At 38.7% G+C, this 144,179-nt stretch overlaps 1 protein-coding gene across 1 annotated transcript; it reads left to right on the forward strand.

Moving 5' to 3' along the window:
• The first annotated feature begins 27,708 nt into the window (after positions 1–27,708).
• LOC150077718 (uncharacterized) lies at positions 27,709–111,761 on the forward strand. Its single transcript, XM_090384668.1, has 5 exons — positions 27,709–27,867; positions 50,798–51,011; positions 71,133–71,324; positions 102,008–102,246; positions 109,981–111,761. Exons 1-5 carry the CDS (start codon positions 27,781–27,783, stop codon positions 110,560–110,562), a joined length of 1,314 nt encoding a protein of 437 aa, XP_090240794.1. The 5' UTR covers positions 27,709–27,780; the 3' UTR covers positions 110,563–111,761.
• Positions 111,762–144,179: the final 32,418 nt, after the last annotated feature.

The following is a 144,179-nucleotide window of genomic DNA, read 5'->3' on the forward strand; positions in this document are numbered from 1 at the left end:
TGAATAAACTGATGATAATAATAAAAAATAATAATATCATACAGCGTCCTGAGCACTGTACTGGTAGTGACATGTGCCTATCGTCTCAATGAGGGTCCCTGTGTACAGCCACAACGTCGAACTGCGTACTGAGCGGACAATTTTTCGGGCTCTCGTGTCGCGTTCAATCAGCTGCCCAGGTTTTCAGGATAGTTTCGTGAAGGTTTCGCCACCAGTCCGCTTCCATTTGCAGACCACATTAACAGTCGCCTACTTAGAGATCTTCAATGCCATTGAAATTTAACGTATGTATGGATGGCACCCTTTTATCAATCCACGCTGGAAATCTGTTAATTCTATCGATCATTTTGCATTCACTATCGTACTACTATCTTCTTGATGGTCAACGAGCATACTTATAAAGTTGTGCTGACACATGGTACTTACGTAGGACGTGACCAACTGTCAACAAAAGGCTGTCCTCATATTAATGGTAGGAGAGTATTACATCATAGATTGGGAAAGACAGAGAGAGAATCCTTAAACTAGAAAAGATCTGCATGACGCTGTAGCACCAGACAATAATATTCGTCTCTTACATATTTCCTCGAGTGAAGCTGCACATTTTAGTCAGGTGTGAGGCAAGTAAGTCACTAACCTGTTCGATATTCAAACAGGATTTACAATTACAAGCAATATATTGCTTGTGAATATATGCATATTCTTTGCTGAATTCTACTTTTTCATACACTGTGCTGCCACTTTATTAGGTACACCTACCTAGTAGCGTGTTGAGTCTCCTTTAGCCTTCAAAACAGCCTGAATTCGTCTAGGCATGGATTGAACAAGATGATGAAAACGTTGTGCAGGAATGAAGTACCAGCAGACATGAGTGTGTTACTCAGTTCCTTGAAATTCAATGGAGGTGTAGGCCTGCAGCAAACAGCCCTTTCCAGCTTATCCCAAAGATGTTCAATAGGATTGAGATCCGCGGACTAAGCGGGTCACTGCAGCAAAGAAAAGTCATTGCTATGTTCCTGGAGCCATTCTATAGTGACTCGGGTTTTGTGCACGGGCGCATTACCCTGCTGGAAGTAACCATCTGACTGAGGATAAACTGTCAACATGAACGGATGCACTTGGTAGCAACGATGTTTAGGTACGATGTGGCATTCAGACGCGAATCTATGGGTATCAATGGACCCAATGTGTGCCAAGAAAACATTCCCAACACCATATCACTGCCCCCACTACCTTGCACAGTAGTCGTCAGACATGACGGATCCATGGATTCATGTTGTGTTCCCCAAATTCTGAGCCTTCCATCATGATGCACCAGGAACTTCGACTCCTCACACCAAGCAACTGTTTTCCAATCCTCGATAGTCCAGTGCTTGGTGTTACTGTGCCCACAGCTAATTTCAAATGTCTGCTGCATTTATATCCACAACTGTGGATATAAATGCAGCAGACATTTGAAATTAGTTTTGCCTTCTTAAAAATAGTATCATATACAGTATATTATTCTTTCAATTGCCGTTACCTTTTTTTTCTATATCACCAATTGCTGTTGGTGATATAGAACACCAATACCTTTTTTTCTATATCACATAATTGCTGTTGTCTAGCGTTGATTGTAATGTTTGTTTTTAGTGACTGTGCCAGATCTAACTATTTTTTTATGATTTTTAATATGTAGTGGACTTGTTTCATTCTTACCTAAAATAGCAGATAATTTTCTCCAATTAGTGAATCCAAATTGATTACATAGTTGGATTTTATAATCGCCAAATATCTTGCAACAAAAGCAAAATACAAAATTTCGCGATAATGAATAAAGTAACCTTTGATCGTTTTCTACATTTTTTTCAGAATTTTCATATAATAAACATCTGAAAAATTTCTTTGACTTTAATCGGAAGGATATTCTCTATTTTTAATTTGAATAGGATAATTTTGAATTAAATAATCGCGTTGTTTCATTGTCAGATTTTCTAGCCGGATTCAGCCGGATTCTACCTGGATTCAGTTGATCAAGATATATTTGAGTCAATATTTATTAAATATAATTACTAAGGGAAAATTAAAAAAAATCGCTAAATAGAAAATTTCGCTAATAAGAAGTTCGTTAAACAGCGGTCCGACTTGTATGTGTCAAAACAAATTTTGGTTCCCTCCTCAACTGCCTCCCGCCCTTACCTCGCCTACCCACTTGCGGCGGCCCTGGTTCCAGTTCATCACAAGGGGACTGAAATCAGTTGATGTCGATGCTATCTATTGGCGACTGACTGGCTGCAATGCTTCAATTCTTTATTTACCACAAAAAAAATTGCAATATCCTTCACCGCCGTAGACAACATTGTAGATATATTAACACAAATTAAGGAAAAACAATTTAAATAAAAATGTGATAATGAGGTGGAAAAGGGCACAATACAAATTTAGGACAAAGCGACTGCAACCTTCACTATTGGTCTTAGGCGAAACACGAAATTTGGATTATCACACTTCAAAGACCGATTCGTTCACTTGCTTGGGCCGACCGGGATAGCCGAGTGGGTAAAGTACTTGCCCGGCAACCTAAAGGTCGCGGGTTCGATTCCCGCCTCGGGCTTAGATCAGTACTGCAAAAAGCTTGGGAGATGCAATATAGCCACAGAAGCCGATGCGCCAACAACTACCAAATCAAAAAAAAAAAAAAAAAAAAAAATCACTTCCTTGGTGCAACTTCAGAATAACTCAACAATCATTGAATTGGTTGGGTGTTTTGAGTGATTTTTTTCACAACAGGAAGTCAAAGCTAATTTTTTTTCATTTTTACGTCATCACTGAAATTATCCGAATGACGTCTCACTAAGAAGAAAATATTATAAGAAGCTCCGGTCTATAACGGAATCTTCAGTATACCATTTGGTTAAAGTTCGACGACCAACGAGGCTAATTGGATTTTATTAAGGGTTCGACCTATTGAAGAACCGGTGATCCGAAAAGCACATACCAATTAGGAGAGGAGTGGTGAGGGGTATGAATTCGGAATTCGGCATACGACACGACAGCGTCGAATAACTTAATTACGTACATTTCTCCAGGTAGATTTGAATGAAGAATTGGGCCATCAGCAGCACCCAAGTTAGCGAATATGAATACGGTATGTTGTGTCTGACGTACACTTAGGAATCTAAATTACAGACGCTTCGTCAGAGCTTTCGTGCGATATCCTGTCGTCGAAGGCGAACGGGAAGTATCGTCAGCTCTATAGAAAACGCAGAAATTAGACTCATAATGTATGCGCTTCGACCGATGTGGCTTTACATATTTTTGAAAGCTAATTTTGTTGCAAAGAGTTGGCTTCAGCTCATTCAGTTCACTTTGGGGAAGTACGTTATGCTATACCCCTGATACATGTGACCTTGACTGCCGCATTTCACTAATTGCGAATGTCCATCTAAAGGCACTATACAGAGTATTTTCACTTGACTGGGGAGGTGTCCCAATCAGAGTAACAGTGAATAGTGCTTCAGCCCCAAAATTGAAACTTTATTGTGGACTTAAATGCAAGGAACAATGATTCTAGTGTCCCCCCCCCCATCTGCCATAGACTCTCATGGACGGATCAAATCATCGTAACTACACCATTAGTGTAAAAATTGTAGCGTAGAAAACGTAGAAAGCGTAGATAACCTCCATCGTAGAAAACCCCAACAGAAATTAGTTTGATCTCTCAAAGACTAGTTTCACTCTCGGGCGTTCCCCACCCCTCCACCAAATTGTAACGGGGGAAGTTAAAAACTTTTACTGAACGTTGTCAAGCAACAAATTTCGCCAAGGACTCACGGTTGGCATCATTTGCTATCATCGCAAAGGCTCTTCCGGACGGAGAGGTCCTGAACTCGTTAATCCGCAACAGCCTCGAGGATCCGAAGTCAGACACCAACTGGGACAAAATGAGTAATTCAAATCAGAAAATCACAGAACAAACTATGGACGAAGAAAAACTAACAAGAGGACATCACAAACAAGATCAAAACGACGAATTGCAAATAATAGAGCGAAGTGGAGACTGCAACGTTGCACTGCCACAGCCAACGCCCAAAAAGAAGTACAAGAAATACGCCACCCCAAAGTTGGGAAGGGAGACAAGATCTCAAGGCGAACATAAAGAACAACAAGATAAAGAGGATGTACGAACAGAAAACAACGAAGAAGCAAGCAAACAGCCTGAATCCCCAAACATTGACCCCAGGCTGCCGGAAGGCTCTGTGCTAGACCAGGTACTGGCCCTTCGGGTAGAGCTCGAAAACAAACTAAAAGAGTCAACGAACAGAATCACTGCAGCCCTCAGAGGCGAGATTGTGCGAATCTGGACTAAACTAGAAACAGTCCCCCACAAGGTCAACAGCGAGGCAGAAAAAAACGCGGCCAAATTAGAGGCCTACCTGGAATGTAGGGGCACACAAATGCAACAGCGCGCCCCTACCTACGCAAATGCGCTGAGGAACCCACCAACTGTAATAAATATACCAGGTAAGGAACAACCAGAGAAAAAAAACGCTACTCCCAAAGCCTAACCTTGTAATATTAAGACCCAAAAACACCGAGGAAATTGGTACAAGTGACGAAATCAAAAACAAACTAATAAGCACTATGAAGGACGACTTCCAGCAAACAAGAATAAGAGGAATACGCAAACTAAGGAGCGTAGGATTCGTGATCGAAACCGAGTCAAAGCGAGAGATGCAAGAGATAATTGAAAACCCCAAGATTGCTGCCCTGGGCCTAACAGCTGAGCCACCAAAAAGAAAAGGTCCGGCGATAATAATTTATGACGTGGGCAAGGATGTCACACCTAACCAACTAGCGTCTGAGCTGTACCACAGGAACTTACAGAGCAAAATCCCGGGAAAGGATCCACAAGAAACAGTAATACCCAAATACTTCATACAAGCGAGAAACGGAATAAATAAAAATTGGGTAGTTGAGCTTACCCCGGAGGCCTGGAAGGTCCTGAAAGACCAAACAAGGGTTTTCATTGAATGGGGAAGCTACCGCTATCACGAACGAGTAATCATACCGAAATGCTCCCGTTGCTGTAAGTTTGGCCACACGACACACACATGTGCGCAAACCACCCCAACATGTGGCCACTGTTCTGAAAAGGGCCACGATTTTAACGCCTGCCCCCACAAAGATAAGGAACCCACCTGCGTTAACTACAAGACTATGAAATTAGACCACAAGCACTCACTTAGGGACCCGAAATGTCCTACATACCAACGAACCAAGACCTTATACCAAAGCAGGATCAACTATGGGAACGAGAATTAAGAATTATAACACAAATATGCTGAAAATAATCCACATTAACGCACAACGGGCCAGATCAGTGGCTGACCAGTTACGGACCAAAGCCGAAGACGAAAACTTGGATGTCATTATAGTCCAGGAACCGTATACACATCTAAAGCGGGTCGCAGGGTACCCACACAATTATAAAGTGATCCACACGGATGACGACACCCCATGGGCTGCCGTTCTGGTAAGAAACACCAAATCAGCGCAACTAAAATCACACAGCTGTGTACTCCATGGGCTGCTTGTGCACAACTTGGCACAGCATTAGGATCTCTATATGTCGTGGCACTCTACTGCAGACCGGGACAAGATATAGGCTTTGCAATCGACTACCTCCGATGGCTACAGGACACCCTACCAAATCAAAGAGTCATCATTGGAGCTGATGTCAACTGTCGCTCCCCGGCATGGCACAGCCTCACCCCAGACAGGCGAGGAAATGGACAACCGTTAGAAGACTACCTTGCAGGATCCTATCTAACTGTACTAAATCGACCCCACCATCTGCCAACGTTTTCGAGCACCCTCTGGGAGGCCACAATTGATGTCTCCCTGGCCACCAGGAGTATGGCCGGACATGTGACTAATTGGAGGGTGGGGGAAGCATGGACCACCTCAGACCACCGGCAATAACCTTTTCAGTTGAAAGACAAACTGAATAACTCAAACAAACCAACCACAAATGAGATATGCAGTCGCAAATTCAGACTGGACACTGTATAGAGATTTGCTCACCACGGCAATTAGACACAATCTGGAAAACATAAATCCCCGGAGCGACCCGGATGACCTTCAGAGGGAAACTACAAAATTATTACTAAACATCAGTGATCGAGTGATAAAAAAAACCCCAAAACCTGGCACAGTACCCTGGTGGACACCAGAAATTGCAGTACTACGACGACAAATGCAAAAAACAAGAAAAGACTTCCAGAGAGCTCGCAGAACCTGGCCCGAAGATGAGGTGGAGGTCCTGAGACAACATTACAGAGAAGCTAGGAACCGTTACACAGACACCATAAAAAAAAGTAAGAAGGGTTCTTGGGAGCGCCTAGTGTCTACTTCTGGAAACACCGACCCCTGGGGCATAGTCTACAAGGTGATAACCAATAAGCTTCCCAGGGGCGAGGTCATTAGTACTACCAGGACACCGGAGGGAAACCTAACGACCACTTGGGAGCAGTCAATGGGCAACATACTGGACAAAATCTTCAAGGAACCAGCAATATTAACCATGCAAGAACAACACGAAATTTGCAAGGACAACGCAATCTATAACACCTCGACAATTGAACCCCCCTTCACCCTGGAAGAGCTCAGTGAGGCTGCCACCAAGATCGGAAATCGCAAATGCCCAGGACTGGACATGATCGAAACAGAGATCTTGAAGAAAACTGCAGAATTTGCACCGCACTTACTACTTACTCTCTACAACAGGTGCCTGGAAACAGGCAAATTCCCCACAGCATGGAAAACAGCAAACACCAAGTTGTTACTTAAAAATCCTAACAAAAAACCGGACTGCCCAGAGTCATATAGACCTATTGCACTGCTCTCAGTGGTCAGCAAACTATATGAGAGACTGCTGCACAAGCGAATCAAAAACCACTATGAGAGGACAAACCTGGCGGCTAGGAATCAGTTCGGATTTAAGCCAGGTTCCTCCACACTTGGAAACCTGCTTCGGAAGGCACAGGAATGCAGAAAAAATACCTACTAGTCATTTCAATTGATTTTGCTGGGGCGTTCGACTCACTATGGTGGCCGAGCGTCCTAGCCAGACTAAGGGTGGCTGCAGTCCCTATCAACCTATACAAGGTAATGGAGGACTACCTATCTTGCAGGAAAGTAGAAATAAATGCCAACTACCAAAAAGTCACAAGATCTGTATACAGGGGCTGCCCACAGGGGTCTGTCTTGGGGTCACTCCTTTGGAATATGGTTCTCGACGAGCTCCTGAACCTGGACCTGGGGCTGATCGGAGCCCAGGCCTTTGCAGACGACCTTATTCTTACCATTGAGGCTGACTCAAGAGCCCAACTGGAAACTACCGCAAACCAAGCTCTGCAGAAAATACAGAAAATACAAAATTGGGCTACAAGAAACCAGTTAAAAATTTCACCGACGAAAACCACATCTATTCTACTAAAAGGAACCCTGCAAATACGGCGTCCACCCCAAATTAAAATAGAAGGTGTGACCATTAAACTTGCCAACCAAATGAAATATCTAGGAGTTATCCTAGACAAAAACTTATCCTTTCAACCTCACCTACAATATATAAGGACGAAGATAAGACGTTACTCGGCACTGGTGGCGAGGGTTACGAGAAAAGACTGCGGATTAAAAAAAACAGCACTAATGTTGTATTATAAGGCAACCTTCATCCCTGTGATAACTTATGCTGCTGCAGTGTGGTACAGCAAAACGACGCTTGCAGTCAATAGGAGAACTCTGGATACGATACAAAGGACCATTTTACTAACAACCACACGAGCATGCAGAACAGTAAGCACACCAGCGTTGCAGGTGCTTGCTGGAGCGCTCCCCCTCGATTTGGAGATTGTAAAAGCTGGCTTGCTCTTCCTGCATGCCAGGGGGGTTGCTGCCACCTTCCAGGATTTCATAATTGACCCAGCGAGTAGTACAAAAACAGAAAAAGTCCGATTACAGGCTTACCTACTTCGGGAGTGGCAACAAAGATGGACCGATACAACAAAAGGAGAAATCACAAGAAAATTCCTTCCCAACCTCAGCAAAATATATCCCAAGCAACCAGCCTGGTACTTTCCGGGGAAGCATTTGACTTCGCTCCTTACTGGTCATGGTCCCTTTAAGGAGAAGCTGCTTGGGTTCTGCCTTGTTGAGGACCCCAACTGCACATGTGGGGAGATCGAGAACTGGAACCACTTGGTCTACGACTGCCCAGAATACGAAGATCTTAGAGGCATCCTGATCACAAAGATACACTACCTTCCGAAAGGACTGGAATCCCACTTCATTGAAACAGAAGAGGAATACAGAGCACTTTCTCAATATGCGCAGGACCTCTTCGAGAGGAGAAAACTGCTAATTACCATAAATCGTGTCTGAAGAAAGATCACCACAAGTTAAACTGTACAAGACCATAAAATACTATCCAACAGAGTTACTACAGAGAAAAACCTTGAGACAAGTGAGTGAAAAACACAAGGACAGAGCTTACCCCATGAGCGACTGGACTGAAATCGACTCAATATTGAAGAAAAGAGACTTAACGCAGCACAGCTGCCAAACACCATTTGGCGACTTGAAGCGGGCACCCTAGCCTCCTTCATCTTTAATACCCATATCCCCAGTGGGGGGGAGAGACGGTCTTACTGTCTCATCCCCTTCTCGCCATTCCCACTTTCCCTTCTGGTGGGGCATGGGCATGCCCCACTGTGACTTGGAGTTGCCTCCTCTCTCGACTCCATACTTCTGTCTTTTCCCCTCAGACTTCAGTCTCCCCACCCACTCTACCTGCACATACTCAAGCGAATGCCCTACACATCGGAATTGATTTAATCATCTCCAAATTACGTTTTTCGCCCATACACTCGGCGTTTCAAAAATTTAGCGTTATTCCCCATAGAATTTACCAAAAATAAAAAATAAAAAAAATAAAAATATATATATACAAATCTTAGTTTATTTTTTAACTTTCTTTTCCTCTTTTTTTTTTTTTTTTTTTTTTTTAGGTCCTAGCCGCCGAAATCTCAGGAAATTAAGCGGCAGGACCTGCTAGAGCAAATCTTAGTCTACTGGTGTTTCCTGGTCTGCCTCCACGGGGCGAAAGTGGGGCAACGTTGGGCCTCAGTAGGGGTCCAGCGGCTAAATGACCAGATGAACAACGGTACACGACATTACACATACACAATATCCATACACTTTTAAATCTCTGGCATTTCCCAGCGAACTGGTTCACTCACAATGAAAGCAACGCGGAGATGGGGAAAACCCCTGGTGCCGTTTGACCCTAAACACACTTTACACTTTACACTTCACTTTACCCCTGATACATGTAATGTGTGATTATGTGTTGGATAATACGTATTATTATGTATTAGCTGTTAGGAACACATTATCATGTATTAGGGGTATTCATTGGCACTGACTTCCATCCATATTGGATTTGGTTAACGTCCTGTGGATACAGTGTGCACGATGAGAAGCTCGAAGAGGTATACAAAGGCGAGGTGTGGAGAGGGACTTTATATTTTGGCCATCGATACATTCGGTATTTAAGAAAATGATGCGCTTGACCTATTATTAAAAAAAATTGCTAATAAACAAACAGTTTAATAGAAGTAATCATTCGTAGACCATGGGAAAGAAATAGTACTGGAACCCCATTAGTTTGGATTCCGGCATTCTCACTTTTGTATGATTTAAGAGTGAATATTTCAGGTTGTTTGTGTATTTGCATAAACAATCCATATTAACTTTCACCTGTATTTCATGTCTTATTTGAAGAAATTTGAAAACGAAAACTCAGATTGTTTTTTTACCACACTGTAAAATAATGAAATATCTGGTGCATGCTCTAAGATCACTGCCATCTAGCACGTACCGAAGCATTAAATTAATATATACCAGCTTAAACCAATTTTTTTATTTTGGTTTATATATATATATATATATATATATATATATATATACAGGGTGATTCAGCAGGAAAAGTAAATATTTTGAGAGGTTATAGCATCGATTATTCTGAGTAAAAAGGTTTATATAAACATGTGTCCAATTCTCAATGGCTACGGAAATACAACTGTTTTAAACTGTCGTTCACAAAGCATTATGACAGGTATTAAAGAACGATAAATGACTTATTGTTTGTATTTATTGATCTTTTGAATGATACAAAACACAAATAATTGAAACTTTTTTACAGTTCACAACAAATGTTCGAAAATCATACCGTCAATCTCAATGCACTTTGCAACTCTTGTGGTACTTTGACATGTTCTTCTGAGGTCGTCTTGGTTAGGTTAGTTTAATATTTCCTTTATGAGGGCATCGGTATCCAAAATGAGAGCGAGCAATTCATCTCTTGTATTCACCTTTTTCTTTCACCTTATATTTCTATACTGCGCTTTTCATCCAACCCAGCAAACAAAAATCTAACGGAGTGATTTGATTGGCCACCAAGGTCTGGAGATCTTCGTGGCCCTAATCAAAGAGACGACCGTAGCCGATCCATCATTCAGGGAAAGTTTGATTTTGATATTTTATCACAAGACGGGTATAATGTGCAGCTGCGTCATGCTGAAAGTACATACTGTGTGGGGAATATTAAAATTACTATTGTTTTTGTTGCTGTTGTTTTGACGTCCACCAAACTGAAATCACAATCCCACACCACAGACGCAAATGTGACTGCAATTCACCGGAAATTCTAGATTCTAGGGTGTGTAAAGCGAGTGTTAGCAGAACATCATGGACACAAATTTGCAAACCTTTACTGAACATTATTATACAGCATTAAAAAAAAAAAAAACTACAAATATACCAACTTCCATATATTTATAAACCATAATATAGTACAATACACTGTCTCTCTCATCAACTATTCCCGAATTACATGTTATTAAGACGTTGCATCAGTTGTATCTTAATATGAATCCTCGATGATTACTCAATCATTCTCTTCCATTACCAATTTTTATCTCTTACATCAGTAAACTCGTTTCAACTATTATTACTTTGTTAGATCTCTTAGCTTTTAACCCATGAAATTTATTACAACTGGTAGCCTCTTACCTCAGTAATGTTCACTACAAATCACTCATTCTAGCTTAATTACTCTCTAGTTATCATCTTAGTCATCCCTCTTTACTCTTCTGATTTCTGTATTAATAAAATATCTTTCTTTTTACACCTCATCTGGTATGTTATCTCGTGTTGGCACCTGCCTCATTTAATGATATAGGTTAACATACCCCTATAAATATAATTTCTTTACTCATTCCTTTATACTATTACTTTCTTTTTATTACCCCTGTGCCACCCTTACATTATTTCATAATCATTAACATTCTTAGCAAATTATCTCAACCTTAGTAACCAACTTCCCTAATACAACAGGAATGTTCTTTTCTTTTTTTAAAGGACTATCACTCAATTGTTTACAGAACTAGGTTATGAGTCCTTGGGTTCAGGGTTCAATAAAAAAAAAAAAAAACAGGAACAGACTTACTTTCCACAATGGCCGCTGCTTCCAATTCCCTTGAACTCAGGCTTCCTTCATGGCGGACAGGCTTTCTTCCATTTCTTGGGCACACTGCCTGCCGATGGACCAGGCTTTCTTTCCCTTCATGCTCACTTATCTTTAAACTTAACCACCGCCTTCACTGCCTTCCGATGCCGGACTAGACTTTCTCTCTCTTCTTGGCTCACTTATCTTTAAACATAACCACTTCACGGCCTGTCACTGCCCTCCGATTCCGAACCAGGCTTTCTTTCTCTCACTTTTTTTTCTTCTTTTTCTTCTTCTTACCACAAGATGTGAACAGCGACCACCAAAAAATCTACTTCCATTTCCACCCGCAACTCACGACCTTCCTTCCCTTAAACCACAGACAAGTCAGATACAGAGTGGACACTTTCTCCCTTTTCTCCCCCTGAAATTTTATTTTTTCCTTCAACTTTGGAACACCTCCCCCAAGAACTCCAACCAATCCCCATACTCTTTAATTTTCCATTCCTTCCTATTTGCTAAAACAACTCGCCACAGCTGTTTCCCTAGCGCACAAACCAACCCTTCTCTAGAAATTTCTTCTTTTTTTTTTTTTTTTTTTTTTCACACGGCAGTATGACCTTTTCATGTTTGCCGGTCATCTCCAAAACACTCAGTTTCGTGTTCACATCTTCTCTGTTAAATATGGCCAACTTGCCAAAATATCAGCCCCTCCCCCTCCAGGCGCCGTTTTCTTTTGACATGAACACTGGACATCCACTCATTTCCTGTTTACTTCCTAACGGTGGCTTAGATCAAAAGAGATTATTCGCAATTCCGTTTCACGGTCCTATTGTTCTTGCCCTCAGTAACCCTTTCATGCTTGTTCTCAAATGGCACCCCTTCTCTTGTGCTGACCGCTGTCTGTTTGCTCTCCATATTACTTGAAATTACTTGTTTCCATTTAGCTGCTATTTAACATATATAACTTTCCCATCCCCAAATCCAGTGTTTCTTAAAACTTTAACCTTATTTACATTAAAACTAAATATCCAATCTTAATAATTACCACGACCTCTTTAAAATCAATACTTCCTTTCCATCGCCCTTTCTGGATTTATTTTAGTAAAACAAATATTTCTATTATATTTGTAAGATCTACTTCTTACAATACCAATTCTTGTAGACAAGGGAACATCCTCCAATAGTAATGGAAGTTCGTTCTGCATAAATTCTAGGTAAATGGGCCGTGTAAGACGATTTTGTAACACAACAGACCCAATCACGTGATTGTCGATGATACCGCACCACAGAGAAGCGATGTTGAAGATTTGTTTCTACAGTGGCATCTGGATTTTCGTCTGATGAGAGTTACGAGCGTTGACGATACGTTTACGGATGAAAGTAGCTTTATCATTGGGCGTACGGTCCCGTGACATAATAATATGCCAGAGTCGAAATGAAGAAATATAAATGACAATTTTGTAAAAAAGGAAACAAAAATGCACGTCACTGGGAATCACTTTGTCACGTGACATTACAATTTAGATTAGATATAGCATTCCATTGGAATATAATTTTCAATAAGGTCTTGCCATCCAAATTTGTTTTGCTTTTGCTGTGAGTAAAATATCAAGAAACATTTTAAGTTTTATAATGTTATGAATTGTATATTTAGCATTATTAATACTTTATTCTTTTAGAGCTAGTAGAAGCGGGATAAATCATGACATTGTAAATTAGCATTAGCATTAGTAGAGGCATATGATGCAAAAAAGCAAGCTTATACAGCATCAGCCAAAAAAAAAACCCTTCCCATTTCACTGATCCATTCATTCCAAACGTTTGTTTAGTTCTGCCTTAAATTTATTTAACCTATACGCTTCTACAACGACAGGTGGAAGTTTGTTCCAGCAATTAATCGGCCGCTGGCTAAAGGCAAACTTCCGCACATCTATCCTCCAACCGGCTTTCCTCAATTTGAATTTATACCCTCTCAGCAATGATTCTGAGCAAGAGGAAGAATCCCATCAGCATTGAGCATGCTCAAACCATTGAAGACCTTATAAACCTCAATCAGATCTCCTCACAGGTGCAATTTGCAGAACTTAAATCTTTCTTCATAAGAGCGCCCCTTTATTCCCTTCACTAGTCTCGTTGCCCTTCTCTGTACTTGTTCCAACAGCTCTACATCCTTCTTAAAAATCAGCCTCCATACCTGTATACAGTAATCAAGGTGTGGCCTGACCATTTTCTTATACAAGAGGATAATCACCTCCTTATCCCTGCTAGAAAAATTCCTGTATATCATTGACAAGACACCATGAGCTACTCTTGCAGATCGTCTGCACTGCTCAGAGAATATATAAATATCTTATATAAGAGAATTTTTTTTTCTCCCATATAAAACTAAAATTAATTAATTAATATTTGAAAAAACTGTATTAACATCAAGTGTCATCCACTACAAGTTTCGAAAAATGTATTTGAACTTGAGTGGATGAATAAAAAGTATTTTATTAACGATTGAAAATTTGAACAAGATATATAAATATATATAGGGAGAGTGTGAACTAATAGTAGGAATTGAATAAAGCGTGGCATTTTAGTGTACCCACCCTGCTGCCCCAACCCCAACAACATACATAACACTTTTACTTAGGGGTATTCATTGGCCACTGACTTCCATCTACATTTGGCTTCGGTCAATGTCCTGTGGATGCGGTGTGCACAATGAGAAGCCCGAAGAGGTATACAAAAGGAGAGGAGTGGCGAGTATGTTTTGGTCATCGGTACATTCGGTATTTAAGAAAATGAATCCGCTTGACCTATTAAAAGAATTTGGCTAATAAACAAGCAGTTTAATAGAAGTAATCATTCTTAGACCATGTGAAAGAAATAGCACTGGAACTCTTATTAGGCAGGATTCCTGCACTCTCACTTTTGTATGAATTAAGAGTGAATATTTCAAATTGTTTGACTATTTCCATTAATAAACCATATAACTTTTCATGTATTATTTGATGAAATTTAAAAACAAAAGCTCCGATTTTTTTTTTTTTTACCACACTGTTCACATTAAGAATGATAAAGAACGCGCATCTTCTTACTTTACACTGTCTAGACATTCCATTTCTTTTTAATTTTGAGATGTATTTTATTCTCCCCACTAGATGATCGCATCTGTGGTTTTTGCTCTGGAGATTCATAAATGGAAATGTGCTGTTCATAATGAAATATGTGGTGCCCGCTCGAAGAACTCTGCCATCCAGCAGTGTACTGAAACATTAAATTAAAATATATCTACTTAAACGAAAAGTTTTATTTTCGAATATCACGATCATTGGCCAAATAACCATAATTAAATATATTCCTGGCAAGGAATGTGTGTGTGTGTCTTTTATATCCTAATCTTAAATTATTGCATGAGGAGGCTTCATGTTACGTGCATCAAACTGTCACATTAGGGCTATTATAGGGCACCGTTGTGTGCCCATGTGTAATGTCTATGAATTGTATGAGTTTTCTGGTTCATCTACTTGTTTCACTGTAATAAAACGAAGGTTCCACGTGGGGGGATTGCCTTCTTCCTCTGAACCTAACTAAATCATTCACGCGTGAAAGATGCCAATAAAATTTCCTCCGGTCATTGAGAGCATTCGAACGCTGGCATTTTCGAAGCTGTATGGAAAAGCCAATTCTAATCTCAGAATTGGTTTTCACTGTTCAAGTGTTTGGAGTATTCTTTTCGATTCGCACATCGAACATAGTAAACGATTTGGTCAAAAATAGTATTTATAAAAGGCGATTAGTCGGGATTTTTTTAAGGTAAAGATCGCACAAATAATTTGCAATCGCGCAACAAGTAATAAGGAACTTCAGAGAGTGAAAAAAAAGTAAATTAAATATGCAATTAAAAATAAATTTTCTGTTTATAATCATGGACCACCACATAAGAACAAAAGAATCGCACCATAGTTACTAACTTACTATGGATTGACTAATGATCACCAATCCGCATGAACTCGTCTTTAAACATCAAAATTATTTAAAAATGGGAATAATAAATTGAAAATCATCATTTAAAAAGCTTGATGTAAAAAAGCACACTGGTGTGCAAAACTTAAGGACCAACACTATTTCTAAAGGTTAAAACCACAAAATCTTTACTTAAGGAACTCTTTACTGTGATGAGAGTTGATTCAGTCTCAGCAACGATTCTGGACGTCAGCTGATCTGGAGAAAATTTGGCACACGGTATTACCCAGAAAACACCACTGAAAGGGATCGAGGCGTTCTCGTATGGGGAGGCATTATCTTCGATGGACGTACACAACTCCATATATTGGAAGACGGTACTGTAATTATACTCTAAAATTATTAGTGTATACATCATTTCATCAGTATTCGATTGTGGGTTTACGTGTGCGTCTGATCCGAGGTGCCATTGGCCCCTTGTTCGTGTTTATGGATGATAACGCCACACCCCATCACACTGTAGCTGTTGATATGATTTTGGAAAGTGAGAATATACCAAAACTGTTGAACATATGCGGATGACAAGGGTTGCCACTGAGGCAATGTGAATGAAAACTCGGAGAACGTTGGTTGCATAAATTGAATCACGTGTTACCAAAGATCCCTAGTTTCATAAAATTAAATATTTCAAGAAATTTACCTTTCATAAATGGGACATATTCGAACACCTTGTTGTAATACAAACTGTTTAAGTGTGCTGTGCACCATATATACTAATTTCTGGTACAAGAGTAATCAACTCAAGAAGGGTCTTGTTCATTCTTTCAGCGTTACAGTTCATCGAAAGGAGTCTGTATTGAGTTAATGTCGATGCTATGTCTCGTATAGTAACTTTATATAGGCGACTGGCTGCAATGTTCCAATTCTTTCCTTATTGACCACAAAAAAAAAAAAAAAAAAAAAAGCAATATCCTTCACCGCCGTAGACTACGAAATTTATAGACAAAATTGTGGATATATTAACAGAAATTAAAATAAAAATAATTTAAATTAAACTGAAACAGTGGAAAAGGCACAATACAAATTTAGAACAAAGGGACTGCGACCTTCACTATTGATCTCAGGTGAATATTGCCGTTTCCATCTGAAGTTTCACCAAGCAAGTAAATGAATCGGTCGTCTCCAACGACCGATTCATTTACTTGCTTGGTGAAACTTCAGAATAACTCAATAATCATTCATTTTTTGGGGTGTTTGTGGGTAATTTTATCACAACAGGAAGCCAAAGTTAAATTTTATCATTTTCACGTCAGCACTGAAATTATAAGAATGACGTCACTCTTAAAAAATATTAAAAAAAGCGCTGATCTCTAACGGAATCTTCAGTATACCGTTTGGTTAAAGTTCGGCGACCTAGAAGGCTAATTGGATTGTATTAATGATTCGACCTATTGAAGAACCAGCGATCCGAAAAGCCCAATACCAATTAGGAGAGGAGTGGTGAGGGAGAACTCTAACGGAATCTTCAGTATACCGTTTGGTTAAAGTTCGGCGACCGAGAAGGCTAATTGGATTGTATTAATGATTCGACCTATTGAAGAACCGGCGATCCGAAAAGCCCAATACCAATTAGGAGAGGAGTGGTGAGGGGTATGAATTCGGAATTCAGCATACGACACGACAGCGTCGAATTACTTAATTACGTAAATTTCTCCAAGTAGATTTGAATGAAGAATTGGGCTATCAGCACACAAGTTAGTGAATATGCAAATATGTTGTGTCTGGCGTACACTTAGGAATCTAAATTACAGACGCTTCGTCAGAGCTTCTGTCGTCGAAGGCGTACGGGGAGTATTACTGTAGTCGGCTCTGCAGAAAACGCAGAAATTAGAATCGTAATGTATGCGTTTGGACCGATGTGGATTTACATATTTTTGAAAGCTAATTTTGTTGCAAGCAGTTGGCTTCAGCTCATTGAGTTCATTTTGGGGCAGTACGTTATTCTATACCTCTGATACATGTAGTGTGTTTACGTGTTAGGTAATACGTATTATTATGTATTAGCTGTTAGAAACACAGTATCATATATTGGGGGTGTTCATTGGCACTAACTTCCATTCATACTGGATTCGGTTAACGTCCTGTGGATGCAGTGTGCACGATGAGAAGCCCGAAGAGGTATACAAAGGAGAGGAGTGGCGAGGGACTTTATATTTTGCCCATCGATACATTCGGTATTTAAGAAAATGAATGCGCTTGACTGTTATTAAAAGAATTTGGCTAATAAACAAACAGTTTAATAGAAGTAATCATTCTTATACCATGGATACGAAATGTCACTGGAACCCTATTAGGCAGGATTCCAGCACTCTCACTTTTTTTATGATTTAATAGCGATTACTGCAAGTTTGTGTGTGTGCTGCATAAATAATCAATATATTTTCACCTGTATTTTCATGTCTTATTAGAAGAAGTTTAGGTCATTTGAAATCAAAAGCTGAGATTTTTTTTTCCCATACTGTTCACATTAAGGATGATAAAGAAGGAAGAAGGAATATCTTTTACTTTACTGCCCAGGCATTCCACTTATTTTTTAATTTTGAAACGTATTGTGTCCCCCCCCCCCCGACGAGGCGGTAGCATCTGCGATTTTAGCTCTAAAAGTAATTTTTAAATATAAATATTCATAAATGGAAATGTGCTGTCTATATATAATATGTGGTGCACGCTCTAAGAACACTGCAATCCACATTTTCTTGAAATATTAAATCAAAATATATCTCCTTAAATCAAAATTTTTATGATCAAATATCACGATCATTGGCCTAATACACCAAAAATTACATCTGATCATGGTAAGGAATGTGCGTGTCTTTCCTATCCTAATCTTAAATGATTGGATGAGGCGGCCTCATGTACCATGCATCAAACTGTCACATTAGGGCCAGTATGAATTGTATGAGTTCTCCAGTTGGTCTGCCTGTTTTACTCTAATGAAAACCAGGATTCCCGGAGGGGTCTGCCTTCCTCGTCTGAGACCGACTAACTCAGCCACGTGTGAAAGATGCCAATAAAATTTCTTCGAGTCATTGAGTGCATTCGAACCCTGGCCTTTTCCATGTGGTGTATGGAAGATGGTGATTATAACCACTTCTAATCTGACATTTAATTTTCAATTTTTGAAATTAAGTGTTCGGATTGTTCAAGTTACCATAGCAAATCGTTTGGTCAAAAATATTATTATTATTAAAATCAGTTTATTTCCCAAGAAACCGTGGGTCATCCTGGGACGGCTCTGTGCCAGAAGGGTGTGAATATTTACAGACTAAGGTGCGAGGAAAACACGTACAATAAACATGCGTGCTCGACTCGATACATTTACAGGATTAAATATACAAAATATACAATTGCATGAAGACAAAAAGTCTTTGTCAAATACAAATAGGCAAGTTAAAAAAAAAATAGTCATGTCTAGGAGCAGTTGAAAATCATAGATTCATTATCTGGTAGCAGTTCTTGTGATTTCCTTCCTGTGGAGCTTGGCTTCACAGTACCTAACAGGGTGGATCCTAAATTTATTGAAGATCAGAAGACAATTGGCTGGAAACATGTTCCTCAGGGAATCAATGCTTGACAGCGTAAGATGCAGAGGGAGACAGGAGTCCGGGTGCTCCCCTCGTGCCCTCCTCAGGCCAGAGATTAATGTGGATACCGATGGAGCATCAATTCATCCCGTTAGAAGATGTGCAAACGTGAGGACATTTTTTTGTCATGATGATATGTCTCCAGGGAGTGGTGCCCAGATTTGCCTGGAGGATCAATCCGGAGATAGTGAGGGGGTGGCCTGCCACCCTGTTCATCCGTCTAAGAAACCAGTACTGTAGACTGAGATACTTGTGAAGGTATGAGGCAGGAGCTAATGACCAAATTTCTGATAATAGAGAGGGATCGGCGTAATTACACCTCAGGATGTGCCGAACAAGCAGCGCTGGCTGATGCACACCAACGAGCTCCTGACGCACTGCCCAAAGAGCCGCGTGTGTCTTCTGCCTCATCTTGACAAAGTGAGGCTGAAAGGTGAGCCCAACATCCCAGGGGAGGCCAAGGTCAGTAAGCAAGTGTAAGTGCAAGTATGTTTAGGGTCAAGCGGCACTAGGGATTCCCCCATCTCCTGGTAGTTTACGTTGTGGTGTGTTACAGTACACAGTAAATGCCAGAGATTTAAAAGTGTGTGAGTCTTGGATCGTTTAGTGTCGTGTACCGTCGTTCTTCTGGTCCTTTAGCCGCTGAAACCCTGTTGGGACCCAACGTCGCCCCACTTACGCCACGTGGAGGCAGACCAGGAACCCAGTAGCTTATATATACTCTGGGACGGCCTGCCACCTAATTTCCTGAGATTTTGGTGGCTAGAGCCTATAAAAAAAAAGTGGGGACACTTAAGTTTAGAAAAAGCCAGGAGAGGTTAATGTGGCTCAGGTTTCAATTTAGAAATTGTTAATTTTGATTAGTTGTGTGGGATTTACGCTGCGTATTAGTCAGAGTAGGGGGAAGAGACTGAAGACTGGGGGAAAAGACAGAAATATGGGGTCGATAGGGAAGACATGCTCATGCCTCACCAGGCAAAGTATATGGGGTGGCAGGGGAGGGAGGAGACAGGAAGACGGTCTCCTCCTCCCCCTGGCGGGCAGAGGAAAAAAGGTACCAGGCAAGGGAGCTGGTACAGATCGCCATTTGGCTACATGCCAGTGAGGCTGCAGCAGTCGTCGTAGTGTAGTCATAAGATCATGTCCGGTAGTAGAGTCGCTCATGGGACAGTGTCCCGTCCAAGTTGAATGTCTTTGTCTTTGGTTCTCTATCTTTGGTTAGTAGATTTGTCAGTTTCACTTAGGTCTCATATTTGTTCGTACATAGGCAGGGTTTCTTGGCTCGTATTGGTGTTGGTTCCAAACATTGTAGGAAGTGCACCCTCACTATTCCTAGGCAAGACAGCTAGTATCTTCCACATAATTATCATTCCGGGTGTGTCTGAAAGGATGTTTTGATTTGTTATCTGGCTGGTCGTCTTTCACTCCTTGTGTATTGCATTTAGTGTTCTCCTTCTTGAGAAGAGTTCTTGAGAAAATTTGGTCAGGGCTGTGTATTCCTCCTCTGAATCCAGTATGTGAACCTCTTGCCCTTTGGGGAGGTATCTTATACTCGTGGTTTTTAGAATGCACCTGAGATCCTCGTATTTCGGACAGTCGTATATGAAGTGTTCTCAGGTTTCGATCTCTCCACATGTACAGCAAGGGTGAAGTCCATTAGCTTTGCGTTGAAGGGGCCATGTCCGGTTAGCAAGTATGTTGTTTGCAACCCAGGAAAGAACCAAGTAGGAGATTTTGGATAAATTTTCTCAAGTTGCGGCAAGAACTTGTGGGTGATGGCTCCTTTGGTTGTTTCTGCCCACCTGTCCTGCCACACCTGCAGCAGGTGAGACTGAAGCCGGATCTTTTCTGCCTTATGGTTGTTTTTTGGGTCTATTGTAAATTCCAGAAAAGTGGTGGTTATTCTCTTAGATAAGTAGTAGAGGAGTCCTGTTCTTGCGATTTCCAGGTCAAGTGGAAGTACTGCTGGTATCACCTGCATCGCTGGGTTACTCACTGTTCTGCAGGCACAGGTGGTAGTGAGCAGGATGTTGTGTTGAATTGCATCCAAGGTTCTCTTATTTATGACCAAGGCAGTTTTGTCGTACCAGATTGCTGAAGCGTATGTAATTATTGGTAGGAAGGTTGTCTTGTAGTATAAGGCTAGGGTACGCTTCTTGAGACCCCAGTCTCGCCTTGTGACCCAAGCCAACGTCAGTATGAAAGGTCACGTTTTGCACCGACTCCCCACTAACAAAGATTTGGATATTATTTTTGACTCTCTTTTTGGTTATCGGCAGTTGCGCTGATTTGCTAGGGCTCAGGTGCAGCCCAATTGTGGCAAGATAATTTTCCAAGCTCAATATCTGCCTAGAAGCTTGTTGGTTGATATAATGAATCTGATGATTATGATTTGAGCTCATGTAGAACTTTAGATCGTCCGCGTAAGTTCGGATTCTGAGCAAGGAAAGCCCCCAAAACTGCTGCAAACAGGACAGCTGGCAGCACACTTCCTAGTGGGATGCTTCTTGAGACGCCAATAGTTACCTGGAAGTCGTTGTAGGTAACAGACAGGTGTCTAGAAAGTAAAATTGACTTCAAATTTTAAAGTAAGGTATCTGCCAGGCCGAAATAGTGTGTCAGAATGGTAAAAAGAGCTGGGAGGCGTATTCTGTCATAAGCCGATTTAATGTCTAGAAATATGATATCAATCTGTGATTTTCTGTTAAGGATCTGCTGAATTCTGAAGAGAGTATCAAGAAGATTGGTAGTTGTCGATCTCCTGTGCAGAATGGTATGCAGGTTCTTGGGCCTGTGTGCAGAGCAATGCTGGGCAATTGCTGAGGGAATTACATTTTCAAAAATTTTGAGTAAATAACAACTGATGGATATTGGTTGCAGGTCTTTGGAGATTTGTGTTTCATGATCTTTGGAATGGGCTTAATATAGTAAATTCTCCAAATTGAAGGAACTATTCCAGATTGCAGGATTTGTCTGAAAAGGTGAAGGAGGTCAACTATATATGGGTTGCAAATTTTGATAATAAAGATTGGGAAACTATCTGGACCCACAGTAGCTTTGTTGGGTAGTTTATTGATGGCATCAATTAGGGTCTCTCTAGTTATTTCGATGTCAGTCAAGTTTCCCTATGTAACCAGGCCTCCTGCGAGAGAGAGAGGAATCAGAGTCAAGAAAATCTGCCTGCATTAAGCTGAACTGTGCCCATTCCTGGACAAGCTTTTGGTCAATGGCTAGATGATGATGATGCGAAAGGATCTTTCTACTATTCTTCAACCTATGGAGAACAGCTTGGTTAAGGACCTGCCTTTTCTTTTTCAAGAAGCATACTCTTTCTTAAAGATGGAAAGGTCTGAGGGAAGTTGGGTTTCTGCCATTTCCGGTAGACCTTCTGCTTCCTGATGAAAGCCGTCTTAGTTTCCTTATTAAAAGCCCGATTCAACGTGTTACCAATCCTGGTGATTCTGGCTGCACCACGTAGTGCAATTAACTTCAGTTGTTCGGAAAAGATCATAATGGCGTCCTCCATCGGCTCAGAATAGAGATGCCCCAGTCAAACCCAATCAAGCATTGGGGAATGATCTCTGGCTTCAGATATTTAGTAGAGAAGGCTATCCTAGGCAAGTCAGTGGACTATTCGTCAGGGAACCCAAGGGAATTTCTTTGTAAGGATAGTTTACATTCAACTGGCGAGTGATCAGATTGGAATCTAAAGTTGCTAGATAGGAGTTTGATGTCTTGCAAGTTGCGGAAGATTAAGTCCATCGCTTGACTCGCTGTAGTTGGCTGCGTAGCTAACTGCGTAAGGTTAAAGGCCCGAAGAGTGGCCTCAAGGCCCTCAAGGGCATCCCCATATCTGGGTAGTGGCAAGTTAAAATCACCTGCTACAACAGTTGGAATTTTAGGCACTAAGCTGGTTGCTAACCACGTGAGCAGCTTAGCTCTTGAGTTTCCATTGTAGTCTGTTGGAATGTAAACCAGGCAGCTTTGGATTTGGTGAAGAGGACCCCTCAGCGTCTTGCAGACTGCCTCAAAGTTGTTTGACTGGCTCCCTCGTGTCCTTATTGGCTGGAATCGATCATTAAACAGGATTACAACACCCGCCCGCCCCTCCCTCTAATCCTGTGATTCCCTATGTGTTTGTAAGGGGTGTTAAAAGGGATGTTTGATGAAGTGTAGCAACTGGCATGCGAGGACTGATGTACCGTTTATAATTCAGGTTGTTTTTTTGTTTGTTTTCAAGTTGTTTCTTGATGATTTGGTGTTTTTTGTAGTAATTGTATGAGTTTTTAGTATCAAATTCTCTTTATATTATCAGAGTGTTTGGGGGTAGCAGCCTCCAGAACAAAAAAAAAAAAGAAAAAAGAAGGAAAGAAAAGAAAGCATTTCTGTTGACGAGCATGAGCAATTCTCATGGTCAATGAAATCGTTTAATACTGTACGGGCGAGAAGAATCATCAATTTTTGTCAGCTGTTTAAAAAAATACTGTTTTCCCGTTTCTTTTTCTTCATTTCAGCTCTGACACATTGCGATGTCACGTGACATCTCCCAGTAACATGCTTGCCTCTTAAATCGTTCTTAGTAGCACGAATTAAGAGTCATAGCACGTTAATCTAACGAATTAATAAGCAAACTAATAAAACCAAACTAATTTCCTCAATTTTCTGAAGACCAGTGGTGCGAACAATGCGTTCCAAGTTAAATATCACGTAATCCGTTCGTTATATGAAAATTTTCTTCGTTCTAAAGAAACTGTTTTAAATGAATTACCAAGGGGAATTTAATTAATTTAATTATTATTTATTATTTTTGGGTTGCCCGTAATTAAATACATTAACCTGTATTTGTGTCTGTAAATTGCGTATGTTCTATGGTCGATTTGCCTGTTTTGCTGGACGAAAAAACCCCAGTTACTGGGGATAAAAACCTTGCTATCTACGCCTGAGACCGACTAACTCAGCCACGGAGTGAAAAAAGCCCATTAAAGTTCTTCGCGTCATCGACGGGATTCGAACCCAGGCCTTTTCCACCCGGTGTGGGGAGGACGGTGACGATACCACCGTGCTACCCGCGCAGACTTACCAAGGGGAAATCAAAAAATATCAAATACAAAATTTCGCTATAAAGAAGTTCGTTAAACAGAGGTTCGACTTGCAGATGTCAAAAATATTTTAGCGCCTTCCTGAACTCCTCCCGTAAGCCACGTTTACCTCGCCTACCCACGCGTGGTGGCCCCGCTCAGTGTATATGTATGCGTGTGTTCTCTGTGAACCTAAAACTCAATTTAACACTTGAAAATCAATTTAACGCAATTAAAAATAAGAAAATTAATTAAAAGAATTTAACGAAAAAAATTGCAAAAATATTTTCCTTCCTATTTTTAATTGCGTTAAATTGATTTTTAATTGTGTTAAATTGAGTTTTATTATGTTAAATTGATTTTTAATTATTTGTTACTCTAATATAAGTTTTTCGATTTGTTCGTTTTAATTTCTGGAGAGTATCATACGGAAGTGTTCTACGTACTATATTGAGGTTAACTTCTCCTATTATTTTACAAATATTGATATCAACGTAGAAGGTATTGAGCATTCAGCTTTGGTTCATACTATCTAATATATATATATATTCTGCGTTATATAGTCTCAAAAATAATAAATATGTGCTTTTTTCGCTTGATGTTTCTTCGCTAGGTACGAATGAATGTACACTTTGAATACACTTTAGACATTGTATGGAAGATGTCAAATAATGAACGTAGTTTAAAAAATCAAAACACGTTTCCTACAAAACCAATATTTGAATTAATTAAACTTTTAATTGAAGCCAATTATATTTCCTTTCAAAATAAAGTTTATAAGCAGGTATTCGAGTTGCCGATGGGACTGAACCTTAGTGGACTTGCAGCTGAAATTTATCTGACAAAAATTGAACAACTATATTTAAAGCCATTTTTTTACAAGCATTACATATTATGAGAGGTATATTAATGACGTCATATGTATTAAAGATAATTTTACCATATAAGAAATTCTACACACTTTAAACAACATTCATCTCAGATTACAGTCCACTCTAGAAACTGATAACGTCACTAAGAAATAGCTAAAGGTTTTGAATTTTACGCTAACACGTGTTTATGTGATAATTTATTTCAAAATATACAGGAAACCCACCAGTACTGGGATGTTCTTACCCTATGATAGTTATCATCCCTTCACATATGAAAGATCTGTGATTTTTAACCAGTTTCTCAATGCATACAAATAATCTACTTCTCAATTAGATTTAAATAATGAAATATGAACATTAGTAAAAAGATTCTTAAACCGTAGCTATCCTTTATTTACTATAAATGAAATAAAGGAACTCGCAATAAACCGTTTTCGAAATAACACTCCTACAAATAATAATATTGAAAAACATATTTTATTTAACTTCCATACGTTGAACGGTGTTTCATGTATGGATTGTGATCCTTCATATCAAGAGCTCGACACGGATCACTTTTGAACAATGTGGGAAGCTGCAGTCTGTGTCGGTTCCAGCTTCGCGCCCTACTGGGTCCGAATTAGCATATCGTGTGATTACTGAAGGGCACACAGTGGCGTAGCCAGGGTAAGGTCTACCGGTAAGTTGTACCCCTAAAACCAAAAATAACAGGTCCTTTAGAATTAGGCAATTAGCGAATTTTTTGTGAATGTACCTGCTGACAAAATATCACGCCTACTCCACCGAGGACACACCTTTCTTCTTTCCAAAATCCACAGCATTCAACATAATTATACAAAATTACTAATAACCGAAACCCTCAAAATGAAACTTCACGAAAACTCGTCGCCCTTTTCTCATTTCGGTCGCCCTGGACGGTTCCGCCAGGAAACAGTTAATCTCTTCTTTTAAATACGGTACACATTGTGCTTCTAATAACACCTGTGAACACCACTCTCTAATTTGAAAAAGCTTCTTAAGCTTTAATGACAATATATTTTATTCGTAATTCTGTTTATTCCTTTTATTTTATTTTATTTTATTTTATGATGCTAATGTCTTTTTTTTTTTTTTTTTTTTTTTGGATTCGTTTGTATTTGGGATGATTTACTATAGTTCCAAATGTTGGAGCCTTTGTTTTCCTTCGGGTGCTGAAATTTATATACTTTTAACTTAACTAATATAGTGAGAATCAGAATTGTGGGATTTCATGAGAAAATATTGAGGTAAGCAGCCTCTTCAATTAATTTAATTATTTATAACATGAAACAAATTCACATTTGTTGAGTATGGACTTGGCACACCTAAGGTCCTGAGCTGGATATCATCATTTTTCTGTTTCTTGGTGATTTCCTTCTACTGATGACTCTCTCTCTCTCTCTTCTCCTCAACCTAAGCGTGGAGCCCCTTCCCACCCAGACGGCACAAGAAACGAAACTAGAAAGATGGGCAAAGAAGACAGTCCATGGCAGACCCTACAATGACCTCCATCAACATCACATCCATTACATTGCTTCCAATGCATAACTCACAATCGGGAAGCTCTTCCCTGAGACTTCAGTCTGGCCATCCAAGACCGGTAATTAACACCAGAAACTATAGAAAATACATCGCAAAGGAGACCGGAATGTCAGATGACACATGTTGACGATGCCACCTGGTCTCAGAAACAATCCAATGCATCTCTGCGGGGTGCAAGGTGATCACCCAGATTGAGTACACTCATAGACAGGACCACGTAGCTAGGATAATACATCAGAAGCTGGCGAGGAAATACTAGTTGACCAAAGAAAGTGTACCATACAAGTACGAACCCCAGGCAGTACTAGAGACCCCAACCCACAAACTGTACTGGTGTCGCGCCATAATAACTGATAAGACCATCCCGTACAACAGACCGGATATAACCCTTGTGGACAAGATGGAAAAGGCTACTTATCTGATTGACATAGCGGGACCCAACACTAGCACTGTTCAGAAAACCCATGAGGTAAAAATTAGGAAGTACACAAACCTGAGATATGAGGTCAAGGAGATGTGACATATGCAAGAAGTAACGACCATCCCGATCATCGTGTTGATTACCGGTATGGTGCCAAAAACCCTATGTAGCAGTTTAGCAGCAATAGGTCTCCCAGAGAACACCTACAAGGAACTCAAGAAAGTCGCAATCCTGAACACCTGTAGGACAGTCAGAGATTTCCTCGACCAACAGTAACACCAGACATTACAACCACCCTGTGCACTTTTATGTAAACCCCAAACATGGTAGCAGTACCTGTCATGGAGTGGAATCCCCCAATCAGGGAGAAATAATATAAGAGAAACAATAAACAATGAGCTTGGGGATAACGATATTGCTTAATGGGGAAATTTCGGATATTTGGGCGAATTTGGGCTTCCGAGTGTATTACATCCATAAAATCAATATATGTAACGCATTTAAATGAAAATAATGTTTTTAGTTAAAATAAGTGATGAAAATATGGCTATGCATTTTTTTTAAATTAGTGACTGAAAGCTGCTATATTAGAATGCATACAATTTGAATTACGAGGACAGAAAGAAGCTTGTGGGGTGGGGGAGGAGAAATTGATAATTTCGTTTGATGGCGACGTATTGTTGAATTGTAGTTGTCAATGTGGGAAAATATCTTTGAAATGTCGTGGAAACACTTTCCAAAATGTCATCCTCCTTCCCGAGCGGGAACACCGACGTTAGAGAGGGTACGTAAAATGTTTATGATTTTATTTCACGGTTATTAAGTGTTTAAATAGTAACTGTAAAATAGAATTTAACTATATATAAGTGTGAAGAAATATTTAATGAATATAAAAATTTGTAATTTTTGCAGTGTCTGCTAGTATTCGTTCTCACAACACCTGAGATTGAAGTTTGGATTCATGACTGTAATCTATTGCCCATAAAAATGTATACAGTCAATCGAAGTTAATACACGGTCTTACAATAAAATCCAGTATATAATGAACTTTCGGGGTGGATAGACTACTCCAGAGGCTCACATCTGGTGAGTATGGGCTTGGCATACCCACAGTCCTGAGCTGGATATCATCACTCTTCTCTTTCTTGGTGATTCCTTTCAAATTCTAACTCTTCTCTCTCCCTCTCACAGGATAACTCAAAAAAAAAAAAAAAAAAATTTTTTTTGGCTGGTGCAGAAAAGCCTCAGGCCCCCTTGCACCATATGGCTATTAATAAATAAATAATTAACCCCAGGGGTTCACATCTGGTGAGTATGGACTTGGTACACCCAAGGTCCTGAGCTGGATATCATCCTTCTTCTCTTTCTTGGTGATTCCCTTCCTTCTCTCACTCTCTCGGAGTAATTCAGAATTTTTTTTTTTTTTTTTTTTTTTGGCTGGTGCAGCATAAGCCACACGTTTCCTTGCACCATATGGCTAATAATAATAATTATAACAAATAACTTGAGTCTCCATTTCTTTATTATTTTTGCCCACCTGCCATTATCCACCCCATTCTTTTTTCTATTATTTATCCATTCATTTATAGCTTTGATTGTTTCTTGGTTTCCTCACTTTTAACCATTAATGTTTTATTAGTCATTTTCCTTAGTTTTCATTCTATGGATTCATATGTTTTATTTTGTTGTGCCTCTTTGTCTCAGCTGCATATGTTATTATAGGTCTTATTATAGTTTTATGTATTTTTTACTCTAGCATTCCGTTGATGTTTCGATCGTTCAAAATAATATTATTTAATGCCTGTGATGTTCTATTTGGTTTTAGTACCTGTTCTTCTACTTTTTGAGTTATTCCTGAATTATTTATCTGTATTCCTAGGTAGTTTATTTCATTACTTGCTATGTTATTTTTAGTTCTAATTCTAATGTACAGCCCAGTGGTACTTTTGCATATTATTATTATTATTAGCCATATGATGCAGGGAAGCCTGAGGCTTTTGCTGCACCAGACAAAAAAATATTTCTGATTTACTTGAGAGAGAAGCAGAAGGGAGAAAGCCTCACCAAGAAAGAGAAGAATGATGATATCCATCTCAGGATCCTGGGTGTGTCAACCAGATGCAAGCCCTAGGGTTAGTCTCTTTCTTTTGGATATGGGTATTTTCATCATTCCAGATCTATTTTCCCTTAATCCTTGCTACCCATCACTTTACTCTATAATTTCATATAATTTTTCTGTGATTACCTTTGTATATAGTTTCAATGATGTTTTTAATAAATTTACACACCTATAATTTTCTGGTTATTGCTTATATCCTGTTTTATATATTGTATTGTTATATTGTTCTGCCATTCGTTTTGTTCTTTTCTTTTAAAAATCTGTTTCAATTTTTCTATTAATTTTGTGGTTAGTTTTTCTCCTCCACATTTTATAGTTAATTTTTTTGCTTTATCTATACCTGCAATTTGCCTATTATTCCTTTAATTTCTTCTGCAATTAATTCTGTTGTCCTCTACTAATTGTACTTTCTTTATTTTTTAATATTTACTGCCCTTCACTTGTATATTATTTTATTTATTTAAAAAAAAAATAATTTACCATGCAACTGAATCAATGTTTATTATTCTAACATATTATTCTCTGAATTTTGCTTTCTGCTCCCATACAAATCATGTTATAATTCTTTTGAAAACCTGCCCATTACTTCATTGATTCTCTTTCAAAACTCCTAATATACTCATTTATATGTGAATCTATTTTATTTGATAAATGTTTCTGAAATGCTTTTGCTTTGATATTAGCTAATTATTTTACTTCTGTATACAGTGGTGTCTATTTTTTAAATTCTTTTTTATATTTTTCTCATAATGATCCATGTGCTGTTTTATTTATACAAATAGTAATCATTTTCCATATTTCTTCAATTGACTGATTTTCATTTTCCATTTCTTCTAATTATAAATATTCTCTGTGTATTTCTGTAAGCAGAATACAGGATTCTCATTACAGAATCCCATCAGGATTCTGTAATTCTGATGGGATACTTGCTCAGATTACTAACCTGAGGGGACATAAATTCAAATTGAAGAAAGATAGTTGTAGAATAGATGTGCAGAAATTTGACTTTAGCCAGCAGGTGGTTAATGCTGGAACGAACTTCCATCTGTCATTGTGGAAGTTAATAGCTTAAATAAATTCAAGGAGAAACTGGACAAACTTTTAGAGGGAATGGTTGTGTGAAATTTGGCTGATGCTACATAAGCTCATATGCTTGCTATTACTATTACATCACATCACATCTCTATTACTACTACCTACTACTATGTTGAGATACAGATTTCTAATATGAAACTTTCAGGAATCTGTATAGATCTTAACACTTTAATCTTTTAATAATTTAAATTTGAATTTTTTTTTTTTTTTTACATTTGTTTATTTTTTGTTTTTTTTTTTCTTAAAGAATTCTCTAAATCTAAAAGTGTCCACTACTAATTTATGATCATTTTTTTAATATCTACTGATGGTAATTGCTTTTACATCCTTTATATTTTCCAATTTTATATTTCTGTTAGTAATATTAATTACTTAATTGGTAATTGATTACTGATTTGCTATCCCTATTATTTTTTAATATTATTTTATGTTGTTCTTTATGTTCAAAGGAAGTATTGTTTATTGTATATCCTTGTCCCTATTGTTTGCTAAGAGAGAGCAAGAATGGGGACAAGGAGTTTTTCATGTATGCAAATATAGTGAAAAAAACAAATCAGATCACACCCATGTGTACTGTGTAAGGCCAAGCCTTAGATAACCCAGCTGATATTGCTGATGAATTGAATAGGTACTTTGTATCGGTCTTTATTAATGAACAACCCTTCGTGCTGAGGAGAGGTTGTGCAAGTGAGGCCAAGCCATATGAATTGGGGGATTTCTAGATTACAGATGACTGTTTACTAGAAGATCTTTCCAGCCTAAAGGCAAGTAAGGCTCATGGAGTTAATGGCATATATCCAGCAATTTTGAGGGAGGCAGCCAGAGAGTATTGAAACATTGAGGTTAATAATGAGGGCATCATTATCATTGTACTCAGGAGAGACTCCTTTGGACTGGAGTAGTGCCAATATATTACCAGTACATATAGGCAGTTCCAAGAGTGAAATTGGTAACTACAGACTGGTTGGTCTACCTTCACTGCATTCCAGAACATTATCTAATAAATGGCATTTTAGGAAACACAGTATAGGTTTGTTCAGGGAATATCATGTGTGACTAACCTAGGAAGCTATTTTAAAACAGTTACTCCGTGAGCTGGATGTAGGGAAAAAGTTCGACAGTTTATTTAAAATTTTGCAAAGCATTTGACTCAGTCCCTCATGAGACATTATTATATAAGCTGGAACATATTAGGGATTACTGAAAAGATTTTAAGACGTATTTGCAGGCTGGCAGAAGGTTGTGATTAATAGATGTTTTTCTGATTGGTGTAATGTACAGGACATGATATTGCCATAGGGGATGTCTTTGTGTGTGCGCGATGCAAGGAGTGTATCGAAATCAGGCAACAACTCAGCGTTCTTATGGGCCTATATGAGAGCTTGAAGGACAGGGTGGATGCCCTCGAAGGAACTAAATTGAGGGACCCATCAATCTCTCATCTGCCCACATCAACGCCAGAGCTTGCACTTGATCATCACGCAACAGCGGCAACCCCCAAGGCAGAATGCGCTGGTCCCACAGGAACTAGTAGTTATTGGTGACTCTATTGTCAGGGAAACGGTGAACATGCTTTGTAAAAACGATAGGTGGAACAGGACCAGGGTATGTCTGCCAGGGGCAAAGGTTGCTGACGTTGTACAGTGGATAAGGGAACAAATAGTGATATAGTTGTACACATTGGCACTAATGATATCAAGAGTAGGAGACCGGCAGAATCACTTAACAAGTACAGGTCACTTTTGAAAAAAAGCCGTGAATTAGGGTTGAATTTGAAAGTGTCTGCAATTCTGCCCAGACACGATAGGAGGGAGTATATGATGAGAGCTTTGTCAATCAATTCGGCCCTGGAAAGATTGTGCAAGGCTCAAGGGGTAGAATGTTTTTCAGCCTGGAATGTACTTGTTAACAGGAGAGACTGCTTCTACAGGAATGGGATACACTTAAATAGAAAGGGTGCAAGAATATTTGCTGATGCTATCGAGGCAGTGTTAGGTGGGTCGGAAAACTGCTAGCTTGGGGGAGACAAAGACTAATAGCTTAACAGTAGCTACTGGCAGAGGTGAAAGAGATTCTTGCACTGCTTCTATTGGAACGAACTGAAGCCTGAAAAACAAGATGCAGGATATTTCAGAGACTGCTGGGAGTCATTGCGGTACAAGTAAACACATGGGATGTGTTGGGTAGCTAAGAATAGAAACAGGTGCATGTATACTTGCGTGTACACCAGTGCTAGGAGTTTAGTAAATAAATTTGATGAATTTGAGGTATTGCTCAAAACATCAAAGGCAGATATTGTTGGGATATCAGAGACGTGGTGTCACACGGATATAAGGAATGCAGAACTGGAATTTGGGGAGTACAACATCTACAGAAAGGATAGACAGGATAGGAAGGGAGGAGGGTTTATGCTATTAGTTAAGAAACACATAAAATCCAAAGAAGTGAAGCCAGTCGACATCGCGGGACAGTGCAGTGTTGAGTCAGTTTGGTGTGACATAAGCATTGGGAGATCAGAATTGAGAGTAGGAGTGTGCTATAGGCCTAATGACTCTGATGAGTATAATAAGACACTGTACAGGGAAATAGAGTGGGCCAGTAAATCAGAGAGTCTTATAATGGGGGATTTTAATTTCCCAGATATTGACTGTAATTTGTGGGTTCGTCACTCACACACTAGCAAGGCTTTTGTGGATTTATTGGATGATTGTTTTCTACACAAGCATGTTCGGGCGACAACTAGAGGGAGTAATACTCTTGATTTGATTATCAGTAGTGATTCTTCATGCATTAAGAATCTGCAGATAAATGAACCACTAGGTGGAAGTGATCACAGTGTGCTGAAGTGGGATTTACTCAAAGAGGTAACTACCATTAGGGGTAAAGGGAAGGGTTATTGCTTTCATAAAGGCGACTACGATGGACTGCGACAGTATTTAAATTCTATACAGTGGAACCAGCTGATGATGTTACCAACACAAATTCAAAATGGGAAGCATTCAAAGAACTTTTCTTGGAAGTTACTAGGCTTTACATACCAACTAAGAAATATTGTTCAAGGTTTAGGCCTAAATGGATGTCAGATGAACTAACGAGAGATATGGCAGAGAAGAAAAATGCATGGGATACATACAAATTAACACGTGACACACAGAAGCCTATGATAGATACAAATTGATCTGTAACCAAGTTACAAAGGAGGTTAGGCAGGCGAAGGCAGATTACGAGAAATCTTTGGAAAGGGATGCAAAGAAAAACAGCAAAGAGTTCTTTACTTATGTAAACTCTAGAAGGAAGGGGATGAATCAGATTGGTCCACTTGATATCAATGGGTCAACTATTGATGATCCTGCTCGGGTAGCTAACAAACTTAATGAATATTTTGTATCGACATTCACATATGAGGAGTTATTCAGCGAGGGGAATGCCAGAGGTGTATTCAACTCTGGCAGTAAGCTAGAGAATCTTGTAATAACTCAGAGTAAAGTGGAGGAGAAATTGTTGAAGATAAATAAATAAATAAATCTTTATTGTGAAGTAGAATTACAGCACAATATCCCATCATGGCGACGAGCGCCAGGGGTTCACATATAGATAACATAAGTACAAATTGAAATGGCTACAAAATATAGCGAACACATACAAAAGGCTACAAAATACAGATTACAAATGCAAAAAGAAATACAAATACATCATAAAAACAAGGAGCTGAACACAAATAAAGAAAAACAAATACAACTTGGTAGTGATTTAGGTTTCAAGAGCTTTGATAAAGTTGTGTCTGTCCTTCTTTTTACTTATTATGGTGTCGATGTCGGCGTCCACACGGTTGAGGGCAGCGAGCATCTGCTTGGGCAGAAATCTTTCGGTGAGTACAAGCCTGTTGTGGTGAGCCACAAGTGCTGGTACCGACCTTAGGCTTGGCTGTGGAATCCTCCAAGAGCATGCATTCCAAATATTTGGAGATGATATTTGGCCTGAGATGAGTTTAGCTGTGAAGACCAGCCTCTTGTCAACGATCAGGAACTTCAACCTCGGGATGTCGAGTGTTTGTGCCATCATGGTAGTTGTGGTAGCGGGAGGTAGCCGAAGCTTGTTATTCGCCCATTTCAGTAGCCAGTATTCAGCAGTGTACACCCGCTTAAGTTTTGTATGTGCAGCAGAGGCCCATATTTCTGCACCATAGAGAATGGCAGGGTAGACGGTGGAGGTGATGAACCTTTTAACAGTGGCAGGATGTCGGACGTGTAGCAGCTGCTGCTTTGAGATCCACCGTAGACGAGAAAATCTGGTACTGAGTTTGTCGATCTGGTTGACAAAGGACATCTTTTGGTTGAACAGAATGCCAAGGTCTGTGTGCGAGGGTACGTTTGGTATTCGTACCCCTGCGAGTGAAACGTTGAGTACTGTCGGCATGGATTTAAGGGAGAATATAACCTGAGCAGACTTCAGAGGGTTGATTTTTAGATTGAAGTTTGCCAGGTACAATTCGAGATCCTTAAGTTGGGAATTGATCCTGTTACTGAGCTGGGTGGGGTTATCGCCAGGGTTAATTGGAGTCAGCAGTTTGAAGTCATCGGCATAGCATAGGAGACCATTCATTGAGGCAATAATGGGCACGATGATGGCTGTGAACAGGACACCAGACAGGACACCCCCCTGCGGTACTCCAGCAGTAATGTCGCAGGATAGGGTATGTTGCTGCCGATGGAGAATAAGTATTCTGTGACTGAGAAGTGATTCCAAAAAGCACAGCATATCACCTCGAATGTGAAAATTCTCCTTAAGTAGGCGGAGCAAGGCCGGAATCGACACGGCATCAAAGGCTGCGTTTATGTCGAGGAATGTGGTCGCTAGCTCAGCTCTTTGTTCGAATGCTGAGAGAATGCGTTCTGTGGTGGCTGCCAAGTTAGTGATTGATGATTTTCCTGCGATAGCATAGTGGATTTCAGGTGGTTTCGTCTGGAGGATTTGTTGAGTGATTGTGGGTAGCAAAGCCTTTTCAAGAGTCTTTAACAGACAAGAGGCAACTGATATGGGTCTGAACTGGCTGACGTTTGTGGCAAATTGGTTTTTGGGGATGGGGTACACTCTGTATTTATTCCACTGGGGTGGGAAATAATGCTCAGCGAGGCATCTGTTGTAGATCGAGAGAAGAGGGCCTATGATGAATGTGCTTAAGCATTTGATCATAAATTGTGGAATTCCATCCTCCCCAACAGTGGCTGTTGTGGGAAGGGAATTGATGGCACGTATGAGCTCCTGTTCCGTGTTCTGGATAGTCCCTAGGACATCTGAAGGGTTTTCATAGTCAGGCTGGACAACTGTAGATGGGACTGTGGTTGTATTTGAAAATCTGACGATGTATTTGAGCCATTCTTGAGGATCAAGCATGTGATTGAATCCACCATGTGGGGCAGCATAGAATGGCTTTCCTTTCCTCAGAGTGCGGTTAAGGTTCACTTGGATTGCGTCAGCTTTCTTTCGATTAAAGTGGGCCTTGGCACGGGAAAAGGCGATTCTGTCTTTACTGTCATTAAAGACGAGAAAGGCACCTGGGGTGGATGGGATCTATCCAGTTATATTAAAGGAGGCAGCAAAGGAAGTAAGCAAACTCTTAGCCATAATTATGAGAGCTTCCGATCAAAGGCTGACACAAGTAATTATAGACCTGTGAGTTTAACTTCTGTTCCAGGAAAATTAATGGAGGTACTGGTTAAAGAAGCACTGTAGGATCATCTAGACAAGACTTCAGTTATATCTCGGACACAGCATGGTTTTGTTAAGGGAAAGTTTTGCCTGACCAATTTGATTGGATACTATGATGCAGTCACAAAAGAACTGGATGTAGGGAATAACTTTGATATTATATACTTGGATCTTAGAAAGGCTTTTGATACTGTTGCACATGGAAGACTGCTGCACAAATTGGAGCAGTGTGGCATTGGAGGCAAATTGCTGCTATGGATAAAGGAGTGGTTGAGGGGGAGAAGACAGAGAGTGGTAATCAATGGACACTGCTCATTGTGGACTAATGTTATCAGTGGAGTCCCTCAGGGTTGTGTTGGGTCCATTATTGTTTTCTGTATTTATAAATGATATTGATGATGGTATATCAAGCTTAATGTCCAAGTTTGCAGACGATATGAAGGTTGGCAGGGTTGTCAAGGACACTACTGACACTATTCTGCTGCAACAGGATCTGGAAAGGTTCAGCAGATGGGCTGAGAGGTGGCAAATGAAGTTTAACATTGACAAATGTAAAGTACTGCATATGGGAAACAGCAACCCCAGAGTAACGTATCAGCTCCGTGGTACTACACTGACAGTGGTAGAGAATGAAAGGGACCTGGGGGTGGTTGTGCAGGCAGATATGAAGTTCTCTGAGCAGTGCAGACAGGCTGCAAGAGTACCTCATGGTGTATTGTCAATGATATATAGGAATTTTTCTAGCAGGGATAAGGAGGTGATTATTCCTTTGTATAAGGCAATGGTCAGGCCACACCTAGAGTACTGTATACAGGTCTGGAGGCCTCATTTCAAGAAGGATGTAAAGCTGCTGGAACGAGTACAGAGAAGGGCAACAAGGGTGCTCTTACAAAGAAAGGCTTAAGTTTTGCAAATTACGGTGTCTGGAGACTAGGCACCAGCGAGGTGATCTGATAGAGGTGTATAAAGCCTTGAATGGTTTGAGCATGCTCAATGCTGATGGGATTCTTCCTCTTGCTCAGAATAATCACCTGAGAGGGCATAAATTCAAATTGAGGAAAGACAGATGTAGGATAGACGTGCGGAAATTTGCCTTTAGCCAGCGGGTGGTTGGTTGGTGAAACAGACTTCCATCCCTTGTCGTGGAAGTTGATAACCGAAATAAGTTTAAGGCTCAGCTGGACAGGTATTTCGAACGAACAGAGGGGTGAAGTGGTTTTTTTTTTTTTCTTTTTTTGGCTGATGCTACATAAGCTTGCTTTCTTGCATCAAATGCCTCTACTAATGCTAGAAGTGATGGTCTCCTAAAGATCAGGTTTGGGCCACTGTTGTGTCTGATTTTCATAAACGACGTCAATGAAGGGATTGAGGTTGTGATGTTGAAATTTTTGCAGATGTAAAGATTTTGAGAGTCATTAAGGATCAGTGCCAAGCAGTGCTCCTTCAGGATGATTTGAACAGTCTTTAAGACGGTCAGAAAAGTGGCAACTGTGTTTTAATGCAGAAAAATGGAAGGTCTTATACTTAAGGAATAGCAATCCAAAAATAATTGATCCATTTGGTGTAGTTGAATTAAAAACAGTAGAAGGGGATCTGGAGTTCTGATACAGACAGATAAAAAGTTTTCTGGGTGTAAACAGGTGGCCTGGGGAGCATGGCATCCTATTAATGAGTTATCAAACAATATATTATCTTATCTTTATCTTATGGATTATATGTATACATTAAATACTTTTTAATATTTTATTTTAAAAATACTTAGGGTTCTGTTTTTTTTTGTCAATGCTATATAAGCTTGTTTTCCTCTATCATATGCCTCTGCTAATGCTAAAGCTAATATCTTGTAGAAATTGGAGCTCATAATCGCACTGTATAAGGCAATTGTAAGGCTGCATTTGGAATACTATATCAAATTAGGGAGACTTCATCTGAAAAAAGAAATTGTGCTTCTTGAAAGGGTCCAAAGATTGGCAAATCATGTGGTGAGATAGGCAAAAGGACAACTATATGTGGAAAGACTTCAATAAATAAATAAATATGATATTTATTATAGAAAGAGAAACCATACAAATCCCTTTATGGCATTGTAATGGCAGGGATTTGCAGGTTGAGTGAGGCATATAAGGTAACATAATAATTAATAGAATACACAGTGGAATGATGCAGTAATCTTAGAGGAGACCTGATTGAAATTTATAAGGCTCTGAGAGTGGCTAGTAAAATTAATGAAGGCAAAATTTTCATTATTATAAAGAATGTAATATGAATAATAAAAAACATTTTATTAATAGGATAACAAGACTTATTACACACACACTCACATGCACACCGGGGGGGGGGGGACAGTTTTTGAATTTTTTTTTTTTTTTTGTTTAGAACACCTGCTTTCATTTTCTTTAATTTAGAAATTTTTGTTAAGGGGGCATATGTATATGGGTGCATACAATGACAGGTGTTACTTTGATTTTGGTAGAAAGGTCTCTACGGCAAGGAGAAATGCTCTGTACTTTTTCTATTTTGTCAATTTGTGTATGTTCCTGACGATGTCAAACATTTTGTTGGTAAGGAATCTGCCTACAAAGGCAAGTCTGTTAGTATGACTGACAAGCATTGGAGTAGATCTGAAACAATGTTGTGGGATCCTAAAAAAGTCCTAAATAGGTTGGGAGATTGAGTGTTGGGGGACAGGTTGGTAGATCAATCCTATTAGCATTTTGGTTGTGAATATGATCCTCCTTTCATTAATAAAGGACATTCTTCTGATTGGCAAGATGGCTGCCAGTTCAGTGGTAATGAATGGAGTTTTCCATTGGCCTACTTCAGAAGCCAAGAGCTCTCCTGTGAAATTATAAATTCCTTTCATGTTAGTGGGAGCTGCTGAGGCCCAAATTTTGCAACCGTACAAGGTTGTGTACCATACAGTTATTTAGGATACAGAGCTTGGACCAGGCATCTTAGAGGGGACCTGATTGAGGTTTATAAGCCTATGAGAGGGGCTAGTAAAATTAATGAAGGCAAAATTTTCACTGTTTTAAAGAATTCTAGAACTAGGGACTATAAATTCAAATTATAGGTAGAAGCTAATAGTTTGAAGAAATTCAGAAGTCAACTGAGCAGTTACTTATGTGTGGAGGGAATCACATGATTAGTCTATTTTCATGTAACTTTTTTTTTTTTTTTTTTTTTGACTGGTGCAACAATGACAGGTGTTACTTTCCAAAGGCTTTGCAAGAAAGCCTGTGGCTTTCTTGCACTATATGACCAATGCTGATTCTATATTCATAGTCTATATAATAATGTATTTCCATTTTGGTTTATTGTCTGTTCATTAAACCCTTGATAATTCCTGGTATTATTTTATTTCCTGTTCAGCCATTTAAATCTCTCACTATGAGCCCATCCTGTATAAGTATTAATTTCTACTTTATAACTTTATTTTACCTAGCCCAACATCAGTATCATCTCTTTTTTTTGTTAATGTAGCATTACATGTAACAAAGCAATGACAGTTCCTAACATTTTTAAAAATATATTTGGTTTTTTGAGTTATGCTTGTTGTGTATTAATGCTTGACATTTTACCAGTACTTTAAAATTCTTATTAATCTTATATCTTTATTTTTTTAATAATAATTCAAAATTGTGTTTGTAGCAGCATTACTTCAACACAATGTATCTAGTATTTACAAAAAAAAAAAAAAAAAACACTTTGATATTTCAATAGCAGAAGCCGAAATTTCTCTAGAAGTCTGCTAGTGAAACTTCCATGTAGTTTGAGGCTTTAGCTAAAAATTGCTTTAGATATTTTAATTTAAAAAAAATAAAAAATTTGTATTAATTCTCTCATATATAAGTAAACACATTTTAGGGCATAAACCTCAGGCTGTGTGAAAGTTTAACTGATGTGCATTGTAGTTAGTGTAAGAGCATCCTGTTAATACGCAGCAAACTGTAAAATAGCTGAGAATGTCATTGTTTAAGCTATTTTAGAGTTTGCTGCATACTAACATGATGCTGTTGCACTAACTTCATCAGTTCTCTCATATAGGTATAACCACAAAGTAATGTTATAAACATGAAATTGTTCATCTCCTCCACCCCCCCCCCCAAGGTTCTTTTGACATCCATTATGTGAAAATTCTGCATGGCTTGAATACAAAAGTAGACAGTGATGCATTTTGTTTGCCAATCTGTTAGAATGATAACTTATTTTTCTTGTGGTTGTTCTTCACATATTACAATATGCACATTACTTGAAATGCCACTTTCAAACTGTTCACTGAGAAATTCAATAAGGATTTAAAAAAATTCATGTATAGGAACTCCCCGACTTAAGACTCGACTTACGGAAATTCGACTTTATGTAAGAGTTTGCCCGCCGGTGCAAACTTTAAAAAAATCGTGGAAATGTATTTTGCATCCCCATAGTAATAAATGGAGGTATCGTGAAAATATTGTAATGTAAACCCAATAACACATTTTTTTTTTTGGTAATTCTTTCCAAGACTTTTTGGAAGTTGAAATTTTCGCTATATAATGGAAATTGCACTATTTTTTTTCATCATTATCATATGTTCCCGTTTTAAGAATCAATTTTCAATGCCATTTGTGATATTTTTCTAAAGGACGTTTCTGGAGGTCATGACCAAAAAACAATATACACTTTCCAGTTTATTGGATTATTGGGATTTTCTGTCAGTGGATCTAATTATAAATGGGTAGTAAACTCGATCTTATTGCATTTGCGATAATACCGATAACTGCAAAGTGTGGGTTTTTACGCTATTATGGTGAAATGTGTTCCCCTTCACTGAAATTTTCAATCTTATAAAAAACAAATTTCTGAAAATTTGTTTTTTATATGATTGTTATGAAAAATCTTCTCTTCATTCCAATTTACGTATTACAATGGTGAAGGGAAAGGAACCAGTGGAAAGTGCAAGTGGTAGTAGTGCCAGGAAACGAAACAAAATTGATTTAGAAATGAAGATGAAAATGATTAAGAAGCACGAAGCAGGGCAAAGTTTCTCATCTATTGACATGGGAATTAGGTCTCGCTGTTTCAACAGTGAATACTATTTTAAAGGACAGTGCACGTATAAAAGAATATGTCAAAGGAACAATGCACTTAAGATCAACAGTGATCACAAAACAGCTTTCAGGTGCTATATCAAAGATGGAACAGCTGTTAATAATATGAATGGAAAATAAGATTCAGAAGCGAGTGCCTCTGAGTCCAATGGCCATTCAAGCAAAAGCAACAAGCATTTATAAAGATATTACGGATAAGTAAGGCGAACACCAACCCAAGTTTGTGGCAAGCAACGGGTGGTTTATTGTGTTTATCTTCAACAATTTCTCCTCCACTTTACTCTCAGTTATTACAAGATTATCTGGCTTACTACCAGAGTTGAATACACCTCTTTAAATATTGTCTCAGACCCTTGCTGAATAACTCCTCATGTGTGAATGTCGATGCAAAATATTCATTTAGTTTGATAGCTACCTGAGCAGGATTATCAACAGTTGAATCATCGACATCAAGTGGACCAATCTGATTCAATCCCTTCCTTCTACAGTTTACATAAGTAAAGAACTCTTTGCTGTTTTTCTTTGCATCCTTTGCCAAAGATTTCTCCTAATCTGCCTTTGCCTGCCTAACCTCCTTTGTGACTTGGTTACAGACCAGCTTATATCTATCATAGGCTTCTGTGTCACGTGTTAATTTATATGTATCCCGTGCATTTTTTTTCTCTGCCATGTATCTCATTAGTTCATCTGACATCCATTTAGGCCTTGAACAATATTTCTTAGTTTGTATGTAAAGCCTAGTAGCTTCCAAGATAAGTTCTTTGAATGCTTCCCATTTTGAATTTGCTGTTGGTAACATCATCAGTTGGTCCCACTGTATAGAATTTAAATATTGTCTCAGACCATCGTAGTCGCCTTTACGAAAGCAAAAACCCTTCCCTTTACCCCTGATGGTAGTTACCTCTTTGAGTAAATCCCACTTCAGCACACTGTGATCACTGCCACCTAGTGGTTCCTTTATCTACAGATTCTTAATGCATGAAAAATGACTACTGATAATCAAATCAAGAGTATTACTTCCTTTAGTTGCCTCCCAAACATGCTGATGTAGAAAACAATCATCCAATGAATCCACAAAAGCCTTGGTAGTGTGTGAGTGAGTGACGAACCCACAAATTTACAGTCAATATCTTGGAAATTAAAATCCCCCATTATGACTCTGATTTACTGACCCACTCTATTTCCCTGTACAGTTTCTTATTATACTCATCAGAGTCATTAGGCCTATAACACACACCTCTCAATTTTGATCTCCCAATGCTTATGTCACACCAAACTGACTCGACACTGCACTGTCTAGCGATGTCGACCGGCTTCACTTCCTTGGATTTTGTGTTTCTTAACTAGTAGCATAAACCCTCCTCCCTTCCTATCCTGTGTATCCTTTCTGTAGATGTTGTACTCCCCAAATTCCAGTTCTGCATTCCTTATATCTGTGTGACACCACGTCTCTGATATCCCAGCAGTATCTGCCTTTGATGCTTTGAGCAATACCTCAAATTCACCAAATTTATTTACCAAACTCCTAGCATTGGTGTACACACAAGTATACATGCACCTGTTCCTATTCTTATCTACCCTAACACAACCCATGTGTTTACTTGTTCCGCAATGACTCCCAGCAGTCTCTGAAACATCCTGCATCTTGTTTTCCAGGCTTCTGCTCATTCTAATAGAAGCAGTGCAAGAATCACTTTCACCTCTGCCAGTGGCTACTGTTAATCTATTAGTCCTTGTATCCCCCCAAGCTAGCTGAGTCAGTTGTTGAGTCAGTTTGGTGTGACATAAGTATTAAGAAAGCAAAATTGAGAGTAGGAGTGTGTTATAGGCCTAATGACTGATGTGTATAATGAACAATTGTACAGAGGAATAGAGTGAGCCAGTAAATCAGATTGTCTTATAATGGATTTTAGTTTCCAAGATGTTAACTGGAACTTGTGGGTTGGTCACTTACACTAGCAAAGCTTTTGTGGATTTATTGGATTATTGTTTTCTACAGCAGGCAACTAGATGGAATAATACTCTTGATCTGATTATCAGTAGTGATTCTTCATGCATTAATAATCTGCAGATAAAGGAACCACTAGGTGGCAGTGATCACAGTGTGCCGATGTGGGATTTACTCAAAGAGGTAACTACCATCAGGGATAAAGGGAAGGGTTTTGCTTTCATAAAGGTGACTGCGGTGGTTTGAATCAGTTTTAAAATTATATATAGTGGGACCAAGTGATGACATTGCCAACAGCAAATTCTAAATGGAAAACATTCAAAAAATTAATCTTGGAAGCTACTAGGCTTTTCATACCAACTAAGAAATATTGTTCAAGATTTAGGCCTAAATGGATGTAAGATAAACTAATGAGACATGTGGCAGAGAAGAAAAATGCATGGGATACATATAAATTAACACGTGACACAGAAGCCTATGATAGGTTTGCACTAGTCACCCTCACAAACTGTACCAACAACATCTTTTCGGTAAAATATAGTTGACGTAACATATGCATTGGAACACTTTCAAAGTTGGTTGTTCAATGAACAAATTGCTATTATTACGTGGTTTTTGTTTTTCAGTTTAATTTTAATAAGCGTATGTAATACTCAAAACCTAGAAGCTATTACACCATACATATTTGCTAGCCCGAGGTAGTCTGTAATTAAATTTTTTTTTCACAATCAAGTTCTCATTGAGTATAAGGTTTTAGAAAATTTTCAGTAAGGGCAAATGCCTCACACCTAAAAAAACATAATTAAAATTGCAGACAATGTAATTATTTTGTGGTAAATTTAACTGTCCCGCTTTTAATTTTCTGTAAAATTCAATATTTTACAGAAAATTAAAAAATAAAATTCAAAATTCAATTCAAGATTGTCAGATGAGGCAGTATTCAACTGCCTAATCTGACAATCTTCCATTCTTCTCAACGTCCACAAAAATAAACACATAGTTTGAGTTTGCTATAGCCAAAAAAACCATGCTGTACAAGGTTCTTGTAGTTATAGTAAGTCACTCCTGAATTTGGCAGTAGTACACTTCATATGTGTTTGATATTCATAGTTTATAAACTGTTACCTCTTGTCGAACCCCTTTGCTACATATGCTCACTCTTTTGTAGCAGGAATCTGAAATAAATAATAAACTTATGTACGCAAAAAGAATAATCAGTATAGTAGTAGTAGTGGCATGTGATTCACGAAAGCAAGTGTATGAGCTTATGCAGCATCAACAAAAAAAATAAAAAAAATCACACCATTCCCTCCAAATGTCTGTCCAGTTCCTCCTTAAATTTATTCAACCTATCAACTTCCACAATCACAGATGGAAGTTTGTTCCAGCAATTAACCACCCACTGGCTAAAGGCAAATTTCCGCACATCTGTTCTACATCTGTCTTTCTTAATTTCAATTTATGCCCCCTTAGGTTCGTAATCTGAACAAGTGGAAGGATCCCATCAGAATTCAGCATGCTCAGCCCATTCAAGGCCTTATACAGAACTTAAGCCTCTCTTGGTAAGAGGATCCCTTCATTCCCCTCACCAATCTTGTTGCCCTTCTCTGTACACGTTCAAGCAAATCTACATCCTTCCTAAAATGAGTCCTCCAGACCTGTACGCAGTAATCAAGGCGTGGCCTGACCATTGCCTTATACAGAGGGACAATCACCTCCTTTTCCCTGCTAGCAAAATTCATATACAGTATATCATTGACAAAACCCGATAACCTGCATTGGCAGCCTGTCTGCATTGCTGAGAAAACTTCACATCTGACTGCACAATTACTCCCAGGTCTTTTTCATTTTCTGCCACCATAAGTGTAGTACCACAGAGTTGTACGTTTCTCTGGGGTTACTTCTACCCATATGCAGTACTTTGCATTTGTCAAGGTTAAACTTCAGTTGCCACTTCTTAGCCCATCTGCCCAAATTTTCTAGATCTTGTTGCAGTAGCACACTGCCATTACTGTCATTAACAACCCTGCCAACAGTTGTATCATCTGCAAACTTCGACACTAAGCCTGATATACCTTCATCAATGTCATTGATAAATATACAAAACAGTGGACCCAACACCAAATCCTGTGGGACTCCACTAATAACATTAGTCCACAAAGAGCAACACCCATTGATTAGCACCCTCTGTCTTCTCCCACTCAACCATCCTTTTATCCATTGTAGCAACTTACACTTAATACCATTCTGCTCCAATTTATACAATAGTCTTCCCTGCGCAACAGTGTCAAAAGCTTTCCTGAAATCCAAATATATATAAAAATTATTTTTTGCATCTAGTTCCTTTGTAGCCACATCATAATATGCTATCAAATTTGTCAGACAAGACTTTCCCTTAACAAACCCATGCTGTGTCTGAATTATTGCTGCAGTCTTGTCTAGATGATTCTGCAATGCATCTTTAACTAGTGACTCCATTATTTTACCCGGAACAGAAGTTCAACTAACTGGTCTGTAATTATGCGTGTCACCCTTCGATCCCCCTTTGTGAATTGGGGATACATTTGCACATTTCCAGTCCGTGGGGACCTCCCCTGAGTCCAAGGATGCTCTCATAATTATGGCTAAGGGTTTGCTTAGTTGCTTTGCCACCTCCTTTAATATAACTGGATAGATCCATTCCACCCTGGGTGCCTTTCTTATGTTTAACTTCAACAATTTCTCCTCCACTTTGCTCTGAGTTATTACAATTATTGTATCTGTATCTTTACTGTACAATACAAATTTCTTCTACAAAATCATTAAGCACCCTGCTACAACTTGATAACATTCTGCCATTTTCAAACCTTAATAACTCCTCATGTGTGAATGTAGCTGCAAAATACTCATTCAGTTTGTTTGCTATCTGAGCAGGATTATCAACAGTCGAACCATCGATATCAAGTGGGCCAATCAGATTCATCCCCTTCCTTTTAGAGTTTATATAAGTAAAGAAATCCTTGCTGTTTTTCTTAGCATCCTTTGCCAAAGATTTCTCGTAATCTGCCTTCGCCTCCCTAACCTCCTTTGTGACCTCATTACAGACTAGCTTATATCTACCATAGGCTTCTGGTCGCTTGATAATTTATATGCATCCCATGCATTTTTCTTCTTTGTCACGAGTCTCATTAGTTCATTTGATAACCATTTAGGCCTAAACCTTGAACAATATTTCTTAATAGGTATGACACTTTTAGTAGCTTCCACGATTAATTCCTTGAATGCTTCCCACTTAGAATTTACTGTTGGTAACATCATCAGTTGATCCCACTGTACAGAATTTAAACTTCCATCTGTCGTGGAAGTTGGTAGGTTGAATAAATTTAAGGAGGAACTGGACAGGCATTTGGAGGAAATGGTGTGATTTTTTTTTTTTTTTTTTGGCTGATGCTGCATAAGCTCATACACTTGCTTTCTTGCATCACATGCCACTACTACTACTACTACCTTCTGATTTACTAGCCCACTATTTCTCTGTACAATTGTTCACTGTACTCATTCGAGTCATTTGGCCTATAACACTCTCCTACTCTTATTTTTGCATTCGCAGTGCTTATGTCACACCAAACTGACTCAACAGTGCACTGTTCATCTATATCAACTAGATGCACTTCTTTTGATTTTATGTTTTTCATAATTAACAGCATGACACCTTCTCCCTTCCTATTCTGTCTATCCGTTCTGTACACATTGTACTCCCCAAATTCCAATTCTGCATTCCTAATATCAGTGTGACACCACGTCTCTGATATCCCAACAATATCCATTGGAAATTGTTGGAAACATGAATAGTAAACATGTTTCCTACCTCAACAAAAATACCTTGCTTCCTATGAAAATTAAATGAATTCTTTACTTATACTTTACTTTTAAATACCCCTCCTTCAGTACTTCAAAAATTGCTTTGCATGTTTCTGGAATTAGAATACTGAGAGCAGCTATAGACATTTCCTGAAACTTTCCTGAGACATTCCTGGCTGTGAGACTTTCTACAATGATTATGCTTTTCCTTATCACCATGTCATTTTCGGTGATTTTATTTTTAACCAAATTGAATAAGTGATCAAATGTTACACTGTCTATTCTTAGATAATTTTAATAATTATTGGGGTAATTCTCCCACATGTCAGCAGTTAATGACATATGCTCCAAAACGTTTTCTATACTGCTTAACCCACACACTTAAAGCAACATGTGATTGTTGGGCAACGATTTCCTTTTCTTAACATGATTTCAGTGTCAGTGATGCAGTTATACTTTTATGTTGGGCACAGATGTATAACTGCAAACAGTGGTGGCTAGTCCACTTTAAAAATGGAGTGCGATTAAAATTTTTCAAAATTCAATCACTCTGTGCACCACTCAAAATACAAATGACAGTTTTGCATTTAGACACACATTCTTGAACGAAAGCTGGAGTCTTCACTCCAATCACACGTACAAGAGTTTGCTGCAGTTTGGTTCCCACGCACTTAAATGGCACAGTTTTAACGCACAGAAACACAGGAAAGAACACATGCATGGGTGTGGCTGCTTTTTAATCAATCTACATTCAGACTGTCGGCTTGCATGTGAGTAAACTCTCTGTTCCAGTCACAGTCTTGCACATGGTAAAGATTATCTGTATAAAGGTCACAATTCAGCTGCATTCCAGAATGTAATGCATGGTCGAAAAAATTTAGCATGCAGCATTTCCAAAACCATTGTACAACCATGTAGGCATGAAGCTTACAGGGAACCTTGGTAGTAACCTATGGTGTTTTCTTTGCGTGGACTTGGTTTTTTTTTGCCTTGCATAATTAGATATTCAGTTTGTGGGGTTTTTTTGCACATTTCTGAAATTATCACCTCTGTTGGTTAGCTAGAGTGTGTGTGTGGGGGGGGGGGGGGTTCATCTCTTCTGGATTCCTGACTCCATTAAAACTTCTTAGACCAAAATTTTATCTGGTATTCAGAATGACTAGTATTAACCACACTTTTGAAGTATTCATAAATAACTTTTCATTCAGTCCCTTTCCTTGTTAAAAATTTGATGTTCCAATTTCATGACATGTTTTCCTTTCTTTTAGTTACTCTGAATCTCGTTGGCGAGATTCCCTTGGATTGGAAAAGTGCCAATGTATCTCCCATACATAAGGGTGGCTCTAAAAGTGAAGTTGGAAATTATCGACCTGTCAGTCTGACTTCAGTAGTAGGGAAAATCATGGAGGCAATGATCAAAGGTGGAATTCAGGATCATTTGGATCGAATTGAAATTCTCAAGGATTCTTAGCATGGTTTTGTAAAGGGAAAATCATGTTTAACAAATCTGGTTCTCTATTTCGAAAGGGTCACTCACGAGCTGGATTTAGGGAATAATTTCGACATTGTTTATTTAGATTTCAGCAAAGCTTTTGACTCAGTCCCACATGAGCGGTTGCTTTATAAGCTGGAACAGGTTGGAATCAATGGGAAAATCCTTAGATGGATAGAAGGATGGCTTGAGGGCCGGAGGCAGAGGGTTGTGATAAATAGCTATTCCTCAGATTGGGTTGATGTAAGAAGTGGGGTTCCCCAAGGATCAGTATTAGGAACACTGTTGTTTTTAATTTTCATAAACGACATTGATGAAGGGATAAAGGCGTGATGTCTAAATTTGCAGATGTTAAAATTGGTAGAGTAGTTAATGATCACTGTCAAGCTGAGCTTCTTCAGAGAGACCTAGATAGACTTCAGGAATGGTCAGAAAAATGGCAGCTATGCTTTAATCCAACAAAGTGTAAGGTATTACACCTGGGAAACAGTAATCCCAAAATAACTTATTCACTTGGTGGAGTTCAACTAAACCCAGTACTGGAGGAAAGGGACTTGGGTGTTACGATATGGTCAGACATGAAATTCTCTGAGCATTGTAAACAGGTTGCAAGGAAGGCCCATGGTGTCCTATCGATGATCTATCAAACTTTTGCAAGTAGAGATAGGGATGTGATAATCCCATTATATAAGGCTTATGTTAGATCACACTTGGAATACTGTGTTCAAGTATGGAGACCGCACTTAAAGAAAGACATCGAGCTTCTTGAAAGGGTGCAAAGACGGGTAACTCGCCTGGTGAGATCGGCAAAAGGGCGTCCTTATGAAGAAAGATTTCGAATATGTGGGTTCCAGAGTTTGGAAACTAGACACCTTAGAGGAGATTTGATTGAGGTGTTTAAGGCTCTGAGAGGCATCAGTAAAATGAATGAGGACGAAATTTTCAAGATTATAAATGATGCTAGAACTGGGGGACATAAATTCAAGTTATGGGGGGGGGGAAATGTTTAGATTGGACTGCAGGAAGTTTTATTTTAGCCAGTGAGTTATAAATTACTGGAATAAGTTGCCTTCATGGGTGGTAGAGGCCGACAGTTTGGGGAAATTCAAAGGTCATGTGGATAGTACCTTCGGGTAAGGGAAGCGCATAGGATGATAGGTTTAATTTCCTTTTTTTTTATTAATTATTATTATCTATTTATTTTATTTATTTATTTTTTTTTATCATTGTTTTGTTCGGATATTTTTTTTTTTTTTTTTGGCTGGTGCAGCATAAGCCATAGGCACCATGCAGCCATTACTAATACTAATACTATCTCTTCTGTATTTCACTGTAGCTACCCACTGACATCATAATAGTATGATTAAACTACCATTGTTTTTATATGTCAAACATATTTATAGTGAAAGTAGATAATTTATTGAAGGCACATTTCTATACAGCAGAAGTAAAAATATTTTATTCAGCATGTGTCATTTTGAAAGCATGTCTTATATGAGAAATACCACATATTCAGAAGTATGATAGCTACAACTTTTTGCTATTTTTGCCAGTTAATTACATCAATTTTGGTTTTTAATGCTTACCTTGTTTTTTTTTTTTTTTTTTTCTCCTTCTGCATTAATACAAAAATTCAACTTTAGTGTAATAAAATATTTGTAGTGCAGGAAATGCACTACAAATTCACTACAATTCAGAAAGATGAAAAACAACTAATGTTGTGAGTATACTAAATAAACTTAATGAATTTCAAGTATTGGTTAGGGGATACAGAATTTAAATGTGTGAGTACAAAGTAAAAAGAAATGACAGAATGGCAGTAAGGGGGTTGGAATTATGCTCTTGGTGGATAATCACCTCCTTATTCCTGCTAGTAAGTTCCTGTATATCAATGACAAAACCCAAAGAGCTGGCTTAGCAGCTTGTCTGTACTGCTCAGAGAACTTCATATCAGACAGCACAATTACCCCAGGTATTCATTTTCATTTTTCACTGTGCTGAGTCTAATACCAGTCGATGCGTTAATCTGGGATTACTGATAACTTCAAACTCACAGAACCAACTTTTCTCTTTCTGCATCATTTATTCCTTCAACTTCTGTTTTGTGGAACAATCTCGCTTCACATGCAATTTCCTGAAAATTGCAATCTACTGAAATTCAAGTCTAATGTCAGGAAATATCTTTCTATTAAACATGCTTGTTTTCATAAAAAAAAAATAAAACAAATGATAATTATAATTATAATAATTCATCTGTATATTTCATGGTTGCTTAAGATGCTGGAGTAATTTGGATGTCTGGTCTGATGTGAATATTGCATCTGAGCATAGAGAAAAATTAGATACTTTGTTCTTTTTTAGTAAATATTTTTCACACAAAAATTTAATTAAAATTGTTAAAATGTGCATTCATGTTTGTAGCCTTATGAAGACAGTTATTACAGAAAATTGGTGTCTACAAAAGGATTTGCATGGGATCTCCAGACGGGACAGTTGATGCCAATTGCTTCTGAAGATTTTATTTTGGCAGAGCATTTATTTCATATACAAGGACATGCTGCTATTATTAACCAGTCGTTTCCTCCGGTAAGGCCTGCACTTTGTACTTGTGTTTTAAGGAGGCATATAAATACAGGTAAATATATATATTAAATAAATAGTTTTAATTCTTTGATAATTGGACACTTAGAATGGCGATGAAATTAAGCCCTTGCTATTTTTTGAATTTAGTGCTTTGATAATTTAATGATGATTATGAAACTTCCTAATTAAAAAAAAAAAAACCTATATAGGACTTGGAAATAATCTTAATTTATAAGTGAATTATCTGCAAATTATGACAGTTGTGTGTAATTTGTAACGTGTAAAATACTACGTTTTGTAAATTACATAATAACATACGATTCAAATTTTAATAGCAATGCTTAATTTAGCGGTACTCACCTTAGTGTGATCTGCAGTTGATGCTTGGGATAGGAAATTAAATAAATTGAGATTGGGGTAATGAATTGAAAATCGGAATTAAAATAAGCTCAAGGAAGTAGGAGTGCACAACTTCGTCCTTGGTTGTCATTAATGAATAGTTGATAAATTAATTTAAGGAAAGAATTTAAAAGTTTGAACTGGGTAGGCCAAAAGTCGTAACGAGTTGACTTTCTTTTGTTAACGTCTTCAGTTGGCAATGAAGAAGTAGGAAGAGAACGCATATATTTAAAGGAGTTCTAAGTTCCTGTGATACTCTTTGAAACGTGAGAATCTGAGGTGCGTGAGATTCCAGACCGGGGAAAGATTGCGGGGCAGTTTTGCATTTATGACTTTGAGTTTGGAGTGATGGCAAAACCATTCTATGATGAGGGCTTCGTACTGAAAAATTTTATAACTGGATTTTAATTTAATGATAGTGATGGCTGAATCGATTAGGGGGTTGTGATTATTGGAATGTACGTGTTGTGTAAGTTCGGTACTTGATTGTCCTGTTCTAAAACTATTGTAATGATAATATGCTCGTGCATTAGGTGTTTTTGTGGAACCGTATTTGGTGGTGGTACTTCCGATATAACAAATATTGCAATTTTGTTGACATTTTATTAGATATATGATGTTATTCATGTCATTAATTTGATATTTATATGTTTCTTTGTATGAATTGAACATTGAGCTAAGTTTGTTATAAGCAGAAAATGTGAGTGTGATGTCTGTACCTGCAAACACCCGGTGGAACTGTCCGGTCAGGCAGCTGTGGTAAGGGAGAACAATACGTGTGTTGCTATTTGCGTTATGTTTAAGTGAATTATTGATGTTATTTTTGGCGGCAGAAATGGTATGTTGAATTACCTGAAATGGGTATTTTCTGGCCATAAACCTTTCTATAAGATATTGAAGTTCAGTAGATAGGTCATCTTGTGTGGAGCTATATTTGATGTCATTATAAACCTGATTATAAAGAACGGCTTTTTTTGTACTAAGTGGATGGTGTGAGTCAAAATGCATGTATTTCCCTGTATGTGTGTTTTTTCTGAAGATTCTGGTTCCACGTTTGGTGTCTGTTTTGTATATGGTGAGATTAAGAAAATTGATCTGTCCGTTTTCTTCTGTTTCAAGTGTATATTTTAATCTGTCATGTATTGAATTAAATTTAGTGAAAAGGATATCGATTATGGTTCTATTACCTATTATTAGGTAATAGAACCATAGACGTGTTCAAAGCCGCTAAGTGGAGTTTTATTATTTATTGATTTGAAATTATTGTTTTTCTAAAACTTTTGATTTAAATTTAGTAGTATAGCATTATTTTGTGATTTTCTTGATTAATTTGGTGTATTTATTCTTTACTCGGCCTTGCAATTGCATAAAAGTATCGGTAAGGGTATCCACGTGTTACAAGTTGCAACTCCGCTGAACGAAAAGTTTTTTTTTAGCCATATTTAGCCGCTTATTGAATATTTTTTACATCAAATTATTTTTTGTAAGTAGCTTATAGACCTAGTAAGGATCGTTAGTTTATTCTGAATTGAGACAGCGAGATTTGAAAGTTAATTAATACTTAAGTGTCCATAGATTACCGTTCGTAACTTCCCGACTTTGTCTTTGTCATACGATCGTTATATATCGAACCTAGATAGCGTTAGTATAGTATAGGTTATAATATTTTCAGTGATCGGTAAAATCTATTAAAACTTGTTGAACTTCGTTGGCATTTAAATTTTACTTTTAACTAAATACATATACCGACTTAGATTACAAACGTAACATAATTAATTAATACATAACTGATACGGAAGTTATATGAAGGGAACTCGGAGATAATTAATACTTGACACTAAAAAATATATATCCCGTTATAACTGTGTTGGGAGATAAGTTAGGGTTATAAACTGAAATTGAAATTTTATTTAAATTAAAAGAAATCATGACTCAGACCAGAGCAGCAAAACAAAAGGCTCAAGCTAATGGAAGTGCTGTGGCTCAGAGAAGAACTGAGGGGGGCAGTTGCCTTCTGAATTACAGCCTTCTAAAATGCACAGCTTGCATGATGTTTGTGGAGCATTCAGGTACGGGACATGTTATTGCCATGGGGGATGTCTTTGTGTGTGCGCGATGCAAGGAGTGTATCGAAATCAGGCAACAACTCAGCGTTCTTATGGGCCTATATGAGAGCTTGAAGGACAGGGCGGATGCCCTCGAAGGAACTAAATTGAGGGGCCCATCAAGCTCTCAGCTGCCCACATCAACGCCAGAGCTTGCACTTGGTCGTCGCGCAACACAGCAGCAACCCCCAAGGCAGAATGCGCTGGTCCCAAAGGAACTAGTAGTTGTTGGTGACACTATTGTCAGGGAAATGGGGAACATGCTTTATAAAAAGGATAGGTGGAACAGGACCAGGGTATGTCTGCCAGGGGCAAAGGTCGATGACGTTGTAGAGCAGATATCATCTTTTAAGGGCACAAAAGGTGATATAGTTGTACAAGTTGGCACTAATGACATCAAGAGTAGGAGACCGGCAGAATTGCTTAACAAGTACAGGTCACTGTTGAAAAAAAACCGTGAAATAGGGTTGAATTTGAAAGTGTCTGCAATTCTGCCCAGACACGATAGGAGGGAGTATATGATGAGAGCCTTGTCAATCAATTCGGCCCTGGAAAGATTGTGCAAGGCTCAAGGGGTAGACTTTTTTTCAGCCTGGACTGTACTTGTTAACAGGAGAGACTGCTTCTACAGGAATGGGATACACTTAAATAGAAAGGGTGCAAGAATATTTGCTGATTGCAATCGAGGCAGTGTTAGGTGGGTCGGAAAACTGCTAGCTTGGGGGGAGACAAAGACGAATAGATTAACAGTAGCCACTGGCAGAGGTGAAAGAGATTCTTGCACTGCTTCTATTGGAATGAGCAGAAGCCTGAAAAATAAGGTGCAGGATATTTCAGAGACTGCCGGGAGTCATTGCGGTACAAGTAAACACATGGGTTGTGTTAGGGTAGCTAAGAATAGAAATAGGTGCATGTATACTTGCGTGCACACCAATGCTAGGAGTTTAGTAAATAAATTTGATGAATTTGACGTATTGCTCAAAACATCAAAGGCAGATATTGTTGGGATATCAGAGACGTGGTGTCACACAGATATAAGGAATGCAGAACTGGAATTTGGGGAGTACAACGTCTACAGAAAGGATAGACTGGATAGGAAGGGGGGGAGGGGTTATGCTATTAGTTAAGAAATACATAAAATCCAAGGAAGTGAAGCCAGTGGACATCGCTGGACAGTGCAGTGTCGAGTCAGTTTGGTATGACATGAGCATTGGGAAATCAAAATTGAGAGTAGTAGTGTGCTATAGGCCTAATGACTCTGATGAGTATAATAAGAAACTGTACAGGGAAATAGAGTGGGCCAGTAAATCAGAGTGTCTTATAATGGGAGATTTTAATTTCCCAGATATTGACTGGAATTTGGGGGCTGGTTACTCACACACTAGTAGGGCTTTTGTGGATTTATTGGATGATTGTTTTCTACATCAGCATGTTCGGGAGGCAACTAGAGGGAGGAATACTCTTGATTTGATTATCAGCAGTGATTCTTCATGCATTAAGAATCTGCAGATAAATGAACCACTAGGTGGCAATGATCACAGTGTGCTGAAGTGGGATTTACTCAAAGAGGTAACTACCATTAGGGGTAAAGGGAAGGGTTATTGCTTTCGTAAAGGCGACTATGATGGACTGAGACAGTGTTTGGGTTCTGTGCAGTGGGACTGACTGATGATGTTACCAACAGCAAATGCACAATGGGAAGCATTCAAAGAACTTATCTTGGAAGCTACTAGGCTTTACATACCAACTAAGAAATATTGTTCAAGGTTTCAGCCTAAAGGTGGATGTCAGATGAACTGATGAGGCATATGGCAGAGAAGAAACATGCATGGGATATTTTATCCCATGCATGGGTTAATTTGTATGTTAATACATACAGATTAACAGATGACATAGAAGCCTATGATAGATACAAGTTGATCTGTAACCAAGTTACAAAGGAGATTAGGCAGGCGAAGGCAGATTACGAGAAATCTTTGGCAAGGGATGCAAAGAAAAACAGCAGAGTTCTTTACTTATGTAAACTCTAGAAGGAAGGGGATGAATCAGATTGGTCCACTTGATATCGATGGGTCAACTGTTGATGATCCTGCTCAGGTAGCTAACAAACTAAATAAATATTTTGCATCGACATTCACACATGAGGAGTTATTTAGCGAGGGGAAAGCCAGAGGTGTATTCAACTCTAGCAGTAAGCTAGAGAATCTTGTGATAACTGAGAGTAAAGTGGAGGAGAAATTGTTGAAGATAAACACAAGAAAGGCACCCGGGGTGGATGGGATCTATCCAGTTATATTAAAGGAGGTAACAAAGGAAGTAAGCAAACCCTTAGCCATAATTATGAGAGCTTCCTTGGACTCAGGGGAGGTACCCACAGACTGGAGATGTGCAAATGTCACCCCAGAATAGGCACCAGCGAGGTAATCTGATAGAGGTGTATAAGTCCTTGAATGGTTTGAGCATGCTCAATGCTGATGGGATTCTTCCTCTCGCTCAGAATAATCACCTGAGAGGGCATAAATTCAAATTGAGGAAAGACATATGTAGGATAGACGTGCGGAAATTTGCCTTTAGCCAGCGGGTGGTTGGTTGGTGGAACAGACTTCCACCCCTTGTCGTGGAAGTTGATAGCCTAAATAAGTTTAAGGCTCAGCTGGACAGGTATTTTGAACGAACAGAGGGGTGAAGTGGAAGTGGTTTTTTTTTTTTTTTTTTTTTTTTGGCTGATGCTGCATAAGCTTGCTTTCTTGCATCAAATGCCTCTACTAATGCTAATGCTAATTAGTATATCGTCTGCATAACGTATGTATAATTTAATTTCTGGGGAGTAAGGCTGTAGTATTTGATTCTCTATGGTTGCTAGGTAAATTTCAGATAAGGGGACAGAAATTCCTAGACCTATTGGGAGGCCAAATATTTGTTGGTATATTTGATTATGGAACTGAAAATGTCTAGCATCTAATAGGAAAGAGGTGAGAACTAAAATATTATTGATGGAGAGGGAGGTGCGGTTGGATAGGGTATTATCTTTCATTAGGAAATCCTGTAGAGTGAAAGGTAGGTGTGCATTTGTGTAAAGTGAAACTATGTCAAAGGATGCTAGAATATCTCCATTGGAGATTAAGGTAGAGCTTATTTTCTCAAATGCTTGAATAGTATTGCTAACTTTGTATTTAGAGAATCTTGTGAGGGGGAAAATGATTTTTACTAAAAAAGAGGATAGGTTAGCAAAGTCAGATTTGCTGAAGGAAATTATTGGTCTTAAGTGAAATTATTGGTTTCAAGTGTAAAATATACACTTTAAACAGAAGAAAACGGACAGATCAATTTTCTTAATCTCACCATATACAAAACGGACACCAAACTTGGAACCAGAATCTTCAGAAAAAACACACATACAGGGAAATACCTGCACTACTGAACTTCAATATCTTACAGAAAAGTTTATGGCCAAAAAATACCCATTTAATTTAATTCAACATACCATTTCTACCGCCAAAAATAACATCAATAATTCACCTAAACATAACGCAAATAGCAACACACGTATTGTTCTCCCTTACCACAGCTGCCTGACCGGACAGTTCCACCGGGTGTTTGCAGGTACAGACATCACACTCACATTTTATGCTTATAACAAACTTAGCTCAATGTTCAATTCATACAAAGAAACATATAAATATCAAATTAATGACATGAATAACATCATATATCTAATAAAATGTCAACAAAATTGCAATATTTGTTATATCGGAAGTACCACCACCAAATACGGTTTCACAAAAACACCTAATACACGAGCATATTATCATTACAATAGTTTTAGAACAGGACAATCAAGTACCGAACTTACACAACACGTACATTCCAATAATCACAACCCCCTAATCGATTCAGCCATCACTATCATTAAATTAAAATCCAGTTATAAAATTTTTCAGTACGAAGCCCTCATCATAGAATGGTTTTGCCATCACTCCAAACTCAACGTCATAAATTCAAAACTACCCCACAATCTTTCCCCGGTCTGGAATCTCACGCATCTCAGTTTCTCACGTTTCAAAGAGTATCACAGGAACTTAGAACTCCTTTAAATATATGCGTTCTCTTCCTACTTCTTCATTGCCAGCTGAAGACGTTAACAAAAGAAAGTCAACTCGTTACGACTTTTGGCCTACCCAGTTCAAACTTTTAAATTCTTTCCTTAAATTAATTTATCAACTATTCATTAATGACAACCAAGGACGAAGTTGTGCACTCCTACTTCCTTGAGCTTATTTTAATTCCAATTTTCAATTCATTACCCCATTCTCAATTTATTTAATTTCCTATCCCAAGCATCAACTGCAGATCATACTAAGGTGAGTATTGCTAAATTAAGCATTGCTATTAAATTTGAGTCAAATCAATTCAGTACCTTAAGAAATTTCTATAATTATTTGATAATAACATACGTAAATATGTTACATAATTACATATGTAAATATGTATGTAATATGTAAAATGCGAAATTATGTATCTTGTATTTTCTCCTCCTCTTGAACATCAGTTTTAGAACTGGGCAAGTGTATTGTGTTCTTATATTTATATATATTTTTGAATATACATATTGTATGGTTTGAAATATTACTTTCTAAATCTTGGAAAATTGGTAGATAAAATTTAAATTGGCACTAATGAATTTTGAGGCATTTCTCTCATAATACGTGTGTACACCGACAGAGTAAACATTTGTTTTCATAGTTGCTGAACTGTTCATTATGAAACACTGACCAGTTTAGTATTACCCACGTGGGACCTTACACTTTTGCTGCACTAGCCAAAAAAAAAAAAAACTACCTACGTGATCCTCTATTACCTATGAATCATTTTAGGAAAGATGTATATCTTCTGGAATGGATGCAGAGAAGGGAAACAAGATTGGGGAAGAAAACAAGAGCAATCATCCAAGAAAGGCTTTCGATTCTAGTCTTCAGATGCTGCAAATTGCAGCATCTGGAGACCTGGCACCTATAAGATAATCTGATTGAGGTGTTTAGGGCTTTGAACAGCATTGATCAGGTTCAATGCTGATGGAATCCTTTCTCTTCTCAGAATACACAAAAGAGGAGGCATAAATTCAAATTTAGGAAGGATGGTTGCAGAATAGATGCAAGGTAGTTTGTCTTCAATCAGCAGATGGTTGATTGTTGAAACAAATTTCTGTTTGTTGATGAAGTGGGTAGTTTGAAAAAATTCAAAGAACTCGGCAAATTATTGGAGGGATAGACAAGTTGCAGGGGAAGTTTTTTTTTTTTTGCTGATGCTTTATAAGCTTGTTTTCTTGCACCATTTGCCACTACTAATACCAGTACTATTCGGCTATTCAGCCAACCTTTGAATTTGCCCAGCTTTTCGGCTTCAACCTCATATGAAGACAACTTATTCCTATAACACTGGTCAACTTGCTAACATGGGCGAAAGTAAGCATTTTTTGTTAATCTGTATGTGCTGATTATGAATATGACAGTAAAAAGTTTCTCAATACATCACAATTTTTAGAAAAATGCAAAAACAGTTTTAAAAAAAATGTAAAATAGGTTCGAAATCATCCAACATCTCACTCTGTACCTTTCCCAGCCAAATTTATTGTAACAGAAGAGACATCTGTGTTGTTTAAAGGTATAATAATACCTCTTTTTAGTTTCATGGCCCTGAGGAGTGGCCACTCTGATGAGTTACATTGTTATAATCCTTATTATGAGGTAGCACATTTGCGTTACTATATTTTCTGCAGCCAGGTGCCTCTGTGAAAGACAACTTGTTTACAAGCTGTCTTTAGCCCTTCAGTGTACATTTCTGAGGTTAGTTTCAACAATACTAAGGGGTTTTCAAAGGAAAAATAGAGTTTAAATAAAATATGCCAACTTTCTGTCTGCAATAAGACCAGTGCCACACACGCCGGAACTCCCTATTCCTCCACCAAGTTGTGAAGAAATCAATTCCGGAAGAAGAGCAAGAGTCACTAGAGTTCATACCTACCACCTCAATTTCTGCTGATCCTAGTTACAATACTGAAAATGATAAACCCCCACATTTAATAGAGCAAAGTAAACTTAATCATTCGGTTAGCGATTCAAATGTTTAAAAGCAACAGGATGAACTGTTAGGATCTAGGTTGCAACACTGGAATTTGCTGGCAAAACCCAAGTGGTTTCTATGTTTAGAAACCGAAATGAAAGGTTTGCTGGTTATTATCATATGGAAGCATCTCTTTGTGTCTGCAAAGATGTAAACAGATTGATGGATGAACTAGGGTTAGAACACAATCCCAAAGAATGGAGATTATTCATTGATTCTTCTAAACTTCGTCACTGTTGAAAAAAAAGCTGTGAATTAGGATTGAATTTGAAAGTGTCTGCAATTCTGCCCCGACACGATAGGAGGGAGTATGTGATGAGAGCCTTGTCGATCACTTTGGCTCTGGAAAGATTGTGCAAGGCTCAAGGGGTAAAATTTTTTCAGCCTGGTCTGTACTTGTTAAAAGGAGAGACTGCTTCTACACGGATGGGATACACTTAAATAGAAAGGGTGCAAGAATATTTGCTGATGCTATCGAGGCAGTGTTAGGTGGGTCAGAAAACTGCTAGCTTGGGGAGGGATACAAGGACTAATAGTTTAACAGTAGCCACTGGCAGAGGTGAAAGTGATTCTTGCACTGCTTCTATTGGAATGAGCAGAAGCCTGGAAAACAAGATGCAGGATATTTCAGAGACTGCTGGAAGTCATTGTGGTACGAGTAAACACATGGGTTGTGTTAGCGTAGCTAAGAATAGGAACAGGTGCATGTATAATTGCGTATACACCAATGCTAGGAGTTTGGTAAATAAATTTGATGAATCTGAGGTATTGTCAAAACATCAAAGGCAGATATTGTTGGGATATCAGAGACGTCGTGTCACGCAGATATATGTGTACAGAAAGGATAGACAGGATAGGAAGGGAGGAGGGGGTTATGCTATTAGTTAAGAAACATAAAATTCGAGGAAGTGAAGCCAGTTGACATTGCTGCACAGTGCAGTGTTGAGTCAGTTTGGTGTGATATAAGTATTGGGAGATCAAAATTGATCTCCCAATTAGTAGGAGTGTGTTATAGGCCTAATGGCTCTGATGAGTATAATAAGAAACTGTACAGGGAGTGGGCCAGTAATTCAGAGAGTCTTATATTGGGGGATTTAAATTTCCCAGATATTGACTGGAATTTTTGGGTTGATCACTCGTACACTAGCAAGGCTTTTGTGGATTTATTGGATGATTGTTTTCTATATCAGCATGTTTGGGAGGCAACTAGAGGGAGTAATACTCTTGATCTGATTATCAGTAGTGATTCTTCTTGCATTAAGAATCTGCAGATAAAGGAACCACTAGGTGGCAGTGATCACAGTGTTCTGAACTGGGATTTACTCAAAGAGGTAACTACCATCAGGGGTAAAGGGAAGGGTTTTTGCTTTCGTAAAGGCGACAACGGTAGTCTGAGACGGTATTTAAATTCTATACGGTGGGACAATCTGATGATGTTACCAACATCAAATTCAAAATGGGAGGCATTCAAAGAATTTACCTTGGAAGCTACAAGACTTTAAATATCAACTAAGAAATATTGTTCAAAAATTAGGCTTAAATGGATGTCAGATGAAATAATGACACATATGGGATACATATATGTAAAAATTAATGGGTGACATGGAAGCCTATCATAGATATAAGCTGGTCTGTAACCAAGTCATAAAGCAGATTAGGCAGGCAAAGGCAGATTATAAGAAATCTGTGGCAAAGGATGCAAAGAAAAACAGCAAAGTGTTCTTTACCTATGTAAACTCTAGAAGGAAAGGGATGAATCAGATTGGTCCACTGGATATTGATGGTTCAACTGTTGATGATCCTGCTCAGGTGGCTAACAAACTAAATGAGTATTTTGCATCTACATTCACCCATGAGGATCTATTTAGGGAGGGGAATGCCAGAGGTCAGTTAAACTCTGGCAGTGAGCTAGATGATTTGTAATAACTGAGAGGAAAGTGGAGGAGAAATTGTTGAAGATAAACATAAAAAAGGCACCCGGGATGGATGGGATCTATCCAGTTATATTAAAGGAGGTAGCAAAGGAAGTAAGCAAACCTTTGTCATAATTATAAGAGCTTCTTTGGATGGGGAGGTACCCATACACTGGAGATGTGCAAATGTGACGCCAATTCACAAAGGAGGAACAAAGGGCAACACAAGTAATTATAGACCTGTTACTTTAAACTTCTGATCCAGGAAAATTAATGGAGGCACTGGTTAAAGAAGCACTACAGAATCATCTAGACAAGACTTCAGTTATAGCTCAGACACAGCATGGTTTTGTTATTGTTGTTGTTATTTGGTTTTTAGGAGCATTAGCAACTAAGGCCATATTGCTCCGGGATATGCGGTGGTCATTCCCTGACCTCTCTGCATCCTCCGTATTTGGTGGTGACGGGCTCGAACCCCGGTCTAATCAAGAAGCATGTGCTACGCACTGCTGCTCCTTCCCACCTGGCTATGGTGGCGCCAGCATGGTTTTGTCAAGGGAAAGTCTTTCCTGACCAATTTGATTGGATACTATGATGTGGTCACAAAGGAACTGGATGCAGAGAATAACCTCGATATCATATATTTGGATCTTAGAAAGGCTTTTGATACTGTTGCACATGGAAGACTGCTGAACAAATTGGTGCAGTGTGGCATTGGAGGTAAATTGCTGCTATGGAAAAAGGGATGGTTGAGTGGGAGAAGACAGAGTGGTAATCAGTGGACACTGCTCATCGTGGACTAATGTTATTAGTGGAGTCCCTCAGGGTTCAGTGTTGTATTTATTTGTTGTTTTCTGTATTTCTAAATGATATTGACGATGGTATATCAAGGTTAATGTTCAATTTTTGCAGACGATATGAAGGTTGGCAGGGTTGTTACGGACACTAATGACAGTACGCTTCTGCAACAGGATCTAGAAAAGTTGAGCAGATGAGCTGAGATTTGGCAAATGATGTTTAACATTGACAAATGTAAAGTACTATATATGGGAAGCAGTAATCCCAGAGTGACGATAGAACTCTGTTGTACTACACTGACATTGGTAGAAAACGAAAAGGACCTGGGGGCAATTGTGCAAGCAGATATGAAGTTTTCTGAGCAGTACAGGCGGTCTGCAAGAGTAGCTCATAGTTTCTTGTCAATGATATACAGGAATTTTTCTAGCAGGGATAAGGAGGTGATTAACCCCTTATATGGCAATGGTTGGGCCACACGTTGAGGACGCCTCCGTAGCCAGGTGGGCAGGAGCAGCAGTGCGTAGCACACGCTTCTTGATCAGACCGGGGTTCGAGCCCGTCACCACCAAATACGGAGGATGCGGAAAGGTCAGGGTATGACCACCACATATCCCGGAGCAATATGGCCTTAGTTGATAATGCTCCTAAAAACCAAACAACAAACAAACAAGTGGAAAGGTCAGAGAATGACCACCACATATCCCCTGAGCAATATGGCCTTAGTTGCTAATGCTCCTAAAAACCGGCCCCGGGTGCCAAGCGATTGTGACTAAGCGATTTCTCAGTACTTCCAGTGCGATTTCCAGAAAGCGATTTACAGTTCCTTTTTGTTCTTGTCGTTAAAAAATCAATTCAATTTATAAAAGCTCTCATAACAAAAGTCCCTGTACCGAGCAAGGAAGGAAAGCCACCTTTCTTTTTTCTCATAGTTTATTACTAATCCCTACTACTCTTCACTTGGTCACACCAGGCACTGTTCCTGCCTCCCCATGGTGGGGCCGGAAATCTTGGCAGAAAAGTCTCTCTGCCAAGGGCTAAAAGGAGCAAAGATGGACCATACCAATACTGACTCTTGCGAGATCAATGCCCCATCACATTCTAGAGAGCAGGAAGATTATAACCCTTCCTTTGCTAAGAGACAAAAGAAGGATACAGACCAGAATATCTGGCCTCATTTCCTCATAATACATTCTTTGACTGATCAGACCGGCCAGTCAGCAAGCTTTCTCCTTTTCTGATCCAGAAAAGTTTAGAGAATGTCGCTGGCTCACCAAAAATGGTTCGCAGACTAAAATCAGGTGACCTGCTTGTTGAAACAACACAATCTAAGCATTCTGACAAGCTACTTAAATTGAAAACACTTGGAGGAACTCCCATAGAAGTGTCACCTCATGCCACCTTAAACTACTCAAAAGGAGTTGTAACAGAATGGGATCTTCTACATGTATCCGAGGAAGAAATTAAACAAGAGCTTTCAGAACAAAATGTTATTCAGGTAAAAAGAATACAAATCAAAAAGGATGGTTCACTACTTCCAACCAGAAACATTATACTAACTTTCAACTTGCCAAATCCACCAACATATGTAAAAGCTGGATACTTGAACTGTCATGTCCGACCGTATATACCGAACCCAATCAGATGTTATAAATGTCAAAAATTTGAGCATTCACAGACAGTATGTTGAGGGACTGCTGCATGTGCTTCATGTGGATCTAAAGACCATATCCATACCGAATGTTCTGCACAAACCTTGCAGTGTCCAAACTGCAGGGGCAACCATTCCGCTTACTCGAAAGACTGTGAAACATGGAAAAAAGAAAAAATGATTCAGAAGTATAAAACCGAGCACAAAGTTTCCTACCCTGAGGCAAAGAAACAAATATCACCAATTACAATAACACGCTCATATGCAGCAACTGTCCAACAGCATAAACAGATAACTGCTGTTACCACCGCTACCACTTCAGTTCAAACCAACGTTACAGTCCCACCAAACATCTCTATTTCTGATTGGGCTCGCTCAATCCTAGCTCCATCAGCAAAATCATCTTCAACCTCAACTTCTAATCAAGCCATAAATACAACTGTTACAATTCCGCCAACAATGCCGTCTATGTCACGACCAATCATGAATACTAAAAACATAGATATAGATGACAAACCCCCTGCCCATGATCATATGGATACGTGTGAAAAAAAAGTCCCAGAAGAACCAATCTTAGAGATACATGCTGAGGAAGAGAAGGAAGTTTGCCCAATCTTCCCCAGAAAAGAGAAAAAGCCTGAGCGATCCAAGCACACCCCCACTCGTAAAAAGTCAGAGACAAATACAAAGCCAATATAATGTGCACAATAATACAGTGGAATTGTCGAGGTTTCCGCAGCAACCTTGATGACATTCGCAACCTAGTTGATAAATATCACCCGGTAGGCATCTGCCTTCAAGAAACTAACCTAACACCACAAATAAACGCAGCAGTAAACCACTATGGTACCTATAGACAAGACCAACGATTTTCCGGAGGAGCTCATGGTGGAGTTGCAATCTTAATTGATTCCAAAATTCCGTGTAAACGCCTCCAACTACAAACTCTTTTGGAAGCAGTTGCAGTTCGAGTTTCAATACATTTTACTTTCTCACTGGTCTCACACTACCTTCCCCCAAATCAAGAATTTTCATTTTCAGATTTGGAAGCGTTAGTAACCCAGCTTCCACCTTTGGTCTGTATCATGGGAGATTTAAATAGTCACCATCCCATGTGGGGATCCCGTCATCAAGACAAACGTGGTAAATTGATTGAGAAATTACTGGAAGAGCAAAATCTCTCTCTCCTTAATACTGGTACTGAGACATACATCCATTTGCCCACTGGAACAGCCTCTGCAATTGACGTATCCATATGTTCACCTGTCCTATACCCATTGATTGAATGGTCAATATTGAAGAATCCACTAAATAGCGACCATTTTCCTGTGGACTGCAAAATACTAACAAATGATGTTGCACATCACGATGGCCAAAAAAGATGGAGATTCCATAAAGCTGACTGGACTAAATATAAAAAAATTGCAGCAATAGATGAACAAATAATTACCACTCAGCCCATAGACAATGCTACAGCTCATGTCACAAACCAAATTTTAATAGCAGCTGAAGCTACAATTCCTCGGTCATCTGGAAAATGCCATAAACTTGACACAGCACGGTGGACTGAAGAATGCGGTATGGCCAAAAGAGAGAAGAACAAAGCTTGGAATCTCTTCCGAAAATATCTCATTTTCATCAATCTCATAAATTTTAAAAAAAGCCAGAGCCAAAGCTAGATATCTCCAGTGTAAAAGTAGAAAGGAATCATGGATACATTTCGCCTCCACAATTAACAAAAATACAGATACCCGTGTCATATGAAACAAAATCAGAAAACTAAATGGGAAATTTCTTTCAGTTCCAACTCCACTAATAATCTGGAATGGGCAGGAGAACCAACCCCAAGGAAATCGCAAACTTACTGGCAACTACTTTTGCAAATATATCAGCAGTATCGGCATATACTCCATCTTTTCAGAAAACTAAAACTGTAGCTGAAAAATACAGACTAAATTTTAAAACCAACCGACAACTCCCATATAACCAACCTTTCAACATAGAAGAATTACAAAAAGCTCTGGCTAAGTCTATGAAAAGTGCAGCAGGACTTGATGGAGTTCACTATGAAATGATCCAACAACTTAATCAAAAATCTCTAAAGGCATTGCTTATGCTATACAATAGAATTTATATGGAAAACTACTATCCAAATTCCTGGCTTCACTCCCTTATAATTGCCTTACCAAAACCTTGCAAAGATCATATGATCCCTACAAATTATCGACCAATAGCGCTAACAAGTTGCCTTGGGAAAATCCTCGAGAAAATGGTGAACAACAGATTAACCCGGTTTCTGGAAACATATAACGTACTTAACATAACTCAATACTAATTTCGTAAAAACAGATCATCTCTGGACCCCATGATAAAAGCAGAAGCAAATATCCACAATGCTTTTCTAAGGAATGAGCATCTAATAATGATCAGCCTTGATATAGAAAAGGCCTTTGATACTACCTGGCGATACGGCATTCTTAAAGATCTCCACAATGGTTTGCGAGGAAACTTACCACTCTTGGTAAAAAAATTTCTGAAAGTTAGAACCTTCCAGGTAAAATACCAAAACAATCTGTCAAAAATATACACACAGGAAGAAGGAGTACCCCAAGGCTCAGTGCTGAGTGCAACCTTATTTGTCATCGAAATAAACCCTATTATAAAAGACTGCCAAAAACAGTTGAAACATTCCTTTATGCAGATGATGTTACTATCTCGTGCCATTCACAAAACATGAACATGATAGAAAGACAATTACAAAGCACAGTGAATAAAATAGAATTGTGGACTAAAACCAGTGACTACAGATTATCAGAACAAAAAACAATAGCCGTACACTTCTGTAGAAAACGAAAAATGCATCTAGATCCAGAAATAAAACTAGAAAACCAGCTGATACCTCTAGCAAATAGTATACGTTTCCTTGGCCTGATTCTTGACAAAAAACTTAACTTTTTGGAACACATCAAATACCTCCGATAACCTGTCAAAAAAAACTAAATATTCTCAGAGTTCTTTCTGCAATGAAGTGGAGAACCGATCGGTTCACACTTCTTCACTTATACCATGCTATAATCAGATCAAGACTAGACTATGGAGCCCCTGTGTATAGTTCGTGTAGACCAAGTGTCATCAAATGGCTCGATTCCATACATCATAGTGCCTTACGAATCTCTTTAGGTGCATACAGAACATCACCAGTACAAAGCTTATATGCAGAGACTCTTGAGCCCTCATTATATCTCCGGAGGCAAATGCTGCTATTAAACTATGCAATTAAAATCCGAAGTCTTCCGCACCATCCTACTTGGCAGTATCTTTTCAATCCACAGTGGGAAATTCTCTACAGCAATAAACCCACAGTAAATAAACCAGCCAGAATACGACTAAAAGAAACAATCTCAAAATGGGGCCTAAGCTTTGAAAATGTACAAGAGGATAATAGCATAAGTATTCCACCATGGCACACTTTCATGCCAAACTGTGACACTTATTTTCAACAATGGGGAAAAGCACTCTGGCAAATGTCAACATAAAACAGATGCATGCAGCCCACGCATCACAGTTCTCGGAATACCTTCATATATATACAGACGGCTCTAAAACAGACACCAAAGTTGATGCTGCAGTGGTATTTCCACACACTGTTCTCTCACAACAACTTCCAACCCAATGCAGTAGCTATTCTGCTGAACTATTCGCCCTACAAATGGCCTTAAAATACATAGCTTCTTCCCCGCTTTTAAAACATCTATCTACACAGATTCATTGAGTGCAATACATGCTCTCCAACAGAGACAGACTCCATCACATCCCATTCTCTATCAGATACAAGCTCGCCTTGTGAAACTTAAAAGCAAAATGAGGCAAGTAAAATTCTGTTGGATCCCAGGACATACAGGCATTGAAGGTAATGAAAGAGCTAATCGAGCAGCAAAGAATCCTACAAACACAAACCAAAGGCTTTGCAAAGTTCCATATACCGATTACAGACCAATCATACCGATTACAGACCAATCATAAAACAGTTTCTCCACAATCAGTGGTCACAAATGTGGCAAAATGAATTAAACAATAAACTGTTTCAAATAAAACATGAGCTACAACCATGGAAATCGAGTCTTTGCAAGAATCGGCATGAAGAAGTCATTATTTCCAGACTACGCATTGGACATACACATCTTGCGGACAATTATTTACTCACCAAAGCAAATCCTCCAGAATGCCTTCACTGTTCTTGTCAACTCACTGTAAAACATTTCCTTATAGAATGTCCACAATACCACATGGCGCAACAATCAGCCTTCCATCTCCCTATAAATTTCCAAGATTCTCTGACCTTATCACAAATCCTAGGCGATAACTCCAACATTGAAAATATATTTACTTATTTAAAATTAATAGGATATTTTGACCAGATATAAATCATATTTAAGAAATATAAACGTCCTTGTCACTAAACATTAATAGATAGGCGCAATATGGCCAAATTTGCTTTTGCGCCAAAAAAACCCAACAACAACCAACCAACCCCTAAAAACCAAATAACTAACTAACTAACTAGCCACACCTCGAGTACTGTATACAGGTCCGGAGGCCTCATTTTAAGAAGGATCAGAGCTGTTGGAACAAGTACAGAGAAGATCAACAAGATTAGTGAATGGAACAAAGGGTTGCTCTTATGAAGAAAGGCTTAAATTTTGCAAATTACAGTTTCTGGAGGCTAGGCACCTGCGAGGTGATCTGATTGAGGTGTATAAAGTCTTGAATGGTTTGAGCATGCTCAATGCTGATGAGATTCTTCCTCCTGCTCAGAATAATCACCTGAGAGGGCATAAATTCAAATTGAGGAAAGACAGATGTAGGATAGATGTACGGAAATTTGCCTTTAGCCAGCGGGTAGTTGGTTGGTGGAACAGACTTCCATCCTTTGTTGTGGAAGTTGATAGCCTAAATAAATTTAAGGCTGAGCTGGACAGATATTTGGAGTGAACAGAGGGGTGAATTGGGAGCATTTTTTTTTTTTTTTTTTATGGCTGATGCTGCATAAGCTTGCTTTCTTGCATCATATGCCTCTACTAATGGTAACTGGACTAATACTTTTTTTTTTCAACCAGATTATGTCAGTACACAATGCAGTGTATTGCAAGAACGTCATGACATACTTCCTTTAGGTGGACTTTAAAACCTTTGTCTTCCAACCATGGAGGTAGCACCATCAGTGGCACTGAAAGCAAATTTTCAAATGGTACTTGTTTTTTTATCAAACCATGTTTTTACAGCAGCAAAAATGGATGCTCTTGTACAATCAGTTTCTGTATATTTTACAACATCTCTTGCAATTTACAGTCATCATCAAAATAAAGAACGTGTGCCATTAGAAGGGCCTTATTGTCAATAACTGTGAATTCATCTTTGAATTGAATTGTTACTCAATGGCAATGCTTTTAAATTACTGGAAGGATTGTGATGGATCAGACTGTTGTGATTACAGTCTCTGATGCTGGTCATTAACTTACTAATGCTTTCTAATGCTGTTGTTAATCAGAAACTGTATGAGCACTACCACTTTTGTAATGAATTCTGCAATTTATGTACTCGTTCATTCCATCATTTGTTTGTGTGTTGTTCTTAAATAAGGAAGTAGCAGTGTTACGTTGCTCAAAATTCTGTTTTAAATTTTTAAAATATTCAATACGTTTACCAACTTTATCAGGATATTTCGTTTGTAAGTGATCTAAAAGTCTTGATGGTTTCATAGCCTCATTTGAAAAATGAGTATTGCACATGACACGTGAGCTGACTTGAGTCGAATGGGCTGTCAATAAAACCATAAGATATATATTCATCCAGATACTGTCGACACTTTTTTCTTTTCAGCACTGAACTTGACCTGATTGATGATGGGTTGAATAAGTACAAAGAATTAAATAATAAAATATAAACTATTTTTATTTACCTCTCATAGCCCATGCCACTCACAAATGCATGTGGATCCAAAGTAAAAAATTTCCACAAGGAAACAATAAATCAATACTAATTGTCGCTTAGAAAGCAGAAACAATAGACTGAAACATTTCTTCATCCCATCCATGCCTCATATATTGACCAATGAAACAAAAGAATAAATAAATAAACCACATCCACCACTCTGTCACCAGGGTCACAACTGTCGGAAAGGTGCAGACATCAAGGATTGCAGAGACATTACCTCTGAAAGCACTTAGGCATTTAATACTTATGAAAAGCAAAGGTGGTTGAATTAAATCATGCCTACTATCTTCTTTTTATCAAAATTTCTCACTCACTCCTAATATAACAAACCTGTATGTTAAAAAAAAAGGTGGTTTAATTAAATCATGCCTACTATCTTCTTTTTATCAAAATTTCTCACTCACTCCTAATATAAAAAACCTGTATGTTAAAAACCAGTTGTCTCAGGGGAAAAGAAAACCCAATGAGAGAAATTAAATATTAAGGAATAAGATGTCGTTGGGTAGGGTTGAACTTTGGAGTGCCACAAACCATTGTAATACCCATAATTTTTTGCCCCCTTTGAGAACCCCTGAATTAGTGGTATTATAGTTAATTACATTTTTAATTGTATTTCAATGACATTTGGTCATTTTTGTTATAATGGCTCCCTATTATAACACCAAGCAGAACTTTTGCATGTATCATATTTGGCAGCATTTATGAACTACCTCTTTTCTTGCTGCCACTGCAAATGTAAAATTCTCCAGATTTACTTGCTAAGAATAAGTATCATTTTATCTGATTCACGACCACAGGGCTTTCGTTTCTAATCCCAGTTTGCTGTAATTATTGTATACATATAGTTAGTCAGTGCCATAAAGGCTTAATCCAACTGTATTGCAACTGAACAGTTCATCTGCTCTTACATAATTTCCGATCCCTTGCTATAATATGCATTAGTCTAAAATCACACATAATATAATAATTGTGTGTATAATGTCTATGCAACAGCGATAAGCATTAACACCACATTATTAGAGAAAATTAAATAATTTTGTATAGTACTGTATTATTATTTAATGTACTTAATTTCCAAAAATGAATAAAAAAAAAGTAATTATTATTATTTATTCTTTTATTTATTTATTTTTTTTTTTTTCTATTCACTAAAGTAGTATATAAAGATATATTAATGAAACATTTTTGCTTTTCAGTATTTAGCTTTCACGATACTGAGCATTCAGAACTTCTTGTCAAGTCATCCGGCCTTACTGCTCTGCATGCTGCTGCATTTAGACATTCTGTTGAAAGTGTTGAATTTTTACTACAATCATGTGCTGACGTTAAAGCTGTTACATGCTTAGGAGAAACAGCCCTTCATGTTGCTGCAAAGCATGCATCTGTGGGTAAGTTTTAATAAGGTATTTCATAAAAATGTATCGATCTGTATGAAATACAAATAGCATTTTTATAATTGTAAAAATAGTAACGTCCAAGAAGGTAGAAAAATGTTTTACCATTTTGTTCAAAATCTCAAAACAAGGGATTGTTTTGAGATTTTTGACCATATTTCACAATAATGGATGTAAATAGAATAATAGAACATGTGTGTGCGCACGTACGCCCGCCCACACACACAAATTCAGTTTACTTCTCATGACATGATAAATATATCATTTTCATGACTATGCTAGTGCACACAGCTCGCCAACTTAGTTATATTAGTGAAAAAAAAAAAAAAAATGCTAAATATTATCACACATTTTCCTTATACGAAAAAAAAAAACATGATCTCACGATCAACAACCTTTTATGAGGCTTACTAAAGTTATGAATTTTATTTATTATACCTAAAGCACAGTTTAGTAGCAAAGTATTTGCCTATCATTAAACCTTTTTTAACACAAAAATGCCTAAAAATAATAAGTACTGTTAGTCCTCGTATAATATGTGTTTACACTACATGAATTTGATCATACACGATTTATAAATAGGGGAACGATGTCATGTATAACATGACCGAATTCTCTTATGTATGATTTTCCTTTGCATTTACAAGAAATTGCAGTCGAACTTGGAATTCACCCCAACTGAAGCAACACAACAGGAATGAATAGAAGATTCTAAAAATTTGTTTTTTATGAGTGAAGATTTCAGCGAAGGGAAAACACATTTCACCATAATAACGTAAAAACCCACAAATTTTCGAGGACTGATTGTAATATATCACAAATGCAGTTAGATCGAGTTAACTACCTGTTTATTCCACTGACTCGAGTAAATAATACAAAGGTCTTTGAGATAACAGAAGAGGAGAAAAAGCAGTATGTACTGGAACTTAAGAACAAGTTTTAGCTTCTGCAGACTGCTCAGGACCAAGATATCGACGAGGAATATTACAACTTTCTGAAAGTGATAAAGCCCAAGAAACCTATAGGGAAAAGGAAATCCAAAGAAGAAAAAATTAGTCAAGAAACACTTGATATGATGAACCGAAGGCGAAAAATGAAGAGCAAGATAAATACTAACAAGGAAAAAATTGAGTATACTGAGTTATGCAAAGCCATTAGAAAGAGACTCAGAGAAGACATAAGAAGATTTAACACAAGAAAAGTAGAACAAGCATTAAAGGAAAACAAAGGATTTAAATCAGCAGCCACGAGAAGTAATACAGAAAGACAAATGATACTGAAACTGAAGAATAGCGAGGGTCTACTTATAAACAGCAGAGAAGGCATAATTCAAATAGCAGAAGACTACTATACAGAATTATACATGGAGCGAGGGAATGATGCCAGCAGTGGGGAAGATGGATTGCAAAGTAGCAACACGTACGACATACCCGATATTCTTCCTGATGAGGTAGAACATGCATTGAAGAATCAGAAAGCCCTGGGGGAAGATGAAGTTACTGTAGAGTTGTTAAAATTTGGAGGAAGAGACATAATACAAAAACTGGCAAGACTCTTCACAAAGTGCATTAGAAAAGGTGTGACGCCTAAACAGTGGAATAATGCAATCATAGTTTTGCTGCATAAGAAAGGAGATAAATCAGAAATTGGAAATTATAGACCAATTAGCTTGTTATCCCACATCTACAAGTTGTTCACAAGGGTCATTACTAACAGATCGGAAAAAATACTTGATGAGAATCAACCAAAAGAGCAAGCTGGCTTTAGGACAGGATTCTCAACTATGGATCACCTTCACGTAATATCACAGCTAATGGAGAAAGCAAAAATATAAAACACCATTATGCCTGGCATTTGTGGATTATGAAAAGGAATTTGACTCCATACAGCATAAGGCAATGTTTCGGGCACTGGAAAGACAAGGCATAGATACCCCACATAGTATGATTTTGAAGAAAATATATGAGAGTGCTACCTCCTTTATTAGACTAGACAAAGACAGTAGGAAATTTAAAGTCGAGAAAGGAGTTCGACAAGGAGACACAATATCTCCGAAGCTGTTTACTGCTGCCCTTGAGGAAGCTTTCAGAAGATTAGACTGGTCGCAGAAAGGAGTCAATGTGAACGGAGAGTACCTAAACCATTTACGATTTGCAGATGACATTGTGGTCATAAGCCACGATCCCAAAGAATTAGAGGAAAATCTTAATCAGTTATGCACAGTTAGTAAGGATTTTGGACTAAAGACGAATAGGGCTAAAACAAAAGTAATGATGAATAAGTATGCCACAGAAAGGAAAATTATGATTGAAAGAGCAGTAATTGAAAAGGTGGAGTCATATACTTATCTGGGACAAGTTATTAGCTATAATAATGATAAAAGGCTGGAAGTTAAGAGAAGAATAAATTTTGGTTGGATAGCATTCAGGAAATATAGTCACATACTGAAGAGCAATATCCCAGTTTGTCTGAAACGTAAAACAATGAACCAACGTATACTCCCCACCATGACTTACAGAAGTGAAACTTGGGCACTCACCAAAAGAATGGAAGAGAAGCTGAGAACTGCACAGCAAAGAATGGAACGAATTATATTGGGAATCAGACTGTTAGATAAGAAGAGAAACACGTGGATTAGGCAGCAAACTCAAGTAAAGGACATTCTTATCAAAATTAAAGAACTAAAATGGTCTTGGGCAGGACACATAGCTCAGAGACATGATGACAGATGGACTAAGAAAATAACAGAATGGTACCCAAGAGGAGCTAGAAGAAAACCTGGAAGACAAAGGCGGAGATGGATAGATGAAATTCATGAGTTTGTGGGTAGTAAATGAATGGCCAGTGCTCAAAACAGAAGGAACTGGAAAGTTGCTGGAGAGGCCTTCATCCTGCAGTGGATTGAAAATGGCTGATGATGATGATGATGATTAGCATTAGCATTAGTAGAGGCATTTGATGCAAGAAAGCAAGCTTATGCAGCATCAGCCAAAAAAAAAACCACTTCCACTTCACCCCTCCGTTCGTTCAAAATACCTGTCCAGCTGAGCCTTAAACTTACTTAGGCTATCAACCTCCACCACAAGGGATGGAAGTCTGTTCCACCAACCAACCACCCGCTGGCTAAATGCAAATTTCCGCATGTCTATCCTACATCTGTCTTTCCTCAATTTGAATTTATGCCCTCTCAGGTGATTATTCTGAGCTAGAGGAAGAATCCCATCAGCATTGAGCATGCTTAAACCATTCAAGGCTTTATACACCTCTATCAGATCACCTCGCTGGTGCCTAGTCTCCAGACACTGTAATTTGCAAAACTTAAGCCGTTCTTCGTAAGAGCACCCCTTTGTTCCATTCACTAATCTTGTTGCCCTTCTCTGTACTCGTTCCAGCAGCTCTACATCCTTCTTGAAATGAGGCCTCCAGACCTGTATACAGTACTCTAGGTGTGGCCTGACCATCGCCTTATACAATGGAATAATCACCTCCTTATCCCTGTTGGAAAAATTCCTGTATATCATTGACAATACTCCATGAGCTACTCTTGCAGCCCGTCTGCACTGCTCAGAGAACTTCATATCTGCCTGCACAACCACCCCCAAGTCCCTTTCATTCTCTACCACTGTCAGTGTTGTACCACAGAGTTGATACGTTGCTCTGGGGTTGCTGTTTCCCATGTGTAGTACTTTACATTTGTCAATGTTAAACTTCATTTGCCACCTCTCAGCCCATCTGCTCAACCTTTCCAGATCCAGTTGCAGCAGCATAGTGTCAGTAGTGTCCTTGACAACCCTGCCAACCTTTGTATCGTCTGCAAACTTGGACATTAATCCCGATATACCATCATCAATATCATTTATAAATACAGAAAACAATAATGGACCCAACACTGAGCCCTGAGGGACTCCACTAATAACATCAGTCCACGATGAGCAGTGTCCATTGATTACCACTCTCTGTCTTCTCCCCCTCAACCACCCCTTTATCCATAGCAGTAATTTGCCTCCAATGTCACACTGCTCCAATTTGTGTAGCAGTCTTCCATGTGCAACAGTATCAAAAGCCTTTCTAAGATCCAAGTATATAATATCAAAGTTATTCCCTGCATCCAGTTCTTTTGTGACTGCATCATAGTATCCAATCAAGTTGGTCAGGCAAGACTTCCCCTTAACAAAACCATGCTGTGTCTGAGCTATAACTGAAGTCTTGTCTAAATGATCCTGCAGTGCTTCTTTAACCAGTGCCTCCATTAATTTTCCTGGAACAGAAGTTAAGCTCACAGGTCTATAATTACTTGTCTCAGCTTTTGATCCTCCTTTGTGAATTGGGGTCACATTTGCACATTTCCAGTCTATGGGTACCTCCCCTGAGTCCAAGGAAGCTCTCATAATTATGGCTAAGGGTTTGCTTACTTCCTTTGCTGCCTCCTTTAATATAACTGGATAGATCCCATCCACCCCGGGTGCCTTTCTTGTGTTTATCTTCAACAGTTTCTCCTCCACTTTACTCCCAGTTATTTCAAGATTCTGTAACTTACTGCTAGAGTTGAATACACCTCTGGCATTCCCCTCGCTGAATAACTCCTCATGTGTGAATGTCGATGCAAAATATTCATTTAGTTTGTTAGCTACCTGAGCAGGATCATCAACACTTGACCCATCAATATCAAGAGGACCAATCTGATTCATCCCTTTCCTTCTAGAGTTTACATAAGTAAAGAACTCTTTGCTGTTTTTCTTTGCATCCCTTGCCAAGGATTTCTCGTAATCTGCCTTCGCCTGCCTAACCTCCTTTGTAACTTGGTTGCATATCAACTTGTATCTATCATAGGCTTCTGTGTCATGTGTTAATTTGTAAGTATCCCATGCATTTTTCTTCTCTGCCATATGCCTCATTAGTTCATCTGACATCCATTTTGGCCTAAACCTTGAACAATATTTCTTAGTTGGTATGTAAAGCCTAGTAGCTTCCAAGATAAGTTCTTTGAATGCTTCCCATTTTGAATTTGCTGTTGGTAACATCATCAGTTGGTCCCACTGTATAGAATTTAAATACTGTCTCAGTCCATCGTAGTCGCCTTTACGGAAGCAATAACCCTTCCCTTTACCCCTAATGGTAGTTACCTCTTTGAGTAAATCCCACTTCAGCACACTGTGATCACTGCCACCTAGTGGTTCATTTATCTGCAGATTCTTAATGCATGAAGAATCACTGCTGATAATCAAATCAAGAGTATTGCTCCCTCTAGTTGCCTCCCGAACATGCTGATGTAGAAAACAATCATCCAATAAATCCACAAAAGCCCTGCTAGTGTGTGAGTATCCAGCCCCCAAATTCCAGTCAATATCTGGGAAATTAAAATCTCCCAATATAAGACACTCTGATTTACTGGCCCATTCTATTTCCCTGTACAGTTCCTTATTATACTCATCAGAGTCATTAGGCCTATAGCACACTCCTACTCTCAATTTTGATCTCCCAATGTTTATGTCACACCAAACTGACTCCACACTGCACTGTCCAGCGATGTCGACTGGCTTCACTTCCTTGGTTTTTATGTGTTTCTTAACTAGTAGCATAACACCTCCCCCCTTCCTATCCTGTCTATCCTTTCTGTAGACGTTGTACTCCCCAAATTGCAGTTCCGCATCCCTTATATCTGTGTGACACCACGTCTCTGATATCCCAACAATATCTGCCTTCGATGTTTTGAGCAATACCTCAAATTCATCAAATTTATTTACTAAACTCCTAGCATTGGTGTACACGCAAGTATACCTGCACCTGTTTCTATTCTTAGCTACCCTAACACAACCCATGTGTTTACTTGTACCACAATGGCTCCCAGCAGTCTCTGAAATACCATGCATCTTGTTTTTCAGGCTTCTGCTCATTCTAATAGAAGCAGTGCAAGAATCTCTTTCACCTCTGCCAGTGGCTACTGTCAATCTATTGGTCTTTGTCTCCCCCCAAGCTAGCAGTTTTCCGACCCACCTAACACTGCCTCGATAGCATCAGCAAATATTCTTGCACCCTTTCTATTTAAGTGTATCCCATCCCTGTAGAAGCAATCTCTCCTGTTAACAAGTACAGTCCAGGCTGAAAAAAATTCTACCCCTTGAGCCTTGCACAATCTTTCCAGGGCCGAATTGATCGACAAGGCTCTCATCATATACTCCCTCCTATCGTATCTGGGCAGAATTGCAGACACTTTCAAATTCAACCCTAATTCTCGGCTTTTGTTCAACAGTGACCTGTACTTGTTAAGTAATTCTGCCGGTCTCCTACTCTTAATATTATTAGTGCCAACGTGTACAACTATATCACCTTTTGTGCCCTTAAAAGATGATATTCGCTCTACAACGTCATCAACCTTTGCCCCTGGCAGACATACCCTGGTCTCCTGTTCCACCTATCTTTTTTACAAAGCATGTTCCCCGTTTCCCTGACAATAGAGTCACCAACAACTACTAGTTCCGTCGGGACCAGCGCATTCTGCCTTGGTGGTTGTCTCTGTGTCACGCGATGCCCAAGTGCAAGCTCTGGCGTTGATGTGGGCAGCTGAGAGCTTGATGGGCCCCTCAATTTAGTTTCTTCGAGGGCATCCACCCTGTCCTTCAAGCTCTCATATAGGCCCAAAAGAATGCCGAGTTGTTGCCTGATATCGATACACTCCTTGCATCGCGCACACACAAAGACATCCCCCTTGGCAGTATCATGTCCCGTACCCGATTGCTCTGCAAACATCAAGCAAACAGTGCATTTTATAAGGCTGTGAGTCAGAGGACAACTGCCCCCCTCAGTTCTGCTCTGAGCCACAGCACTTCCATTAGCTTGAGCCTTTTGCTTTGCTGCTCTGGTCTGAGTCATGATTCTATTAATTTATTAATTAATTATGTTATGTTATTAATTATATTACGTTTGTAATCTAAGTCGTTATATGTATTTATTTAAACGTACAATTTAACTGCTAACGAAGTTCAACTAACGCTATCTAGTACGGTATATACCCTACGGTATATCTAGTACGGTATCACAATGGCTGGAAAGTTAATAACGGTAGCGGTAGTTACGAACACGTGGAAACCCTTACCGATACTTTTACAAGGCCGAGTAAAGAATAAATACACCAAATTAATCAAAAAATCACAAAATAATGTTATACTACTAAATTTAAATCAAAAGTTTTAGAAAAACAATAATTTCAAATCAATAAATAAGAAAAATCCACTTAGCGGCTTGGAACACGACCGTCACTAGTAGCCTCGTCAGCAGACTCCTGATTGAAAATGGCTGATGATGATGATTATTCCACTAGCAGGAATGCCCAATAAACTGGAAAGTGCAAATTGTTTTTATTGTTTTGTGGTAGTGACCTCCAGAAATGTGCTTTAGTAAAATGTGAACTAGTGTGAGGTGATAATAGTGTTTCTGCCTTTACTGTGTTTATTCCGTTACTACACACTCACTGCTTTATTTATGTGTATCAAGTGTGCCTCCTAATTTTTTTTTTTTTTTTTTTTTATTCTGTAATTGTGCTTTATTCCCTAAAAATTAGTAAAATTTTGAAAAAAGTGTGAAAAGGAAGTGTCCTAGTGAAGATACTACAGATTCAGAACGAAAAAGAAAAGCAATATCGATGAGGAAAAATACGAAATTGTAAAACACTTTGAGTGAAATGAAAGACCATATGATATTGTGTGTGCTACAGGTTTAAATGAGGCAGTGCTGAGAAAAATTAGAAAGAATGTAGAGAAAATAAAAGCAGCTTTCATAGCAGGAACTACTGTGAAAGTGTAACAAAATCCATTGGATCACAACACAAAGAATTGGAAGAGATGGAACCTCTGTTATCTGTTTGGGTAGAAGATCAAACAAAGAACAAGTTTGCTTATGATAAAAGCAAAAGTGGCCATATTTTATTACATAATAGTCGTAATAAAATATGTATTTTATTATTAACACAAATACAGTACTTATGTAATTTATTATGATTATTTATTGTGCTTGGTAATGTGCTTTGGGTTACAAATGTGTGTTCGATCTTGGGTTGTCGGCACCCAACCCCTATTTTACCCATAAGGCCTGTTATTTATATTGCATAATTTTACATTACACGAGGGTTTCTAGGAATACAACTACTGTGTTATACAAGGACTGATTGTAATATAATTAATCCATTCATTCACATGGATGAATGGATTAATACTCATTGCAGGTTTTGATGGAGATAACAACCAAGCAAAATGAAAGGTTCATACATACCCATTTCTGTTGTACCAAGAAGTTTTACCAATTGTATTACATCTTGTGTTTTGATTAGTGTGGCCAAGGTTTTTTAACTAAATTTAGTGTCTGAAAGTTAATTTTGAATAAAACTAATTGCTAAAGGTGATAATAATATTCCTTCGACCCCAAGTGTCTTTTTTAAATCCATCTTCAACAATATCTCCTTCACTTTCCTTTCAGTTATCACAAAGACATTTAGTTTCTCATTACAGTTTGATAAACTTCTGGCATCTCTTTCCCTAAAGAATGCCTTATGTGTGAATGTAGATGCAAAATACCTATTAATGTGTCTACAATCTGAGCAGTGTCATTACCAGTTAACCCATAGACATCAAATGGCCTAATGTGATTCAACCCTTTCCTTTACATTTTTTGCCAGAGACTTTTCATAATCTGCCTTGCTTGCCTAACCTCCTTTGTGACTTGATTACAGACCAATTTATATCTACCATAGGCTTACTATTTCTGTTCCTTCTATTTAACATTCACCAACCTCCTGCATGTGCTTCACTGTCTAATACATGACCACACCCAGCATAATTTGATGTTCCATTGTAATGGATTTTGTATATTAATGTCAGCTGATGAAGGGATCCATTGTCCCGATACAGTAGAGGTATGATTGTAAATAGTTTAGTGTTTTGTATTGTATAATGTTATTATTTGTATACTGATATACTAACGTTGAAACGCACTGATCGAAATCTAATTAGAAAATGACGTGTGTAATTATTTACCAGCGCATTTGTAGTGACATAATTGCCCTGCTCTCTCTACTCCCCCTGGCTCGAATAAGTGATGTAATTTCCCCATCCTCTTCTCCCATTGGCTCGAATAAATATCACCAAGAGGAAAACATTTTTTAATGTATAGAGAGAAAATCGTAAGTCACACACACACTGTTTATTAATACAGCAAATGTGGTTTTTTTATGATTTTTTCCCCCCCACCTTCTCCAGGGTACTTACTAACACAATTAACATACTGGATATCATAAATGCATGTCTCTTTCAAAAATTTTTTGTTGCTCTCTTAATGGCTATTGATAATGATACATTTCAAGAGTTTTAATCTAGCTTCTGGGAAGGTTTTATAATTTTTATTTTATTTTCTGTAATCATAGTGAGTTCATGTTACTCTTATTTTCAACAATATTGGCATAGACTTACTCAAGTGATTGTTTGGTCTGTATGGTTGATAGCTTGGTAAGGATGATTTACATTTAAATATCGGATTATAAATATTAAGACAATAATAAGTCTCTTATGTTAGAAATACCATGGAATAAATAACACATACATTTCTTTATTGAATAATTAATGCTGTGGTAATTAACATATTAACAATTTATTATGGGGAATGTAAATGTAGTTATCATTATTAAACTTAGGAAACACTTGAACCACAAAATAAGTACAGGAGATTATTTATTGCTTTTAATAGGGTTATAGTTTAGACAAGGTGCTGTTCTGCTGCTATGAAACTAAAATAAATAAGAGAATATCCCAAGCAATACTCTTCACTCTGAGGAGTGAATGCATGGCTCCTTCACCAAAGAGATGAATACTACCTACATTCCCAAAAAATAATTGCTACTAAAATAATAATGCAATAATGCCAAAAAAAGAAAAGAAAGAATTACAAAAAAGTACCATCTTTTAGCATTAGTAGAGGCATATGATGCAAGAAAGCAAGCTTATGCAGCATCAGCCAAAAAAAACGCTCCCATTTCACCCCTCCGTTCGTTCCAAATACCTGTCCAGCTCAGCCTTCAATTTATTTAAACTATAAACTTCCACCAACCAACTACCCGCTGACTAAAGTCAAACTTCCACACATCTATCCTACATCTCTCTTTCCTCAATTTGAATTTATGCCCTCTCAGGTGATTATTCTGAGCAAGAGGAATAATCCCATCAGCATTGAGCATGCTCAAGCCATTCAAGGCTGTATACACCTCAGTCACATCTCCTCGCAAGTGCCTGGTCTCCAGACACTGTAATTTGCAAAATTTAAGACTTTCTTCGTAAGAGCAACCCTTTGTTCCATTCACTAATCTTGTTGCCCTTCTCTGTACTCGTTCAAACAGCTCTATATCCTTCTTAAAATGAGGCCTCCAGACCTGTATAGAGTACTCTAGGTGTGGCCTGACCATTGCCTTATACAAGAGGATAATCACCCCCTTAATCCCTGCTAGAAAAATTCCTGTATATCATTGACAAGACACTGAGCTACTCTTGCAGACCGTCTGCACTGCTCAGAAAACTTCATATCTGCCTACACAATTATCCCCAGGTCCTTTTCGTTCTCCCGGTACAACACTGACAGTGGTAGCACTGTCAGTGTAGTACCACAGAGTTGATACGTCACTCTGGAGTTACTGCTTCCCATATGTAGTACTTTACTGATAGGTGGAACAGGACGAGGGTATGTCTGCCGGTGGCAAAGGTTGATGACGTAGAGCGGATATCATCTTTTAAGGGCACAAAAGGTGAAATAGTTGTACACGTTGGCACTAATGATATTAAGAGTAGGTGACCGGCAGAATTACTTAACAAATACAGGCAGGTATTTATTATTCAGGGCGCTGAATCTCTTTAAAGTTACAGCTATCAATTACAGGCTCTGCAAAAACGATAAGTGTTTACCTGTTATTTACATGATTGTTATTTTATATTGTACTTAATACGTAGTCATATAGTTATAGTTACGCTGGTTATTTTTTATTTTTAATTTAGATAAAGAGTTTTTGTGGATTTTACTTACGATAGGTAAAACCGTTATTTCGTTCCATTTTTGTAGCCATTGTTTTTGGATATAGTGGTAGGGAATTCAAATTTTTTAATTGAGGTAGCTAGGTAGTTCTAACGCATAATTATATAGTAATACGCTTCACTGTTTCTATTTAATAGTTTCTATTCAAATACTACTGACATTTAATTTATTGATTTTTTTTAATTTAAACTACCATGCCCCAAACTAGAGCAGCAAAGCAACGGGCACAAAGTGGCAGGAGTGCTGTGACTCGGGGGAGAACTGAGGGGGGCAATTCTCCAACGCATCACAGCCTAAAGAAATGTGCAACTTGTGAAATGTTTGCCGAACTCTCTGGAACGGAACATGATATTGCCATGGGGGATGTCTTTGTGTGTGCGCGATGCAAGGAGTGTATCGAAATCAGGCAACAACTCAGCATTCTTATGGGCCTATATGAGAGCTTGAAGGACAGGGTGGATGCCCTCGAAGGAAGTAAATTGAGGGGCCCATCAAGCTCTCAGCTGCCCACATAAACGCCAGAGCTTGCACTTGGTCATCACGCAACACAGCGGCAACCCCTAAGGCAGAATGCGCTGGTCCCACAGGAACTAGTTGTTGTTGGTGACTCTATTGTCAGGGAAACGGGGAACATCCTTTGTAAAAAGGATAGGTGGAACAGGACCAGGGTATGTCTGCCAGGGGCAAAGGTTGATGACGTTGTAGAGCGGATATCATCTTTCAAGGGCACAAAAGGTGATATAGTTGTACACGTTGGCACTAATGATATTAAGAGTAGGAGACCGGCGGAATTACTCAACAAGTACAGGTCACTGTTGAAAAAAAGCCGTGAAATAGGGTTGAATTTGAAAGTGTCTGCAATTCTGCCCAGACACGATAGGAGGGAGTACATGATGAGAGCCTTGTCGATCAATTCGGCCCTGGAAGGATTGTGCAAGGCTCAAGGGGTAGAATTTTTTTCAGCCTGGACTGTACTTGTTAACAGGAGAGATTGCTTCTACAGGGATGGGATACACTTAAATAGAAAGGGTGCAAGAATATTTGCTGATGCTATCGAGGCAGTGTTAGGTGGGTCGGAAAACTGCTAGTTTGGGGGGATACAAAGACTAATAGTTTAACAGTAACCGCAGGCAGAGGTGAAGGTGATTCTTGCACAACTTCTATTAGAATAAGAAGCGACCTGGAGCGAGGGGTGTTGGGGGTTTCAGGGACGGATGGCAGTCATCATGGAATAGTTGGGTATATGGGATGTGTTAGGGTAACAAGGAATAGGCATAGGAGCATGTATGCTTGCATGTATACCAATGCTAGAAGTATAGTAAATAAATTTGATGAATTTGAAGTGTTGGTCAAGACATCAAAGGCGGATATTGTTGGGATAGCAGAGACGTGGTGTCACAAAGATATAAGGAATGCAGAACTGGAATTTGGGGAGTACAATGTGTACAGAAAGGATAGACAGGACAGAAAGGGAGGGGGTGTTATGCTGTTAATTAAGAAAAACATAAAATCAAAGGAAGTGCACCCAGTTAATATAGATGAACAGTGCTCTGTTGAGTCAGTTTGGTGCGAGATAAGCACTGCGAAAGGAAAAATAAGGGTAGGAGTGTGTTATAGGCCTAATGACTTGAATGAGTACAATGAACAATTGTACAGAGAAATAGAGTGGGCCAGTAAATCTGAATGTCTTATAATGGGGGATTTTAACTTCCCAGATATTGACTGGAACTTGTGGGTTGGTCACTCACACACCAGTCAGACTTTTGTGGATTTATTGGATGATTGTTTTCTGCAGCAGCATGTTCGAGAGGCAACCAGAGAAAGTAACACTCTTGATCTGGTTATCAGCAGTGATCATTCGTGTATTAAGAATTTGCAGATAAAGGAACCACTAGGTGGCAGTGATCACAGTGTGCTGAAGTGGGATTTACTCAAAGAGGTAACTACCGTCAGGGGTAAAGGAAAGGGTTTTTGCTTCCGTAAAGGGGAGTACAGTGGTCTCAGACAGTTTTTAAATTCTGTACAGTGGGATCAACTGACGATGTTACCAACAGTAAATTCTAAGTGGGAAGCATTCAAGGAATTAATCGTGGAAGCTACTAGACTTTATATACCGATTAAGAAATATCGTTCAAGGTTTAGGCCTAAATGGTTATCAAATGAACTAATGAGACTCGTGACAGAGAAGAAAAATGCATGGGATGCATATAAATTATCAGGTGACGCAGAAGCCTGTGGCAGATATAAGCTAGTCTGTAATCAGGGCACAAAGGAGGTTCGGCAGGCGAAGACGGATTACGAGAAATCTTTGGCAAAGGATGCTAAGAAAAACAGCAAGGATTTCTTTACTTATATAAACTCTAAAAGGAAGGGGATGAATATGATTGGTCCACTTGACATCGATGGTTCGACTGTTGATGATCCTGCTCAGATAGCAAACAAACTGAATGAGTATTTTGCATCTACATTCACACGTGAGGAATTATTACAGTTTGAAAATGGAAGAAGGTTATCAAATTGTAGCAGTGTGCTTAATGATTTTGTAATAACTGAGAGCAAAGTGGAGGAGAAATTGTTGAAGTTAAACATAAGAAAGGCACCTGGGGTGGATGGGATCTATCCAGTTATTTTAAAGGAGGCGGCAAAGCAACTAAGCAAACCCTTAGCCATAATTATGAGAGCATCCTTGGACTCAGGGGAGGTTCCCACGGACTGGAGATGTGCAAATGTGTCCCCAATTCACAAAGGTGGATCGAAGGGTGACACGAGTAATTACAGACCAGTTAGTTTAACTTCTGTTCCGGGTAAAATAATGGAGTCACTGGTTAAAGATGCATTGCAGGATCATCTAGACAAGACTGCAGCAATAATTCAAACACAGCATGGGTTTGTTAAGGCAAAGTCTTGTCTGACAAATTTGATTGGTTATTATGATGTGGTCACAAAGGAACTGGATGCGAAAAATAATTTTGATATCATATACTTGGATTTCAGGAAAGCTTTTGACACTGTTGCGCATGGAAGACTACTGTACAAATTGGAGCAGAATGGTATTAAGGGTAAGTTGCTACAATGGATAAAAGGATGGTTAAGTGGGAGAAGACAGAGGGTGGTAATCAATGGGTGCTGCTCTTCGTGGACTAATGTTATTAGTGGAGTCCCACAGGGTTCGGTGTTGGGTCCACTGTTGTTTTGTGTATTTATCAATGATATTGATGAAGGTATATCAGGCTTAATGTCGAAGTTTGCAGATGACACAAAGGTTGGCAGGGTTGTTAATGACAGTAATGGCAGTGTGCTACTGCAACAGGATCTAGATAATTTGGGCAGATGGGCTAAGAAGTGGCAACTGAAGTTCAACCTTGACAAATGCAAAGTACTGCATATGGGTAGAAGTAACCCCAGAGAAACGTACCAACTGTGTGGTACTACACTTAAGGTGGTAGAAAATGAAAAAGACCTGGGAGTAATTGTGCAGTCAGATATGAAGTTTTCTGAGCAATGCAGACAGGCTGCTAGGGCAGGTCATGGGGTTTTGTCAATGATATATAGGAATTTTGCTAGCAGGGAAAAGGAGGTGATTGTCCCTCTGTATAAGGCAATGGTCAGGCCACGCCTTGAGTATTGCGTACAAGTCTGGAGGCCTCATTTTAGGAAGGATGTAGATTTGCTTGAGCGTGTACAGAGAAGAGCAACACGATTGGTGAGGGGAATGAAGGGATTCTCTTACCAAGAGAGGCTTAAGTTCTGCAAATTGCAGTGGCTGGAGACTAGGCACCTGCGCGGTGATCTGATTGAGGTCTATAAGGCCTTGAATGGGTTGAGCACGCTGAATTCTGATGGGATCCTTCCACTTGTTCAGATTACCAACCTACGGGGACATAAGTTCAAATTAAGAAAGGACAGATGTAGAATAGATGTGCGGAAATTTGCCTTTAGCCAGCGGGTGGTTAATTGCTGGAACAAACTTCCATCTGTCGTTGTGGAAGTTGATAGGTTAAATAAATTTAAGGAGGAACTGGACAGGCATTTGGAGGGAATGGTGTGATGATTTTTTTTTTTTTTTTGGCTGATGCTGCATAAGCTCCTACACTTGCTTTCTTGCATCATGTGCCACTACTACTACTACTACTAGGTCACTGTTGAAAAAAAGCCGTGAACAGAAGAGACTGCTTCTACAGGGATGGGATACACTTAAAAAGAAAGGGTGCAAGAATATTTGCTGATGCTATCGAGGCAGTGTTAGGTGGGTCAGAAAACTGCTAGCTTGGGGCGATACAAGGACTAATAGATTAACAGTAGCCACTGGCAGAGGTGAAAGTGATTCTTGCACTGCTTCTATTGGAATGAGCAGAAGCCTGGAAAACAAGATGCAGGATATTTCAGAGACTGCTGGGAGTCATTGCGGTAGAAGTAAACACATGGGTTGTGTTAGGGTAGCTAATAAAAAGAACAGGTGCATGTATACTTGTGTGTACACCAATGCTAGGAGTTTGGTAAATAAATTTGATGAATTTGAGGTATTGCTCAAAGCATCAAAGGCAGATATTGTTGGGATATCAGAGACGTGGTGTCACACATAAATAAGGAATGCAGAACTGGAATTTAGGGAGTACAACGTCTACAGAAAGGATAGATAGGATAGGAACGGAGGAGGGGTTATGCTATTAGTTAAGAAACACATAAAATCCAAGGAAGTGAAGCCAGTTGACATCGCTGGACAGTGCAGTGTGGAGTCAGTTTGGTGTGACATAAGCATTGGGAGATCAAAATGGAGAGTAGGAGTGTGCTATAGGCCTAATGACTCTGATGAGTATAATAAGACACTGTACAGGGAAATAGAGTGGGCCAGAAAATCAGAGAGTCTTATAATGGTGGATTTTAATTTCCCAGATATTGACTGTAATTTGTGGGTTCGTCACTCACACACTACCAAGGCTTTTGTGGATCCATTGAATGATTGTTTTGTACATCAGCATGTTTGGGAGGCAACTAAAGGAAGTAATACTCTTTATTTGATTATCAGTAGTGATTTTTCATGCATTAAGAATCTGCAGATAGAGGAACCACTAGTTGGCAGTGATCACAGTGTGCTGAAGTTGGATTTACTCAAAACGATAACTACCATCAGGGTAAACGGAAGGGTTACTGCTTTCGTAAAGGCGACTATGATGGTCTGAGACTATTTAAATTTTATACAGTGGGACCAACTGATGATGTTACTAACAGCAAATTCAAAATGGGAAGCATTCAAAGAACTTATCTTCGAAGCTACTAGGCTTTACATACCAACTAAGAAATATTGTTCAGGGTTTAGGCCTAAATGGATGTCAGATGAACTAATGAGACATATGACAGAGAAGAAAAATGCATGGGATACATATAAATTAACAAATGACACAGAAGCCTATGATAGATACAAGTTGATCTGTAATCAAGTTACAAAGGAAGTTAGGCAGGCGAAGGCAGATTACAAGAAATCCTTGTCAAGGGATGCAAAGAAAAATAGCAAAGAGTTCTTTACTTATGTAAACTCTAGAAGGAAGGGGATGAATCAGATTGGTCCACTTGATGTCGATGGTTCAACTGTTGATGATCCTCCTCAGGTAGCTAACAAACAAAATGAATATTTTGCATCGACATTCACATATGAGGAGTTATTCAGCTAGGGGAATGCCAGAGATGTATTCAACTCTGGCAGTAAGCTAGATAATCTTGTAATAACTGAGAGTAAAGTGGAGCAGACATTGTTGAGGATAAACACAGGAAAGGCACCTGTGGTGGATGGGATCTATCCAGGTATATTAAAGGAGGCAGCAAAGGAAGTAAGCAAACCCTTAGCCATAGTTATGACAGCTTCCTTGGACTCAGGGGAAGTACCCATGGAATGGAGATGTGCAAATGTGATCCCAATTCACAAAGGAGGATCAAAGGGCAACGAAAGTAATTATAGACCTGTTAGTTTAACTTCTGTTCCTGGAAAATTAATGGAGGCATGGTTAAAGAAGCACTGCAGGATCATCTAGACAAGACTTCAGTTATAGCTCAGACACAGCATGGTTTTGTTAAGGGGAAGTCTTGCCTGACCAATTTGATTGGATACTATGATGCAGTCACAAAAGAACTGGATGCAGGGAATAACTTTGATATTATATATTTGGATCTTAGAAAGGCTTTTGATACTGTTGCACATGGAAGACTGCTGCAAAAATTGGAGCAGTGTGGCATTGAAGGCAAATTGCCGCTATGGATAAAGGGGTGGTTGAGGGGGAGAAGACATAGAGTGGTAATCAATAGACACTGCTCATCGTGGACTAATGTTATTAGTGGAGTCCCTCAGGGTTCAGTATTTGGTCCATTATTGTTTTCTGTATTTATAAATGATATTGATGATGGTATATCAAGCTTAATGTCCAAGTTTGCAGACGATACGAAGGTTGGCAGGGTTGTCAAGGACGCTACTGACACTATGCTACTGCAACAGGATCTGGAAAGGTTGAGCAGATGGGCAGAGAGGTGGCAAATGAAGTTTAACATTGACAAATGTAAAGTACTGCATATGGGAAACAGCAACCCCAGAGCAACGTATCAACTCTGTGGTACTACACTGACATTGGTAGAGAATGAAAGGGACCTGGGGGTGGTTTTGCAGGCTGATATGAAGTTTTCTGAGCAGTGCAGACGGGCTGCAAGAGTAGCCCATGGTGTATTGTCGATGATATATAGGAATTTTTCTAGCAGGGATAAGGAGGTGATTATTTCCTTGTATAAGGCAATGGTTAGGCCACATCTTGAGTACTGTATACAGGTCTGGAGGCCTCATTTCAAGAGGGATGTAGAGCTGCTGGAACGAGTACAGAGAAGGGCAACAAGGGTGCTCTTACAAAGAAAGGCTTAAGTTTTGCAAATTACGGTGTCTGGAGACTAGGCACCAGCGAGGTGATCTGATAGAGGTGTATAAAGCCTTGAATGGTTTGAGCATGCTCAATGCTGATGGGACTCTTCCTCTTGCTCAGAATAATCACCTTAGAGGGCATAAATTCAAATTGAGAAAAGACAGATGTAGGATAGACGTGAGGAAATTTGCCTTTAGCCAGCGGGTGGTTGGTTGGTGGAATAGACTTCCATCCCTTGTCGTGGAAGTTGATAGCCTAAATAAGTTTAAGGTTCAGCTGGACAGGTATTTCGAACGAACAGAGGGGTGAAGTGGAAGGGGTTATTTTTTATTTATTTATTTATTATTTTTTTTATTTTTTTATTTTTTTTTTTCTGGCTGATGCTTCATAGGGGAGGCAAGTAGAGGGAGGAATAGTCTTGATTTGATTATCAGCAGTGATTCTTCATGCATTAAGAATCTGCAGATAAATGAACCACTAGGTGGCAGTGATCACAGTGTGCTGAAGTGGGATTTACTCAAAGAGGTAACTACCATTAGGGGTAAAGGGAAGGGTTATTGCTTTCATCAAGGCGACTACGATGGACTGAGACAGTATTTAAATTCTATACAGTGGGACCAACTGATGATGTTACCAACAGCAAATGCAAAATGGGACGCATTCAAAGAACTTATCTTGGAAGCTACTAGGCTTTACATACCAGCCAAGAAATACTGTTCAAGGTTTAGGCCTAAATGGATGTCAGATGAACTGATGAGGCATATGGCAGAGAAGAAACATGCATGGGATACATACAAATTAACACATGACACAGAAGCCTATGATAGATACAAGTTGATCTGTAACCAAGTTACAAAGGAGGTTAGGCAGGCGAAGGCCCCGGGTGCCAAGCGTTTCCGTGGCCAAGTGATTATTGTGCGTCTATCAAGCGTTTTTCTTCCCAGCGACTAAGTTTTTCTTTGTTTTCTCTTGCAATTATTAAATTTTCTGTTAAGTAGCTCTAGTCTCTTATAAGAAATAAGAAGAGAGCCCAGAAGAAGGAAATCACCTTTTTCTTTAATTTAGATTTACTAACTGTACTAACTCTACGCTTGGCCACAAAGCGGCACTGCTCCTGCCTCCCCGTGGCGGGGCCGGTAACCTGGGCGGTAAAGACAAACCCCCGGGGCGAAAAGGAGCCATTATGGATAAAAATAATTATCCACCGTTAGAGCCTTCGAGCTCAAGAACAGACAATCATGACCCCAATCACGACTTAGAAAATGATCGTCCAAAGAGACAGAAGACTAATCAGATGGAGCAACCCTGCCCATCCTTTTTAATTTTCCACTCCCTTACTAGTCAGCCAATGAGCAAACTGTCTCCCTTCGTAATACAAAAACATCTCGAAGGTATTGCAGGATCTCCTAAGACTGTCAAGAGATTACAATCAGGAGACCTGCTAGTGGAAACTACGAACCACAGGCATTCGGAGAAACTCTTACAGTTAACAAACTTTGCGGGAATTCCGGTAAAAATATCTCCTCATGCAACCCTAAATTCATCAAAGGGTGTCATATCCAGTTGGGACCTGTTAAATGTCACAGAGGAAGAAATTACCCAAGAGCTGCAGGGACAAAATGTAATTCAAGCCAAACGTATAATGACTAAAAAAGATAATCAACTTATCCCAACCAGAAACATTATTCTCACTTTTAATACGCCCAACTTACCGTGCTCTGTAAAAGCAGGTTATTTACTTTGCCGTATCCGCCCGTACATTCCCAATCCTTTAAGATGTTTTAAATGTCAAAAGTATGGCCACTCACAAACTGTATGCAGAGGAGTTCCTGTCTGCCCCAACTGTGGTTCCTCGGATCACATACAAAGTGACTGTACGACTACTAAAATGATATGTCCAAATTGCAAAGGTGATCATCCTGCCTATTCCAGAAGTTGTGAAAAATGGAAAACGGAGAAACAAATTGTAAAATACAAGGTCGAGAACAAAGTGAGTTACCCAGAAGCGAGAAGACTAGTGGCACCTACTATGAATAAAAATATTTCCTATGCTAATGCAGTTAAAAAATACCAAACAGTCTCTACTCAAACTATTGTTACAGTTCCTACTAATATTTCAATTTCAGATTGGGCTAGAACTGTCCTCTCTGAGGAAAAACCAAATGTACGTAAACAACAACCCAAACTCGCAGACCAAGCAAATAATACTCCTCTTACAATACCAGCGGAAACTCCTCCTCCAATGGGTTCTACCACACCATGTAATACAAATTCAAATATAATCAAAAATATTCGAGACACAACAATGGAAACAGATGGAACATCTATAGAGGAAGATCCTCTTTTAGAAATCCATGCCGAAGAGGAAGACATGGACACTGGTCGGCCAGTCTTCCAAAAAAAAGACAAACACAATTGGAACGCCATAAACCAGTCACTTTCAAAAAGCAGTCAGAATCAGCTCCATCAACTAAACACAAATAATGCCTTGTATTTTACAATGGAACTGCAGAGGCTTTCGTTGCAATACAGTCGATATCCAAGATCTAATAAATAGATTTTCTCCAGTTGCCCTTTGTCTTCAGGAAACTTACTTAACTTTGCAAATTTCTCCATCGATAAAGAACTATTGCCTTTATCGAAGGGATCGTAACACAGCAAATGCTGCCCATGGTGGTGTAGCAATCCTGATAAATTCAAAGACCCCATCTAAACATATTCCACTTCAAACTGAAATAGAAGCCGTTGCTGTGCGTATAACGCTCCATATTGAAATAACATTAGTATCAATCTACTTACAGCCAAACCGTACCTATTGTTTAAAAGATCTTGAAGATCTCCTTATACAGATACCTCCACCTCTCTGTATGTTAGGGGACTTCAACGGGCACCACCCCTTATGGGGCGATCCTAAATTAGATAGACGAGGTCAACTCGTTGAGAGCCTAATAGAGGCAGTAAACCTCACTATACTCAATACTGGCACACACACTCACGTTCAGCTCCCAAATGGACATACCTCAGCCATAGATCTCTCCATTTGTTCTCCATTACTGGTCCCGACCATAGAGTGGTATGTTTTAAATGATCCAATGGGTAGCGATCACTTCCCAATCGTATGCAACCTATTAATAGCACAGGCCCCTCCAGCTCAACCCTTCAGAAAATGGAAATTTGTCCGAGCAAACTGGGCAAAATTCCGGTCATCAATATCTCTTGATGAGCAAAAAATCCGTCTCAAGCCTATCGATGATGTGACAGAATACATCACGTCACATCTCCTAAATGTAGCTAAAGACACAATACCACTGTCAAATCCCTCGGTTCGTAAGCATTATAATTATTGGTGGAATGAGCAATGCACAAAAGCCAAAAAAGCAAAAAATAAAGCCTGGAATTTGTTTCGGAAATATCCAACAACACCCAATCTAATTAATTATAAGAAGTTAAAGGCAAAAGCACGCTTCATACAAAGGCAAGCCAAGAAAGAATCCTGGATCCGTTTTGCATCAAGCATTAACAAAAACACTGACACAAAAATAATATGGAAAAAAATTAGACAACTTTCTGGTAAGTTTCCTACCGTACCTTCACCAATTCTGTCCTATAATGGGCAAGATCTATCTAGTCCTTTAGATATCGCAAATGCTTTGGGCAACACATTTGCTGAAATCTCAGCGGAAGCAGCTTACACTCCACTTTTCCAGAGAATTAAAAACACTGCAGAACAGCACTCTATTAACTTCCAAACTGCTCTTCTTCTGCCGTATAACAAACCTCTACAATATTCCGAACTCTTACATGCTATCGGAACAGCTCACAATGGTGCTGCCGGACCAGACGGAATCTATTACGCCATGCTACAACATCTTGATGACAGAGCATTGCATCTCCTTCTGCTCTTTTACAATCGTATTTTTCTAGAAAATGTCTATCCAACTTCTTGGCATCATTCTACTGTTTTGGCATTCTTAAAACCTGGAAAAGATCCAACCAATCCCCATAGCTATAGACCAATATCCCTCTCAAGCTGCCTCAGCAAAATTCTAGAAAAAATTGTCCACTGTAGACTCGTCTGGATCATTGAGTCAGAACAGTTAATGAGCAATAGTCAGTATGGCTTTCGTCAAAACAGGTCATGCTTGGACCTTATGGTGAAAGCTGAATTTGCCATTCGTAATGCCTTTATTAAGCATGAACATCTAGTAATGGTTTCCATAGATATAGAGAAGGCTTTTGATACCACCTGGCGGCATGGCATACTAAGAGATCTTTACTCTCTTGGTCTGCGGGGCAACCTTCCTATATTTATAAAGCATTTTCTACACACTAGATCGTTTCAAGTACGATACCAACATGCCCTCTCTGCAACTTTCATTCAGGAAGAAGGTGTTCCACAGGGATCAGTACTGAGTGCCACTCTTTTTGCTCTAAGAACAGATTCTATCACTAAACAACTTCCAAATACTGTAGAAACTTACCTTTATGCAGATGACCTTTCCATCTCCTGTCATTCCCAAAATATGAGAACTATTGAACGACAGCTTCAGATATCATTAAATAAAATACAGCAATGGGCCAGTCTTAACGGCTATAGGCTTTCGCAGCAGAAAACAGTTGCTATCCATTTTTGTAGACAACGCAAACTTCATCTGGATCCTGAACTTTACATCTCTAATATCTCCATCCCAGTCACTAGTAATATTAGATTTCTAGGTTTAATCATGGACAACAAGCTAAATTTCTTAGAGCACATTAAAAAAGTACGTACTGCCTGCTTAAAAAAGATAAACATACTAAGAGCTTTATCTGCACAAACGTGGGGTGCAGATCGTACCTCCCTTCTTCGATTATACAGGGCATTAATCAGATCTCGTCTTGATTATGGAGCTCCCATTTATGACTCTGCCAGAAAGAGCGCATTACGCTGGCTTGATCCAGTACAACACAGTGCACTGAGGATTGCACTTGGCGCATTCAGAACATCGCCAGCACATAGCCTTTACATTGATGCTCACGAGCCGCCACTATCTTTACGTAGGAAATTGCTTTTGCTGAAGTATTCTGTCAAGATACAAAGTTGTGCCTCACATCCCATTCAGCCATATCTTTTCAATCCGCCATTTGAAAATCTGTACAGAAATAAACCTAGCATAGTAAAACCAGCTGGTCATCGCCTCCTTGAACTATTGCAGGTTTGGAATGTATCCATCCATTCCGTAAAACAAGTCGCCACTTGTACTCAACCACCATGGGTTCCACCTCCTATACCGACCTGTGACACTTACCTCTGTCAGTGGGGAAAGAATATCTTGCAATCATCAAATATCAGACAAGTTCATGCTGTTCACACTCAAAAATATATTGATTTTTTACCAATATACACAGATGGCTCTAAATCCAATTCAAAAGTTGGAGCAGCTGCAGTGTTTCCGAATACAATTGTATCAGCAGCCCTTCCTCCTGAATTCAGTATCTTTTCAGCTGAATTATTCGCAATTAAACTAGCTTTAAAAAATCTCTCTCCTGACTGCTTTTTAAAATCAGTAATTTACACTGATTCCCTCAGCTCAATCAAGGCTTTGTGTAATTCCTCAGACAAGTTTCACCCTGTTATAAATGAAATTAGAAAATTATTGCTAAAGATTATAGAACGCCACCAACTGGTCACCTTCTGCTGGATACCAGCACATTCTGATATTTTAGGCAATGAACTGGCTGATAAAGCTGCAAAAAACCCAACCAGCTTAGATTTAACCAATATCCCTGTTCCAGCCTCAGACTACGCACTAATGATTCATGCTGCATGCCTATCAGAATGGACAGCACTATGGCATTCCCAAACGAATAATAAACTCTTACAGATTAAACAAGTTCCGAAAATCTGGCTCTCCAGTGTCCGGACATCAAGGCGGGAAGAAGTAATTCTTTCAAGAGCTAGAATAGGTCATACTTACCTGACCCATCTTCATTTACTCACAGGAGATGATCCACCACAGTGTCCACATTGTTCTCTAAATTTGACAGTGAAACACATTCTCATTGAATGTCCATACTATAAACAAAACAGAAATACCACCCTGCTATCTTTGGTTAACCCTCGAAAACCAATAACTCTAGAGAATATCATTGGTGACAATGCAAATATTCCGGAATTTTTTAACTTTCTGAAACAAATTGGAGTTTTCAGTCATTTCTGATTTCTGCCTTTTCTGATGTGACAAGAATTTCTCATATATTAATACAATAAAGGAATAGGCGCATTATAGCCAAAGCAGCTTATGCGCCATAAAACCCCCACAACAACAACAACAACAAGGCAGGCGAAGGCAGATTACGGGAAATCTTTGGCAAGGGATGCAAAGAAAAACAGCAAAGAGTTCTTTACTTATGTAAAGTCCAGAAGGAAGGAGATGAATCAGATTGGACCACTTGATATCAATGGGTCAACTGTTGATGATCCTGCTCAGGTAGCTAACAAACTAAATGAATATTTTGCATCGACATTCACACATGAGGAGTTATTTAGCAAGGAGAAAGCGAGAGGTGTATTCAACTCTAGCAGTAAGCTAGAGAATCTTGTAATAAGTGAGAGTAAAGTGGAGGAGAAATTGTTGAAGATAAACACAAGAAAGGCACCCGGGGTGGATGGGATCTATCCAGTTATATTAAAGGAGTCAGCAGAGGAAGTAAGCAAACCCTTAGCCATAATTATGGGAGCTTCCTTGGACTCAGGGGAGGTACCCACAGACTGGAGATGTGCAAATGTGACCCCAATTCACAAAGGAGGATCAAGGACTGACACAAGTAATTATAGACCTGTGAGTTTAACTTCTGTTCCAGGAAAATTAATGGAGGCACTAGTTAAAGAAGCACTGCAGGATCATTTAGACAAGACTTCAGTTATAGCTCGGACACAGCATGGTTTTGTTAAGGGGAAGTCTTGCCTGACCAATTTGATCGAATACTATGATGCAGTCACAAAGGAACTGGATGCAGGGAATAACTTTGATATTATATACTTGGATCTTAGAAAGGCTTTTGATACTGTTGCACTTGGAAGACTGCTGCACAAATTGGAGCAGTGTGACATTGGAGACAAATTGCTGCTGTGGATAAAGGGGTGGCTGAGGGGGAGAAGACACAGAGTGGTAATCAATGGACACTGCTTGTCGTGGACTAATGTTATTAGTGGAGTCCCTCAGGGCTTAGTGTTGGGTCCATTATTGTTTTCTGTATTCATAAATGATATTGATGATGGTATATCAAGCTTAATGTCGAAGTTTGCAGACGATATAAAGGTAGGCAGGGTTTTCAAGGACACTACTGACACTATGCTGCTGCAACAGGATATGGAAAGGTTGAGCAGATGGGCTGAGAGGTGGCAAATGAAGTTTAACATTGACAAATGTAGAGTACTACACATGGGAAACAGCAACCCCAGAGCAACGTATCAACTCTGTGGTACTACACTGACAGTGGTAGAGAATGAAAGGGACCTGGGGCTGGTTGTGCAGGCAGATATGAAGTTCTCTGAGCAGTGCAGACGGGCTGCAAGAGTAGCTCATGGTGTATTGTCAATGATATATAGGAATTTTTCTAGCAGGGATAAGGAGGTGATTATTATTCCCTTGTATAAGGCAATGGTCAGGCCACACCTAGAGTACTGTATACAGGTCTGGAGGCCTCATTTCAAGAAGGATGTAGAGCTGCTGGAACGAGTACAGAGAAGGGCAACAAGATTAGTGAATGGAACAAAGGGGTGCTCTTACGAAGAAAGGCTTGAGTTTTGCAAATTACAGTGTCTGGAGACTAGTCCCCAGCGAGGTGATCTGATAGAGGTGTATAAAGCCTTGAATGGTTTGAGCATGCTCAATGCTGATGGGATTCTTCCTCTCGCTAAGAATAATCACCTGAGAGGGCATAAATTCAAATTGAGGAAAGACAGATGTAGGATAGACGTGCGGAAATTTTCCTTTAGCAGGCGGGTGGTTGGTTGGTGGAACAGACTTCCATCCCTTGTCGTGGAAGTTGATAGCCTAAATAACTTTAAGGCTCAGCTGGACTGGTATTTTGAACGAACAGAGGGGTGAAGTGGAAGTGGTTTCTTTTTTTTTTTTGGCTGATTCTGCATAAGCTTGCTTTCTTGCATCAAATGCCTCTACTAATGCTAATACTAATAAGCTTGCTTTCTTGCATCAAATGCCTATGCTAATACTAATAAGCTTGCTTTCTTGCATCAAGTGCCTCTACTAATGCTAATACTAATAAGCTTGCTTTCTTGCATCAAATGCCTCTACTAATGCTAATGCATTAAGCTTGATATACCATCATCAATATCATTTATAAATCCAGAAAACAACAGTGGACCCAACACTGAACCCCGATGGACTCCACTAATAATATTAGTCCACGATGAGCAGTGTCCATTGATTACCACTCTCTGTCCTCTCTCACTCAACCATCCCTTTATCCATAGCTGCAATTTGCCTCCAGTGCCACATTGCTCCAATTTGTTCAGCAGTCTTCCATGTGCAACAGTATCAAAGTCTTTCTAAAATCCAAGGCGTCTCCACAAGCAGGTGGGCAGGAGCAGCACTGCGTTAGCACACGCTTCTTGATTAGTCCGGGATTCGACCCCGTGACCGCCAAAAAACGGAGGATGCGGGAAGGTCAGGGAATGCCCACTGCATATCTCTGGAGCAATATGGTCTTAGTTGCTAATGCTCCTAAAAACGAAATAACAAACATCTAAGATCCAAATAGATGATATCAAAGTTATTCCCTGCATCCGGTTCCTTTGTGACCACATCAGAGTATCCAATCAAACTGGAACAAAACCATGTTGTGTCTGAGCTATAACTGAAGTCTTGTCTAGATGATCCTGCAGTGCTTCTTTAACCAGTGCCTCCATTAATTTTCCTGGAACACAAGTTAAACTCATAGGTCTGTAATTACTTGTGTCAGCCTTTGATCCTCCTTTGTGAATTGGGGTCACATTTGCACATCTCCAGTCTGTGGGTACCTTCCCTGAGTCCAAGGAAGCTCTGATAATTATGGCTAAAGGTTTGCTTACTTCCTTTTCTGCCTCCGTTAATATAACTGGATAGATCCCGGGTACCTTTTTTTATGTTTATCTGCAATAATTTCTCCACTTTCCTCTCAGTTATTACAAAATAATCTAGCTCGCTGCCAGAGTTTAACTCACCTCTGGCATTCCCCTCCCTGAATAACTCCTGATGGGTGAATGTAGATGCAAAATACTCATTTAGTTTGTTAGCCACCTGAGCAGAATCATCAAGGGTTGAACCATCAATGTCCAGTGGACCAATCCCTTTCCTTCTAGAGTTTACATAGGTAAAGAACTCTTTATTGTTTTTCTTTGCATCCTTTGCCAAGGATTTCTCATAATCTGCCTTTGCCTGCCTAATCTCCTTTGTGACTTGGTTACAGACCAGCTTATATCTGTCGTAGGCTTCCGTGTCACCCATTAATTTATATTTATCCCATACATTTTTCTTCTCTGCCATATGTTTTATTAGTTAATCTGACATCCATTTAGGCCTAAACCTTGAAAAAAATTTCTTAGTTGGTATGTAAAGCCTAGTAGCTCCCAAGATAAATTCTTTGAATGTTTCCTTCATTTTGAATTTGCTGTTGGTAACATCATCAGTTGGTCCCATATAGAATTAGGCCCATATAGAATTTAAATACTGTCTCAGACCACCGTAGTCGCCTTTACGAAAGCAAAAATCCTTCCCTTTACCCCTGATGGTAGTTACCTCCTTGAGAAAATCCCGCTTCAGCACACTGTGATCACTGCCGCATAGTGGTTCCTTTATCTGCAGATTCTTAATGCATGAAGAATCACTACTGATAATCAGATCAAGAGTATTACTCCCTCTAGTTGCCTGCCAAATATGCTGATTTAGAAAACAATCATCCAATAAATCCACAAAAGCCTTGCTAGTATGTGAGTGACCAACCCACAAATTCCAGTCAATATCTGGGAAATTAAAATCCACCGTTATAAGACTCTCTGATTTACTGGCCTACTCTATTTCCCTGTACAGTTTCTTATTATACTCATCAGAGTCATTAGGCCTATAACACACTCATCTCAATTTTGATCTCCCAATGCTTATGTCACACCAAAGTGACTCGACACTGCACTGTCCAGCGATGTCGACTGGCTTCACTTCCTTGGATTTTGTGTTTCTTAACTAATAGCATAACCCCTCCTCCCTTCCTATCCTGTCTATCCTTACTGTATACATTGTACTCCCCAAATTCCAGTTCTGCATTCCTTATATCTGTGTGACACCATGTCCCTGATATCCCAGCAGTATCTGCCTTTGATGTTTTGAGCAATACCTCAAATTCATCATATTTATTTACCAAACTCCTAGCATTGGTGTACACGCAAGTATACATGCATCTGTTCCTATTCTAAGCTAACACAACCTATGTGTTTACTTGTACCACAATGACTCCCAGCAGTCTTAAATACCCTGCATCTTGTTTTCCAGAGTGCTGCTCATTCCAATAGAAGCAGTGCAAGGATCACTTTCAGCTCTTGCCAGTGGCTACTGTGAATCCATTAGCCCCTGTATCCCTCCCCCCAAACTAGCATTTTTTGGACCCACCTAACACTGCCTTGATAGCATTGGCAAATATTCTCGCACCCTTTGTATTTAAGTGATTTACAGGAATTTTTCCAGCAGGGATAAGGAGGTGATTATTCCATTGTATAAGGCAATGGTCAGGCCACACCTAGAGTACTGTATACAGGTCTGGAGGCCTCATTTCAAGAAGGATGTAGAGCTGCTGGAACGAGTACAGAGAAGGGCAACAAGATTAGTGAATGGAACAAAGGGGTGCTCTTACGAAGAAAGGCTTAAGTTTTGCAAATTACAGTGTCTGGAGACTAGGCACCAGCGAGGTGATCTGATAGAGGTGTATAAAGCCTTGAATGGTTTAAGCATGCTCAATGCTGATGGGATTCTTCCTCTAGCTCAGAAAAATCGCCTGAGAGGGCATAAATTCAAGTTGGGGAGGGACGGATGTAGGATGGACGTGCGGAAATTTGTCTTTAGCCAGCGAGTGGTTGGTTGGTGGAACAGACTTCCATCCCTTGTGGTGGAGGTTGATAGCCTAAATAAGTTTAAGGCTCAGCTGGACAGGTATTTTGAACGAACAGAGGGGTGAAGTGGAAGTGTTTTTTTTTTTTTTTTTTTTTTTTTTTTGGCTGATGCTGCATAAGCTTGCTTTCTTGCATCAAATGCCTCTGCTAATGCTAAAAGTGTTTCCCATCTCTGTAGAAGCAGTCTCTCCTGTTAACAAGTACAGACCAGGCTCAAAAAATTTCTACCCCTTGAGACTTGCACAATCTTTCCAGGGCCGAATTGATCGACAAGGCTCTCATCATATATTCCCTTATATCATGTCTGGGCAGAATTGCAGACACTTTCAAATTCAACCGTAATTCACAACTTTTTTTCAACCGGGACCTGTACTTGTTAAGTAATTCTGCCTGTCTCCTTCTCTTAATATCATTAGTGCCAACGTGTACAACAATATCACCTTTTGTGCTCTTAAAAGATGATATCCGATCTACAGTGTCATCAACCTTTGCCCCTGGCTGACATACCCTGGTCCTGTTCCACCTCTCCTTTTTACATAGCATGTTCCCCGTTTCCCTGACAATAGAGTCACTAACTTTCAAAGGACATCAGCACTTGTGAACTCTGAAAAGCGGTTATATTTCATTTCAATCACTGATTGCTGTCCCAGCCATCAGTGGATGTCCCAATATGCCCAGACATGAAGAGAAATAATAAACCAACTAAACATATATGCATGTTGCTTTGGAGTCATCATTTGGTGGAGTCGCTGCCTAAATTTTCATTTAGTTTGTTTGTTATGAGTTTTTTTTTTTATTTATTTATCCTACAGAGGACAGTGGGCATAGCATATTTTATGTTCAGTAGGTTCTTTATTCCTATTGAGAGGGTGTTAGGTCATTCATGGTATTTGATTTGGGATAGCGATCGGTGATTAAAATAAGACTTCTCTTCAGAGTCCACGAGTGCTGGTCTCTCTTGAAAAGATAATGTCTGTGGGCTCTTTGTTTTCTTTTTGTGTTCACTTGGGCCATGTGTTCACTTCTCCAAGGATGAGTGTTGCTTTTGTTCTTGTTTCTATTTTTAATTTTATATTTATTTTGTTTGTATTTTTGTTTTGATATAGGTTTGTTCATATGGGGCAGAATAGTGCTTTGCTTGCCTTACCTATAGGGCGCCTCCCTAGCCAGGTGGGAAGGAGCAGCAGTGTGTAGCACACGCTTCTTGATTAGACCGGGGTTCAAGCCCGTCACCACCAAATACGGAGGATGCGGAAAGGTCGGGGAATGACCACCGCATATCCCGGAGCAATATGCCCTTAGTTGCTAATGCTCCTAAAAACCAAATAATAACAATAATAGCCTTACCTATAAACCTATTAACAGCATTAATTAATTTGCTGTATTTATTTTGTGGTTTAAGTGTTTCCTAAGTTTAATTTTAATGAACATACTCTTTTATTAATACTAATAAACCATAGATATCTTAATTATTATTAAAGTAGTGTCAGTTTACTGAGATTTGTATTAAAAATGGAATGTTATATTTGAATATCAATTATTAATTCATTTTCTTTCTTCTCTTCCACCCCAAGAAATCGTACAAATGTTATTAACAGCTGGTAGTGATATAAATTATCAAGATAATGAAGGTCATACACCTCTTCTCTCTGCTGCCATCTGGCATAACACACCAGTTATTCAGCATCTTCTTGAAAATGGAGCTGATGTTAATGCTGTGGATTCTTGTGGTAATAATGCGCTCTTCTATGCCAGTAGTTCCTTATGCATTCCAAAAACAATGGCAGAGGTGTTATTAATGCATGGGGCACAAGTAAGTAATGAACTATTTTAATTATGGCTACATTACATTAATAAATTTATTAATTTGATTTTTTTTTTTTTTTTGAAAAAGAAAATTACAGTATTTTAATTTCACATTTATCACTTTTAAAATTGTAATTATAAATTTAAATGTATGAAAATAGGTCTCTAAAATTACAACTGTTACAGTTTGGTGTTTAAGAAAAAATTCTGTTAAAAATGTAAACAGGTTTTTATTGGGCAGGGAGGAAGATTTATTTGTAATGATATGGATATGGATTAGTTATATTGAATTTGATAGCCATATTGCATTACAGTTTCAATTTGTAAGCACAGTGTGGCAAACTGTATGCCTGCCATTATTAATATATTTATACTTAGAGTGAAGTTTTATTCTAAAATCTCTTTTCTGATAGTACCTGGTACTTCTCATACTATAGCTGCACATTACAACTGTTTTGCTAAGTTTCTGCCAGCTTTTGATACCTGCCTACCCACTGATATATCATTAAAACAGCTGCCGTAGTTTAGGATATATTTCTTTTCACCTACTAGTGAGCTAGAACAACAGCGTGTTACTCGAAGCATAAATTCCAATGGGAACATATACTTTTGCCTTAGCATTATCAATTTAACTTAAGAATGGACTAAAGTTTTTTTCTTAAGAATTGCAAACAGATGACTTTTGTAAAATGGCAATTTGTTGTCTTCAATGAGTTGTTTTGCCACAAGTCTCAGTCTTCAGCCTGTTAAGATTTTTTCAGAAATTTTAAAGACTCGCCATGTTACATTTTGATAACAAGAGTAGCAATGTCAGGAGCATTTTATTCTAATGTGTCTATGATCTGCATAAAAGCTGATTTGTATAGAATATCCATTAAATATAAAACTGTTCTACTACATTTTGAGAGGTATCTATCAAAAAACAAATGGCCAGTTTTTTTTTGGTAAATGTTGGAGGGAAAACAAATAGTTGAACAACACAATCATTTGCTATGTTAATATTATTTAATTTGTGACTATTATATTGTGTATAATAGTGTATATTATATTCGAATGTACATCATAAGGTATATGCTCATTTCTGCACCATCAAGAATTACAAAATTAATACAGCTCGAGCTCCTTTCTTACAACCTCTCCTGTTACTCCATATCAGATAATGACTCTACATGCAGATCAATGGGTGTAAAATTCTATAGGCATATTATCTTCCATTTCTGTTGTTTATATTTTTAATCAATGATTTTAGTCAATGATATACAGAAATTTTTCTAGCAGGAATAAGGAGGTGAGATTATTCCCTTGTATAAGGCAATGGTCAGGCCACACCTTGAGTACTGTATACAGGTCTGGAGGCCTCATTTCAAGAAGGATGTAGAGCTGCTGGAATGAGTACAGAGAAGGGCAACAAGATTAGAGAATGGAACAAAGGGTTGCTCTTACAAAGAAAGGCTTAAGTTTTGCAAATTACAGTGTCTGGAGACTAGGCACTGGCGAGGTGATCTGATAGAGGTGTATAAAGCCTTGAATAGTTTGAGCATGCTCAATGCTGATGGGATTCTTCCTCTTGCTCAGAATAATCACCTGAAAGGGCATAAATTCAAATTGAGGAAAGACAAATGTAGGATAGATGTGCGGAAATTTGCCTTTATCCAGCGGGTAATTATTTGGTGGAACAGACTTCCATCCCTTGTTAGCATTAGCATTAGTAGAGGCATTTGATGCAAGAAAGTAAGCTTATGCAGCATCAACCAAAAAAAAAAAAAAACCCCACCTCCACTTCACCCCTCTGTTCATTCAAAATACCTGTCCAGCTGAGCCTTAAACTTATTTAGGCTATCAACTTCCACGACAAGGGATGGAAGTCTGTTCCACCAACCAACCACCCGCTGGCTAAAGGCAAATTTCCGCACGTCTGTTGTTGTGGAAGTTGATAGCCTAAATAAATTTAAAAGGCTCAGCTGGACAGGTATTTCGAACAAACAGAGGGGTGAAGTGGAAGTGTTTTTTTTTTTTTGGCTGATGCTGCATAAGCTTGCTTTCTTGCATCATATGCCTCTACTAATGCTAATCTTGCTTGGATTACATAAGAGGACGTAAATTAAAAAAAAAAAAGGATAGTGCAGAATAGATGTGCAAAAATTTGCTTTCAGGTAGAAAGTAAGTGATTGTTGGATCAAATTTCCATCTGGTATACTGGAAGTTGACTACCAAATACGGAGGATGTGGAAAGATCAAGGAATGACCACTGCATATCCCCGGAGCAATATGGCCTTAGTTGCTAATGCTCCTAAAAACCAAATAACAAACAAACAACATCAAACTGGAAGTTGATAAGTGGAGTAAATTACAGGAGGATTAGACAAATTGTCAGAGAGAATAGACATATGTTGGGTATTATTTTATTTTTTCCTGATGCTGTGGTTGCTTGGTTCTTTGTATTATTTGTCTCTACTAATATTAAACGTTTTTGATAACTGCATTGTTTCAAACAACTGTAATAACCTGGTCAAACAGATACAGAAAAGTAACTTAAAAGTAAATATTAAGTCATCAAATGCAGATATTGTAGGGATATTGGAGACTTCACGTTACTCAGACATAAACAGTTGCAGAATTTCAGTATGGGGAGTACGACGTGCACAGAAAAGACAGACAGGATAGGAGTGGATATGCTTGTAGTTAAGAATCATAAATACTAAGGAAGCATCCAGTTGATATGGGTAGCATGTGCAATGTTTGGTCAGTTTGGTGTAACATAAGCATTGAGGAAACAAAAATGAGAGTAGGACTGTGATGAGCATAATGACAACTATACAGAGACAAATAGTAAACCAGTAAATCAGAATGTCTTATAATGGGGGATTTTAACTTTTGAGATATTGACAGTAATTTGTAGGTTGGTCACTCATACAGAGAAGAACTTTTGTGAATATGGCTAAGGTAAAGAAGGCCAACAAATGAACCACAGTAAACTACAGGAAACTTACCAGACAAACTGGTTTGCCGCTACCACAGGTTCTTGCTGCATTCTTGGTAAACAGGTGGTGCGTGTTATCGGTAGCGGCAGTGCATGGACTGCCGCTTCTGCAGCTTCATGCTCAGTAAACAGGCAAGGTGTGCTATCAGTGTGGAGCGGTGCCTCCGTAGCCAGGTGGGAAGGAGCAACAGTGCGTAGCACACGCTTCTTGATTAGACCGGGATTCAAGCCCGTCACCACCAAATACGGAGGATGTGGAAAGGTCAGGGAATGACCACCGCATATTCCCGGAGCAATATGGCCTTAGTTGCTAATGCTCCTAAAAACCAAAAACAACAACAACAACAGTGTGGAGCAGAAGTTGAGAATGATATATTGATTGACACGTAGGCATGTTGGTTCATGAACACAACAGATGATAATATCATAGTGTTAAGTGATTGATTGACATTATGATAGTGTGTGTGTAAAGAAGCTTTCTTTCTTTTCTTGTTATTTCCTAACCTAACCTTTAATGTTAGATATGGAAACATTTTCCTTAATAAGGAAACCTTTCCTATTATTTCCTAACATAACATTTAAGATTAGGTTAGGAAATATAACGAAAAATAAAGAAACCTTTTCCTTTTTTTGCAACCTAATCTAGGTTAGGTTAGAAAATAGTTAGAAAATAACTTAATCTTTAAGATTAGAAAACCCATGCTGTTTGCTTACCGAGAATGCAGCGAGAAACTGCGGTAGTGGCAAACCAATTTGTCCAGTAAGTTTCCTGTAGTTTGCCATGGTTGTCATGTTGGCTTTCTTTACCTTATCCGTGAATATATGTTGGATGCTTTTCACCATCACCTGGTGCTCTTCCAGTCATCCAGAGACTAGGAACGGTGCTCCCATGCCCACTTAATATTTAAATTAATATTTAAGTTTGTGCATGATACAGCGGTTGGCAGAGTGGTTAATGACAGTAATCAAAGTATGCTACTGCAACAAGATCTAGAAACATTAGGCAAATGTACTGAGAAATGTCAGTTGAAGTTTAACATTGGCAAATGCAAGGTAATACATATTGATAGCAGTAATCTCAGATTAATATATCAACTGTGTGGTACTATACTCAAGATATTGGAAAATGAAAAAGACCTAGGGTAATTGTCAGATGTGAAGTCAAACAGTCAGATGTGAAGAGCTCTGAGCAGTGCAGACAGGCTGCCAGGACAGCTCATGGGATTTTTTCAGCAATATATGGGAGTTTTGCCAGCAGTTATAAAAAGAGATCCCGTTGTTTTTTTTTTTTTATTTATTTATTTTTTTTTTGGTAGTTGTTGGCGCATCGGCTTCTGCGGCCACATTGCACCTCCCAAGGTTTTTTCAGTACTTTGATCCAAGCCCGAGGCAGGAATCGAACCCGCGACCTTTGGGTTGCCGGGCAGGTACTTTACCCACTCGGCTAGCCCGGTCGGCTCCCATTGTTATGAAGTAATGGTTAAGCTGCATCTTGAATATTTCATACTGGTCTGGTGGCCTCATTTTTGAAAGGATGTAGATTGCTGGAACAGGTGCAAAGAAGGGTAACTATATGCGAGTTTTGCCAGCAAGAACAAGAGGGTGGTCTTACCAATAATGGCAATTTGTTTCCAAATTGAAATGTCTGGAAACTAAGCACTTAAGAGGTGGTCTGATTGAGGTGTTTAATGCTTTGAATGGATTGAGTACGCTCAGTGCTGATGGCATTCATCCTTGTTCTCAGACTATGTGCATGAAGGAACATGAATTCTTATTGAAAGCTTGCCTTCAGCTAGTGAGCAGTTGATTGTTGGAACAAACTTCCATATGTTGTGAATGGCATTAGCATTAGTAGTGGCATATAATGCAAGAAAGCAATCTTATACAGCATCAGCAAAAAAAAAAAAAAAAAAAAAAAAAGTTAAAACATGCTTCCCATTCACCTTTCCAACCACTCCAAAAGATTTTCCAGTTATTCCTTGAATTTATTTAAACTCTCAACTTCCACAACGGCAGATGGAAGTTTGTTCCAACACTTGCTGACTAAGAGCACATCTATTTTGCAACTGTCTTTTCTCAATTTGAATTTGTCCCCTCAAGTGCTTAATCTGAGCAAGAGGAAGACTCTCATCAACATTGAGCTTGCAGATGCCTTATACATCTCAATCAGATCACCTTGCAGGTGCCTAGTCTCCAGACACTGCAATTTGCAGAACTTAAGCCTTTCTTGGTAAGATCACCCCTTTGTTCCCTTCACCAATCTTGTTGCCCTTCTCTGTACCCATATCAGCAGTTCTACTTCCTTCCTAAAATGAGACTTCCAGACCTGTATGCAGTAGTCAAGGTGTGTCCTGACCATTGCCTTATACAAGGGGATAATCACCTTATCCCTGCTAGCAAAGTCCATGTATATCATAAACAACACCTCATGAGTTGCTCTGGCAGCCTGTCTACACTGCTCTGAAAACCATCATATCTGATGGCACAAATACTTCCAGATCTTTTTCATTCTCCACTATTCTGAGTGTACTACCTGACAGTTGGTATGTTAATCTAGAGTTACTGCTACCTATATGCAGTACTTTGCTTTGTGAATGTTAAACTTCAGTTGCCACCTCTCAGCCCATCTGCCCAACTCTTCTAGATCCTATTGCAGCAGTGTACCATAATTACTGTCATTAACAACCCTGCCAACCTTAGTATCATCTGCAAACTCAGACAAGCTTATTATACCTTCATCAATAATATCATTGAAAAATATAGAAAACAACAATGGTCCCAACACTGAATTCTGAATAGTTTGAATAAATTCAAGAAAGAGCTAGACTGACTATTGGAAGGTGATGGGCGAGGGTTTTTTTGGGTGGTGGATGTTGATGACATATAAGATTGATTTCTTGCATCATTTGCCACTACTAATACTGTAACCAGGTGGGCAGGATCAGCAGTGCATAGCACACGCTTCTTGATTAGACCGGGGTTCGAGCCCATGACCACCGAATACGGAGGATGCGGAAAGGTCAGGGAATGACCACCACATATCCCCAGAGCAATATGGCCTTAGTTGCCAATGCTCCTAAAAACCAAATAGCAAACAACTACTAATACTGAACACTCAATCAGATCAGCAGAACTACGACTTTCCTAAAATGACTTAAATAGACCTCATGAGTCGTTCAAAGAGTGGCAGCTGTGTTAATGCAGAAAAATCAAGGTCTTACACTTGAGAAGAGCATCCCCCAAAATAACTTGCACACTGTATGGGATTGAATTATAAACAGTTATAGAAGCAATAGATTTACAACATGGTAAGACACAGTCTCTGAGCAGTGTAGAGAGAGAGACCCATGGTGTTCTGTTGATGATTTATCAAACATTTGCTTGTAGAGATTGGCAAAGCAAATTGTAAGATGACATTTGGAATACTGTGTCCATGAATAGTTGATCCTGCATTACTTCTTTAACCACTGATTCCATATTTTCTCTGGCAAAGAAGTCAAGCTAACATGTCTGCAATTACTCACTTCACCCTTTGATCCCCTTTGTGAACTGGGGAAGCATTTACACATCTTGAATCCAAAGATTCTCTCATAATTATGGCTATAAAGATTTGATTTGCTTAAATCTTTGTTATTTCTTTTAATATAATTGGACAGATCCCCACTTTTAACTTTTAGACAGATTTACTTTTAGCTTCAACAATTTCTCTTCTAGTTTCTTCTCAGTTATCACAAAATCGTTCAACTCCCAGCTTAAATTTAGAAATCTCCTCATAGATAAACTCAGATCCTTCAAGTAGCCTTGTTAAATCTTTGTCTCTTTTTTTTTTTTTTTTTTTTTAACTTGAAAAAGATCTGGTACTCTCCTTCCCAATATATTTTAGGTTTTGAAAAGAATGGTGAATCTATTTTGAAATCCAAATATATAAAATATCATTCTCTGTGTTATGTTTTACTTTGGCAGTCTGGGGAGGCCTTGTTCCTCCAGTGATCTTGGCAGCACTTAGACCTAAATCTCTTTAGAAAAGACTGCATTTGTCCATGTAGTCAGCCTAAAGTAACTAATATATATTTTTTAATCAGATAATGTCATCTGGTAGGAAAATCCATTAGATGTGTTTTTTGTATTTTCTGATGTCACAATATATGTAAAATGAAGAAGTCTTTTATTTATAAATTAAATTCAATAATACTTTTAACATCATATAATACAGATTATTCAATATGCTAAAGATTTTTGGATACTCTTCCTTTCTTTGATAGTTTCCTTCCACTTTTTAAAGGCAGACTAAAAATTATACTTTTGAAATCTTTTGTATATAGATAACTTAAACATACAAATACAGAAGTGGACTGGCCATAAGACTTACTGGGGAAACCCTAGTGGGCCAGAGACCAATGGAGGCTGGTGTGATTTTCAGTATTACACTCTGACCTCCAATACATTCTATTTGTTTTCCCTGGTAAGAATTTTTGACCCAGTCTGTGTAAATGCCTCTGTGTAAATATGCACTTTTTTTTTTTTTTTGTCTTATGTGTACTAGGGAAAAAAATGTTTTCTCTCTCTTTTTAAGAGAAATTTTATTTTTAATCATGTATTATAATTAACAATTAGGCCAGTGATTGCTAGTACTAAAAGTTTAAATGAGTAATTTCAGAGATTTCATCTTGTCTGTAATAACAAGCCATTTAAAATAGCTCAATAATAATTCAGAATATTTGTTGTTTAAATTAAAATAATTGACTGTTCTTTTACTTGCAGGTGAACATTACCAATAATCATGGCTCTACTCCTTTCATGGCTGCTTTACAGGCAATAAAGTATCGGAAAACATTTACAAGCTTCGGAAATGATGATGAAGTAATCAATACTTTATTACAATATAACTGCAATTTAATTTCCAACTGCTTGAAAGACCGGTCTTCTATACACATTGCTGCTGAACTAAATCTAGCTATATTAATTGAAAAGTTTATTTTTTGTGGTTGTGAAATGAATACCTACGATAATTACGGATTGACACCGCTATATTACATGGCAAAAGCTGGAAACCGGTATCTTGTGCAGTTGATGGTATCTGTTGGTATAAACTATAAAATTCAAGTATGGATGCAGAATAAAAGATATCTCTCAAGAATTAAAGATAAAGAATTAAGCGATTGGCTTGTAGCCAAGTCTGAAGAGATTCCATCATTGACTCAGTTGTGCAGGACTAATTTCTGGAGGACATTTGGAACTAAAGCAAGAAGCATTATAGATAATTTATCATTGCCATTACTGATTATCAAATATTTGAAATTAGAGCTATTTGATATAAACTCCGGTTGTACTCAAATTGTTTAGAAATTTTTCCCTGTTTTTCTTGACCCATGTAAATATAAGTTGTATTCCATACTATAGAATTTAATTAGTTGGCAAGCTGTATATGTATTTATGTATTATATATATTTTGTTTGTAATTTCCAAGGCAGTGGGTTCCCCCTACCTCCCAACATCTCCAATTATGCAGGTATTCTGTATTTCACTTAGAAAACTCAAACCCTTAATTTTGCTAACTCTTTAAAATTTTGACTTTAAAATAAAAGTCAGAAGTGCAAATAATGTAAGAAAAGCAGTCAATTAAAAAGACATAATTGTTTCACTTAAAGTAGGAACTGGTATGCTTTTCTGTTCAATTCAATTTACTTTCTAAAGAAAATATATGGAAAGTGTCAACAGTGTTTAATTTGCTACACATTGCGGCCTGATTTAAATGTTCTTCATTCACCTGTCAGTTTTGTTTACAGAATGTAGGACAGTAATTTCTTTAATAAAACAGAACCATTATGATAGTTATGATTACATCGTTTAGTACCTTAGTAGATGTGTGTGTATATATAAAATGATCTAGTACCCAAAATTTGGTTCATTAATCATTAAAAGACTCTCTCCCATACCTTTTAATGATGTATAATTAAGGTTGGCTTTTAATGTACTAAACCAGAGTAAGATAACTTTAGAACATCTGGTAGCTTGTCAACATTATATTCAGTGGCAATGATATGCACATGCAATTACTGGTTTAAGATATCCCTATGTGAATCGATTCTAAAGCATCTTGCAAATGTGGCTACAAATATGGCCCGGATGGATTCCTTAAACTTGTACACTTATGCATATTTCAAAGAATTGTATAATCTTAATAAAAACTCTTTTAGTAAACATAAACTGACCCAGAATTAGAATAGTCCATAACTACTACTAGTTTTCAAAACAGTAGTATTAAAAATATACTACACTCAGCAAATTTTTTAGCACACTAAATTGCTCACAAATCTGTCAAATTTATGATGCAATAATGGAACATTAGTGCTGATACTTATCTGAAGTAGTTAACTGATTTCTGGAGGGACAGAAGATAGGGTTTCCCACCGCTCCAAAAAGAGTTATTCTGGTGTTTCAGCCTTTCCTACTTTGCATATCAGCCCACAGGTACCACACGCTTGTATATACACAATGAGTGTGAACTGGTCTGGTGTGACCTAAGTAATCAATATGGCAAAAAAAAAAAAACATATTCCTGTTTCCAAAAAAATAATTTATAAAAGTTTTGTTTTTTTTTTTATATAAACCCCAAACACGAGAGGTATTAGAACCTATAGTACTTAGTACCATGTTTGGGTTGGAAGTCGAGAAGACGAAAGAAGATATTTGTTGACATTGAACTTGAACTTCTGTAGACTGTAATTTTCTGGAAATATGTATGAAGAAAGGTTGTTCCAGAAAACGGCAGTTGAATGAATAAACGAGGAAGATGAAAAGTTGGTTCTGTGAGTTTCAAGTTGGACGGTAAATGGATGTTGGCTGGTGGCTGCACGTGTTCGGACTGTTTTGAAAGAGAGTGGGAATTATAGAACCCAATTCAGAAGAACAGTGCCCATTGAAGTATCTAGAAGAGACATGCAGCATAAACAATACGTCTATGAGACAGCGAGTGGAGAGACTCTGTTAGAGATGAATCATTAATTAACCTAACTGCCCTCTTCTGAATGGAATCAAGAAGCCTGAGAGAGGTTTTGGGGGCACTACCCCAGATGTGAGAACAATATTCCATGGCAGGGCCGATTTGCGATTTATACAGCGTGAGCAGCTGTTTGGAAGAAAAGTAATGCCGAAAGGAAAGAGAAAACCAAGTTTTTTAGATGCAGAGGAAGCAATATTTATAATGTGCTTGTGCCAAGTGAGATTAGAAGTCAGGGTAATCCCCAAAAAAAGATATATCATTTTGCCTAGAAATCGGAGTGTCACTAAAGATAAGGTTAGGAGCAGCAGAAGAATCCTTTTTTTTTGAGATATAAGACAAGACTGAGTTTTAGAAAGATTGAAATCAACTAAGTTGTCTTTGCCCCCCTGAAGATCGGCATTTAAGGAATTGTTAGCAGATTTTCGAGAAGTTGAAGCTGATTGAGCAAGGCAAGGTTTCTCTAAATGGAAAGTAGAATGCAATGTGCTATCATCGGCAAAACTATGGATAGGATTTCCAGTCAATGGAAGAAGGTCATTAATATACAAGAGGAAAAGAGTGGGGAAAAGAACTGAACCTTGGGGGGACACTGGCATTAGTTTGAGAAGTTAGAAGACAGAGCCATCTACCATCACCCTCAGTGAGTGATCAGAGAGAACACTGGATAACCAATTACTAAAAACAGTTGGCAAACCATAAGATGGAAGCTTGTTTGGAAGACCTTTATGCCAAACACGATCAAAAGCCTTTGAGATGTCAAGAGCAACTACTTGTGTTTCACCGAACCTTTCCATTGAATTAATCCATAAATGGGTAACATAAGCCAGAATATCACCAGTGGATCGACACTGACGGAATCCATACTGGCATCATTGATCAGACGGAAGGTTTCTAGGTAGTTTAAGAGTTGGTGGTTAATTGATTTCTCCATTACTTTAGAGAGTAAAAGTAATTGCAATGGGAGGAATTTGTCACCCTTTTTAGGAACTGACTGGATATGAGGAAATTTCCAAGCAGAAGGAAAAACAGCGTTGGAATAAGAAAGTGAAAAAGGGCGGCAAAGAACAGGAGTAAGTTCAGGAGCACAGGTTTTGAGAACAAGTGGAGAAATACCATTGTGACCTGGAGCTTTCTTAGCATCAAGATTCATCAAAATCCTTCTGACATCCTTTTGATGGAAGACCACAGGCATTGAATGGAGTGTGTTGGGAATGGTGGGAGGTGTTTTACCAAGATCATTAATACATGAGTTGGAAGAAAAATGGGATGCTGGCAGGTCAGCTTTATCCTTGGCTGAAGTGACAACAGAACCATCTGGTTTGGACAGAGGTGGGAGCAGAGATGGGCAAAAGTTGTGGCCAGTAGCTTTGGCAAGAGATCAGAATGCTCGGCTACCATTAGGGCAAGAAGCAAGTTTTCTACTCTTAGCCTGTTCAAACTCTAGTTTGGACTGATTAATAATGCTTTACAATTGTTGTGAGCTTTGGTGTAGGCAGAAAATGAAACTGAAGAATTAGAAACAAGCCAATTACGATATGCAACATTCTCTTGAACAGCCTTAGTACATTTATTGGAAAACCAAGATTTAGATAAAGGATGAGATTTTAAAGTGGAGTGTGGGATAAAGCATTCCATTCCTGCAAGAATAATTTCACTGATACGATCTGAGCAAACGCTGACATCAGAAGTTTTGAAACAGTAATCCGACCAAGGAAAAGAAAAGAAATCTCGCAGGTCATCCCATTTTGCATTCTTGTAATGCTAAACAACACAAGGTTAGGAATAGCCATGAGATAAAGGCTCCATTGGAGAAGAAGGTTTTTATTCAGGATATTAACTCATTTAGGAATGAATTGAAAGAGAAGTTTATTTCTTGTACATTTCAGTGAGTCAGGGTTTCCCAAACTTTTTAGACATGCAAAACCACTTCAGAAAGAAAAAGCATTCTGGAGCCTTAATAAAAATAAAAAAAATATGCCAAAAATAGAAACAGTTGGTCACTAGCACCAGATTTGTCAAAGGTTACTTAGAAAAGGCCAAATTACTTTTTACTTTTATGCTCAGCATATTCTGATTCAATTTTATAGTTTTAGAAAAAAATATTAACATTCTAAAATTTCCTTGCAGAGCCCCAGATAACTATGGCAGAGCCCAAGGGCTCTGTGGAGCATAGTTTGAAAAAGGCTGCAGTGAATAAATTGGCCCTACACTGTAGTATAGCATTTGACTCCTCAGAAGTAAAAATAGGGAATAAGTCAAAACATATTGCTTCATGTGCTTCCTGACTGTGTTGATTCCATGTGCTGTAATGGGCAAGAACAAAGAAAGTGCTTCTTCTCTTTGTTCAGGAAATGTCTTTTAATTCTAACATCAATACCAGTTAGAAATGCATATTTATATACAGGTTTATTTTTTTTTACATGAGTAAACTATATGCTCTTTACTTTACTTTGATACCTTTAGATTTTTATATTATAAATCAGTGGTTCCCAACCTTTTGTCACCCAAATTGTACTTTGATATAAAAGACACTATATATGAAGCGCACCTCAAGAGTGATTGCCATTAAAATCAATGAAGTTTTCTCTATTCTTCTAGCATACTAGTTGGTAGCTGCTGTCATAGAACACTGTTGCAAACTTGGAAAGGCTTAGACACTTGCCACCTTTTCCACTTTTCTTGGAAAATTTTAGAAATCATGTCTTTTACTAAAAGTTTACATTTCTTCTGGATTTCAGTCATATTATGTTTTTCAAATAAGCATGTTTGGAAATATGTAATCTTCTGAATTTGTACATATTAACTTCAAAGCTGGTTCTATTCTCCTGTTATATAATATTATCTGTGCTGTTGAAGATTTCTTTTTATTTAAAAGCATCACATTCTGTAATTTGTGCACTTATTTAATTTAAATTTTTTCCTTGTGAAAACGATATTGGAAACATTGGAAGCTTACTTGAAGATTTGATATATTCTCAGTGAGCATTATTTTCTCTAAATGTATTTTTTATACAAAAAAACTAGATACTTACTCTAGATTCATTTTTTTTATGGAAAAAAGTTATTTCTTATTATTTTTTAACAGTGTCCCTTACTATATAATGCTGCACAATTATCATTATTGGCACTTTGTTTTTGTGGATGTGAAAAAGGTTGCTATGGAATTATTTTAAATACAAAAAACAGTGCTGAGTGTTAAAAGAAAAAACATTTTCAAGAATAGAAGAGAATTAAGATTATCCTCATTTTATTTTTGGTTTGAAAATGCAGAGAAGTGGTCTGTATCAGTTGAGATAAATGAAAAGCAAACAAATCCTTGCATTATTGTGTTTTTACAAATGTGTTACATTCATAATAACTGCAAATAGTACATGACGACCTGACAAATGAAATTTATCAGGTTGATGAAACAAAAGTTGGCAGGGTGGTTAATGACAAATCGAGACATATTACTGCAGCAAGGCCTAGATAAACTAGGCAGAGGACTGAGTAGTTGCAGTTGAGGGTTAACATTGGTAAATGCAAGATACTGCATAGACAGCAGTAATCGTATATAATAATGTACTAATTAGGTAGTACCACACAAAGTGGTTGAGAATGGAATAGAGGTAGGGGTAATTGACAGTCCAAAAAAATTCTTTGGGCAGTGCAGACAAGCTGCCAGAACAGCTTGTGGGATTCCGTAAATGATATGCAGTAAATTTGTCAGAGGGTACAAAGAGGTGATTATCCCTTTGTGTAAAGCAATGGTTAGGCCACATTTTGAGCACTGCATCAAGGTATGGAAGCCTCATTTTAAGAAAAATATGGATCTGTTGGAATTGGTACAGAGAAGAGCAACCAAACAGTTAAAAACAGAAAGGGGTACTCTCATCACAAAAGACCCAAGTTCTGAAACGTGTGGTGCCAGAAAACTAGGTTCTTTTGGTAGACCATATTGAAGTGCTTGAGGTTTTAAATGGATGGGTAAACTTGTTGATGGTGTTTTAACTCCTTCTCAGATGGTGCACACAAAGGGGGCCATAAACTCTGATTGAAAAAAGGATGGCCACAAGACAGATATGCAAAAATTTTCTTTTAGCCAGAGAATAATTGATTTTTAGAGAAAACTACCATCTGGTGTTGCTGAAGTGGGTAGCTTGAATAAATTTAAGAAAAATTTTGATGTTAGATGGGCTGGACAGATGAAGTTTCTATTAATAATGTATTGGTATTTTTTTTTTTTCTTATTTTTGGGCTGATGCTGTATGAGCTTACTTTCTTGCTTCATTTGCCAGTACTAGTACTAATAATGATATGCTGCTTTTAACTGGTACTGGCATATTCCTCTTGTGTGACCCAAAAAATTAACTTATTTTGGGAAATGGGGTATCCAGATACATTGAGGATACTGTATGCTTGAGAATATGTATTAAGAGACAATAAATTCCAATGTAGCTTTTGCCAGTTTATTATGTCACAAGTGGGGGTGATATCATCCTCTTAATGCAAAAATTTTTACTGATTTTTGAAAGGTCTTTTTGTAATCAAATTTTTATTTTAAAAAAAGTAAGAAACACCATATATTTAAATAAATCTTTTTTTTTTTTTTTTAATATTTCAATTTTGTTAACTTTTGTTTATCTGTTCAATATTATTTCATTTTCACTCTCTGATTTATACTAATTAAATATGTTATAGATTTGTGACAGTGCTGTTGATCTCTTAATGCAGTATTATATGGATGATGTGATGAATGAATAATAATATAACAAGTAAATATAATGTAGTTAGTGAAGTTTCACTTGTGCTGAATCTTTGTCTGGTTATGAAGTTTGTAGAGTAGAATTTTGCTAGTCTTTATTATTAAATTTATACAGATATTTTCACTTGGTTCTAGACATCCTGCCTAAAGTCCTCTGTTTTGCACAGGAATGTCACATGATGCTATAGTGTGGCTGAATTTGTATGCCTGTTTATTAAAATGATACACTTTTACTGGAAATAAATATAAGTACCATTTCTTCACTGTAGTATTTATTTGTTTGTATCAGTGATTTTTTTTTTTTTTTTTAGATAATAGAAGCACCAAGCATTATTGGGGTTATTTCCAAGCATGTTGCTTTTTTTGACTTGACAATTTCAGCAAAAGGTTTTTTTTTATTCCCCAGATTTCCATAAATATGTCTAATGGTTTTATATAACATTTGTTTTCCTTCTGGTGTCAGTCAAGTTTGCAATATGTTTTGCTGTCAGAATTCATTGACTTGTGTCTCAAGGAACATTTACTGGTTAATCCACACTGTCAGCTCAAAAGTAATTGCCCTTGAAAATCTAGGGCAAGTCCAGCAATTATGTTGCCATTGGAAGCCATTCACAGCACATTTTGTGGTATTCACTATAACTGCCCCAGTGAATAGCACAGTTGGTATAATCACTGCCCTCCCCATGCCTGGAAAAAGACCTGAGTTTGAATCCTGTCAATGAAGTAAGGAATTTTTATGGGCCTTTTTCACAATGTGGCTGAGTTGATCTTAGCAAGAGTAGCATGATTTCTTCTCTGAGAAACTTGAGTTTTTCATCTAGTAAACAGCAAATTGACCACTAAACACAGTTTACAGACATTATATGCAGTGCAATATGATCTAAGTTGCTGATGTGCATATGCACATCAGCAACTTAGATCACACATGCAATTTTTCTGAAATATGCAAGCTGAATGCTGATGGGATTCTTCCTCTTACTCAGACTAAGAACCTGAGGGAGCACAGTTTCAAATTGAGGAAAGACAGTTGTAGAATAGATGTGCGGAAATTTGCCTTTGGCCAGTGGGTAGTTGATTGGTGGAACAGGCTTCCATCTTTTGTTGTTGAAACTAATAGCTTAAATAAATTAGGTTAAACGTTAGGGTATTTGGAACGATTAGGGGGGTGAAATGGGAGCATTTTTTTTTTTTTTTTTTTTTTTTTTTGGCTGATGCTACATAAGCTTGCTTTCTTGCATCGTATACCTTTACTAATGTCAATGCTAATATCAGGAAACTTGCTCTGAGTGTAAAAAGCTTGGTTTTGGTAACAAGAAATTGTCATTTTCGGACTGGTGTGGACAGTAATTGGTCTTAGGCATACTATTTTTCAAACATAATTCATGTAATTCAATAACGCATATTCCAGTAGCCACTGTGGAACTTTGTAGAAAAGCTGATTGACAGCTTAGCTCAGTGGAATGAATTCTTCATGCACAATTCCATCAATATCAAAACATGATCAGCTATGCTACTGGTATTTGAGTTAACCGGCTTAACCATTCCTGAATGTGTGACGAAATTTGGCCAAGAGCAGCATGGCTGTGGTCCCTTGCTATTATTCAATTTATGCTTGTTACATGTAATTTCATGTTGGTCTCAAACCTGAAATGTAGACTGAAGGGTCAATATTTCAAGGCATTTTAGAGAATTCTGGTGAATTAGAAGATAAACAAATAATACACAAGAGGAACAAATAAAGGAGCTCCAGAAATCTTTCATTGATTCTAGTGTTAGAATTGAGTAGTACATTTGTATAAAGACAAGCTGTCTACTTCATAGGTGTCAGCATATAATGAATATGTGGCATTGTTTAACATAATAGGAACATTATCCCATCTCATATCAATATGTACTTTAAATGCACTTGATAGTTCTCTCATCTTTAATGTGGAATATAACATGGCCGAACATGTGATCAGCTAATGGTTTAATCAGAAAGTTTGACTGTTGCAAAAATTATGTTCAATGATAAATGCATTGAGAATACATTCAGTATAAATTTCTGCATACATGCACTTGTTTTATCATGCCCTCATTGATCAAATCATTTTTTGAATTCTTTCGGGTGGTCCATTTTGTTTGATTTCTTGAATCGACTCACACTGTTTTCCTTTTGTGTCCTGTTTTAATTTTAGAAATAACCAAATGTTGCATAGTGTTAATTCTCTTATATGTGAAATCTAATGTATCATATCAACCACCCAATGGTTAAGGAAAATTTCTACATCTATTCTAAAACTGTCTCGTCAGTTTCAATTTATGTTCCCTCAGGTGCATAACCTGAGCACGAATCCTATCAGTATTGATAGGATTCGTGCTCAGATTGATAGGGTGCCCAAACCATTCAAGGCCTTATAGACCTCAATCAGATCTTGCAAGTGCCTAGTCGCCAGATGCTGCAATTTTCAGAACTTAAGTGTTTCTTGGCAAAAGCAGCCTCTTGCTCCCCTCACCAGTCTCATTGCACTTCTCTCTCTACTCATTCCAGCATCTCTACGTCCTTCCTATATCAGGCTTCCAGACCTGTATGCAGTACTCAAATTGTGGCCTGACCTTTACCTTATCGGAATAATCACCTTACCTCTACTAGCAAAACTCTAGTATATCGTTGACAAGACCCTATGAGCTGCTCTTGCAGCCGGTCTGCATTTGTTCAGAAAACTTCATATCTGACTGCACAGTTAGCTCCAGGTCTTTTTCATTCTCCACAACCCTGAGTATAATACTGCACAGTTGATATGTTAATCAGGGGTTACTGCTCTACATATTTAGTACTCTGGATTTGTCAATGTTAAACTTAGTTGCCACCTCACACATCTGACCAAGTTTTCTAGATCCTGTTGCAATAGTACAGTATACTGTCATTAACAACCCTGGTATCATTCATATCAACTGCAAACTTGGACATTAATCCTGATATACCGTCTTCAATATCACTGATTAATATAGAAAACAAAATCGGCCTAACACCGAACCCTCAAGGACTCCTCTAATAACTTTAGTCCAAGAAGCGCTAACTGAGACTATACATATGGAAGTCTCAGCTAATCTCAAGATGTCCATCTCTGCTTACAATCTGCCAAATCCCACATTATCTAGCAGAAACCCAATGTCAGGTTGATTCAACCACTGCTCATCTCAGTTGTGCTAATTATCTGCCATATGATTCCATTTTGCTTCAAAGTTTGGACTTATACATTGTATATGTCCTCACTGATACTGAGAGCTCATAATGATTATAAGAGTTTCCTTGGACTCGGGGAGTTCCCCATGGACTGGAGGTGTGCAAATGTATCACCAATTCACAAAGGGGGTTCAGAAGGTGACACAAGTAATTGTAGACCTGTTAGTTTAACTTGTGTTCTGGAGAAAATAATGGAATCACTGGTTAAAGAAGCATTGCAGGATCATCTAGACAAGGCTGCAGTAATAGTTAAGACACAGCATGGGTTTGTTAAAGAGAGGTCTTGTCTGACCAATTTGGATACTATGATGTGGTCACAAAGGAACTGAATGCAAAAATAATTTTGATATATACTTGGATTTCAGGAAAGCTTTTGATACTGTTGCACATGGAAGACTGCTGTAAAAATTGGAGGCATGTGGCATTAAGGGTAAGTTGCTACAATGGATAAAGGGATGGTTGAGTGGGAGATGACAGACCGTGCTGACCAATGGACACTGCTCTTTGTGGATAAATGTTATTAGTGGAGTTCCCCAGGGTTCGGTGCTGAGCCCATTGTGTTTTGTGTATTCATCAATGATATTGAAGGTATATCAGTATTCATGTCCAGGTTTGCAGACGATATAAAGGATGGCAGGGTTAACGACAATATGCTACTCCAACTAGATCTGGATAAGTTGGGCAAATGGGCTGAGAAGTGGCAACTGAAGTTTAACATTGACAAATGCAAATTACTGCATATGGGTAGCAATAACTGAAGAGAAAAGTACCAACTGGGTGGTACTACACTCAGGGAAGTGGAAAGTGAAAAAGACCTGGGGTAATTGTGCAGTCAAATATGAAGTTTGCTGAGCAGTGCAGATGGGCTGCTAAGGAAGGTCATGGAGTCTTGTCAATGATATATAGGAATTTTGCTAACAGGGACAGCAAAGTTATTATCCCATTATACAAGGCAATGGTCAGGCCACACCTTGAGTACTGTGTACAGGTCTGGAAGTCTCATTTTAGGAAGGATATAGAGTTGCTAGGACGAGTACAAAGAAGGGAAACAAGATTGGTGAAGGTAACAAAGGGGTGCTCTTACCAAGAAAGGCTTAAGTTCTACAAATTGCAGCACCTGGAGAGTAGGTACCTGCGAGGTGATCTGATTGAGGTGTATAAGGCCTTGAATGGGTCGAGCAAGCTGAATGCTGATGGGATTCTTCCTCTTGCTCAGATTAAGAACCTGAGGGGGCACAGTTTCAAATTGAGGAAGGGCAGTTATAGAAGAGATGTGCGGAAATTATTTTACCCAGCGGGTAATTGATTGGTGAACAGACTTCCATCTTTTGTTGTAGAAGTTGAGAGCCTAAATAAATTTAAGGCTTAGCTGGACAGGCATTTGGAACGAATGGGAAGGTTTTTTTTTTTTTGTTTTGGCTAATGCTGCATAAGCTTGCTTTCTTGCATCATATGCCTCTGCTAATGCTAATGATACTCCATGGCAGACTCATTAATTTGGAATGTCTTCTCGACCTTATCTGGCTTAAAATCTCTTCCTTATTCTGTCAAATTCATCTGTTGCCTGTATTGTTCTCCCAACTGCATTAATCACTTGGAACTCTTCGACTTCCTCTCTTTGAAACTTAACTTTCTTTAGTCCAAATTTGCTAACAGTAAGGTAATTTTCCTCAGTGACTTATGTTTACAACTCCAGCTGGCTTCTGTTTTATAGTTATATGGCCCCAGCTGCTTGAGATACAGATGCTTTTGCAAATATTAATGGCATCGCAGATTGTTCATTTACCTATCAGAATATCAGAGAATTCAAGCCATACAGCCAATGGACTTGATCTTTCTCACAAACTGCCCTTTTCGTTGTCTTAGAGTTGCAAATTTTGCCCTCAGTTATTATACCTTCTCATAAAGGACTATTTTAGTAATCGCTCTATCTTAATACAAACTAAACACCAGTCTATATCCAGACATATTATTCGTGGTTGCCCCAAGGGTCTATTCTTGAAACCCTAGTGTGGAACTTAGTCTTAAATGATGACCTGACTAATATAAATACAATAGCTCACGCCGATGACTTATCCATTCTTGTCCACGGAAGTTCCAGAAGGGATCTAGAAACTTCTACAAATAATAATTTCCCCAGACTATCCGACTGGGCCATTGAAAACAAGCTCACCATTTCAGTAATAAAAACAAAAATGATGATCTTTAAGGGAAGACTAAATTATGGTAGTCCTCCAGTAATAAAATATCAAGTAAATTCACCGTCTTTCTCATCACACAGCATCTCTCTAAAAAGATTAAGAACTTTACATCAATGCTTTTCAGAATTTCTAGGAAAGAATGGGGACTAAAAAAACAATGCTCTCCATATCTTCTATCGTACCGTCTTTCTTCCAGTTCTATCATATGCCTCCTGTATTTGGTTTCAAATGGCCAACCTTCTTGCCGTAAAATCTCAACTGGATACTATACAAAGGTATTTTCTCTTGGCGCTGCTTCGAACATGTCGTAAAGTCTCCACACCGGCCCTACAAGCTATTGCTAGCACTTTACTCACTGATCTGCATGTTATTTATAAAGGTCTCTGCTATTATATTAGGAAAGGAATACCTATTACCCTCCTTAATATTACTGTCGATCCAACTGCTGACCCAAAGAAAGAAAAAGAGAAATGCTGGAATCTTCTAACCAACTGTTGGCTGTGGGGGGTGGGATTGAAGAAGAAGGATGATATATATATTTTATATTTCTTTTTATTATTAGTTTTATTTATTATTTAATTGTTCCCTTATAAGTTGTTGTCCACCTTATTTTAATTTCCCCACTTACACATCTGACTTTACTTTACAGGAGAATTCCATCGAGGGAACTTCTTAATTATTTATAATTCCCCTCGGACAGGCTGAGTGTTCAAGAATGACAAACAACACACACATTAATATAACATAACCTTTTATTTACACTTATATACACAATATAAAAAATTATCAACTCTCAAGCACATATTATTATTTCTCAAATTTGCCTTTGTATTATCAGTTATATATGACAATTAAATACAGTGGTTTTACTCTAAACAAGGTTATCCACTTCAATACAACTCAATCAATATCATTACATAAACTTATTTTAGTTTCTTCTTTCTCCACACATGAACAATAATTACTTAAAAGGTTTAGTTCACACTCTTTCTCATATGTAAATCTTATTCTTACCTTATAAATTGATTTAGGAATTTCACTCTTAATTTTTAATTTAATTAGTGCCCCATTTTGGCTTGGGGAATATAACTTCACAACTTTCTTTAATCAAGACAGATAGTACATTTGACATCAATTTCTGGACTAATGCTGGTCCCAAGGGTTAGCTACATCCATAAGGCTATTTCTTTCTCTGTATTTCCCTACCCTTCCCTTCCAAAATATATTATACCTATATGTTAAACAATAACTAATATCAAATTTCAAAATTTCTCTCCTTTGCCTTTCTACATATGTCTAATTATACATTAATCAAAACCCAAACTAATTTATCTCTATATTTATGCATATACAGTATTTATATCTTTGTATATCCATTCCTTAACATCTTTCTAAACATTATGCTAATCTGATATTAGAGTTCCAACAGTCCTTGATTTGTGAGAGAGATACTATATATATCTAATCACTTACTTAATTTTACGAATGGGATTTCTCCGTTTTGGGGCCTTCAGCTCCTTGTCTGGGAATGGCATCATCGTTTACCAACTCCATTCATCTCAGAACTTCAAGTTTCTCCAGGGCTGTAGTCTACGTCTGGATAGGGCATCATTGTGTCTTTTAGGAAATTATGGGCTCGTCTTCGATACTGCTACTTAATCTTTGGTTCAGCTATTCTGGCGGACTAGGAATTATCTGCGCCTTGCCTTTATCACTGCCTTCAGATGGTCGACTAGGGTTATTTCTCTCCGTACACAACACTTGTTTGCATGCTGGCGACTTTCACTACCTTCCGATTACGGACTAGGCTTATTTTCTCCTTACCAAGGCTCCTACTTTCAGCTTCACAAGGCTGCTTCTTTCGGTTTACCAAGGTTCCTCCTTTCACTTATTTTCACTCTGGCCACTTTCACTTCCTTCCGATGACGGACTAGGCTATTTATTCCATGACCAACTACTCGACTGTTTTCTTTTATTATGAAACTCATCTAACCCTTCTTAACCCACTGACTGTACTAAACTTACCTAACCCTTCACTACTTCATCTTAACTTTGTCAGATCTTTCCTAACTGGCTGACAGGACAGGACTTATCTAACCCTACACAACTCACTTTTCCACTAATACTGTCAAAAACTCACATCGTCCTTCCTTACTCATCTTCACCAAACACCAACAAAAAACTCCCTTTCTCCTCACAGCACAGCACACCTTTTTCCATCCCGTTCTTCCTTTTTGTCCATCTCAATTACGTACCGCCTCCTTATGTCGGACCTTCCTTTTTTCTGAGTTTATCCAATCTTCTCATTTTGTCAAACTTTCATCATTTCCTATTCGTCCTTTAAAATTTCTCAAGCTATATATTCAGAGCTCATTTTAATAAATTTCCAAATTTTTCCCAGGCAATCCGCTGCTTTGAAGTACGCCATCACCTTCGCCACCCCTCGTTAAACTTAGCAGATTTATTTTACATTGCTCTAACAACCTTGCCATCGCCGACAGTCAGACGCAAATACCTGGCCGATATCTCGGTGTCACCGGACAAAGGGATGTCCCACAATGTTCAGTCTACAGCCCTTTTGTTCCTCAGAGCCATAGATATTCGCACCTGCTCGCCATTAGTCCTGTCACCATTCCCGTTGTTATTGTTTATTCTTTGCCACGGTGGGAACTGAAATGTATCCCTAATTGCTAATAGCTTACCACTCCCTTCTCTAATTCAACCTTGTCTAATTTTTATTCCTTGTGAGTGACCCAGAATAATATTTGTGACTGGAAATGTTTACTGTCCTATTTTGCTATTTCCTAATCTTTATTTTAAATAAGTCTCACTTTTTTCTAAAATATTAACATGTAAGATTTTACATCTTACATGGCAATCCAGGTGGTAATTGTCTACTAAAGGTATTGTAACCATGTCGTTTATACCTGACATCTCATTTACCTCTTCCAACACTGTACAGAAATGGTTCTTCCCCAGTCTCTGCACATCATACTTAATAACAGGTCATGGATCATTGAATGCGAAGCTCTTACAGCTTAATCTGAACACTACAGATTCTTGCTTATGCGTGCGGTGGCATCAAGGACTGGCAACACGTAATTTACTCTTGCTCAATTTACCAAGACCTTTGGCAACAGATCAACTACATCTCATCACTTAGCTCCTGGAAATGAACACGATTTAATTACAAATAAGGAAACTCTTGAAATCTTCCAAGAATTTACAAAATAAATTTTTAACAGATGGCACCAGCTAACCGGCTTCCATACTATCAGTATATCTACTTTATGACTGAATTGTGATTTCACCTACCATTATTGACTGTATATGTTTTTCCTCTGTTCCTGGCATCAATTCCACTGTCTTCTGTTCTGCCATGTGTCACCCTGGCCAAGTCTACCCGAAATTTTATTATGAAACAAGGGGAACCAGACTTTACCTATTTATTTCTCTAACGACTTGACTACTGCTGATTGCCACCCCATCACTTAGCTATATGACTACTGCTCAATTCATTATTCTTGGTAGTTTATTTTATTAACCTATAATCATTTTTGAGAATTCTTATTTATTTATTTTTTTTATTATTTTTTGCTTACATTCATTGTTTTTTTATATATCTTTTATTTTACTTTATTATTGTTTATTTTTTATTATTATTTATTTATAATATATATTTTTTTATTTATCTGCTGGTACCACTGGGTTGGGCTCCCAGTGGTACGGGATTTATTGGCATCCACTGGAATTGATTTTTACTACAGTGGATGCAGGATTCTTACCTTTTCACTTTCCTTTGACAGTACGCGTATTGTTGTGTCTCGCCTCCTCGTGGCGTGGACGGGTAGTAGGGAGCAGCCGTCCTGGTGATCGCTGCTCCCTAGTAGCTAAGTGGCCGGATACATGTATACTGCTCATATCTACTGCTTACAATAATATCAGATTCCTCACATTTGTCTCAGTATTTTTCCTTCCACACTCCTCAAAGAAACTGTCCATATCCAATGCAAGATCATCACTTCCACATGTGGGGAGAAATGGCGTATTTTCTATAACAATATCCTCCACCTGTGTACCCTGCTCACACATAACAAGTTCCTCCGATAAAACATTATCACTACTCGAAAGCTCTGTCTCTTTACTTGAACTCACTCCGTTCTTTTGTGAAGGGTTGATCCACAACTTACTTATTTCATTTCCTCCACCTTGTCTACCACTCTGAGTACCATTATTAATCACTAAAGCAGTATTTTGAGAATTAGCATAGCTCCAGCTGAACTAGGACGTATAGTTTTAACCTTCAGTGTCTTAGGGTCAACACTTTTCCTAGACCCTTCCATATGCAGTTTTGAAACACGAGAGGGGGAAACACTCCAATCTCATCCTCTTTCCCTCCTCTTTCATAGCCTTCCTGCTATGAGACCTACCCATAATTCTGCAAAAAAAAAGCAGTACGACAGCCAGATTTTCCTAATCATTTGCTTCGGAATAATAGATATACTGCATAACAACCCTAATAGTCCAATAAGCAGATGGGGCACGTGCCTTGGGCGCCAAATTTGGAGGGCTTCATTTTTTATAGTTAAAAAAAATGCTAAAATTCCAAATTTTTTCATTTTCCAAGGGTCGCCATTTTTTTTATTTACCCTAAGCTCCATCAACCCTATTTACGCCACCACCCCTATTGTTAAGGTTTTAGCTTCTAGATCAACATTTTTCTTGCCAAACCACACGGCCCGCCAACCACCCAACTTGAAGAAAACTGTTCGCTTTCCTTGGCACAATTGGTGGTTTGTCCAGTTTTTCAACCAATCGCCTGATTGGATTGACAAGCCTCTTTTTCACTGTTGTAATTTTTACATGATTTTTATATAATTCATTTTAAAAATTATATAAAAATATTTTTATATGATTTTTTAAATTATTTCCTCTTTAAAACAGAGTTCTCTTTATTCCCGAGTACTGTAGCAGCAGTTCTATCCCCTCCATAGTTTTTCTTTGAATTTATTCAAAATATCCACTTCCAGAAGAATCCCCAATATATTCCCTTTCTGTGAGATTTATTACAGGCATTATGTTTTAAAATACCATAAATTCGATATTTTGTATAACGCTGCTTGTTATACCGCGGTTTCACATAATATATATTACGAGTTGAACATGCTACCACCCCTAAAAAAAAAAATACTCGTACATATCTAACGAATCGTACTTTTATGTCTTAATTAGTCACATGTTCTAGTCTCATGTGATTATTACGATTGAGATACCATCACACCTATTTTTTTGTTTTTGTTGTTGCACAATCTGTGTGATGTTTTACCTAGAAACGCTTAGATGCCCACCTGGGTGGTTTAAATTTCAATAACTGGTTTGTCGAAGATAAAGGACACCTTATAATCATATACTCAGTGTCAAAAAAAATTTTTCCCTAACTAAATGTTTGATCGGATTATCTGAACTTTGATATTATAAATACGTAAAGGCAATAAATTATCAGCAGAACGAAATAATTTCATGTAATGCGGAAAATAGCACTTGTATCAAGTACGAGCCACATGTGGTGGCGTTGCAATCCTACGGACAGCAGATATGTAAAAAACGAAAAGGAAACATCAGAAATGATTGGTGAAAAATTTATAATGCAGTGGCACTTCTATCCATAGACGCACGAGAGCGGTGATTGATTTGGATAAAGCCCCCAAAGAACATGTTTCATATTGTATTAAATGTTCTATCACGCGTTGATACTTGAAAAAAGTTTAAGAATACCTCTGGTAACCCTATACAAGCCGTTGGGCGTTTTAATATAGAATCAAAAAGTTGCCAAGCAGAGAGAGAGAGAGAGAGAGAGAGAGTTGCCGTTCCATCATATCCTAAACACGCTGAAGTGGACTCCAATAAGCAGACCCAGCAGGCTAGCAAAGTACGTTTACTTTGCGCTGGAACTGTCTGACGACATTTTCAGTGAGTCTGAGCACTCTTGTTGGGGTAAAGGGTTAGGTAACTATTAGAAAACATGCAAAGGACGGATCTAAGTACAATTTAAATGTAACCTCGAATTGCACGACTGCACCAAGAAATAATAGATGGTACCGCAATATCACTCAACCTCTCACCGTGAACCGATGAGGAGGTTTCCATCCTGCAGTGTATTGATAATGGCTGTAGTTTTTTACCCCAATATCACGATTCCTGATATTCAATTTGTATGCCTTTGCTGATTAAAGGCACGAAAACTATCACCAGCGCATCACCCGTCATAATCCTTCTGATATCGGGCTCTCCTAAGAGAACCTTGACTCACCGATACATTTTTCATTCCAGGATGCCGGTCTCTATACAAATGAAGTCATTATACCTGATGAAATGTCAGGGAGGTGGCGGGGCAGTTGACGCAATGCATATGAATACGACCTTGCTTTTATCGGTGTTATCTATTATTGGTGTTTCTTGATAATCCCACAGATAAGTTAGCATCATCTTTAATCCTTCTCAGAGGTGCAATTCTGACAGCCACAGCCTACTAGCGAATTAACTAGTTCTCACATTTTGATGATTTTGTCCAGGTCAACAGCTGCGGGTACGTCCACTGATGCACATTTTCATGCTGCATGAGATAGTCACACGTTTCAACCATTGCAAAGTCAACCAGATATTCCATGTAGTGAGAAGTTGGAAGAACAAGCGCGATACCCTCACAGTATCGCAATTGGTATAATCACAGTCCTTCCCACACCGGGTGGAAAAAAATTCGATGGCGTGAGGAATTTCTATGGGTCTTTCTCACAATGTGGCTGAGTTGATTGATCTCATGTGAGGGAAGCACAGTTTTTTCCTACCGGAAATTCGGATTTTCTATCCAGTAAACAGGCAAATCCACCGCAGAACACATGCAATTTACGAACATAATATATACGGCGCAATAGCCTAAATCCCTGTATAGCCTAATACGCCTTATAGCTGCAATCGCTGTATAGCCTAATACGCCAAAGACATTACGACAACAACAAGGGCGATATACGGTCGGATAGACTAAAAACTAACGGATAGGAATCTCTTATCCCTGAAGAATGTAGGGAAAGTGAAGTGAGCGACGTCCTTGAAACATTTTATGTTGGACTTCCAGATGTCTACAGGAGTGTCTCTAAATGAGTCCATGTTCCATAATGGTACATGACAGAATTCAGTTCACAAACCTAACACCATACCAATGAACTTCAGACATCGTTTGCAGCTGTGCCCATTGTTCTTGAACTAGGGAACAGCGGAAACAGGTCCTACGAAACTTATTTGTTGTTTTTAGAAGCATTAGAAACTAAGGTCATATTTCTCCGGGAACATGCGGTGGTCATTCCCTGACCTTTCCGCATCCTCCGTATTTGATGGGCACGGGCTCGAACCCCGATCTATTCAAGAAGCGTGTGCTACGCACTGCTGCTCCTGCCCACCTGGCTACTGAGGCGCCTCCTACGAAACGACTTGCGTTGCACAATTTTCATATCAGACGGTCGAGGGTGGGTGAGGAGAACGCCTAGGAAATGTCATCTGCAGTGTGGTATGCTCTTCTGAAGCTGGGAGGAGGCAAGTTCATGGTGTAGAGCTGATTCTCGTGGTTCGGACTCGAGCGTTAGTTGCAGCGCCAAAAAGCTACTCGTACACTGACATCAAGGACAATTGGTGTCTTCGCTCTAAGGGATAACGCTAATTGGCAGTTTTATGGAAAATTTCTAAGAATCAATGCAAATCAACCAGGATTTTATTCGCCGCTACTGAGAATGCAAACAAACAGTTCTAATTTAAATCCAGCAGAGAGCAGACTTTGAAAATTCCTTCTCCAAGGACAACACACTGCGACCATATGCTTTTCAAACAAGGCGTCAATGTTACTCCAGCTTCATTAGCGCATAATTTTACTTTTGAATTGTGAATTCTATAAATATATAATTCTTGTATGAATGTAGTTCAGGCCACGTACCTCATTGACTTCCACGAGTTCACTTGTAGATTCTAATTAATATTTACGACGGCAGGCTCCTAAAATAAGTGGCATGTTAATGTCGATGTTGTTCAGCCTTAACGCGAATAAATTTAAATTGAATGCTGGGTAGATGTAAGGAAAGTTGCTTTCAGCCAGAGAGTAATTTATTGTTGGAACAAACTTTCAACAAGTGTTGTTGAGGTGGGTAGTTTGAATAAATTTAAGAAACAATTAGAAATATTACTAGAGGCGCTGAACAGATGATATGAGACGTTTTTTTTTTATTTTTTTGGATAACCTGCATTGAACTCTGCATTAAAATTATTATATGGTTGATAATTATTTCTTTGTATGCTCATTCCAGCTTACATTATGATTGCCTCATTCATCCGGTCGTCAGCTTCAAAGTATGTTTTACAAACAGTATTTTCTTGAGATGGGTAAAAGGAAGGATTTAAACCAGTATAAAGAGAACGCCCAATAATCAGATTATTGGGCGTTCTCTTTATACTGGCCATCGGTTATGTAGCAACTTCAGAGTGCGGCCTCAAATTAAAAGGAAGTTGAGGCTTGCTATTTAATTTACTTTTGTCTGAAGAACCGGATGTGTTTTTTGGTAGACTGCACGACCCCAATTTATAGTTCAAGGGTATTTCATTAAAGGTTTCCATCCTACTGCTCAGCTAATGGTTCTGGTTTGTGGGTGCAGCCATCTTAATTTTTTTTTCTTTTTTTTAATCAGCGCTACAACTTAAAAGAATTTTTTTACAAATTTTAAGTTACGTTTTGGCAGGTTGAAATTCTTACCACTGAAATAATAAATTTTGCATTATTTATTATCCTTTGAGGGAATGGGGAATTCTTTAGGGAAGTGGAAAACATAAAAAAGCAACACAATAATGTAACAAATAATATAAAAGTATTCTGAACAAAGAATTATATGAGGGTCTTGCGTTATAATGTTTTTTATAGCTTATATTTCAGTATATAGGTATAACTGTGGACTGTCCTTTTTTAAAACACTTGTCTTTGCAGTACATCACCGTATTAATCTGTAAATTATTATAAATGCTTGGAAAGCGTCTCAATGAGTCCAATCGAGTTTAAAGGAGCGGAAGCAGTAGCATCTCTCTCTCTCTCTCTCTCTCTGAGAGTTTCTGGTGTTGTGTTTCGCGGCTGCCGAACGATACTGTTGAGATAAGGTCTACTACCATTATCTTGGCGACAGTTTGCATAGAATTGTGACATCATGCTCTATTAAGGTCTCAGGCCTAGATAGCAATTTTTTGCCACTGGAAACTCGGATTTTTCGTCTATCCAGAAAAACAGGCAAAGAAATCAGAGAACACACGCAATTCACGAACATAATACACTTGAGCAGATGAATTGATATTCCTGGTGGCATTAACATGATATTTACACTGAGCGATCACTGAATTATGACTACTCCTATGAAAACTGAATGAGACCCGTTGACCACGTGAGGTACGAGAGTGCGCAGTTAGTCGACCTACGTAGCATAAATAAGGTGTCAGTGGGTTAGTTGGTAGTAAAATTTCGAGTGTGATGGGTAAAAGAAAGGATTTATCGGACTTTGATAAAGGACAGATTGTGGATGCTAGACAAGCTGGTGCCTCGATTTCCCAAATGGCTGAACTGGTGGGGTGTTCGAGAGCCGCCGTAGTTAAAGTATACCAGGACTGGCGTCAAAATGGTCAAACAACGACCCGACAGCAAAACTGCAAAGGTGAGTGAAAGGTTGATTTAGAGGTGAGCACCGGGTCCGACGACTGGTACAGGCGAAGCACTGTTGAAGAGTTGAATACCCAGTACAACATGTGCAAACCTGAAAAATATCTGGCAAGACCATGCGTCGCACGCTCGCACGTATGGGCTATACCAGCAGACAACCCCTACAGCATCCTCTCCTAACCAAGGTTCATCGGCTTAAAACACTCGCCTGGTGCAAAGAGCATGCAAGTTGGACGTTAGAAGACTGGAAGGAGGTGTGCTGGTCGGATGAGTCACGTTATTTACTCCACACTGTGGATGGTCGTGTACGGCTTTGGCGTCAACAACATGAGGCTCTTGATCCATCATGAATGGTATCAAAAGTGCAGGCCGATGGAGGCGGTTGTATGGTGTGGGGCATGTTTCACTGGCAGGAACTTGGACCCCTGGTGCATGTGGAACAACGTATCAGTGGTCTCCGCTATCGTCAACTGCTTGCTGACTGTGTACACCCTATGTTACACTTTTTCCAGAATGGCGATGGTGTCTTCCAAGATGACAATGCGCCGAGCCATCGGGCACTTGTTGTGCAGGAATGGTTTGAGGAACACAGTTCTGACTTTCAGCATATCGATTGGCCTCCGAACTCCTGCGATATTAATCCCATAGTTCACTTGCGGGACACAGTGGAAAGGCATATTAGGTGTCTGGATACACCAATCACCTTCATACTTGCATTGCTGACCGCATTACCCACAGCTTGGTTGGCCATACTTCACGAACGCTTCCAACATCTTGTTGAATCAATGCCACGTCGGATAGCTGCTGTACTGAAGGCAAAAGGAGGACCTACGAAGTATTAAGTAGTGATCATAATTCAGTGATCACTCAGTGTATTTATATATTCTCTATAAGTATATAATAGTTATTTATTCTTTATGAGTATATCAAACAACTAGACAGAGAAACAGAGTGGGCCAGTAAATCAAAATGTCATATAATGGGGGGATTTTAACGTTCCAGATGTTCACAAAAATTTTTGGATTGGTCACTCACACACTAGCAAGACTTTTGTGGATTTATTGATTGATTATTTTCTACAGCAGAATGTTAGAGAGGCAACAACAGAGAGAAGAACTCTTGATCTGGTTATCAGCAGCGATTCTTCATGCATTAAGAATCTGCAGATAAAAAAACCACTGGGTGAAAGTGATCACGAATTACTGATGTGTAATTTATTTAAAGGCATAACTAATGTCAAGGATGAAGGGAAAAGTTTTTTTGCACAAATTCTATCAGTATGATCAACTGATTATATTACCAACAGCAAATTCTAAATGGAAAACGTTCAGGGAAGTAATTATTGAAGATACCAGGTTTTTCATACCAACGAAGAAATACTGTTCAAGGTTTAGGCCTAAATGGATGTCAGATGAATTAATGAGACTCCTAGCAGAGAAGAAAGTGCATGGGATGCATATAAATTATCAGATGATACAGAAGGCTATGGTAGATATAAAATAATCTGTATTCAAGTGCCAAAGGAGGTTAGGCAACCGAATACAGATTAGGAGAAATTTTTCGCAAAGGATGCAAAGACTTCTGTACTTATATTGTCAGTAGAAAAAAAGGGGTTGAATCATAATGGGCTACTTGGTGTGAATGGTTAAACTGTTGACGACGTGCTCAGGTTGATGATATACTGAATATGTATTTTGTATCTACACGTTCACAATGAGGAATTCTTTAGAGAAGGAGATACCAGAAGTTTTTTAAACTATAACGGGGAGCTAAATGATTTTGTAAAAAATAACAGGAAAGTGAAAGAGAAGTTGTAGGAGCTAAATATAAAAAATGCTCCTGGTGTAGATGGGAAAAATCCAATTATATTAAAGAAGGCAGCAAAGGAGGTAAGCAAAACCTTGGCCAATTATGAGAGCAGCTATGGATTTAGCAGAGATCACCGTAGACTGCAGTTGTGCAAATTTATTATCCTCATTTCACAAAGGGAAATCAAAAGGTGACATAAGTAATTACAGAACTGATAGCTTAACGTCTGTTTCAGGGAAAGTAATAGTCTCTGGTTAAAGAAATAATGCAGGACCGTTTAAACAGGAATGTAATTGTACTCTAGTCATGGCCTGAATTTGTTAAGTAACGGTCCTCTCTGACCAATCTGATTGGATACTCTGATGCAATAACAAAGGAACTGGATAAAAAAACATAATTTGGATATCATATACTTGGATTTCAGGAAAGCTTTTGATATTGTTGCACATAAAAGATTTGCTGTACAAATTGGAGCAGTGTGACATTAAGGGAAAGTTACTATTATGGATTAATGGGTCGTCTAGTGAGAGAAGACAGAGAGTAGTTATTAATGGGCACTGCTCTTCTGGGGACTCCACTAATTTCATTAGTGGAGTCCCCCGGGATCAATGCTGGGCCTATTGTTTTTTTCAATATTAATCAATGATTTGATGAGGGTATGGTCAATGACAGTAACAAGGTCAACTATAGTAACGAATGGGCCTGGAGTACTGGGGTCCATAGTTCAAATACAGATATATACAGTTATACCCAGTTATTTATTAACAAATAAAGCACAGATAAAAGTACAAAACCAGTAGCTTTCGGAACACGTGTCCCTTTATCAACTGATAAGTTAATATAAAATTTGAATACACTACACGTTACTCATGCGTCATTGTTGTAGCACGGACGTGCTACAACAATGACGCATGAGTAACGTGTAGTGTATTATCAAATGTGTGCAATTACCCGGTAGGTTCCTACCGGGTAATTGCACACATTTGATGTTGTAACTGCTAAGGACCTTCGAGATACGTCCTGACACTCCTGGATAGTACGGAATGGAATGTAGGCGGATGATATGCCGACTTGTTTCGGAGGTCTTGGGTTGGATGTAAGTTCTTCTGCCTGTAACAGGCATCTGTTTAGTACATGGGATGGATAACCGCATCTGGTTAGGTCCGCCTTCACACGGGAGATCTCGTTACGTCTAATTGTGTCGGTGCTGGAATGGCTCCAGGCCCTGGAGAATAGGGTGCGGGCAGTGCTATTGAGATGGCTTGGAGCGTGGCCGGACCTGTAGTTGGTGAATTGACCGCACCACATGGGTTTGCGGTATACTGAGGTCTCTAGACGTGGGCCTACGCGATGCACTAGCACGTCCAGAAACGGCAGCGAACCGTTCACCTTTGATTCTACGGTAAACTTGATGAAATTGGATAGGGAGTTGAGGTGTTCTAGTAGTACCGTTTCAGAACCACGTGGTAATATGGTAAAAATATCGTCGACGTATCTACACCACGTTGTAATAGGTGTAGGTGGGTTCTGGTGTATCTGCTCCTCCAGATCTTCCATGGCGATGTTAGCTACTACGGAACTGACAGGGTGCCCCTGTCAGTTCCGTAGTAGGACGTCCAGAAACGGGAGCGAACCGTTCACCTCTGATTCTACGGTAAACTTGATGAAACCCTGATGAACAGGGGCACCCTGTCAGTTCCGTAGTAGCTAACATCGCCATGGAAGATCTGGATGAGCAGATACACCAGAACCCACCTACACCTATTACAACGTGGTGTAGATACGTCGACGATATTTTTACCATATTACCACGTGGTTCTGAAACGGTACTACTAGAACACCTCAACTCCCTATCCAATTTCATCAAGTTTACCGTAGAATCAAAGGTGAACGGTTCGCTCCCGTTTCTGGACGTGCTAGTGCATCGCGTAGGCCCACGTCTAGAGACCTCAGTATACCGCAAACCCATGTGGTGCGGTCAATTCACCAACTACCGGTCCGGCCACGCTCCAAGCCATCTCAATAGCACTGCCCGCACCCTGTTCTCCAGGGCCTGGAGCCATTCCAGCACCGACACAATTAGACGTAACGAGATCTCCCGTGTGAAGGCGGACCTAACCAGATTTTTTTTTTTTTTTATGAGAACCCCAAACACGAGAGGTATTAGAACCTATAGTACTTAGTACCGTGCTTGGGTTGGAGGTTGAGGAGACGAAACAAGATATTTGTTGACATTGGACTTGAACTTCTGTAGATTGTAATTTTCAGGAAATACGTATGAAGGAAGGTTGTTCCATAAAACGGCAGTTGAATGAATAAATGAGGAAGATGAAAAGTTGGTTCTGTGGGTTTGAAGTTGGACAGTAAATGGATGTTGGCTGGTGGCGGCACGTGTTCGGACTGTTTTGAAAGAGAAAGAGGGAATTATAGAAGCCAATTCAGAAGAACAGTGCCCATGGAAGTATCTGTAGAAGAGGCATGCAGCAGAAACAGTGCGTCTATGAGAGGTGCGGTTATCCATCCCATGTATTCTGCGCTAGGTGGCGGAGATGACGACAGTGTGATTATCGTGCTCCGTATTTTTTGATATTTTCAGTTTAATTATGAGTCATGTACTAGCTATATTTAGTATTAATCGAAAGTTCAGAAGTGCCTCTATCTAAATATACCAACTAAGGAAGAAATGCACAGTCAGGTAAATTATGATTATTGTTTTTTGGTCTCATGCATGCTATATGTGGTACAGCTATAGATAAGTTTTCTTGTCTGCAGAAAGTTCAACTACTCAGCTTTCCCCACCACTAATCCTCTCTCAAGGTCGCTCCTTACATTAAAGGCTCCAATTAAACCGTAACTGGGTGTGGAGTGTATAGCTCTCCCCACTACCGCACCTTTCATCGAGAAATAAGTGAAATATCTGGCCAACGCTCCAGATTTAAGTAAAACATATAAGTAACGCATCTACGGTCTCAATCGTTACAAATATGGAAAAGAAACCATCTGATATGACGGAGCAAGTATGCGGCATTTGTAACGTTGTAAATAAATACGCCATTAAATGCTCGCGATGTGGCAGCGTCATTGGGAGCTGCTGTTCCCAAGTTGACATCGTGCGCTTAAATCAAAGCAGACGAAAGAAGTTCCTTTGCTCAAAATGCAGGTCACACAACGAGAACAATAGCGCAGAACAACGGGAAGAAATAAATGCAGCAGAATCTCACGTCATAGACAACGATGACTCAGAAACTGAGGAACCTTCCCCACAGGTTTCCGACAACCTCGCAGTAACGGAGCTGAACGGGAACCTTAGTGGCTCATTAATTGATATCTTAGGTTGTGACGCATGCCCAGACGATTGCGCGCACAAGAAACATATGATGATGGAAATGATACTCTTGACTACATTAAAGAAATAGGCTGTAGTGGGGCTCGGAATGATCAAGAAAGACAAACAGGTCAGGATTACTTTAAGCATGAGTCTCAAATGCTAAAAGAGTTACTCGAGGAACTCCTTCTTCCAATCCACAAAACTCTGCAAGGAATCAAAGAAGAAAACCATGAACTGCATGAACAGAATAGAACTTTAATAGCCAAACAGAAACTAATTGATGATAAATTAGACACAGTCCTAACTCAACTACGTGCAATTAACGGAACAATCGGATGAAATATCCCGATACTCGAAAACCCACAGGCTTGCCCAGCTGGCACCTCGAAAGTTGCAAGAGGGAAACCGATGGAGAACTCGCACATTAAATCACAACGGACGACTACCCTCAAATTTAGGGCAGAGTTGCAAGATGCTGATCCCTGCAAAGAGCAGCCACCTCCTCAAAATTTTGATAATTCAAAAAACCAATCCTCCAATAAAAGGTATGCACAAATGCACAGGTCGGAAAACGGTCCAGCGACCGCTATCCCCAGCTCTACTTCTTCTGCAAACCAAGACCGCAATAAAAAGAAATCAACCCCTCCATCGGAGCCAAACATGAACCAGAAACCTACTTTTGCTCAGGTTGTTTCTCTGCCGACAAAATCGGCCCCTCAAAATTCCACTAAAAAGGACCCCCCTCACCTAAATGCCCATCAGCAACAACATGCCATACGGACAAATCGCGATCCTACTGATCATCCTCCAACATTCCAGCCATCTGATTATCACCCTTGTCTTGCAGAAAGGTACAGCATCACCTCAGTTCAAACAAGAGGAAAGCTATTTGTCTCGCGGATTGAACCCAGTATCACACCGAGCGTCATTAAAGAAATGTGCGTAGAGGGGATGGGTATTGACGTGGAAGTACGACAAGTACGAACAAGACATCCAGCATATTCCTCCTTCACTATCTCATGCCCTATTAATTGTGAAGCACGATTACTAGACAAAACCATTTGGCCCACTGGCACCCTGGTTAAACGCTTCAGGGAACGTGCTTCGAGGCTCTCAACCAGGGTTGCTCAGTAGCAATTAAGGAATTCCTCATCAGACTCGAAAGAAAATATGCGAGTCTCTCTTTACCTTCAAAATGTGCGCAGCATAGCCAATAAACTTCACACTTTGCAGAACCTTCTATTAAGCTCCGAATATGAATTCATCTGCCTGACAGAAACCTAGCTTCAAAATAATAGACAGCTAGATGCTCTGGCTGACAATTTTGGTTTTAAATGCGTTACAAGAGGAAGAGAAAACAAAAGAGGAGGAGGAGTAATGATACTCTATAAGAATAATTTTTCTGTAACTAAAAACCAAGAGTCACACTCGGAAAATTTTGAAGCCGTGTCAGCAACCTTCAGAGAAGGTACAAAGAATGTACAAATTTGTATTATATACCTTCCACCCAACCATGACAGCGAAGCCAGAAATGAACTCCTTACTTGGCTCGTTGCAAACTTGAACCCAAATGTAGAATCTATTGTGATGGGAGATTTGAACATGCCTCTTCCTAAGTACAAAGATGCAAAGAGCGAATTGGATGATACTATGGAAACCCTCTCGATGAAACAACTTGAAACGCCCCTTACAAGAGGTACACAGCGCCTTGACCTGGTATACTATAATGCTCTAGACATCACATTAACTGACAGTACGACTCGCTTCGCTTCGGATCACATCCCTCTCTCAATCCAAGTCAACTTGAGAAGTCAAGCTTGTAGACAAAAAGAGAACTGGAAGAGGGAAAACAACGCTGATGTTATCTTCTCAACCAAGTATATAAAACCAGACGTAATTTTGAAACGGCTCGCGAATTTCAACTGGCAAAATCTCTTCCAATTCCCCGTAGACGATGCCTTAGAAGCACTTTCGGATACCCTTCACTTTATTGCTCTTGAGGGCGCATCAAAACACATAAAAATTTCCCATCGAGCAAATTCCTGGTTTAGCCCACAAGTAAAATATGCTTTTAAAAAGAAGCAAAAACTGTTCAGAAAATGGAAAAAAACTGAACACCCACCTGATTATATTCGATATAAAGAAGCTAGAGCGCGGTTCATTCGATTGAAACGTCAAGCTCACTATGACATGGTGCGATCACATTTAAAGAAAGGAAGCAGGATATATAATAAGAAAAGGCGTACGGATATAATGCCCGAGCACATCTTCTCAGAATGGACCCAAGCCACCTTTGGAACTCCTCTAGCAGAAAATCAAGTTGAAAGTGAAGTCAACACAGAGAAAATCCGTGAAGCAATTAGCAAACTGAAGACAGAGTTCTATCCTGAACTGTCTCAAATCAATATCGCTAGAGATGACATTAAAGCCGCTGTGAATAGCCTCAAGAATAAAGCTACAATTGGGCCTGATAAATTCCCACTCTTCATGATTAAGATCAGCAGTGTATACATCATAGATCTGCTCCTTCACATTTTCCACAAAATTTTAAGTGAAAACCACTTTCCGAAGATATGGAATACGTATTTCGTTAAACCTGTTCCCAAAAATAGCAATCCTAAATCCGCCAAAGACTACAGGCCTATTGCAATTGGATGTTCGTTTCAAAAAATATTTGAGAAATCCATTTTAAATACCATCAACCATCACTGCTTCGGGCATAGACCGGAGTACCTTCATTCAGTGATCCCACAAAGATCTACTACCACCAATCTCATGGAGACTCTATTTCGAATACAACACGCCCTTAACTTCAGACAGCAATTAGACATTGTCTTCTTAGACGTTGCATCCGCTTTCAACAGAATATTCATCTCGGCTATTACTATCATCTTGGAGGAATATTTCCATATAACTGGGCACGTATTAGCTATAATAACGAGTTCTTTGAGGGAGAGACACATCACTGCCATAAATGGAACTTCCAAAGAGACCTTCCAAGTCAACAGGGGAGTCCCACAAGGTGGTGTCCTCTCTGCTACTCTCTTCGCAACAGCACTGCATCCCTTCCTGACCCAAAATCAAAAGCAATTTGTCGTATATGCAGACGACTTGAAATATTTCGTCACCTCGAATGACCAAAACACATCTTTAGAATGCAACAACGAAGCAAACTCCAAAATCGCCGAGTTGCAAGAATACCTTAATTGCATGGGGCTCCGACTAAATGAACACAAGACAGCCCAAATGGTTTTCATCAACAAGGTATTTAAAAACCACATATCAATAAGTGTAAATGACAGTGTGGTCAAAAAAGTCAGGACACATATTGATCTTGGTCTGAAATGGGACGAAAACCTAAACTTCACACCCCATTTCGGACATGTAAAGAAGAAAACTTACGCAGCGCTATGGACCACCAGACAAGAACTAGTAGGTATCAGGAACCCTGACCTTGTTAAACAATATATTTTAAGATGCGTCATCCCCATCCCTCTCTACGCATCTCAGATTTGGTCTTCTGCCCCAGTTGCTACCATCAAGGCTTTCCTGGGTTTAGAGTACTGGATGCTGAGATGGTTAAACAGGATCACTACGAAGCCATTTACAATCTCAAGAACCATTTTATATGCCAACTTGGATGTCACGCCTTGGTCTCACATAATTGTCACCAAGAACATCCTCACGCTTGCAAAACTACTGACCTGGAGAGTCGACTCGCCGAAAACTGACCACCTGCTGACTCGGCCCCGCATGACGCAAAGGTGGGCGAATAGAACAACATCCCTTCCAATCAGTAGCGCGCTCACACAGCTGGAAAGCCTTCGGCGATTTTTTCCTTTGAACACTATTAAAATGTTCAACGATCTTCAAGCAGACCCAGAAAGGCTTTGCGCAGAGAAGAGATACAGGACCGAAGTGTTTCAAAAGGCATTACTCCACCTATAAATGTTGAGTGATGCCGACTGAGGGAAACAAAAGAGAATGCAGGAAATGAAGAATGAACTGGTCGAGACTGTTTTTGCTCCTGTTATGTTTATATTGGACGTCTTGTCTTTCTGTGAACTCGCTGTAAATAGTGCTGTAGATGTGAACATTCTCTAATTCCTTGTAAAATTGTAAATTATGCTTGTGCTCTCTTTCTATCTGCCTGTCATGTAAAATAAGGCAATGATGTGTATAATATAATTAATCAGACAATGTATGATTTAAAAAATGTATAATTTAGACCTTGTATAATTTATAAAGACTGATTTGTATAAATTATAAATAGATAATTATGTATATAAATTATATTTGTATATATGAATGTGCACCCCCTGGTTAATAGCTGTAAGCGGGTGTCTCTTAGGAGAAAATAAAGATAATAATAATAATAATAATAATAATAATAATAATAATAATGTACTAAACAGATGCTTGTTACAGGCAGAAGAACTTACTTCCAACCCAAGACCTCCGAAGCAAGTCGGCATATCATCCGCCTACATTCCGTACTATCCAGGAGTGTCAGGACGTATCTCGAAGATCCTGAGAAGTTACAACATAAAATGTGTACAATTACCAGGTAGGAACCTACGTTCACTTGTCTCCAGTGTGAAGACCCCTGTCACACCTGTCTTACGCAGCAATGTAGTGTACCGTATCACCTGTAGGGCCTGTAACAGTTGCTACGTAGGTGAGACATCGAGACGTCTCCAGGATCGCCTCACGGAACACGACAGAGCAATCCGGCTTGCCGAAACTGACCAGTCCGCGCTTGCAGAACATTTTTGGGCTACCAACCACGATCTTGACCCCAAGCGCGACTTTGAGATAGTGGACCACGCGCGACACTTTCGCCACCGCCTATGGCTAGAGTCACTAAACATACATTTGTAATAAACAATCCTAAGGCATTAAATCGCCAGAAAGGCATGCGTATACATCCCATCATGGAGACAACCGTTTTATTGATGGATGATCACTGGCGTAAGGCAGCACACGTCCGTGCTACAACAATGGCGCATGAGTAACGTGCCACACTTTGCTTGTAATGTATTCAAATTTTATATTAACTTATCAGTTGATAAAGGGACACGTGTTCCGAAAGCTACTGGTTTTGTACTTTTATTTGTGCTTTATTTGTTAATAAATAACTGGGTATAACTGTATATATCTGTATTTGAAGGTCAACTATTGCAACAAAATCAAAAAATAAATAAATAAATAAAAATAGGCCGATGGGCTGAGAAATGGCAGTTGAAGTTTAAAATTGCCAAATACATGGTACTGAAATATGGATAACAGTAATACCAGATTAAAGTAAAAACTGTGTTACTTTAACCTGGTATCTAGGTCTTACTGTGATTTTCTTACACAGTTACCTAGGGGTAAGTGTGCTGTCAGATATGAAGTTCTCTGAGCAGTGCAAACAGATTGCCGAGATAGGTCATTGGGTTTTTTCGACGATACACAGCAATTGCCCTAGCAGGGATAAATAGGTGATTATCCCATTATACGAGGCCACGGTTAAGCCGCATCTTAATATTTTGTACTGTAACAAGATTGCATTTTACAAAAGATGTAGTTCTGCTGGAAAGGGTGCAGAAAAGGGTAGCAGCGAGATTGTTGAAGAGAACAAAAGGATGCTCATACCAAGAAAGGGTTTCAGTTCTGCAAATTGCATTGTCTGAAGACTAAGCACCTGCGAGGAGATCTGATTGAGCGTTTTAAGGCCTTGAATGGATTGAGTAAGCTCAATGTTGTTATCGTTCTTCCTCGTACCGAGACTACACAGAATTTAAATTGAGGAAGAATGGTTTCAGGATAGATGTGTGTGAAGTTGGCCTTCAGCCAGCGAGTGGTTGATTGTTATTATTATTATCTTTATTTTCTCCTAAGAGTGTTATGGAAATGGGTAAGTTAAATAAAAAAAGAATGAAATTCGAAGAAAATATCATTTGCCACTACTAATATTAATTACTAAGTAATTGAATCCATGAAATGATTTCAAGATTGAACCGAAAAATCGATTTTAGTCAGGACATTGGCCAGTGACTCTATTATTGAGCTAAGTCACTCCCTAATAACAAAAGTTGACTGAGATTAATTATCTAAACAGTTATTAAATATATGATCATAGTGTTCATATATACTCTCAAATAATTAGAAACCTTTTTTTTCGTTATCTAGTAGGGAAACCTTTTGCCCGAATTACAGCTCGTACACTTCGTGGCATAGATTTGACTAGGTCTGAGGGGGGGAGGGGGTTATATTTCTAGAGTTGACCATTCTTCCATCAGAATATTTGTCAACTGCTGTATAGTTTTCGTTAAAGAACTCCGAAGCCGAACTGCCTTTCCACCATATCCCAGGCATCCTCAATTGGATTCAGATCTGGATCAGTCAGTTTAGATGCTGGAAATCTTGGGAACGTTCCTCGACCAGTTTTTGTGGGGTGAACTGTTACATTGTCATCTTGAAAGAATCCATTGCAATTCGGGTCAAAATAAAGCATTGCCGTCTGAAGCTGGTCCTATACAACAGAAAGAAAGATATTCATTGGCACGTCCTTCTAATGGTAGGAGCGAATCCATACTGTACCAACAGATTATACCCCATATCATGATACTACCTCCAGCCTTGAGTGGTGGACACGAGATAGGCTGGAAGCATGGCTTCATGAGGTTCACGCCACAATTGAATTTAATGACTGGGTAAAATTAAACTGAAGAAGAGAAGGGCTTAATAAACAACGCGCTACAGCACTACTCCACACAAATCACAGCTTATAGCTATTGGTTAACCTCATACAAAAAAAAAAAAAAAAAAAAAAGCAACGCGATCAAGAGGACACAATATTTAACTGAAATTTCCTCCAAATGATTGACTGCATAATCTAAGGTAAAATTACCAAAACAACCTTGAATTC

This window comes from Mastigoproctus giganteus, chromosome 11 (assembly GCF_048544385.1).
Source record: "Mastigoproctus giganteus isolate SK-2022 chromosome 11, ASM4854438v1, whole genome shotgun sequence".
Lineage (NCBI taxonomy): Eukaryota > Metazoa > Arthropoda > Arachnida > Uropygi > Thelyphonidae > Mastigoproctus > Mastigoproctus giganteus.

Coding starts and splice junctions, on each gene's coding strand:
- LOC150077718 (XM_090384668.1), top strand. CDS start 27,781: ATGTGGGAAAATATCTTTGAAATGTCGTGGAAACACTTTCCAAAATGT. Junction 27,868..50,797: donor GAACACCGACGTTAGAGAGG/GTACGTAAAATG, acceptor TCATGTTTGTAG/CCTTATGAAGACAGTTATTA. Junction 102,247..109,980: donor TATTAATGCATGGGGCACAA/GTAAGTAATGAA, acceptor TTTTACTTGCAG/GTGAACATTACCAATAATCA.